Source organism: Vipera ursinii, assembly GCF_947247035.1.
Source record: "Vipera ursinii genome assembly, chromosome: 2".
NCBI classification, from domain to species: Eukaryota; Metazoa; Chordata; class Lepidosauria; order Squamata; family Viperidae; genus Vipera; species Vipera ursinii.
In genome coordinates this window covers 227745434-227889612 of record NC_139513.1, presented here as the reverse complement: position 1 = coordinate 227889612, position 144179 = coordinate 227745434, and the positions used below count along the sequence as shown (strand labels likewise).

Genomic DNA, 144179 nt, shown 5'->3' with positions numbered 1-144179 from the left:
CATACTCACAGTCTGAATCTTGAGACTGATCTGAAACTAACTTTGAAGTGGGTTTGTGGAATCCACTCAGAGAAATGCCAGTGATACTAAGTGAAACTAAGTGAGACTAAGGCATTATACTAGAAACCAGAAGACTATGAATTCCCATCCCTCCTCAGTCACAGAGCCAGTCTGGGTGACCTTGGGCCAGTCACTCTCTCTCAGCCCTAGAAAGAAGCAAGGGCAAGCTATTTCTGAAATCTTGAAAAAAAAACCACCCTGCTGGGACCAGTCCAGTCCTCTGACTCTGAGGTAGCAAAACAACAAAATATTGCTCAAAGTGACTAACGTTGTTTTAGAGACAAGGTTCAGTATCAGCATTCCTCAGTTGCAGGCTCCTAGTACGTATTATGCTCATTTGCCAAGTCCTATTTTGGATTGGAGAATATGTGACATCAGTTTCCAAGGCTGCCATAGATGTTGCTGCATCAGTAGCTTTTTAATTAATTGCTTGTTTTGATTCCCACACCTCCACAATTCACTTTTATTGTAAACTGCCTTGATTATGTGGATTAGGTGAAATGCTTGTTAATGTTGTAAGGCTACTAAGATATGGCTCTGAGACTACTGGACTATTCTAAATTAGCCACAATATTTCCCTAGGGCTAGAGAGACCCTGACAACTTTAATTTAAAAACAAGAGTTACATACTCTTTGTGGAAAATAACTATTATGCAAAACAACTGAAATGTGGCAATGGATTTGTTAAATTACAAAATATGAGACAAAAACCATGCCTTTTAAAGTTTCAAACTGATGCTATTATACTAGTCTGTTTCTGTATAGACGTATACACACACACACACACACACACATACACACATACACACACACACACAGATAGGTAAAGGTAAAGGTTCCCCCGCACATGTGTGCTAGTCGTTTCCGACTCTAGGGGCCGGTGCTCATCTCTGTTTCAAAGCCGAAGAGCCAGCGCTTGTCCGAGGACGTCTCTGTGGTCATGTGGCCGGCATGACTAGACGCCAAAGGCTCACGGAACACTGTTACCTTCCCACCGTAGTGGTCCCTATTTTTCTACTTGCATTTTTAGGTGCTTTCGAACTGCTAGGTTGGCAGAAGCTGGGACGAGTAACAGGCACTCACTCTGTTATGCAGCACTCAGGATTCGACCCGACAAACTGCCGACCTTCTGATCGACAAGCTCAGCGTCCTAACCCACTGAGCCACCGTGTCCCTAGGAAGAGATAGTCTCAACTTTATATAATGTATAACTCGATCCTTGGATTGGAATTTGATAACCACGGAGATGTGTTACTGAAAACAATGGAACTTATATCTGAACATACATACACATATACACATACATATGTAACATGAAATTGATTCAGAAAATTAAAATAAAATCTCTGCCTTTTCTTATTCAGACACATAAATGTCCAGGCTGGAGAAGAACTGTAGTTCAAGAAATGGGAAGGCTGTGGATTGAAGAAGGCTTGTGTACAGCACATAAAATGTTCTTGATTTCATGAAGTTGCTTTGCCATCATCTGAGGCTTTCTTTTATGCCTTTAGGCCTCACAGTCTAAAAACTATAGTTGGCTAAGATATGGAACAGGACTTTTATACTAGACTGCTTATGGGTGGTTCTCCCCATCCCATAAATTTCTGATGGCTTTCAGGAAAACATTAAGATTTGAGGGAAGTCACAGCTGATGTGGCATGAATCTTTCACTACTGCCTGAATTATTCTTAATTGTACTCCAAAAGGAAACTGAATACATTTTAAGTGTGGTTGGCAGGCATATGGCAAGTTAAGCTTCATTTTCAAAAATAACCTCCCCCTATGCCTGAAGAGAAAAGTTTTTGATCAGTGGGTGCTACTTCTTCTAACATATGCTGGTGAAACCTGGACACTAACTTCACAATCAATACAAAAGCTATGAATGGCACAAAGAGCTATGGAAAGAAACATGCTCGGCATTACAAGACAAAATAGAAAGACCTGCACATGGATTAGAGAACAAACAAAAATATATGATGCTATCTAGAGAATAAAATAATTGAAATGGAAGTGGGCTTGTCACATAGCAAGAAGAAGTGATGGCAGATGGCCCAAAGCAGTCATAGAATGGATCGCAGTTGATAAAAAGCATCCATGAGAGACCTAAAACAAAATGGATCAACCACATCAGCAAGTATTGTGGGCCCATTTGGCAAAAGAAAGCTCAGGACCGTACTAGTTAGAAAAATGCAGAAGAGGCCTTCATCCTGCAATGGATAGACAATGGCTAGAATGATGATGTTGAGTATTTAATTTTTTATTACAGTACTGGTGCCAAGGTAAGATGACTCAAAAATCTATTTTGGATGCGCTATTTTTACAAAGCTATATGATGCTTATTGTATTCTTCAAATTTAAGAAATAATATGCACTTTCTTGGGTTAGAATAATTTTAGAAGTTACAGCTCTGTTACGTACTACATTTTGTAACATGGTCCAATATTACATGACTTCCTGCTGTAGGAATTAATCGACGTTTTTTTCGTTGCACTGCTCTGGAAGTCTTTCATTTTTCTTTTAGACACTTTCAATCCCTGACAGCAAATTAATTCCACTTTGGGAATTGCTGCTACAGTTTAAAGTTTGGGGTCCTGCTCTGCTCCATTTGCCCCATCCCACAGTGACCCCCCCAATCAATTCAACCTCTTTGGAGAAAGAAACCCTCAAGTCTTGAAGTATTTCAACATGTCTGTAACTTCCCTCTTTCACACATTCTCTTATACCAGGAAAATGTTCTGTTGGGTTCTGTATTCCATATCAGGAACTATCTGTGCTACAGATCCCAGCAGCTTAGTATCCTTTCATCAAATCAGAATCCCTCCTTTGGGGCAAATGAACGATCTGTCCAATAGAAGGAAATAGTCTGACTTGTAAAACACAACAAGGCATAAACAGTTAATTTTATGGCGTGATTTTATGCTATCCAACTTTTTTTTTCTCCCCGAATGAAAATGTCTTGTTTTGTCTTGCAGCGATTGAGAGAAATCCTATATATGAAGAGAGCTTGCTTATCTGCCGGGTATGTTAATTTATTTTATTTATAATGCCCATCCGGCGCTTTTTTTGTTTGTTTTTTTGCCAAGCAGCCTGTTTTCTCTTCCCACCTCCCTGATCCGGACGAAACCTGCCACTTTCTGACCCTCTGACACGCCTGCAGACGAGGGTGCGGAAGTCTTTTCCTGTTGCTGCCGATGTCGCAACGGCCTTTCGTGCTGCAGAGCTCGTCCCGGTTCGGCCCGGCTCGCTTTCTTACTGCAGCCGCGGTTGCAAATAAGCTCCCCAAGCGATCGATCCGTTTTGCTTGAGCTTCCGCTCTCCCGGAGCAGCCGCCGCTCGCCTCCAGGTGGCTCCGGCGGGAGCCTGGCCGGGCTCAGCTCAATTTCCTGGCCTGACTTTTGACAGTGACAGCCTGCCGCCCAGCCCCACCCGACCCAGGGAGAAGCTCTTCCTCTTCTCCAAACCAGCCTTTTCCCTCGCCATCTCCAGCGCATCGCAACGAGGAGAGAAGGGGCAGGAGGGAGCAAGCCAGCCAGTCAGCCCGATTCAAGGCTGCCAGAGCTGCAGTAGGGGGGGCGGGGGGGCGGGTGGGTTAAATCTCAGTTTAGGACGCCAAATGCACCACGTCCCGCGGGGCTCTCCTGGCAGAGCCGCACGCAGCAAGCCGCCGATCCACGTGTCAGGGAGGACCCCCCTTCTCTTGCACCCTTTCCCAGCGCGATCCTCCCGCAGCAGCAACATCCAAGACGACGGCTTCCAGGAAGACCAGCGCCCGCCTTACCTGGCTTAGCTGGCTTAGGCGGCGGCTTGGACATCGCTGCGTCCAAAGTTGCAAAGCCAAGCCTCCGGCGACCGCCGATCTAGCGCCGAGCCACCTCCAGATCGCCGTAAGCCCTTCCTCGTGAAGGATTTCTGGAGCGGCGCGGCTCGAGAGCGACCCACGAAGCCGGAGGGTCGGCGGACGTCCCGGCTGAGCGCTCGGCGAGGGCACGAAAGGTGCTTTTGCAACGATGAGGAAGTGCGGCTGGTCGCAGACGGGCTCCCCCTAGAGGCCAAGGAGCCGCACGACAGGAAGGCCGAAAGGGACCAGGGGAGGGGGACTCATCCCGGGAGGGGCGTTCCGCGTGGGAAGGAGGGGCCAACCATAGGCCGACGAATCACAGAGCGCGGCTCCAGTAGGGGAGGGGGCAGTTCCTAAGGTTCCTGGACAGGCTGCGAATGTTGACCAATAGGAACGCAGCGGCGGGACCTTCCTGCTCGCCTTCTTGGTGGACAAGGACGGGTCGCCTCTGCCCGTTTCCACCCCGTTCTGTGTTTACGGAGGTAGCGGCTTTTAATAGGGTGATAGAAGAGGGAGGGGCTCGGAGGCGGGCAGCCTCTATTTTGCGTGCTGAATGAGGGCTTCGCTTTGCTTTCTTGCAGCGGGGGTTCGTGCGCTTTGCGCAGAAGAGGAGAAATGTGAGTTTGCCTTGTTACTTTGCTTCAAAGAGCCTGCTTTTGCTTCTGCATAGGACCGCTGAACAGAAGCCCTTGTACAATTAACTGTCCTAAAATCGAAAATCTGACCTTGTTCTCTGCAGTGCGTGATTGCAAACTCTTAAGCGTGTGATTGCAAGACTGGACACTCTTGGGCAAATCTGTATTTGCCGCCATAATATTGCGAGTGTTTTGAATCCGACTGTGCGCATCCTGTCTTTCTCCAGAGAGTTCCTGGGGTGCTGTGTTGTCAGTCTTCCTTAAGGGTTGTTCTTCTGTGGTTGCTTTAAAATTCTCTTAGGGTAAGAAAAAGATGGAATGAGTGGGGAAGGATAGGAGGGTTACAAGCATAATGGAGAACTGTAGAAATCCGAGGGAGGAACTGCTGTAGGGGGTAAAAATCCTATATGTATGTATGTATGTATGTATGTGTATGTATATGTATATGTGTATTTGCTTTCGCTATTCGGGTCTTTTCCCATGTAAGATTGATTGAGGGTGTCTTGGCGACGTTTCGACGAGGTCCCACTCGTCATCTTCAGATAAAAATTATTTTAGAATACCTTGTCGGCCCAAATACGGGCCAAACCTTATTGCCTGTTTCAGCCTAACCTAAGGCCATCCACAAGCTGCAGTCGCAACTGTGACAACTCATATTTGTGTAATTTTTTTTAGATTGCTAACAAAGAATTAAAGGGAGATTGATATGGCCATTTCAAACTCATTTGTTCTCATCAGTCAGCCATACCTTTCTGAGATTCGATATATATATATATATATATATATATATATATATATATATATATATATATATATATATATATATATATATACATATATATATATATATATATATATATATATATATATATATATATATATATAGTGGTTAATCTTATGGGTTGCCAAGGGGACATTGTATGTAGAAAGTAAGATAGATAAAGGTAAGGAGTAGTGTGTGCCTTAGTGGTGGGGAGGCCAGCAAAGACCACATGCAGGTGCTTCTCCTCTCAGAAGCTGAAATCCTTCCTGCTGAAATCCAAGCAAGATTTTCAGCCTGAGTGGAGAGACAGTTATGCATAACCTTCACCTGGCCTTCCTGGGGCTCCCTATCCCCAAAGCACCCCTGCATTCCTTACCTTACTGTGCTGTGTCTCCATTCTGGTGCTGAATATCCTGTTTCAGTTTCGGCTTCCTGCCTGCCAAAGGATTTCAGCTCCCAGAGACCAGAGGAAATTCTCTTAGCAGGTGGCATCAGCTTGCAATTTTCCCAGTTGGCTTCCCCATTGATTTTGTAGGGAAGCTGGCAGAGCAGATTGGGGTGCTTGGGAATTGGTTGTAAGTGCAAACAGGTTACAAAGCACCCAGATTTCAATCATCTGACTGTGGTGTGTAAATGTGATTTTTGAGATGATTGAAAGTGGTTAATTAGGCTATAACGCACCCTTTCCAGCCTTTCTGAGGCTGCCATTAATACGAACCAAAGTTAAGCAAATGGTTGTACATTGAGGACCACCTGTATGGTCATTTGTCCTTGGTCATTTGTGCCTCTAGTCCAGGGGTAGGCAACCTTGGCTCTTTTATGACTCATGGACTTCAACTCCCAGAATTCCTGAGTCAGCATAGCTAACTCGGGAATTCTGAGAGTTGAAGTCCATGAGTCATAAAAGAGCCGAGGTTGCCTACCCCTGCTCTAGTCAGAACTCTGTATTTCATGATCCAATAGGCTGTCCATTTTATTTGCAGAATTCTTCTCCAATGCCAGATTTTAGAAGCAACAATACTATTAATTCCATCCTCCTTCAAGTCCAGTTTTCATACTATAGTACGTCATTGGGAAAATCATTGGCTGAATGAGGCTGAGCTTTTCAGGTATAGTGTCACAGTAGCTGATTTCTTCCAAACCTTTTGCTGCTACCCTACCAAATCCTGGTCTGTGGTGTAATTCTTGGTTCCATTATTGTTTATGTTCAATCCTACAAAGCAGGAGCTATCCATAACTTCAGTATGTTTTTTGGCAAGTCTGAGGCTGGTTGGTTATCTGTCTTTATATTTAATCTTAGGTTCGTTTTCTTCACTTAGCTCTTTGACTTTCACTATTAGAGCTAATAGATCATTCGAATCTTAAACAGTTTTTCTTCACTTGGCTCTTTGACTTTCATTAGTGTTAGGTCATTTACATTTTTATTTTCATTTTCAAAATAGTGTCATCAACATAGTAGTTTTCTTCCTCCAATTTAAAAATCATGAACATCGTCTTCCAATCTAGTCTCCCTTAATTAATAAATAAGGAAATAAGAAGTCTCCTTTGCAAACTTTTTGAAAGTCCATTACACCATGTTCCATCCTGACTGCAACTTTATTTCTTGTTCTATTTAAGTTTACTTTTATTAGGAACTGCAGTCTTATTCAACAACCATAGAGCTTTTATTTACAAAGGGTGTAGTTTGAACAGAGTTGTGTTTTACTGGCAGCCATTTTGATGTGAATATAAATCTTATTTTTTGCCAGGTTCAGTGAAGATTAGAATAAATACTTTGTGTTCAGTAGATGATACTGTGGAATGTTATTCATGCATCTTTTCTGTTTATGTAACATTGCTTTAGAGTTTAATTTGGAGCTGTGTTCTACTGTTTTGAAACTCCCAAAGAGTTGAAAGCCTTCACCCTTTTGTAACTGAAAAAAGACTTGGAAGCAATTGTAGGATAATAATTAACATATAACCCAGATGCACTCATGGTTATTAGTATTTGTAATCATAGGTTTTCCCAATTTTATAACAGCACTAAAACCTGAAATAAAACATTGTGAAATGTTTGCCTTTAACTAAATAGCTTATTTTGTGTTCATGTTCACTAGGGCTTCAGATTCCATTCCAGAAAGGTGTTTTGAATGATATAACTATAAAAAGGATACCTGGTTTCATAACTCTGGAAAGTACTTTGGAACTGCAGTGTGACATAAATATTAAAAAGTCCAATTCAATTGTATGCCATATCAATAGAAGAATAGTGTCCAAATCACAGGAATAATTTAACTTGTTTTGGATTGGTCATATATCATTTATTAAAAACGTAAACCTGTGATTACTACTGACTTGGCAATTTCGATGATATGGGTGGTGGGATATCAACATCTCAGGAAGAACCTCATTCAAAAGAGGAAGTGCTGTAGCAGACACAATTCCTGAGATTAACTGAATGAACCAAGAGAATGCCCACATACTGGATCAAACTGGCTGGGCAGATAACCATGGAATATAGATGAACCCTCAAGTAATCAGGCCCTGTGCCATATACAGAACACTGTATTATTATTTTTTGCACCACGTCTCATGAAGGATTCGGAGAATCTGGAAGAGGCAATAAAAGCCATAAAACGATCAAGAGATTAGAAACCAAGCATCAGGAGAAGAGATGCTGTATGTATGGCTCAAAAATTATAGACTAACAGGCTCCTAGATAGGCAAATGATTCTCATTAAATGACACACATTTATTTTGTTATTATTTAGCTTTATTAGATTTCTTTTAATGCCACCTTTATTGCTTTATAAGTAACTCGTGGTGAACATACAGAATACTCTTTCCTCTTCCTGTTTTCTCCACAACAACTCTGTGAAGTGGGTTAGGCTGAAAGATTGGCCCAAAGAGCTTTCACATCTAAAGTGGGATTAGAACTCAACAATCTCTTAAATACACTTTATATTCTTTCATGGTCACCAAGTCACAGGGGTGTGGCAAAGATGATGATTGCCATTTACATCCAATCCTCCCTTTTATAGTTCTTTTACTTTATATTTTAACTGTGGTTTGATTGATTGATGTCACTGTTGAGCTAAGTAGGGGGTGGGGTTACTTGAGTGGTTTTCAGAAAGAGGCCAGTCTGATCTACTTTTACACTGACATAGTACAATTTCAAAAATATATAAAAGTTCCGTAAGTTAAGAAAAACAGCTAAGGGATATGCTCTTAATTTTAGCCTTTCAATTTAATGTTTAGATTGTAGAGGAACAATGAAAACATTGGTCATTGGACTTGGAGGGTAAGTATGAAATGGGAAATTTGAAATCCTCTTTTCCTATTTTATGCATCCAAATCTCTAAATACAGGTGGCCCTTGTTTAACAACCACTTGTTCAGTGTAGATTCTTTTACTTTAGTTTGTTTATAATTTTTATTTAAAATTTGCATTTATAAAGGCCACTCTAATCAGCACTGGCTATGATTGGCATACAATTAAAACCAATAAAAATATCTTTACAAGTTGTGGCACTTTATGATTATGTAACAATAAATTTGTTGAGTGTCTAAATCTATGCCTATATTGTATTGTGAAAGTATTCAATGTATATGAACTTGTGGCTTTCACTGCTGTTGCAACTCCCGTCCTAATATTTTTGCTGTTGCAACCACAGAAATACTTTTAAGAGCCCTGCTCTCAGGAAGAAAAAAAGACAAAACACTGAGTAATCATTGTGCATTTATTCTGTAGAAGATAATTGACAGAGAAATCCCTTATGCAACTGTAATAAATAACCTTCTGGCTACTTAAGCTAAAAAAAATACATTTGACCGGATACAAAGCATTTGCAGAGTAAACAAAGCTATCAATAGTGCTATCTACTGTACGGTTTGTTCTTCTCAACACCCTTTTTTCCCCATTTCCAATTCAGCGTAACAAATGGAGGCAAAACAACTCTGGCAGGAAAGCTGAAGAAACTGCTTCCCAGTTGTACTATAATTTCCCAAGATAACTTTTTTAAGGTAACAAGCTTAAAAAAAACTTTACAGTTTGAGTGAATATTTTGTTCCGTTGCAGAAGTAGATTTCAGTTTTTTGATTCCAGTGACCACAAAGCTTCCCTCTGCCCTACAGTAAGTCTGTGCGGTGATGAACATCAGAAGTTAATATGACTCGCCCAGTGTGATCAAAGTTCTCAATCCAATAGGGCAGTGTTTCTTAGTCTCAGCAATTTTACATGAAGTTCTTGCTTAATGACCACAATTGGGACTGGTAACTCCCATCACTAATCCATGGAGTCATTAAGCAAGACATCATATGATTGCAACTTGTGATTTTTACTGCTGGCTTTTCCATTCTCCATCATTTGTTTTGCTGTATGGTTTGCCTAGCATTTCAATCTTTCATTTTGTATTTTTCTTGACATTGTTAATATCAAATGAACTTGGCAAGTATCAGCTTTTAAATAAAAGAATATGGTTTGTGCGGGGGTGTCATTTTGCTTTTTGTTTTATTAATGCACAGGAATTGAATTCACTTGGTACAGAATGATAGGGATAATATTGTTAACTTTAGGTATAAATTGCCTCCCTGTGTTAAGTTTTTCAGCCACTTATCCTGTGGGTTTGTACCATACTCTCCATTAATATGTTTGGGATTTCTTTAGCCTGAATCTGAAGTGGCCAAAGATGATCGTGGATTTCTGCAGTACGATGGTAAATACTCTGTTTTTTGATATTTTGAAAGCTCAAAGAGAGATCTGAATGGCTCCCACTCTGATGGCCTTCAAAAGGCTACTAAAGGCCCTGCTATTCTCCCAACATTCCGGGCAGGATAATGGTTGTGCCCCTTCTTGGGCCAGTTATAATTTCTTTACTGTTTATTGTATTGCTCTTCCTAGATAACCGCAAGCCACTTAGAGTTATCAGAGTTGAGTGGCCTCTAAATTGTACATATGTATCTGTAAACATTGAAATAAATTAAACACTATATTACTGGGGGGAAAACAGTTTTCAACAGATATTTCAATTGTCTTAATCTTTGTACCATAGCACAAAGGCATCCTATTTATAAATGAGAAGAAAGGCTCTTTTTGTTCCTAGCCAGTGAAGGTCTTCTCTGCTCATTCTGGTTCTCCCTTTCCTAGATGTATGGTATCAGCAGTCAAGTGCTCAGAGGAAATCTGCATTTTACTTTAACTACTTATAAAAGCTTCTTCTGTAATGGAAATAGCCTGTTCTTGGAATGCAAATGTACTGCTTCTGCTTACAAAAACAACTGCCTGGTTTAAAAGTTATTAATATAAAGTACTTGGCAACAAATGTGTACGTGATCAACTTGTTCAGATTCAGGCAGTGCTGATTGTTGTGCAATGCAGGCAATTATTAAATTTGTGAATTGCAGCCTAATAAGAATTCACCATAAATTAAATTGGCTTAGGAAAGCATAATCAGCTTTTGGGGATTGTAGGTCATCGCATATGAATGAGATGAATCACATTTTCACCTCATTTATATATCTGAACTGGCAGAAAGAAATATGAGACAGGAAAAGAGAGAAGAATGAATCTTTCTAGGATAAAAATATTTTATGTAAAAGCTTTAGATTGTCTTAAAGCTCTCTGTTCTTGAAAAGGACGTGAGTGCCTACAAAATTCAGTTTATTTTTGGGATATAAGTATTTTTCATTAAGCAGTTAAATGGAAAGCAGTTAATCATTAAAATACAGTAAGTACTTTAGAGATAGCATAAGTGAATGAATTCAACAGGCATTTGCCCCAGGTGACCTCAAACTTGTTCATTAGAAAAATGCTTTGATTCCACACTTTTGCCACGCAGAGAAACATATAGACTTTCCAAATTCACTTTTTTTACCCCGCCAGTAATATATTGATTATACAAATAAATGTGTTAGTTTACTTCCTTCATATAGCTTTGAATAATTAAATGTAATCAACTGTTTTAAGCATAACATCCTACTGCCTTAAAAGATTTCATATAATTATTTTAATTCATTTTGCTTAAAGAAGGATGTACTATTTCATTTTATATACTAAATGATAGATTTAATACTTAATATAATCCAAACTATATATGAGAAACTGAAAGAATTGGGGTTTTTTTCTTGCTATTGTTTGGAAATTATTAATCTGCTGTTTCTTTTAATTTGTCCTTAAATCATTACGCACCATTTTTCTGTTATTTGCACAGAATTTCACAGATTTGTGAACTATAGTGAAATAACTGGATTTGTTGCTCCTATACCTTGCTATCACTTTGTAAACTTTCCTGCTTCCAGTCCTGATTAATCAACAGTAAACATGCTTTGCATTTTCTCAGATAGTGCTGAATGCTCAAAATAACAAAATCTTCTACCATTTAAAGTAATTCCTAACTCTCCCATTCTGTTCAGTATATACTTCAAGCTTTGGCTCTTGAATGTCTTATGAACAGAATGAGTGCAGACTGGGAATACTACCTTACATTTTAAGATTTAAGTGTGTCTTTTAGTACTTGATGCCTTGTACATGGAGACAATGGTGGCAAGCATACGTTCTTGGATGACAAAACCAGAAGACTCTGCATTACCAAGATCACCCAATAATACACACGATGACCAGACAGGAGCAAAAGATTTTCGGGTCTTAATTATTGAAGGTTTCCTTCTGTTTAACTACAAGTAAGCAGTTGTTTAACATTTACAAGAACTGCAATATGGCAAACCAGCATGCCTTACTTGTCGTTTTACTCTTGCAGGCCCCTTAGTGATATATGGGATAAAAAATATTTCTTAACAATTCCTTATGAAGAGTGTAAAAGGCGAAGAAGGTATGGTACACCTAAAAGCAATGCATAATATAACTTTTTTTTCTTTATCCACTGTTTCTCCTTTCTCTGTAAAGTGGCACCTCAAGCTTATCTTCTTAAGACATACTTCAAAATAAGCTCCACTTTTAGGCTGTGTCTGTGTTGGGAGGACTATATTCAGCCCATGGACAAGATTTCCCTTTGTCAGGCAGCATTTGGAACTGGTGTTTGGAAAGGGGAAATTGACTGCTACCTGACCTTCATTCAGAAAGATAAAGAGAGTGATTGTCTCTACTTTTTTTTCTGAAAGTTTTCCTTCATAGTTGAAGAATGTATCAGAACGGCCACCTCAGCCCTGCACTCCTGCTGTAGTCTGCCATGGATCCTGGGGGGAGGGTGAAAGGGAGGGGAAAAGCTTAGGGCAGCAGCCCCCAGCCTTTTGGGCACTAGGAACCGGTTCCGTGGAGAGATGTTTTTCCGCGGGCTGAAGGGGGCATGGGTTTCTTGTGCTACCTGCATCCCATGGATAGGCGTTCACTTGTTTGTGCAACCCAGTTTCTACCGATCCACAGGCCGGGAGTTAGGGACCGCTGGCTTAGGGGGAAAGTGAAAGTTATGGAAATAAATTTGCTTATCTGAGTCACGTTTCAAGGTTGCTCCCCCGGGAGAAGAATGCAGCTGCAAACCATCCTATACCCAGAGTGACTATTTCAAAAACAGTAGTGGGAAATACCTAAGGGGAAAAATTACTCTTATTTTTTATTTATTTATTTATTTATTTATTTATTATTAATTCGGTTTATATACCGCCCTACTCCCAAAGGACTCAGGGTGGTTTACAAGGCAAAATTTAAAAACAATACAATATAAAATTAAAATTAAATTAAATTTAAGTCTAGCCGCAAAAAATTAAAATCACAATTTTAAAACATTAAACCCCTCAGTCCAGACCAGATAGCTCAAAGAGCCAGGTTTTTAGGTCCCGGTGAAATGAACGAAGGTCGGGGGCAGTCCGGAGTTCCATTGGCAGTTGATTCTATAGGGCAGGCGCGCCCACAGAGAACGCCCTCCCCCTGGGGATTGCCCGTTGGCAATCCTTGACCGGCGGTACCCTGAGGAGGCCCTCCCTGTGGGAGCGCACAGGATGATGGGAAATTGACGCTGGCAGCAGGTGCTCCCTCAGATAATCCGGGCCCATGCCATTTAGGGCTTTATAGGTCATCACCAGCACCTTGAATCTCACCCGGAGGGCAACTGGAAGCCAATGCAGCTCGTGGAGAAGAGGTGTTACATGGGAGTATTGGGAGACTCCCATCACAACTCGCGCGGCTGCATTCTGCACCAGCTGAAGCCTCCGAGTGGTCCTCAGGGGCAGCCCCATGTAGAGAGCATTGCAGTAGTCTAGCCGGGAGGTCACGAGCGCATGGGTGACTGTGCGTAGGGCATCTCGGTGCAGATAGGGCCGTAACTGGCGCACCAGGCGAACCTGGGCAAAAGCCCCCCTGGCCACAGCTCCTATATGATCTTCCAAACTGAGCCGTGAATCCAGGAGGACGCTCTTGGGGATTTGGCGCACAACTTTCAGTTCTGGCTTTGCTTTGCTGCAGTTCGCTTGACTTCTAATACAACTGTTACCTTTTGCAACAAATGGAGCCAAGGATTGTTTTTTGCTTAGAGGTGGAAGCTAAGACAGGGCGGACAGGATGTTTTTGACAGTTGCAAAAAATAGTGTGACCATTGCCAGCTTCTTCTTCATTGAAGGAAACCAATCTTGTCTCAGAGCTTCAGGAAGCAGTAGGTCTTTTGCACAGATCTGTAATAGAATCTTAAGACACCATAGAACAGGGCTTTTCAACCTTTTCACCCACTGTACCACTTTTAGGATATGGCAACATCCGAGTACTACTAGTCGCCTAGCAAGGTGTCAAAAACTTGATGACCGTAAAAAAAAAAGGAAAAAAGTGATGAAGTACAGGTAGTCGACTTATAACAGTTCGCTTGGTGACGGTTCAAAGTTACAATGGTACTGAAAAAAGTGCCCCCCCCAAGCCACAGACGAGCAAGATGCCTGCCTGCCCGCCTGGCGGTGCTCTTCCTCCTTTCCGAGGTTTTCATTGTTATGAGCATTTTGTTGAGGATTGGCAATGGGGGTGGGGTGGGTGTTTGGTTTTTATTCCCTCCTCCTCTGCTGGGTGGTTGCAGCAGGTTTTCACATGACCCTGGTACACTGTGACCATCATAAATATGAATCAGTTGCCAAGCACCTGAACGTAAATCGCAAGACCCTGGGATGCTGCCACATTCCAGCTGATTGGAGCTTCTTCTGGGCTCAGCAGAAGCGCCAGGATCAGCGCCAAGCTCCAGCTGGAGCCTGGTGCTGATCCTGGCACTTCCGCTGAGCCCTGATAGCCCTGCATCTCCAGCCGTCTCTTGCTCAGGCTTGTGTGGTGCTGCCACTGGTTCAGGTCATTCCCCTCCCCCGCTACCACTTTTCTAGGATGGTTGCGTACCACCTACCAGGTGCCAAGGTACCACAAGTGGTACCCTTAGCACTGGTTGAAAAGCGCTGCCATAGAATCTACTTAGATCAGCATGACTGATCTTTCCTTATGACAGTTCTTTTGTTATTTGCTAGTAATCTTCATTGCGAAGATGATCTCTGAACACAGGGTGGGGATGCTGCTGGTCTTATGGCTATAATAAAAATTTAATTTGAAGGTCGTTAATTTGTGATCCTTTCTGTGTTCTTGATCGTAGAATGATAGAATTAATGACAGTTGAGTTTGTAAGTTCAGCTATAGTTTAGCTAGTACAGGGGTGTCAAACTCAATTTCATTGAGGGCCGCATCAGCATTGCAGTTGCCCTCAGGGGGCCAGGTGGGTATGGCCTGGGTGGGCGTGGCCTACTGGGTGGGCGTGGCTAGAGTGTGTATGGCCTACTGGGTGGGCATGGCCAGCTCTACATCGTTCGCATCAAGGGTGCCTATGGGGGCCTGGGCAGGAGTGGGACAGATCTGAGGGTCTCTGGCAGAAGGAGGGTCTCTGGGCCAGGGCCAAGGCAGTGTGGGCCGTTCCCTCACTGTTTCCAGGATGGCTTCGCGGGCCGCATGAAACCACTTCGCGGGCCGGATCTGGTCCCCGGGCCTTGTGTTTGACATGTCTGAGCTAGTATATTCAAAAATTTGTAAGTGCTCAACTATTTCCCTAGCGCTAAAGGTTTGAAGAATCAAAGAAACATTATGTTAAATTTCTTTAAGGGACACACTATGCTTGAGGGACTGTGACAAAAATTATGAAAATGGCTTAAAAGTATTTATTTATTTGTTTTTAGTAGTAGTAGTAGTAGTAGTAGTAGTAGTAGTAGCGAACAATATGAAATGCTGGATTATAAAACCTAAGAGTGAAATACAGAAAAAAAGAAACCATTTGAAGATTATCAAACTAATAAGAACTACTTTGGTTTTTGTTTTGTTTATTTAATGTAGCAACAGAACATACAGTCCACCAGACCCACCTGGTTACTTCGATGGACATGTGTGGCCCATGTATCAGAAACACAGGAGAGAAATGGAAGAAAATGGAATGAGCATTGGTACAGCTAACATTCTTATAGTTCTCCCAGGTGTCTGTGATATTTGCATATTGCATAGCCATATTTATAAATACTTAGTTGCTATATTTTTAAAAAATTGCTCAATATTTATTTGCATTTATGTGGAAGGTGAACAGCTATGAATGTGATAAGAGGGTTCCTAGTTCCCAAATGTTTTCTTAAAGTACTAGATATTTATAAGCTCACACTTAGTGTTCAAATTGTTTTTTTGGATTGCATGGACCTTAAGTTATAACTCTCCATATGAACTGTGCTGGTGGATACCTTATATTTATATATTTTTATTATTTACTTATTTAAATGTATATACCACCTTTCTCAGCAATAAATCAACACTGACTTTTCCTCTGCTGAAAGTAATTTACATTTGTTTTCTACCTTTTGCAGTTTATTTGGATGGGACAAAGTCACAGGAAGACCTCTGTTCAATGATATATAATGATATAATGGAGGCATTGGAAAAGAAAAGTAAGTAGTTTGCCTGAGTTAAGATCATTTGCATTAAGTAAACTGGAGATAATGCCATATGCATCATTAGATTTCTACATGTGTGTTTCCCAGTACCATGTTTTCTGGCATATAAGACGACTTTTTAACCCATGAAAATCTTCTCAAAAGTCAGGGGTCGTCTTATACGCTGGGTGCTGAAACTTTAGGGACAGGGCTGGCTGGAAAACCTGGAGCGGATCTCCCATTGGGACCAATTGGAGAAGAAGCTGCAGTCTGTGATTTTTTACAGGCTGGGGTCTGGGCGTCTTTCCTTCTAAAGTTGAAGAGCAGCTGCAGTCTATCCCAACTTGAAAGGCAGGTGGGGAATGCAGCAGTCAGAGCAGCTGCTTAGCTCTAAGGACACATTTGACTCAGGAACTGGGCGGGCTGGCTGGAAAACCTGGAGCGGATCTCCCATTTGGTCTGCGCAGGGAAAGCTTTAGAGTGAATTAGGAAAAGTTTAATTCACTTGCACTGTTTTATTTTTACATGTTTGATGACCAACAGCTTTATGTTTATAAGTGACAGTTTTCCTACTAAGTACCTGCATGTCATAAGCATTTGAATTAAAATTACCATATTAAAATCAAATCTGATGTTTTAATTTTTATTTGGTGTGCGTTGGAAGAGGGGTAGTCTTATACGGCGAGTATAGCCCAAACCCTATAATTTAACAGGAAATATAGGGGGTCGTCTTATACACCCAGTCGTCTTATACGCCGGAAAATACGGTATATGTGAAATCAGATGAAAGCCTCTTGACAAACATAAGCTGGTCCCACAGAAGTACAGGTTCAACTCTTGGTATCCTTGGACAGCTATTAGGGCTTCAGTATTTCATTGTGTGATCTAAGACCATCCCTCTCCAATAAATCCTACTGCAGGTACTGGCAGATTGTGAACAGCAATTGATGGCTATTAAATGCTCGTCTTTTAAAAAAATTCCAATATCCAGAAAATTGGGACATTCAAGTAATAATAATATCTCCAGTAATCTGCAAGTGTTGCATATAGGTATTAGTAAACTTGCTGGAGAAAGTCCGTCAGTTTAAGAAACATATCTTCACAGAAGTGTTACAAAAACTGCCTTTTGCAATAAACCCAGGTTTACTGAGATCCTCCCAGAACACTTAATTTTCCCTTTTACAGCTAAAACTTAAGTTGGCATTCAAATTTTTATGTTACTTATAAGGAAAATGATTGCATCATTTTTGCAAAATTACACTTTCCAAAATGTTACGTGCATATATTTGATTAACAAGTTACACCAAAATAGGGTTTATTAAATTCACAATTGCTACATAAAATAAATCCCTTTGAATCAATTTCTACTTTAGGCATGTAATAATGAAGCCTTATATTGGAGGCCTTTGGGAAAGCAAAGAATTACTATGATAAATACTACAGTTCATTTTTCATAGTTCATTCTAAAATAAAAAGGAATAATTTATGGCTATATTAACATTGGAAACAGATTATTGACTATGAAAAGATACAGCACATCTATGAACTTTTTTCTATAGGTGAGCAAGGCATTATTATGCATGCATAAATATGGTTCCCAGCCTGGACAGTTTCATAACAACCACTTAATTTCCTTCATGAATCACAGAAGAAAATCCCACACCTCCTTGCCAGTTGACAGAAAAGCAGTAAAAATTAAATGAAGAAAACTCAGCTCTTCTGTACTATGGGATATAGTGGTTGTGGTTCGGTACCAATTCAGTTGTTGCAATTCCTCTAACTCCCTTTCTTAATAAATATTGTCAAAAACTTAAGAGGTTGTTGTATTTTATCATTGTTTCTGTACTGAAAAAAGTTGGTTGGTTGGCACTTTTTGTATATATTTGTTTTATGTATTTATTTATTTTTGGTCACTTGTTAAAACTTTTCCCTTTTATCCCTTCCCTCCTTTCTCTGTATGTTTGTATTTTTTGAAATTTAATAAAGCTCTCCATTGTATATATAAAAAACTGTGAAAATGTTTGAAAAATGGATTACTTGCAGGGGTGTCAAACTGCCGGCCTGTGGGCCGGGTGCATCATAGCGAAACTGCGCCCACCACATTGCCAGCAATAGCAAAAAAGTCACGATATGTCACAACACGTCATGTGACGTTTGACAGCCCTGGATTACTGTTTTACGCAAGTGCCAAAGTGCCTATCTTAATGAAACTAACTGACAATTAAAAATTTTATATATAAAAAGTACTTAAAATCATTTGAAACAGAAGCATATATAAAAAAGTGTCCTGTAGTAGGGAAATCTATAACATGGTAGCTCTAGCATTATTAATTCATCAGTATTGTCTTTATCATATTATCATTACTATTATGCACATTATTAAGAAATCTAATTTTCTCATTAAGTTACAGTATATATTGCGATCTCAAGAAAAGTACTTTGGGCTAATATTTTCTAATATGTCCTTGCTATTATTGCTTTTTTTTTCCTAAGAGAAAAAAATGGAAACTTGTCATTTCAACTCACGTTTTGGGAAGAAACCCAAAAGGACCATTTACTAATGCATCTTTGGATCCTTAAGTACTAAATTCGCTCCTGAATTTAAGAATAGTTTTCCTGTGACTTGACCCATGCAGCAAACCCATATCATGAAATATTCAAATAGAGTTCCTCTCTGCAAAGGTATACCATCCAAGTTTCAGCCTATTGTTTTCTTCCAGAGGGATGGTAATCCTTCTTATCAAGCGTCCCTAATGGGGATTCGAGATAGATGATAAGCTAAGATTCGCAGTTAGAGGAACCTCTGCAAATACTCAACACTTGGATGGGGTGGGAGCTCATGGCGGATTGCACCCGTGTTTACGTGAGAGTCCTATCGGTTCCGTAGGAGTTAGAAATGCAGAACCCCAACCGCTCGTTTCTGGCTTAGGAACAAAGGATACAAAACGCAGGTCGGAACCAAAACGCTGTGAAGTCACGTGCCATAAACGGGAAGCGATGCACACCTCTAGCCAGGATAGCTTCAGCCTTCATTCAGCTTTGCTTCCTGAACGAAACAGAGGTTTGCTTCATCGCCAGCTATCGTCTCAATCCGGTCGCAGGCGCCGAAACACGCATGCGTGGCGGGTCGCCCTCTTTTTTCGTGTCACGCGCTTGCGCATCGGGTAGCCGTGCCCGGGTGCGCGAGCCGTAGAGCCGCGTTCCGCGAAAGATGGTTGGCTGAACCGGTGCCTTGCAGCTGTTCTCTATGAATCCGCAAGCGCGTCGGCGTGCGCGGAAAAAGGCGCGTGGAGCCGGAGCGGCCGTTCGCGTTCGGCGTCGGGGCAAGGCGGCTGGGATGTCCCGGCGAGGGCAGCAGCCGCCGCGGGGCAAGGCGATGCGCGGAGACAGCCGGGAGAGCGAGGAAGACGAAGAACAGGCGGAGCTGGGCACGCGAGATGGAGAAGCGGCGGCAGGGAACACCCGGTGCGAGCCGGACTCGCTGCAGCAGTTGGCGACCACCAAGGTGGACGGAAAAGAGGAGGAGAAGCAGGAACGGGAGCACTTCCGGAGAATTATCAATGCCTTCCGTTACTATGGGTAACCGATTCACTCCCCCGCTTGCTGTGATATCCTGCATCCCCCAGACCTGGAGTATAGGACCCCTGATCCACCAATTCGTAGCAGAATCTACCCACGGAGGGAGAGGGGCTTGAGTGATCAAGGGCCGGGAATGCAAGTAGTCCTCGACTCACAACATTTCCTTTAGTGACTTCGAAGTTACAACAGAAGTGGAAAAAGTAACTTATGACGATTTTTCACGCTTATGGCTGTTGCAGCATCCCCATGGTCACATGATTTACATGCAGAGCTTGACAACTGGTTCATATGATGGTTGCAAATCTTTTTTTGACCTTATGACCAGCAGAGACAATGGGAAGTCAGCTTCGCTTAATAACCAGGTTACTAATTTAACAACTGCAGTGATTCACTTAACAAATGTGGCCAGAAAAGTCATAAAATGGGGCAAAACTTACTTAACAAATTTCTCACTTAGCAACATAAATTCTGGGCTCAATTGTGGTCATAAGTCAAGGACTAACTGTACCCAATTGAAGCCCAGCCTCAACCATGGAAACTCATTGAGAGACCTGGGGCCAGTTCACTTTCTTTCAGCTCAATTTGTCTCACAATTAGCTTTAAATTCTAGGGAAAAAGCTGGGACACCCATTTTATTTTATTTTATTTATTTTATTGCATTTATATACCGCCCTTTCCCTGAGGACTCAGGGCGGTTTACAGGGAGTTAAAAATCAAACATACAAAAGTTAAAAACCAAGTTAAAAATAAAACTTACTCATAAATTAACCCCTGCTGAGTACACTGGGACTTACTCTGAAGTAAAGATGCCAATCTGGCACCATCCAGGTGTTTTGAATCTAACTCTTAGGGTTCCTATTGATCTTAGCCATTGGTGGGGATTATGAGAGGTCTAGCATGGAAGCATTTGGGGGTATTGTTTTAGATTGGAATATTGTTTTAGAACATATCTTTTTATTATGTAAATCATGAAATGATGTCTCCTATTGAAGGGAATTATTACAACACATTTAGATAACTTGTTAAACTGCAGAGACATCACACCTAACTAGATGGATGCATTTTGAAGGTGATTGTTTTCCCAGTTGTAACATATGGTTTTGAAAACTGGATCCTCAAAAAGTCTGAATGAAGAAAAATGAATCTCTTTGAGTTGTGCCACTAGAAAAATTGTTGAGATTATCTTGGATTATATTGAAGAACAAATTATTTAATATTAAAGAAATAAAATGAGACCATTTGTGGAAGCACTCATAAAAAACTGCAGTTTAAATGTTTTGGACACATAATATGTAGGCAAGAGTCACTTAGAGAAGGTCATGATGCTTGGAAATATCAAAGTGATTTTTTTTTTAAAAAAAAAAGACCAACAGAGGACAAAATGGGTAGATAATAGCACTGATCATGTGTGCACAACCTTTCAAGTATTTAAATAGCTGTTACTGGCAGATAAACTTGGAGAAATGAGGTCTATTAGGTCACGAAGAGTCATAAATGAGCGAACAAAAACAAACAGTACAAACTAAGGTTTCCTGGCAATAAGGTGTATTGAATATAGCAAAATTCTGAGTAGTTGTGACAGGATTGTTTAAATGCTTATTGTTTCACTTCTGTTTTCAAAATCATAGAGCAGATGAACATGCCATTGTCTATTACACAGTTTATGAAGTTTTCTAAGTTATCACTTCCAAATTTATTGCCATGTCCATATTAATTTATTTACTCTTTCAGTTTGTGGTTAGTGTTAGGAATCCATCAAGATGAATTTCAACACTTTTTAACCTGTAGCCCAAACATGTCAAACTCGCGATGTCACATGACATCGCACGATGTATCGGAGCTTTTTCTCTATTGCCAGCAGTGGGGTGGGTGCGGTTTCCTGATGACGCATCCAGCCTGCAGGCCGGCAGTTTGACACCCCTGCTGTAGCCATTTGTGTCTGTGAAAGTAATGGAACTGCCAAATCTGCAGCTCACCCTAGTATAGGCTATTTGTGATCTTTTAACTGTGTTTTTTAATAAAAATGTTATATTTATTAATTGCATTTCTGCAATAGCACATTCATTCCATATAATTTAAAATGTAAAAAATTAAGGTGTAACAGTTTAAAGTACCGTATATAAAACGCATTGTGTCTCCATTGTGTTAGAGCTATTTGAAACACCTACAGTTTAAAACAATTTAAAACCACCACAGAATGAAGTCAACAATTCCGTGAAAGTTTTAAAATACATTTACCTTCTGATAAGAAAGTTTTCTGAAAGAATATCTGTGTGCTGTTTTGAAAAGTTTATAAATTTAAATGGCTACTAGTGAAAGGCCATTTGCATTTGTTATTTCTTCTAAAACAATGTCATCCAAGTAACTGAAACACATTTGTTATTAATATAAAATAGATTTTGGGTCATTGTTCTATCTAACACTGAACTTCATGGGATCCTAAATTGTTAATTTTGACAGGATTCTAACTGTATGTTGATTATTTACTGGCATATTGACTTTGGGGTGAAATGATACCTGTTCTGATAAATTTATATATGTGATTTAAAAATGTTTCCAAATGGGAATCCACTGAAAATATACAAGATTGATACCAACAGAACTTTGTTTTACTCATTATTTCTGATACTCATTTTTTTAATTTCTAGAATTAATATGCATGAAAGAGTGAATCGTGCAGAAAGACAATTTAGGACTCTTCCAGCCATGCAACAGAAATTATTACCTCAGTTTCTTCCTCATCTTGACAAGATTCGAAAATGTGTTGATCACAATCAAGGGATCTTGCAGTCTATTGTGAATGACTGTACCCGAATGTTTGAAAATAGAGAATATGATGGTGATGTATGTTGATCATTTTATTTCTAAAAAAACCTATTTTCTTGTAACTTATTTTAATTTTTAAAAATTTCTTTAGTGATTCATACATGGGCTTTTTACACATGAAAATAGTTTTCATATTTCTTGGGTTAAATTAAGAAAGTTGTAGGAAAATTGATAAAACCTGTCTTGGATTTTACAAATGAAATACCATTCTAGTTCATTCCAGTAAATCATGATTCTCTTTAATTAGCGATAAGGAGGAATGTTTACACAAATAGAAGATACATAATTTTTATTTCCACAAAAGCTATGCCCACCCATTCAAAGTTGGTCTTTTCTCTGTGATTTTCAGACTTTTGAAATTAAAAGTAGTTAGATCTTTTCCAATTCTACCGTGGTTTTTTGCTTGAAGTTGATTCTTATTTTCCACTGGTGACCACTATTTATTATCTTTAGTTTATCCCTATGTCCTGAGACTGATTGAAGGGTTTTGACATTCAGTTATAGTACAGAACAGTATTCCAGATTTTATTATTCCCTTTACATTTAAACTACTGTTCAAGACATAATGGTTCCTTTCTTTAGCCTTAATTTTTTCAAGTGGAATTAACAGGCTCCAATGGTCTTCATATCAATATGAACAGTTCCCAGATAAGATCATGTTTTAGGAATACAAGGAATATTTTTTTAGCACCCATTTTCAGTTCTAGTCAGGTCTAAGCATGGATATGTGTGCTTGTTATTGTCCAGTTTTACATATGTCTGCTCTATCCTAATTCTACTTAATTTTAGAATTAAGAAAGACATTACAGGTATTAGTGGAATTTTTTCCAAATTTTCTCACAGACCACATCTACTATTAATTGACCTTGATCAAACTGGAGTGACTTTGACCAGTAAAAACTTTTATCTTTTTATTTTCCATCATTTTGAATCCCACTGTAGATTCTCTGTGCTGGTCCTCTTCCTTTCCACCACTATGAATTATGGATCACTTAATGAACTTTAGACGATTTATGAAGTAATAGACTTTCAGCAGTGCAAATCCTGCCTGATTCATTTTAGGATCACTAACCTTTTTTCTGGTTTTAAACTAGCAGCTGTTTTCAGCAGCTACTAGACATATGTAAGTACATGTTCACCATTTAATTGCCAGTCATGACCTCCATTTCTAACCTTCTTAATCAGGTGACTTCCCTCTTTGCTAGTTGGTATTTATCACTTATCTTTGTAAATATAAACTAATGTAATATGTACTCTCAGCACCTTATCAACAAAGCAAAGTATTGACTTATATTTGGATATAGGATGTAGAGACACGTGAACAGCAGTGAGAAGCTACTGCTGAGAAAAGGCTCACCAAACAACTTTTATCCTGAATAATAAATGTCAACTTTTTGATGTGTTACAGTATATTATATGACAGTATCATGTAACATGTGTTAAGAGCTGATTTGGATATAGTTATTCTACATTTTTATGTTATGATAATGTATCAGATTAATCTGTAGCTAACTTTTTTTTTAAATTAGGGAAATGGAAAGATTACACCAGCTTCAACTTTTGACATGGATAAATTAAAATCCACTCTGAAACAATTTGTAAGAGATTGGAGTGAAACTGGGAAACCTGAGAGAGATTCTTGCTATCAGCCCATCATTAATGAAATTGTAAAGAATTTTCCAAAAGACAGATGGTAAATACCTTTTAAAATATTTTTTTTAAAGAGAAGATATGCACAATAATGCATTTGTGGTAAAGGTTAATGGAACTGGTCTTTGAAAAATTGTTTAGGTCATAAGGAAAAAATGTCATAAATGTCTGCCATCTTTTTAAATGGCTTTGCTTAAAATTTGTTATTACTAAACAGATCAGCAAAGAGACTAAAGTCTATAGTTACAAGAATAACATACCACTTAACTCTGATAAGATAGCTCTTTGTATTAGCTTTAACATAATTTGGAAAGATATGTTGAGAAAAACACAGCTGACTTGGTTATATCTTCCTCTTAATTTTCTTTTAAGAGCCACAGATGAAAGAACTAAAAGGCTCTCTGGTACCACAGTTCTTTTGTGAGGCCTAATAAACATATTGTACTCCGGCAGAGAGCAAATACACCATTAGAAGGAAATAGCAGTAGTATTAGTAGTCTCTTTATAGATAACTTTTAGTTATTTGAGATTTTTTATTACATGGACCTAGCATGGCAGTCTTGACCCACAGTCTAATGTTTCCCTTGTCTATGTTGAGAGGATTCATTTGATAACTCTGGTGGGCTAAGGTAGAAAAACGAAGTCTGTTTTAATCTCACTTTAACACAGCTTGTAATTGCTACTGCATTACTGAAGAAAAAAAAGCTAAAAAGCTCATTCATAATATAACATGAATACCCTTCCCTTGTTAGATTCAAGGCATTCAAGAATGTCTTCAAATATAGAAAAAATTACGGTAAGTTTTTATATATTTAAATAAAAGGGTTTGACTTTCTCAAGAACCCCCACTTCCCCACCCAGATTTGTGGAAAAATGGATATATGTCCGTGAATTTTTAACTCTGGAGGAATATTAGTAAATGTTAAGGATTAGCATTTTTCTTGTTATTTTTCCCCTTCTTTTGAAATATTAAGTTTTTTCCCCCTTTTGTACAGTACGATTTTTTTAACTAAGTAGTGTTGATCAACTGATCAATTTTGAAATATTTCATCCTATAGACATGCATTCATTCTCACCAAAGTTATAGTGTGGACAGCCCAAATCAGTGGACCAGTTGGCATGTCTTTTGCACAATAAAAGTCAAAGACAAGTGTTAAATTTCTAAGAACCAAAAAAATGGAAAAATTTCTATATCTTTATTTCAAGAAGAAGTATGTTCTTTGAACGTAATTTGGCTTATTTATCTGGAAAGTTAAGGAATAAATTGTCATTTCTTAATATATGTATTGAAACAATACATAAATAAATCATCCCAGAATATTCTGAATGTTTACTTCTTTTGGAAACAGTATCAAAACACCACAGTCAGATGAGTATTTTTAAATGCTACAAATTAGTGGTGAGGGCTGAGCAATAATCATACCATTTAGTTTTTAATTAAGTTTAACCTCTATAACAAATAAATTGATAGAATATTGTGACTTATAAAGTTCACATTTCACATTTATTATTTTTCATTAGAAGCAATAAAAGAATCAAAAAATATATTTTAAAAGGAAAGAAAGAGCTTGCTCATTTTGCATAATTTTTAAGATCTGGGTTTTATTTTTGAGAAAGCTAATTTTACTTCTTGTCTTACATTTATTTTGTATCAAGATGTACTCTTTATAAAAACAACTGTAGAAAATCTGACAGTTGTCCAGGGAGAATGAGGCATTCCCCCCTCCAAAATTTTTTATAATCCCCTGAGATTTCTCTTTGGTCCACATTTTGAAAACCCCTTTCTTAAAGTGTTTGACTAGTCTAAATACGTTTAACCATTTGTTCAGTTGGAAAAGAATTTTGATTTTTCAAGTGCAGACTTACTCATACTTTTCTGCTCAATCTGGAGCTCGGGGAAGCTGAATATTGGATTACATTCAATATTCCAACCTCAGCCTGTACAGAAATATAGGCCGGGATTAACAAACCTATCTACTAGCTGGAACAGAATCTTTCAGTCAAATAGCACAGGATTCAATACAGTATTTGTGGATGCATATAGTAATACGCATTGGTGAAATTAAAACTGGTTTGGGGTTTTGCAAAAGCAGTACATTAATATTAGTATTTAAATCTAGTCAAGTGGAGCCAACAACCAAGGCCAAATGAAGAGCCAGCAAGTACATTGGTTCTTCTTAATTCCTCTCTGGACGAGGAGAGAACGTGAGATTGCTCACAAGTGCTCTGTACAGATGCTCCTCGCAAGAAGACTGTGAAACAGGATTCTGGTGGGTTTAGAACTCTGGGAGACAGTGAAATAGCCATCTTCCTGAAATTGTGCTTCGTGCCTTCAAAAAGGACACTGGGTTCACATATTTCCTTTTCAAATCATTTTTGGCTATTGCTTGTTAACTGCTTTCCATAAATTAGGAACCTTTGCATTGATACATTTTACAGCTTCAGGTGAGTTTACTTCAATCCTTAGCAAAATAAATAAGTTTTAAGTACAACTTTGAGGACTTATAAAAACATGTCTCTCTCTTTTTGGAATAAAGAGCAAAAGAGTGATTATAACTTTATTTTGGAAAGTTACAAATGGATGAAGGGTCCAGATGGATTTGAATTAAGATTTTGAATCCCTTCTGTGGGAAAATGCTTTGGTTTGAATTCTTTAAAAACCAAGGATGAAATGTGGAAGGTTGAGAGAGAACCAGAAGGATCTAAAGATTATAATTAAGGGAAAATAATACTTAAATTTGACTTACTAATAAGCAAAATATTTTTGGACATTGGACATATTGGATAGTATTTTGGAACAGTAGGCTCAGAAATTAATTTTAAGAATGTCTGCATCTGTAAGACTGCATTTGTTACGTAAGTGGATTTTAAAATGACAGGCTACAAGAATGATATGAAAAAAGATGCTATACCAGTTATACAAAATGTTATTATAATTATGTTTTTAATTATAAGGAAAAAGGATATACAAATAACAAACCAAAAGAGTTGCTTGGTTAATTTTCTTACACTGGATTCACAAAAAAGACTTGTTAAAGCTTTGAAGAATTGTTTTGGGCAGGATCAAAAGAAAAGAAATGAGAAGAAACAAAGCTGTAGTACATTATTTGAAGAGATTAAAAATCAAGATTGTTAAGAAAAAAGGAAGAATTCTAAAGCTGATTTCTTTGATTTAGGTTAAAATAAATGTTGTTATCTCTGATAACTCTAAATAGTTTGCTGATTAGGACTAAAATGAGGCAGTTAAGGTTTAGTTTCTAGATGAGATATGGGACATGGGAAGAAGAGATTTGTTTTATTTTAACAGAAGGTGGTAAACTGCTTAGACTTGTTGGGATGAAGAGGGATGACTAACTGACATATATCCCCTTTGCTATATTATTTTACCTTAGTTTCTATACCTCTTTTTCCTTTCTGAACTTTTTATTTTTTCTTTTATTTCATTTTTTAGTTTGTATTGGTTTTTATCTTTCCAATTGTAATTTTTAATAAAATCACTATTTAAAAAGATACTAATATTTGGCATAGTGGTTTTAAGATGCTGGCCCAGAAACCAGGAGACTAGTCCCTTTTTAGGCATGAAAGCCAGCTGGATAACTTTTTGGGGCAGTCACTCTCAGCCCACGTCATAAGATTGTTGTTATGGGGAAAGCAAAGAGGAGGAAAAAGTATGTGTGTTTGCCACCTTGAGTTACTCACAAAGTAATAAAGGCGCTGTTAAAAGATTACGTAATACCGTATATACTTGAGTATAAGCCGAATTTTTCAGCCCACTTTTTGGGCTGAAAAACTCCACTTCGGCTTATACTCAAGTCAACAAAAAAAAGAACTGTCCCTTCGTTCGGAACAGGCTGCTGGGAGAAGGGAGCGGCAGAGCCTTGCAGAGCTGGCGGCAGTCCAGCGTTGTTTCTCCCCCTCGTGCGTGCGTGTGTGTGTCAGACCCACGGGAATGGCTGGTAGGGAAGCGGCATTCCGGCATTCCCCCCCTTCCTGTGTGTCGAGCCCACGGGGCTTGACACACAGAGAAACGCAAATGCCGGACTGCCGCCACCTTTACTAGCCATTCCTGCGGGTCTGACACACACACACACACACACACACACACGCACGAAGGGGAGAAACAACGCTGGACTGCCGCCACCTCTGCCAGCCCTGCAAGCCTCTGCCGCCCCGGCGTTGGTGGTCGAGCACTTCGGAGCCGGAAGAGAATCTCCCGCAGGAGGAGGTCGCGGCTTTCTCTCTTGCTTCGGACTGCAAGGATTTAAACTCCAGGAACAAATCCCAATGGAAGTTTTTTAAAAAAAAAATACTCCTCCGGGTCGGACAGGGGACCCAGGCTGAGATCTAGGGGTAGTGGGGGGGGGGCTCGCAGACATAGATGGGCTCAAGTGGAAGCCAAGCAGCCCTCCCGAACCTGGGCTTCTGGACGGAGCAGCCGGTGGTGCGTTTCAAAAAGCAGAAAAGTTGGATTTTGAACTTTTCAGCAGCGCATCTGCACCCGCTGCTTTTATGACCAACCTGCCGTTTCCCCCCCCTCCCGGTCCTTTCCCCCGTCCAAGCGGACGCTCCAGGCTCTTTGGGGGGGTGGGCGGGCAGGGGGGGAAAGGAAGCGTGCCGAGGCGCCGCTCACCTGCGATCGGCGAGTGCGCTGGACTCGGCTGCGTGTCCCTCGGAGGGTTCAGATCATTCCGGGCCAGAGCGGCTTGGCGGGCGGGGCCGTTGGGCAGGCGTCGCGGTGCAGCGGGGGAGTCAGGGCAGCTCTGTCATGGAGCAGCTGGGGTGGGTGGGTGGGGGGAGGAGGAGGAGGAGGAGGAGGCAGAGAGGAGCGAGCGGATGAAAGACGGAGCCTCCCGTGGCTACCGCTGCTGAATATTGCAATGAGCCGCTGTCTCCCTATGATCGCCGGCGAGGGGATTTCATCAGAGCACACAATCGGGGCTCCCCGCCCCTCGGTCCTGCCCAGATGCAGCAGCAGCAGCAGCAAGACCACCCCCCCCCCACACACACACCTCCGGTCTACCTTATGGCCCGGTGACTTGACCCCGGGGATAGATCGGAAAGAAGGCAACAGACCTTCCTGCCCCTTCGCTGAGAAGGAGCTCCAGCAATGAGAAGAGCCAAGGGGTGGGGCACCGTGGAGAGGTTAGTGGGTGGTGGTGGTGGCGGCTCTTAGATACCGCGTAGACGCAGGGGTCTTCAAACTTGGCCCTTTGATGACTGGTGGACTTCCTGGAGAAGGAAAAATGCCTGGAGAAGGAAAAATCGGCCGCAGCCTCGGGGTAGGCTTCTCCGGGGGCGCCGCCGCGATTCTGCAGGTCTGTTGCCTTCTTTCCGATCTATACCCGGGGTCAAGTCACCGGGCCGTAAGGTAGACCGGAGGTGTGTGTGTGGGGGGGGTGGTCTTGCTGCTGCTGCTGCATCTGGGCAGGACCGAGGGGCGGGGAGCCCCGATTGCGTGCTCTGATGAAATCCCCTCGCCGGCGGTCATAGGGAGACGGCGGCTCATTGCAATATTCAGCAGCGGTAGCCACGGGAGGCTCCGTCTTTCATCCGCTCGCTCCTCTCTGCCTCCTCCTCCTCCTCCTCCTCCTCCTCCTCCCCCCACCCACCCACCCCAGCTGCTCCATGGCAGAGCTGCCCTGACTCCCCCGCTGCACCGCGCCGCCTGCCCAACGGCCCCGCCCGCCAAGCCGCTCTGGCCCGGAATGATCTGAACCCTCCGAGGGGCACGCAGCCGAGTCCAGCGCACTCGCCGATCGCAGGTGAGCGGCGCCTCGGCACGCTTCCTTTCCCCCCCTGCCCGCCCACCCCCCCAAAGAGCCTGGAGCGTCCGCTTGGACGGGGGAAAGGACTGGGAGGGGGGGGAAACGGCAGGTCGGTCATAAAAGCAGCGGGTGCAGATGCGCTGCTGAAAAGTTCAAAATCCAACTTTTCTGCTTTTTGAAACGCACCACCGGCTGCTCCGTCCAGAAGCCCAGGTTCGGGAGGGCTGCTTGGCTTCCACTTGAGCCCATCTATGTCTGCGAGCCCCCCCCCACTACCCCTAGACCTCAGCCTGGGTCCCCTGTCCGACCCGGAGGAGTATTTTTTTTAAAAAAAACTTCCATCGGGATTTGTTCCTGGAGTTTAAATCCTTGCAGTCCGAAGCAAGAGAGAAAGCCGCGACCTCCTCCTGCGGGAGATTCTCTTCCGGCTCCGAAGAGCTCGACCACCAACGCCGGGGCGGCAGAGGCTTGCAGGGCTGGCAGAGGTGGCGGCAGTCCAGCGTTGTTTCTCCCCCTCGTGTGTGTGTGTGTGTGTGTGTATGTGTGTGTGTGTGTGTGTGTGTCAGACCCGCAGGAATGGCTAGTAAAGGTGGCGGCAGTCCGGCATTTGCGTTTCTCTGTGTGTCAAGCCCCGTGGGCTCGACACACAGGAAGGGGGGGAATGCCGGAATGCCGCTTCCCTACCAGCCATTCCCGTGGGTCTGACACACACACACACACACACACACACACACACCAGGAAATCGAGAGCGCAGCCTTAAGTTAAAGGTGGCGGACGGGCCCGAGAAAAAAGGCTGCAAAACTCCAATCTTTTAAAGCGTGCGGTGTTGTTGTGTTTTTTTTTTCCTCCCCCCGAAAGTGAATGCCAGCTTTCCGTACTAGTGTATTTGTACTGCCGCGAGTGACAACTGACAAAGCTTGCCGGTGTGATCTTGATTTTGGAACTGATGAAGTCTGTTAACAGGCTCAACTAAGATGGCAGACATGTCGAGCTGAGCTCCGTGAGCTCCGTGAGTTTGGTGTGGTTTGGTGGTCTTGGGGGCGCCCTTGGAGTGCATAATGCCTTCACGTTAGGGCTGGATGACTAGACTGCTTTGTCGTCCCTGTTTTTGGGGGCGTTGGTGCCCTCCATATCGGCGAGAGGCAGCTGGAGGTCTGGCCGGGAGATTGTAGCCGTTTTGAAACGCCGCATCTTGAAATGCCCGATCAGCTGATTTTCGGGTGGAAGAGCCGCGGCTTGAATCTGTTTGCATCTGCCTGAATTAGACCGAAACGGCCTGAATTTGACCAGAGTTGCTTTGTAATGGCTGGAGGAACTACAGAGGAGGTCTTGCCGGGAGATTGTGGCCGTTTTGAAACGCCGCGGCTTGAAACGCCCGATCAGCTGATTTTCGGGGCGGAAAGAGCCACGGCTTGAATCTGCTTGTATTTGTTTGAACTTAACCAGAAACGGCTCGTAATGGCTGGAGGAACTGCGGAGGGAGTGAATGCTCCAGCCTGGAATATTTGGAAAGGCTGGGGGAACCGGATGAACTGCAGCTTAAGCGACTGTTGCCGGAGGAGCCATGGCTTGAAACACCCCAGTTTTGGGGCAGCGTTTGCTTGTTCCGGGTAGAAAAAATGCTGTCGACCCCGGCATCTTTTGCGGGGATTTCCGATTTCCCGTTGCGAAACCAGCCGAGCCCAAGTCCACCCTTTCTTTTTTTTCCACGGCACGCTCGGTGCCTTTCCCACGATCGTGTCTCCTTCAGATCTTACACAAGCTTCCTCGATTTCCTGGTGTGTGTGTGTGTGTGTGTGTGTGTGTGTGTGTGTGTGTGTGTTTCTTTCTTATTCCTCCCTTCTCTGGTGGTTGGAAAGGCGTGTGAGGCACTTCGACAACAACTCTGCTGGCTCTCTCGGTGGGAACCTCCCATCCTCTATATACCCCCATTTCGGCTGCTTTGCAAACTGCTTCCTCCACCCCACCTCACCCCCCTTTTTCCAAACATTTTGTTTGCACCTCTGGGCCAAGCACGCAACTCCAAAAACGATCCCACCACTGGCAACTCCCTAGCACCATAGGCAAAAACTAAAATCGAAGCCACACCTGACAATCGGGGAGGGGAGGGGAGGGGGGGAGGAAGGAGGAAGAAACCAGCGCACCCTTCGCCCTTTTATTGTCGCAATCGAAGAGGCAGGAGAATGCGGGGTGGGGAGGGGAGAGAGAGAGAGAGAGTAGAAATCCCTATTTTCGGAGCCGAGAAGAGAAGCGCGGCTACAGCAATCGCTAGAGTTCCCCCCAAGGGGGCGGAGAAAGAAGAACTCTCGGAGCGTTTCTTTTGTAAATACGCGTGCAGGCACACACTCGCCCAGCCGCGTGCTTCGCCCAGCTTCTCGCGGGGAGTTTGCAAGCCCTTCGTTTCTCTTCAGGGCCGTCAGAAGGGCGAGCAAGTCTCTGCCCTGCCCTGCCCTGCTGTGGGGGTGGGGAGCCAAGCACGCTTGACGTTCCTGGAAACGAGAAGGGCCTGCGGAGACTGACACCAACCCGAGTGCCCAAGCGCGTCTTCTCAGCATCAGGCAAAGTAGCTCACATGCAAAACAAGCCCGGCAGAGGAGCCGGAGCAGCTCCGCTGCTGGGGGCACGTCTCGGCCGGGCCTTGCAGGATCTGGGCCGGGCGCCTCTGCTCGCCGCTCCGGCTCCTCTGCCAGGCTTGTTTCGCGTGCGAGCTACTTTGCCGGCCGCTGCTGAGGGAAGATCTCTGGAGAGGAGCATAAGGTGAGCTGCTGCATTTCCCAGCCTCGGCTTATACTCAAGTCACTAACTTTTTCCAATTTTGGGGGGTAAAATTAGGGGTCTCGGCTTATATTCGAGTCGGCTTATACTCAAGTATATACGGTATATAAAATAGTTCCTTAAAATACTGATGAGCTTATATAGCTTAAGCCTTAGTGCTTTGTGTCTGAAAAAAGTCAGCATCTCCTGATTGTTTATATTATACATTTCCCTTGATTAAAGATTGAGTCACTATTCACAGTCATTTGATTCTACTAAGTCTTTCATAGTATACTTGCCTTCTTCAGATGTGTATAGAGAAGTTTCCTGAAGATGGGCAAAAAGCAATATAAACAAAATTGGTCCTGTTTTTATACTGAAACTTGTCAGAAACAGTAATGATATAAGTTCTAATATCGTTCATGTAACATTCAAATGAATCAAGACACAACCACTCAGCCTTTTAATGAGTTAACTGGGATACAGGTCAATTGATGACCATAAGTCCAGTTGATTTTTATTTTATTTTATTTTTTAGGGTGTTCATTTCTGTCCAGTACCAATTTTGCAAAATCCCAAGGGATTTTTACCCCTTGTATTCATAGTTGTATCACTTTCTGTTTTATTATTATCATTTGTACATGGTCATTTTAGGACTGTTAGCAATTGTCTAAAGTTTATTTAAGCTTATATAGTATATTTTTCATATGCAGGGAAAGGAAGTTATTTTGCTGGGGAATGCTCAGCTGACTGTTTTTAATCTTGAAATAATTCTGACTTGATGTCTATATTTGGCTTAGAACAACTACCGTAGGTTGTTTGACCTTCAGCTCTTAGACAACTTAACTATTGTTCAGGAATTTTGGAAATTAACTCCACACATCTGGAGAGGCCAGAAGCTGGGAAAGGCTGTTTTGCAACATGCCTCAAAAGGCATGGTAATGCTTAAGGCTCTCAGGATTCAATATGTACCATTGCAAAAAGTAAAGTAGCATTTTGTACAATGAGCTGGCAATGTTACAGTATTGCCAAGATTTGCATTTAAAGATTTTCCTAAAACATTACAGACTGAGGATCATAAAACATCTGTTAACCGGCTTCATTCTGTAAATGGCAATAGCAGTTAGACTTATATACTGCACCACTGTGCTTTATAGCCTTCTCTAAGCAGTTTACAGAGTCAGCATATTTCCCCCAACAATCTGGGTCCCCATTTCACCGACCTCAGAAGGATGGAAGGCTGAGTCTTGAACTGGTCAGGATTGAATTTGTGACAGTGAGCAGTGAATTAACCTGCAATACTGCATTCTAACCACTGTGCCACCACAGTGTTTATTACGGAAGTCACCAAGTAGATGGTATTCATGTTTCATAGAATGGTATGGATGTCAGAGTAACAGAATATTTTTGTAAAGGATATGGTTCAGATTGGTCTCTGGTATGTTATAGACTCAAAAATTGTTCAGCAAGTTTATTATGCAGTGCTGTATCTGTAAACTTGAAAATAAATCACCGTCTTAAGTACATAGAGATTATAGCATAGCTGGCTGGGGAATCCTGGGAGTTGGAAATTCACAGTTCTTGAAGTTGCCAAGGTTGGACACCCCATTTTAGATAATAATCTTACCATTATTTGTTTATTTACAAATTTACCTGGGAGGAAATCCCTTTAAACCAAGTGGAATTAAAATGTTATAAGGCAAGGAAAGGATTTACATTTTAAGTTTGTTCCAAGTGCAAACAAAAATCACAATATTCTTCAATGCAACCTGTGATTTTTAAAAAAGATACTTTCTTTTCTGAAATTATATTGCTATAGTAGCTTTCCAGTATTTAAAAGAATCAGGCCACTTGCAGGACTCAGACCACAAAGAAATATACATTGTAAAATATAAGTCTAGCAAATTTGAGGATTAAAAATAACAAATAATTTTCTTTGTGTAGAGTCAGTAAACATGTTGAAGATTACTTTTTGCTGGAATAAACCAAGCTTGGGAAATAGAAGACACTATCCAAAACGAATTGGCATTATTTCTCTCAAATATATTTAATTAAAGATTAACCCTTTTTCTTGTTTCAGGGATCTCTCCAAAGTAAATGTCCTGGTACCTGGTGCTGGGCTAGGTAGATTGGCCTGGGAAATAGCTATGCTTGGTTACACTTGCCAAGGAAATGAATGGAGCCTGTTTATGCTCTTTTCTTCTAATTTTGTACTCAACAGGTACATATACAATCTTCTACATGTGGTTCTACACTTGTGTTTTTGCACTGGCCATGGCTGACAGTTATTTCATGAAAGTCAGGTTCTTTAACCGATTGTTGACTATTTGGGTGTTTGATATTTCACATGCTTCTTTAAATTACCGTATTCAAATGCTAAACTATTTTGCCTTCTGAATTTTATATGAGGGGGAATTTATTGTATTTCAAATGTGCTCATTTTAACTGGTTGCACTTACCGCTTTCAGATGCCATTTTCAGGGTGACAAACTGTTTGAATTGGTTAAATGGTTTTTCAGTTGTATATACTAGGAAATGATATAGCAATGGTAGACAGTCCTTGGGTTGCATGGTGCTTCTCAGCACATCAAGATTCTGCTACCAAAATTCATGTTCAGAATGGCTAAAAGATTTCTTCCATTCTTAAACCTCAACACTCATCACTAAATTGCCATGCCTTTGCCTGATTCCAGAGTTCTTTTTTATAAATAAAAGTAGAAAACTCTAGAAAGGCAAACTGCTCTTACTTGTAAGTTCCTGAATATCCTGGAAGAAAAAAAAATGGCCTGCCCTTTCTAGATCACCTACAAGAGCTGTCTGCAATCTGTTTTAGTGTTAAAGATTTAATAAGATTAATTTGTTTAAAAAACTAAATTCCATTTCTTTAAGAGTCTTGTTAAGGAGAAAACTTTTAAAACAGCAGATGTTTTTTTTTTCTGGTTGCTTCTTTGTAAATAGGTTACAAATAATAAGTGGAATCTTGCAGCAATTATTTTTAAGAAAGAGATGTTGATGTTAATTATCAAGTTGTGTTTTAAAGAACACAAAATAAAAATATTACATTTTGTATTCTTTAATAATAAATAACAACTTTTTGGTAATTATATGTTACAGATGCTGTGAAACTAATGCATGTAAATTATATCCCTGGATTCATCAGTTTAGCAATAACAGGAGATCTGCTGATCAAATACAGCCAATTTATTTCCCAGATGTTGACCCTCACAGTCTTCCTCCTGGTGCCAACTTTTCTATGACAGCAGGCGATTTTCGAGAAATCTACTCTGAGAGTAGTAAGTGGGGAGGGGCAGGAACTAGACTTGGAAAATGAAATTTGTCAAGTCCTCAAAAACAAGACATGTCATGTTAGATAATTAAAATTATTTCTGTAAGTAATTAAAAAAGCCTTAAGTTTTTTTAAAAAAATAATACCTCTCTATTTGTCTATTAAAGTTCCTTATTAATTTTACTGAAGGATATTTAGTTGTTAGAGGACTCTCTGATCTCATCTGTTTTGGGGTTGTTTTTATCAGCAAATAAGACTTGGATCGTGCTTTAGCATTGCAACAGAGAGCAGGAAAGTCTTTGTGCAAAATAATCAGATTTGATCAGCCTCTTTTTCTCCCAGATAGAACAAGAATACACATAAATCTCCACTTACGACCATTTATTTAGTGACCATTCAAAGTTATGACAATGCTTAACAAATGATGGTTACAAGGAGGCTTCGGAGGTCTGGCCATCCCAGCACCCCTGTGTTCGCATGATTGTGATCTGGGTGTGTGGCAACCTGCTCACAATTAATAGTCCCCCACAACATTATTGCCTTTTATGACCTTCTCTGCTAGCCTCCCCAGAAAGTCAATGGGGAAGCTGGCAGGGAAGGTCACAAGTTGCTGCAGTAAGTCTCCTTCATCCTTGCACCCTTCCCCAGCCCCTTTGCATCCATGTGTCATTGGCCACTTGCATATCCCCATGCACCTTTCCTGTGCCTCACCCTACCTCCCCATTTTACCTTTACATGGCTGTGTGCATTGACAGAGGGACAAACCAATCAACTGAACTGATAGTTCCTCTAGTCCAGGAGTCAGCAACCTGAAACAGTGAAAGAGCCACTCGGAACCGGTTCCCTCACAAAAGGAAAAACTAGGAGCCGCAAAAAATGTGTACACATGTGCGTACATGCGCACATGCGCAGAACAGGGTTTGACTGAAGAGTGGAACCAAGGCGAGATATGCACCTACCCTGCATATTTGAATTGATTGGTTGAAATTTTTTAGTCCCACTTTTTTTTTGAACTGCACATGGCAGAAGACTGGGAGCCACAGGAGACAGCTGAAAGAGCCGCATGCAGCTCCGGAGCCGCGGGTTGCAGACCTGTGCTCTAGTCTAAAAAGATTTTACACAGGAGGGACTTTTGGATGCTGAAGACATTGTTATCTCTTTCATTAAATGGTTCATGAGGGAGCATCTTCTGCTTTTCGTTTTCTTTTCTCTACTACTAGTACTAGTAATGTCTAAATTAAATACTATTATTACTACAGATTCTTTAGGCTAATGATAGTTCTTTAGGCTAATGATAGTTAAAATCAAATGGTTAAATTCTACAAATTATGAATATATTAGATTCTTCTGCAAAAGTAGACTATTTAGAATTTACTATTTATACTACATAGCTGCAGCCTAGGAAATTGGTGAAAATTAATATATTGAAGTGACTATCACTTTTAAGTCTTCTTAATGATGGTACCTGCAAGCTGCACTACACAGCTACACTATTCTCTGTTCCTGTTTCTATATACAGATATATGGGACTGCATAGCAACCTGTTTCTTCATAGACACGGCACACAATGTCATTGATTACATTGATACAATATGGAAAATACTTAAACCAGGAGGAATATGGATCAATTTAGGTAATTTATTAGAACTTTTGAGTTTAATAGAAAGGACTGCAGTCTTTGTACATTCTAATTTAAGTATGATACGAGGGAATTCCAGCGTGATCTAAACCCTTTGAATTAAGAGCATTGTCAGTTTATAGATTTTGGCTTTTTATAGTCTTTTTGGGGAAAGAAACCAAGCAGTCAATCAGCCAGAGTAGAACTGGAAGGGACTTTGGTGGTCTTCTTGTCCAACCCCCTGCTCAAGCAGTGTAGACCCTATATCATATGAGACATTGCAATTCAAAATAGATTGCCAGAAGGATCTTATAAAACATTTTAGAATAACTGAATCTACCTTTAAATTAGAAGAAAATGCAAATCTGCTTCAGGTACTACTTACCTCTGCACATACCCAGGCCTTCAGATCATCTACGGATCAGATCATCTTCCAACTCCTTTCATTAGGGGAGGTAATGACAGAGGGAAAACCTTTGTGGTGGGACCCCATTCATAGAGTTCTTTTCCCAAAGAGGCTTAACTGATGATCATACTAGCATAATTTCAGTGCCAAGTGAAGACCTTTCTATTTTGCCAGGATTTTTATATTGTTTATATTTGCATTGTCTTAGTCTTTGGGCACAGTACAGTTGTCTAATTTATATGATGTGTTTATTTTGGATTTTAATTTGTTTATTCAGACTGTATTTTACTGTGCATTATTGTAAACTGCCTGAAGAATTTCAGCTACTGGGCAGTTGTTTTTTTTTTTTAAAGAATTAATAAATTATTGTTGATCTCAAAAGAATTTGATAAAGTTGCTGGTTTTTCTAATATGTCCTAGGTCCTCTTCTTTATCATTTTGAAAATTTAGCAAATGAATTATCTATTGAATTGAGCTATGAGGATATAAAAAGTGTAATATTACAATATGGATTCCATATTGAGGTAAGAAATGTTGATTTTCACATTCCAATAATATATAATTCCTTATTCTTTTTTTTTTTAATCCCATTTATATCCCGCCCTTCTCCGAAGACTCAGGGCGGCTTACAATTTAAAGCACAAATCAGTGTGCTTAGCAATAGCTTTCATTCTATGTATATGCCTGCTTATTAAGGCTTTCGGGGGGGGGGGCCAAGCGGCATTATTACAAAGTCAGCTTAATTGCCCCCAACAATCTGGGTCCTCATTTACCTACCTCGGAAGGATGGAAGGTTAATCTGAATGACTTGTGATAAAAGTCACTCAAGTGAAATTCACTAATCTGAAATTTGTGAAAGTAGTAAATTTACAGGTTCTAGATAAATTCATGTTATAGCAGAGATTAGGTTTTGAATGTTTGAAGCCAAATCAATTAAACAATACTGAAGTCAGGAAAGGTGATGGTAGATTTTGGACACATAATACATAAAAAAAGAATCCTTGGGGAAAAAAAACTCCTGATGTTTGGGAATTTGGGCAACCCATTTTTCTTTCAATCTCAGTATGTAATGCCCTATAGGAGCAAAGGAAAGGCTTGATAGTTAGGATGGAAGGCTGAGTCAACCTTGAGCCTGGTGGGACTCGAACCTGCACTAATTGCAGGCAGCTGGTGTTACTTGAGGCATTAGCCCACTGCTCCACCATGGCTCTTTTTGTCCATTCTTCATCACATGATTAATTACTATGATAGTAACAAAGTTATTGATTTGTCAATATTCCGTAATGAAGCTTTGGGAGCAAAGTGCCCTTTGGGGAAAAAGGAAATATCTATATATTTTTTAAAAAATCAGAACACGGTTTCTGCACATAGACCTGCCTAAAAAATGCAAAGATGGACAGGTAGGTGGATGGATGGTGACTATGAAAAAAAAACAAAATAGAATAAAATAACTTGTAAACTCTCAGGATAAATGGAACATGCATGTGTTACTGGAGAGAAGGAGAGTAAATTTTTGTGTTGGGCAACGAGAGGCATAGTAATTGATCCCTAATTGTTCACAGACATGTTCTAAAGGAAGAGAAGGGCAGCTGGGAAGAACAAATGAGATTAAATAATTTTTTACCCTATACTGACCTGACAAATTTCAGTTGTGTAGCATTACATTAGCATTTCATGTTTGTAATGAAATGCAGATAACTAAAGAAAATACTGTTTGTTTTTCAGATGGAGAATGAATCTGTTTTGACAACATACACTGTGAATGAATTATCTATGATGAAATACTATTATGAATGTGTGATGTTTGTGGTTAGGAAACCAGAAAGCGATATCTGAAACAGACTGTCCAAAAAGAATATTGCTGGCATTTTTGTTAACAATGTTAGCAGAACATGAAGTGGTCTGTAAGGGATGACCAGACCCAGCTTCTTATTAGTGGTGCCTTTTATTCCTAACAGAATGTAACTCTCTTTATTTTCTACACTCCTTATGATATCCAAACATGCGTTTTTGCATTACTTATATTTGGGTCATTAATGTGGAATTCAAATATTTCTGTATCTGCTCTTTCCATTTTAATTGGTAATTTTGAAAAGATTGATATTTTAATACATTATTGACATTCATCATTCTCCGTAATATACAGAAATGTCTACTACCTTTGTCTGAAAGAAACACTACTGGATACAAAACTGAAGCCCCCCTCACCACACACGTATTGTTTACAAAACAAATACAAATTTAAAGTATTTTGATCAGTATTTTAGTGATTTTTCTGAAAGGGTTTTTCCCCCCCAAAAAAAATTGCAAATAATGCAAACAGCATAATGCGAATGTGGCTGTTTACATCTCAAAGCCTTAGAAAAAGTAAGAACAGTTTTGTAAAAAAAACCTCACATTTGTCCTCATAAGAATTTTATAAACAAAATTGATTGACACATAGAGCTGCAATAATTAATGTTGCTTTTGCTCATACCATGTGGATAGTTTGAAACTGATTTGGCAGCTATTACTATAAACTTACTACTTGCCTAAATGAGACTGTAGTTAGGTTTGTAATATTTTGTCATAAATCCCAAAATGAAGATCTATAAGTTTTCCTAAAAGATATCTAGCATTGATTTATATTGTAATTTTAAGGCATTTTTTTTTATAAAACAAGTTTATATGTAGTAAAACCAATTCTCTCTATAGTTCTTTTAGGACAGTGCTATTGGTAATTGTGCTGAACTGCCCCACATATGTTGACACACGTATGTGAACAAACTGGATAATTATGTTTTGAGAAATGTACTATCAGTCCTAGATCTCATGATGTAACTTGTTGGAATCTGTCATAATTTTGCACTAATTACCATATCATTACTTTTTACTAGACATAACTTGAGTGCAGCTCTGTTCAAATTTATGCATCATTCACTGCCATGAATTCTAGTTATTTAAGTACAGTTTATGCAAGATTTCTTTAAAATTAATCCTAGGTAAATTTATAGAAATTAATGGACCATCTGAAAACAAAGAAGTTAGGCATCCTTCTATACATTTAATATATCAAGGTAGCTTGCAAATATAGTCCAAAATGCTTCCAGTGAACTGACCTAAGAAGATATAATCTTCTTAGTACATGACTGGCTTTTGAGATACCAAATAATGCAAGAGAATCGAGATTTATGTTATCTCATATGCTACTAAGGCCTAGTTAACTTACTGTGTGTCCTTTTTCAAGTTGAAAGATTAAAGAATAATTTTGCTTCCTGCTGTACCTGAACTAGAAATAGAATATATTGCTCTATGAGCAATGCTGTTAGTTATTTAAACTCATAGCGCAAAAAGTCAAAATTCAAATTTGCTTGTTAAATTTCTTGGCTAAGTATAAACTGCAGAATATGAAAACTTTGTGCATTTGTTTTAATTGATCTTTTAAGAAAAACTGAATTCCCCTATTAGAGCAAGCTATACTCATTGTGTTACCCCAGTAACTTAGATATATGTTCAAGGTTGCCTTTCAGTGCAAAGTTACCCGAGAGTAAGTCCCATTGAAGTAAGAGGGATGCATTTCTCAGTGGATTAGATTGTTCTATTGATATTTTCCTCCTATATTTGCTAAATGCAGGACACAACTTCTGTGTCTACCTTTCACTCCTAGAAAATGCTCTTTTACAACTTACTGTATGAAACTACTTTGGAACTAATGTATTTTATGCATCAGTGGTCAAATATTTTTATTGTACATCAGGTGTTTTAAATTCATCATATTTATTTGCTTTTTACATTTCTTGTTAAAATTGCAAGTATTAACCTTTTAAGTCATTAAATTAATATTTTCTTTTCAGTTCTCTTCCATTCTCCATTTGAAGTCCAGTTTTCATGTAAAGTATTTTGTGTGTATACTTTGAAATTCAGCAGTAAATAATTTTTGAGGATTTTTTCTTCTACATGTTCAATACTTTCAGAAGACAAATATGACAAAGATTTCTGAAAATTGGGAATTAGGATTCATTTTCCAATACAGATATGTAGAATTCATACTCTGTATCTTACAACTATCATGGGTTAATCTTCGTTAATTCTTATATATATGTTTGCATACTCTTTGTATATTTGCACACAATAGAAAATTATTTTGATCAAAACAGGCTGGCAGTTGTGATCATTTTATGATCATGTGGTGTATAACATTAAAAGGTACATATGCAGCCCCATTAAATGAAAGCAAATTAAAAACGTAAGTATCCTTTATTTCAAATAGTGACTTTGTAATGATCCGTGAATATATTCTTGCAACATTACTTCCAGGTAATGTAGCAAGTGAAGTTTGATTTTCTTCTGTAATGATAGTGCAACTGTGACCACTATTTTGTTGTTTTTTTTCAGTATTACTGACCTTGTTTCCTTTGTGTAAATTATCTCTGAATACCTTTTCATCATTTTTTTATTAGCTGGAAATGACATATAGTGGTGCTTGAAAGCTTGTGAACCCTTATCCTGCATCATTTAAATTACAAAATCCTGGGTATTCATTAGCAAAGTCTGATTTTCACGATGTAGGTATGCAGAGGTTTGCCGTGGATCAAATGAGATTTTGGATGATCTCTCTCAAAAAAAAGAAAGAAAGAAAAAGAAAAACCCAGCTGCTGATACTAATCTGGAAAAGATTTTATAAAACTATTTCGAAAGAGTTTGGACCCCACCATTCCACTGGTCAAGACAGTTTATACACAGATTAAGGCAGTTCAACAACATAGGTATATTAAACAACAATAACAATGCAACAGATACAATACAATAATGTATTTGTTGGTGTCAGTATTTGGTAAACAATATACTGTTACTCTATTCCTCAAAGGCCTTGAAAAATCACCTTTTAATAATTTTCTGGAAAAACAAGAGAAAGGAAGCTGTTTTGTAGATGCACGCTTCCTAAAGAAAATGCCTGCTTCCAAAATTTTAAAGATGAAATCACAGTAAAATGATGAGAAGAGCTATGGAGAAAAATCATACAATATACTAAATTATACTACAAAATACAATTTAATGGAAAATTAATTTAAAATGTTGTATGCATGGTATAGGAAGCCAACAGTTTTCAAAATAGACAAATCATGTAACAATAAATGTTGGAAATGATAAAATAGGAACATTCTACCAGCTGTGGTCATGTAAAAGGGAATAAAATGCAAGTAGTAGAAAGAAATACCTCAAAATACTCCGCAAAATTCTACAGAAAAAGTTTTAATCAAAACCTTTTATTTTATTACTAGATAATTCCAAAACACCTAAATTCGTTAAGCTACACATTGGTAGCTGCAAAAATAAATATGTCCAACAACTGGGGGGAAAACTGCTGGGGAAAACAACTGGGGAAAATTTTGTACGTATGTCCATCAAGGTTGTATTCCTTACTCTCTAGAGCAAGCAAATAAAATTTGCTGACCGTAGGCCCCGTGCAGTCTTTGACAGCTAATAATGCAACCCCACAAGATTGTAAATTTTTAACATTATATGATACTTATATACATTATATATTTTACATGGGGCCCAAGCAAGCCAAAAAATTGGGACACTCGTGGTCTACAGTAAGAGATCAAATTGGCTGTCCCGGCTGAGATTTTATCTTCTCTGCATCCCAAGTATTTTTCCTGTTAAAAACTTCTTGAAATTATTCCCTGTCGAGGAGAGAGGGAAGGGAATTTTTTCCCCCACGGTCTAAAATGGCGGCGTTTGATTACTTAGAAGAAACAAAGCTTTGAAAAAATCAACTTAAGACAACTGGATATTTATTTTCTGTCTGGAACTTGGCGACCCAAAAAATTCCTATTCTTATTGGAATCTGTCACTTTGTTTGATTTGCAAAAAAGTACCACTTAAAAGTGGATAAGATTTTAGTTTTGGATTTGAAAAAGACACTAAATGCTATCGGGGATATTTTGTGGCAAGCTTGGCAAAACAGTTTTATTACTTCTGACGAAGAGACTTGTTTACAGCCCAGGTCTGACCTTGGTTTTATCTACAACAAACCAAGCTTTGAGAGAGCAGCTGGGCAGTGAACCTGGCTTGTAGGAACGGTGGAGGTGAACATTTACTGTCCCCAAGAACCATCTTGAGTGTTGCATCTTCTTCACTGTTTCACCACAGCAATGTTCCCATCTGCTCCCTCAACCTCATTCCTAGTCCATCCTAGACACACCTACATGGGGGGGGGGGGTCCTCAGGCCACTACCAGGCCACAGCCCTTTCAGAACCAGGCCATGGAAGCGGTGGGTGAGTGCAAGCGGCGCACACAGTTCCTCTTGCATGTATAACAGGCGGGAGACCCTCGCTGCTTGTGCAAATGGAGCTGTGCACACATGTGCTCGCCCACCACTCACATAGAACCATCCCCTCTTTCTCCCCCATGTCCTTAAAGCCGGAAAGGTTGGGGACCTCTGCTCTACACAACAGCCACCTATGTAAGACGGACTGAAGACTTAACAGAGTTTCCATGAAGAACAGCTAGCAGTTAGAAGTTTCCTTAATTTCATAACACCTGAACAGACCTAACCATAGTTCCAACTGGGAAACTGACCATCCCAGATCAGGCTAAGTCCAAAAAGACTAGATAATTCCTGGAAACCTGGCATTGTGACAGGCACACAAACATAAGCCCCAGACCATTCAAAAGAGGCAATCAACGAGCCAAAAAAGGGAACAAAAAGACCAAACATCTTCTCACCAGCAATCAACACCTAAATGAGCAGAAATTAATACCAAGATTAACATTAGACCAACAATCAAACAGCAAACGATATCCCAAGCAAGCTGGCAGTAAATAGCCCAACCAAGGAACCATCTAAAACCACTCCCATCCACACTGAAAGGGCAAACCCCTAGAACATAAAATGAGAGCAAAGCCCTCTCCGTAGTAACATTGATGATGTTACCTAGTTGGGTAATGAAAAAAAAACAAACAAACACAAGCTTACCAAGGACCAGGACATTTCCAAACCATCAAGAATAAAAAGAAGCAGGGCGTACACAGTTACTTATCACTTCCCCGACAGAGGGCGCAGGCGACCGGAGAACAACCCCAAAGCACCACGCTGTATTGTGCGCTCTTCCAGTAGCCCCGCCCCGTTTGCAGCAGTTGACGCCTGCGCAGTGAATCTAAGCACACACCCCCCCCCCTCGGAGCTTGCCAAGCCGGCCTTGATGGCCAAGCGCAGAGCGGAGGCGGTGGCCTGTCGCGCGCCTTGCCAGCCGCGCTCCTTCCCGCACGCGCCTCCTTCGAAGCGCTCGCGGAGCGATCTCGAACGGCGGGAGTCGCGAGGCGCGGCGCTCTGGCGGGAAAACGGCGGCGAGAAGAAGCGCAAATGGACGGGGGCGGAGGGAGGCGACGAGGCGGAGGCCGGCTGCAAGAGGCTGGCGGAAGGAACGGCGCGGCGGGAGCCCGAGCAACGGCTTCCTATAGTCGCTGATATGGCGACCGAACCGGCGGTCCTCGCCGGAGGAGATGCAACGGGCAGTCAGGGCGGGCTCGAGAAGGTAAAAGAAAGGGAGCTTTGCGTTGGGGCTTCTGGGAAATTGTAATGAACCATGTGTTGCTTCCAGGAACGGGCGGGCGGGCGAGCTTCCGTAGTGGAGGACGGCGATGGTCTGGTGGAGCAATAAATCCATTTGGGCTCTTCTGACTGGGCTGCCCAGCCTCGCTGGTGGAAGGGACAGTCGCTGAGGGGGTCTCTTGGGATTCCTTTTCCAGTTTTGCGAATGGGAATCTTTATGGATGCTAGTTGGTTGGTCTTTCGTTGGGAAACTATTGGGTGATTTAACAAGTAAAGGAATAACGGTGAGGCACAGCCGTTGCCAGTGAAGGGACGTTTATGGCCCAAACGTTGCAAAAGCAGAACGAGAATATCAAGTTTATTAAGGGCTTCTGAGAAAAATAATAATAATAATAATAAACATCCTAAATTGGCGGGATAAAAACTAAGGTGGTGATTGCCCTCTGAGGATTTGACTGCCACAGAGTTATAAAAAGACTGAGCTTGGAAAGGTGTAACACAATTATCTGTGAATAAATCCTGCTCTTATCCCAAAGGTGCTTTTTCCAAATGACAAGTGGTTTTCTTGATGAGAAGCGAAACATTTTCAAAGAAAGAACCAAGAAAGTCCAGTTGCCTTTTGGAAAAAGCACCTTTGGAACAACCATGATCTGGATGGTTGAGAATCTCCATATGGGCGACTGGTGTAGGTCAGTTTTTGCAGCAAACACATTTCTTTCAACACAGGTAGTCCTCGACTTACAACCATAATTGAGCCCAAATTTTTTGTTAAGCGAGACATTTGTTAAGTGAGTTTTGGCCCATTTTATGACCTTCCTTGTCACAGCTGTTAAGTGAATCACTGCAGTTGATAAATTAGTAACCCAGTTGTTAAGTGAATCTCGCTTTCCCATTGACTTTGCTTGTCACATGACCTTGGGACACAGCAATGGTCATAAATATGAACAATTGCCAAGCATCTGAATTTTAATCACATGATCATGGGGATGCTACAAAGATCGTAACTGTGAAAAACAGTAATAAATCACATTTTTCAGTGACGTAACTTTGAACAGTCTCTGTTGTAAGTCGAAGACTACCTGTATACTTCTTGTGGAGGTGACTGTGAGGTTGCTAATTAGGAAGTAAATTGGCTGCATGTTGTAGGCTGTGGCCTTGGATCACCTAATGATTTCCCAACCAAAGACTAACCAATAACTCAGACCCTGTTTTAAAAGATTGATCAAGGCTATTAGATTAAATAAAGCAGAAGTTATTTATGTTCCAAATTTCAGGTGAAAAGTCACTCTTGGCCTTTTAAGTGGAATTATTTATTTTTTGATAGAAACTAATACAGATTTAAAATTAGTGCAGAAAAGAAAAAATAGAAAAGAAATAAAAATATATTAAAGAAAAGGAAATGAATGCTTTTCAACACAACAAATATAAATAATTTTAGTAATTCATCCCTTTCTCTTAAAATGCAGTAAATAATCTCTTGTTCAGCCCTGATCAGCAAAAGTTCGTTAAGGATTATCAGAGATACCTATTTTAACCTTAATCAAATAAACCAACTTTAGTGGACTCTAGGTGGTGTACAAAACTAGTAAAGCTGAAATAGCTAAATACATAAGATCAGGGAGACAGTCCAGACTACAATGATCCAATGAATAAAATCAACAAAACAAATAAGGGCCTTAAACAACAACATCCCCAGGGTTGGAACCAAAGCCAGATTTTCAACGTTTTCCAGAACCATAGCAAATTATGAAGATGGGACAGAAGCTTAATTTAATTTGGATAACATGGTTAATTGTCATATTTTGCCATACTTGTTTTCTACTAATTAAATCTTTTTGAGGTCCCTGCATTAATAACCACCTTTGCAACTTGTCATAGAAATTTTGCAAGTCTGCTATAGATTTGTGAGGTACTTTGCTTTGTCTTAAATAGTTATTGATCCTGAATCATGGGGTGATTTTTCCTTAAGCATATGTGAATTAATCAAGTTTAATTATGTTTTTCTCAGTTTTTCCCATGAATTAAAAATACATCATTTTCAATCCCTTTGTAAACAATCTCTGTCTCTGTAATTCTATTATAAACTTTGGTGTGTGTGTTAGTGTGTACACATATATAAACCATTCTAAAAGAGTAAAAGGTTATTTTTATTTATACATATTTTATACAAAGAATTTCTGATGAGAAAAAAAATCTTATCTCAATTCCTTTAAGTCCTTTTGGATGGGTGGACCAAAAATCTGGCTTAATATGACACAATTTTGCAGATTTCACTGAGTTGTAGGATTTAATAATAGGATTTCTTCGCTATTTATTGCTACCTTTTGTACCTCACCAAAGCATTACTAAAATTGGTATGTTTGCTCCATTTTTATTTTGTACACCCATTTTCAGTTGATAATCTAAATAAGGACATTCATTGAATATAATTTCATTTTCATAAACTCAGATTGTTGTACATTGTCAGTCCCTCAAAGAGACAGAATGAAGGAGAGAAATAGAAAATTTTAATTCCTTTTTAATGGTGAATGATCAGCCAGATTCTGGTTACCACATAATTAATTTAAATATTCTTTTTATATGCATAATATTTTTGTCTCTTCCCAGATTCAAAAATTAGATAGAAATTTAAAGAAGTTGCATAGTTCTAATTTTAGGAACCACAATTTTTGTCTAGTATGAATTATTTCCACAGAACACTATTTTTCCATTTCAAGCCACCAGAGGGTGATGCAAGTCAAATTTTCTAACATGTGTTGGGCAATCATTCAAATCTAAGAGTCTTTAAAAGGAAGAATGCAATTGTTTCCATTATTGTAAATCAATTTTAATTTGATTGAGCTGCTACAATGATGGTAACTAGAGAACATTTGAATATTTGTAATAATATTTCTCCATACCATGTTCTTTCTTTGACTATGAGGTCTTAATTTCTAGCATTACTTTAATTAGATTTTGTTAGTGGTGAGTTTTGTTTTTCACTACAGTTAAATATGTTTGAACATTTTGTTTTCATAGCCTGAAGAGGACGTTTGGCACTACAACTCCTTCCAGTTCTGGAAGTTACCATTACCTACCATTGATTTGTCTGATATTCAAGAATTAGAAAAAGGCTCCATAACAGAAACAAGATCTTCCAGTAGCACCTCACTATCAGAAATGGAAACCTGAAGAGTAATCTATTGTAATAGATTGTGGAGTGTGGTTACTGTTTTGTGCTGTTGTTGCTTGGAAGTGTAAGCAGAATTGATACTATGAAGGTATTAAATGTAATTTGAAGAAAGTATAACTTCTCCCAAATTTTTCTAAAATGAAGGAGTCATGTTGTAGAATTCATCAAAGACTAACTAGAGAAGGCATCAATGTATAGAACCAGTGGATTGTGAAATTTAGAGGATTAAAGGAGCTTACAAAAATAGATACATATAAACAAAATTGTTTTAGTTCATTGCCAGTAGAAATGAAAAGTGCAAAGTTCTAAAACAGGTATGGGTTATTGTATTGCCATGGAAGAGAGTACAAGTTATATATATTAGTTATGGCTAGAAAAGATTAACAGCAAAATAAAATTGCAGATCTCTACAAAACTGGAATTACTATGGTCAACACTTTCTTCCAAGAATTTTCATAGTAATACATTTTGTTGCCGAGAGTAATTTAAATCAGTTATTTGATTATAACTGGTTACTTGGGTAATAATGTTAAGAATTTCTAGCAATTTCCAGACAAATTGAAGAATCATGCTAGAAAATGATAAGAAACCTATACGTTGGGCCAACTGATGGAGGGTCTGGACATATTTACATGGCTTGGAGCTGGACTGGATTGTTCCAGGAGGGAAATTGCAGTAAGCTTGGAGTATCTTAACTGGTAATAGATTTAGACTGACAAATCTAGAAGAGTCTTAAAGGATGAATAAAGTTAAACTAGTATACTTAAACCCCCTTTCTCTTCCTTTCCATGTGGTCCACATGGCTGCTCTAGTCTCCATTTTTATTCACTGTACCTACCCTGTTTTGCACACCACTACCACCACGTTCAAATAGAAGTTGCTCTTGCTATACTTTCTCTTGAGTTACCACTTCAGTGCATATTCAATTAGTCCGGTCCTCCTCCATCTTCTTGTGCTTACTTACCTCCATTATGTTCCTTTAACTGCATGCTGCCCATGTTCACGTAGCTTGCCTTCATCATAACTTGAGCATATTAAAATTATTCTTCATTGTCTAATGAAATTTCTACTGACTTAAAACAGTGAAAAAAATTACTGTTTATAAATTAAAGTAATTCAGATAAATAATTTCTTACAATGGTATTTTCACTTTATATCTAGATACCATTTCAGTAAACTGTCAATAAACAAGCATAGGCAATGTTTGTGGACTTTTTTTAATAAGGCATGTTGAAATAATTTTTCTTGTAGAAAATAAATAATAAGACTTCTGTAAATACTTTCACTGAATGTCCATATTTTTCCAGCAGTTGTACCGTTCATTTTATGTTAAATTATAGCTGAATGTAAGTTAGTTTTTCATGCTTATTCAAAAAGTAAGGCCTGCTGAACTTTGTTCTAAGAGGCTAAAAATTTGGTTCGGAATTTCAGATTTTCTTCTCTTAAAAATACAAATGTTCCTGTATAGCAGCCTCTTTCTAATTTTGTACTTAAATCGTGTTTGCTGTGTTCATAAGAATTCAGTATCAAACTTTTCAATGCAGAAAAAAAGCAAGTATAGTTTTCTTTCTCCTCCATTCTCCTCCATTTATCTGTTGGCTATGGAATGAAAGAAAGTTACAAGATTTCATCAGTCTAAACATTCCTGTTCTTTTACCAGCATTATTTCATTATTGTGAGTCATGAACCAAAGAAACTGGTTTGAGAGAATAAGACAAAGAACAAATGACCAAAAGAAGCTACCTTTGTAAAAGGAACTATTATCTGAAAAATGCATAAGGTCACTTACCTTATGAACACATTCTTGGATAGCCATAAGTTATTGTATTTTAATAATTAAAATGTGCATTATAAATCAGATATTTGACTTTTTTCTTGCTTTCTGCAGTATACACAATTACGTGAATTTTGTAATATTTGTAAAGACCCACCTGGTTATATACAAACACGTTTTTAATCCTAACTTGCATTAATATTTTGTTGCAACAACTACTAGTTTAGTAGCACTGATATTAGCAAGAAAAGTAGTAAAAATGTTTTTTAATGACCTCAGAGTGAACAAGTCCTCGCATATATTAGTAAAAGAGATCCATCGTGAACCATTAGGGGTTTTTTTTCCCCATTGGAAAGCTTTTATTCAGCTGCTACTTAAAACAACAAACAAAAAACATTTTAAATGTTAATCATTTTCCTAATGTGGTATATAAACTTGAAACCAGATTGTCACATGTTCTTGAGTATAAGTTGTAGTCTTTTCAGTTTAATTGCAGTACAAGTATGTCACCAGAGTTTTCAGAGTTCATCTTTTTCCTCGGTCCCATTAAAGCTTTTAATTGCAAGCACATGGACAATTGTAATCATTACTTTCCAGCATTGTTTCCATTAGCTGTTAGGGCAAAGCAGTTTTTATCTGATTGTGAGGTAGATGGAAAGTTCAGTATGAAATCCATTGGCTAAAGGCTAGAAAAAGATTTTTAGTGATGAAAATGAAGAAGGTAAGTAAGCTGACTTTTCTATTGTGATGTATGCAGCTCTGATATGGAAAAAACTGAATAAAATTTTTAAATTTTTATTCTTCCTTGTTTATAACAGCTGTAGGTCATTATCCTGTGAACACATCAATTCAGAGAATTGTGATTATGCTACTTTTGGGAGTGGGGAGGAATGATTATTTCTTACTGAATAAATACTAATATTAAGGTGGAGAAAAACAATATTCCTTACATATTTCACCAGTTCAAACCAATTGCAAAGTCCTTTTACTGTTAGTGATGCACAAATGCCGAATTATATTCTGGGGGGAAAAAACTCAGAAAGTATTTCAAGATACCAATTATTTCTTTAATAAAATAAATTATAGTTAAAATTATTCACTCCTGATTCAGAGGATTTACCTTTGCAATGCTCAGTAAGTCGTGCAAAAGACAGGATAGCCTTGCATATCACTATGAAATATATGAAATATAAATAAAAGTTATGGGAAGAGTTGACTGTTTTATACTTCAATTATAAGTAATGGTATCAGTTATTGTCTGCATTTGAACAATACCCTATGCTATTTTAGGTTTAGGTTTTATTTAATTTATATACCGCCCTTCTCCCTGGGGACTCAGGGCGGTTCACAGGGCATATATAATTACGATACAAAAGTTAAAATAAGATTAAACCAATGCCCAAATAAAAACAATAATACAATAATAAAAACAACTATTTTAAAAACCCATATTCCCCCATCAGGCCAGACCAGCTAATTCGAATAAATGGGTCTTCAGGCCGCGACGGAAGGTTCGGAGGTCTGATGTCATCCGGAGCTCCACCGGCAGTTGATTCCAAAGTGCCGGAGCGCCCACAGAGAAGGCCCTCCCCCTGGGGGCCACCAGTCGGCATTCTCTGACCGGAGGCACCCTGAGGAGGCCCTCTCTGTGGGAACGCACAGGGCGGAGGGGAGTTGACGCCGGCAGCAGGTGGTCCCTGAGGTAACCCGGACCCATGCCATGTAAGGACTTGAAGATCATAACCAAGACCTTGAACCTCACCCGGAAGACAACTGGTAGCCAATGCAGCTCGCGGAGCAAAGGTGTAACATGGGAGTACCGGGAAACTCCCAAGACAACTCTCGCGGCCGCATTCTGTACCAGTTGGAGCCTCCGAGTGGTCTTCAAGGGAAGCCCCATGTAGAGAGCATTACAGTAGTCAAGGCGAGAGGTCACGAGCGCATGAGTGACCGTGCACAGGGCATCCCGGTTCAGATAGGGCCGCAACTGGTGCACCAGGCGAACCTGGGCAAAAGCCCCCCTAGTCACGGCCACTATATGGTCTTCCAGGGTTAGCCGTGAATCTAGGAGGACTCCCAAGTTGCGAGCCCTATCCATGGGGGGTAAGAGCTCACCCCCCATAGAAAGATATGGAACATTTTGAATGTCCCGGGATGCCGGAATTCACAGCCACTCAGTCTTGTCAGGGTTGAGTTGAAGTCTGTTCCTCCCCATCCAGACCCGAACCGCCTCCAGGCAACGGGACATCACAGCGAGGGCATCACTGGGGTGGTTTGGGGTCGAAAAGAAAAGTTGGGTATCATCGGCATATTGATGATACCCAACTCCAAAACCACGAATGATCTCACCCAGCGGTTTCATGTAGATGTTGAACAGGAGAGGCGAGAGAACCGACCCCTGAGGAACTCCACAAACGAGAGACCTAGGGGCCGATCTCTGCCCCCCTGCCAACACCGACTGCGAGCGTCCCAGGAGATAGGAGGAGAACCACTGAAGAACTGTGCCTCCCACTCCCAATCCCCTGAGACGCCGCAGCAAGATACCATGGTCGATGGTATCGAAAGCCGCCGAGAGGTCTAATAGGACAAGGACAGAGGAATATCCCCTGTCCCGCGCCCTCCAGAGATCATTCACCAGAGCGACCAATGCCGTCTCCGTGCTGTACCCGGGCCTGAAACCCGATTGGTAGGGGTCCAGAAAATCCGCTTCATCCAGGACCAGAGGGAGCTGATGCGCCACCACACTCTCAACAACCTTCGCAAGAAAGCGAAGGTTGGAGACTGGACGAAAGTTGTTCAATCCAGCTGGGTCCAAGGCAGGCTTCTTGAGGAGAGGTCTCACCACCGCCTCCTTCAAGACGGTGGGGAAATAACCCTCACTCAAGGAAGCAGATATAACCGCCTGGAGCCAGCCTCGTGTCCTCTCCCTGGCTGCATAAACCAGCCAGGAAGGGCACGGGTCCAACAAACATGTGGAGGAGCTCAGCCTCCCCATAATCCTGTCCACTTCATCAGGGGTCACAGAATCAAACTCTTCCCAGGTAACATTGACAAGACCGCCCGTGTCCTGATCGCCTGACTCTGCCCAGTTGGAGTCCAGACCGGTCCGAATCCGAGCGATTTTATCCGACAGATGTTGACTAAATTCCTCGGCACGACCCTGCAAGGGATCCTCCCTCACCTCCTGATTAAGAAGTGAGCGAGTCACCCTAAACAGGGCGGCCGGGCGATTACCTGCGGACGCGATGAGGGTGGAGAAGTAATTACACCTCGCCACCCTCATCGCTGCGAGATAAGACCTAATATAGGTTCTTAACCGCAACCGGTCGGGTTCGGATCGGCTAGACCTCCAACGGCTCTCTAGGCCCCGTTTCCGACGCTTCATCTCCCGGAGCTCCGCGGAGAACCATGGAGCTCGCTGGGATCTGCGCCGGGTCAGGGGCCGCAAGGGTACAACCCGGTCAAGTGCCTCAGTGGCTGCCCTTTCCCAGGCTTCCACTAAGGCATCCGCCGAGCTGTGAGCAATGGAGGCAGGTGGGGATCCCAGCGCCGCTTGGAATCTATCAGGATCCATTAGGCGTCTGGGGCGGTACCATCTAATTGGCTCCGTACCCCCACGGCGGGGGGTGGCAAAGCGGAAGACCAGCCGCAGGAGATGATGATCGGTCCATGACAGGGGCATAATAAATGGAGAGCCCCCACCAAGATCATCCAACCACCGTCTAGATAAAAAAATCAGGTCAAGGATGTGGCCTCCCTCATGAGTTGGTTCAGAAATTACTTGCGTCAGGTCCATGGCCGTCATGGAAGCCATGAACTCCCGAGCTAGCTCAGATGAACCTCCCAGGGATGGTAGATTGAAGTCTCCCAAAACTATAAGTTTGGGAAACTCAACCACCAACCCCGAGAGGATATCAAGCAGCTCAGGCAGGGCTGCCGCTGCGCGACTAGGCGAAATGTACACCAGCAGCAAGCCCAACTGCGCCCCAGAACCAAATCTCACCAAGAGAGACTCACACCCGACTATCTGAGAAACGGTGGTCTCCCGCGGACATAAGGTCTCCCTAATAGTGACCGCTACTCCCCCACCCCTACCATGAGCTCGTGGCCGGTGTAGCACCCGGAAACCTGGTGGGCAGAGGTCAACCAAAGGGACCCCACCCTCTGGGCCCAACCAAGTCTCCGTAATGCAAGCCAGGTCCGCATGCTCACCCTCAACTAAATCCCTGACGAGGGGAGCTTTGTTAACCACGGACCTGGCATTCAGGTACACCAGCCGGAGCTCAGGAGGCTGCACATCCTCGCTCCCAGGACCTCGGGGAAGGAGCAGAGGGTCGGAGCGCCTCACCGCTTGCAAGTAGCGGAGACGGCCCTCCCGATAGCGATACGGCCCCCTGTCTATCCGCCTGCTGCCATTCCCCGTCGCGGGAATTGGTAGTCCCACGACCCGCTCATGAGCCCCGGAGTCAACGACACCCCGTTCTCCCCCCGCGCGGTCAAACCCAAGTCTGGCCTGAACTATGGTTGATTGGCCACCCCCCATAGCCAGACATTCTGTATCGGCTTCTAGGTAGAAAATTCTTAAACTTCTGAAGTGAAGAAAATGCAGGTGTAAATGGGCAGCGCTTCCTTAGTTTTGTGTCAGATGTTTGATCTGAATAAATTTTTGAATGGAAAAATGGTTTTTTGGGTTGAATTTGTAATGTTCGATATTTGTTGCTCTTTAAGAGTAAAAATATGTTGTGACATGCTGTAATGAATATGATGGTCAGATTAGACTTTTTTTAGTAATAGTCAATAGTTTCTTTTTCTTTAGATCTGCTGCCTCAGAAAGCTATAGAATAGATTAATACTAGCAGGAAGAAGCAGCTTTACTTTAAGGTGGATTATTGGCCCATAGATTTATGATTGCTGAATTAAAGCTCTTTCTTGGCTGTGATCTGATTCTGATTCTGACTGAATCTGGGACCTGTTTGTGAAGCACAATGCTGTGGTCCTGAATTTTTAGTACAAAATTTTGAGAAACTGCCAGATTCTTCTGTTTTGCCATCCATTAAACCACTTTCTGAAACTTGACCATGCAGACTGGGAATAAAGTGGTTTGTTTGCTTTTCCTTTTAATTTTTTTAAGTGTATAGGTGTGGGAAATGTTCCATGCTCCAAATAAAGCTCTCTGTTCCAGAGTTTGGTCCAGAGCTCAAAAGAAGCAGCATTTGTTCCCTATTATTTGAAGTTTTCAGCTGTCCCATGAATAACTTTTTAATTTTAGAGCTATGAAAATTTTCTGAATGGCTAATGAAAGAGTAGGCATAGGTTCTGCCCTTATTACCTGCAAAATAAAAGTGGAAGTGAGGCTGAATTGGTGAAATGTATTCAGAGCTCTTGACTAAAAAGGCTGTTAAGTGGTTCTTTTGTTCTTAAATTCTTCACTTTGCTGAAGTTTAGTCAGCAGGTTGTATGTAACACTTTCTGGAAGTCTGCCAAAAGCAGAAGTACGTGATGTTGCAGATAATTTTGCCCTGAAAGGTTGTCAGATACAAAACAATAAAGATTTATTGATGATTAAAGATAAATATCAAAGCTAAAAGTGTGCAAAGTGTATGCGTACTAGTTTTTTTCCCCCTCCATGGTTTTTTAAATAAACCATTTCAGTCTTTTATTTGCTGTGCTTAATCTGTCTCCCCTCTCCCCCCTCTTGGCTATTTTTCTGTAAATTGAGTATCATCCCTTCAAGATAGGTCAGATCAGGAAACAAAGTCTGCAAGATGGATAGTGCTCTACTTGATACTGAATTAATGCAGGCTATAATAACAAAATCTGAAAGGAAAGCTTGGCTGTGCTTTCTAGTCCCTCTATCAATGAATTAGGGTGGATCCAGTTAATGCAGGCTTTTGTTTTTGTGACTATTGATGCATATTCTCTTTAGAGTCATCTCTGGGGCTCTCTACATAATATATGGATTATTGGCCTACTTTGACTTTGCCTGCCTGCCTTCCTCTGTGACAAAAAAATAGGGGAACCACCAGCTTTTCTCAATTTCCTATTTTTGTATAACAGACTATGAGAACGTTTTGCTCAGGGTTCAAAATATAACTGTCTTTTTTGTTTTGTACATCCTTTGTTCAAATAATTTAGGGCCCAAAATTCAAGTATTAGCTATTTTTTTCTTTGTAGAAACTCGAGTTCTCACCAGTGAGAACAGTGCCAAAGGCACTTTATTCAGGCTTCTTTTACTCTTTCTTTTTTATAAATACCAGAATTTACCTTGGGGGGAAAATCTAACTTTGTACTGTATAAGCCCAACCACTGTTCATGATATCAAAATAAAATTATTTTGGCTTACAGGATGTTCTTCAGAGAGTCCTATCAATTGTGATTGCAGTTACTCTATCTTACCCTAGTATTTTGAAAAATCAAGTTTGGCTAGTTGGTGAGCCTGATCAGTTCCTCCCAAAAGTAGGAAGGCTCCAAAAAGTTTGAAACTCTACTCCTTCACATATATTATTTTAACTTATGGGCAGGGAGGAACCACGCAGTGTTTCATCTGAGGTGGAAAAGCACATGCTGGAATTCATAACAGACCAAACTGGATAGTTTGACCATGTCCCTTGGCCTGTCTGTTGTTTATGTATTTTGCAAGAGAGCCTTAGTATGTAGCTTCGAGAATCCTCAAAAGAACTTGGGTCATAAAGTCAGCTGCCAGTCTCTGATAGAAGAAAGTGGAACATTAACCAGTGGTGTAGTCCAAGGATCAAGCAAAGTGTTCTTTGAGTTTTGAATGGACTTTCTTTCTTTCTGTGTATCTGTGATACTTGAAGCAGCTTTCAGGGACTGGAAAAAAGAGAGTGCAGCACTGATTTACGAGTGCAACTCCAGCCCGTGAAGCTCCAATTTATGAAGTAAGGAAGAAACACCGGACAGGATGAAAGTTCAAGTGAAGGTAAAAAACAACAACAATCTACATAGAATTGGGCAGATGGAGAAGTTTGGACCGAAGTTTTTTGCTAGTCATTTTAATGCAGTACATCTAGGCAGCTGGTAATCTTTCTAACTGAAGGTATGTCTCAAACTTGCTTGTTCCACAGCAGATACTTTTTACACACACTGCTTCAGGCATCATGCCGATCTTGTTTTCCCAATTCCACCTTGCTGGAAGAAAATACAAAAGCTATGTAGCATATGCTTATGAATATGGGCATTATGCTTGGGGTGGATAAATTGTTGTTCATTTGGCTCTTGTTTTCAGAAGTCGTTTTCCTTATTTGTAGCTATAAGTGAGAAGAAACAATGCAGATCATTACTTAGAAGTATATTTAGGTGTTTTCTGACTTCTGTGAAATGGAGTTGGAAAAATAAGACACAGTCTTGTATGAAATTACAATCCATGGGCCGGGGGGGGGTTTTCAAAAAAATTCAGATTTGTACTCAGGATCTGGTTCTGGGTATGCAGGAGATAAAGTGACAACATTATTAAGCTCATCATATCCTAAAGAAGGAGAAGTTGCCTAACATTCATGTCTATTGACCAATTTTCTTAGAAAGGCTAGGAAATGTTCAGCAATATGATTGCCAGAGGTTGAAGGAACTCTATATGTGTCCCTTTCATGTAGACAAACTAGTAATTTAAGACTGCTAAACACACACAAAAATTATCACTGCCATAGCTTCAAATGCCAGCTGTATTGATATCAGATGATATTAACTACATTGGTTTGAACATTAGGGACTCATTCATGGTTCCTCAGGTCAAACTTTATATATTTCACTTTCAAAAAGGATTATGCTGTCATCTAGACATTTTACCAGTGACTTGAAATTTTCTATTCTTATAAAATGGGATTCTACAAAGACACAAATGTGAAATCATTGAATTGTAACTTACCAAGCAATGTAATTCTTTTCAGTTTGTTACTGTAGAATTATCCAAATGGCATATGTGCAAATGATTATTTTCTTTATATTGAGTATTATATATACCTTTTACATGTCAAGACATTCTTCCTATCAATAGTGTGTATTTATAGTGAAATATGCTTTGGTATTTGTATATATATTTGTATATATGAAAGGACAGACTTCCCAGCCAGGAGTAATAGTTTATTTGATGTGGTGAACTTGGTGTATAAAAGTATGTCCCACACTAAATGTTAGTTTCTAAGACACAGTAACACATTTTATTATAGATGGCAAGAGAATATTTAATTTTGCATTATGTATATACTTTTTTATTTTCCTATAGAGAAGAGAACGTGTAAAATAAACTCATCTGGAACTAAGAAATCCAGATATGACTGACTTTACAGTTAGCAATCCTACCTTCTCTGCGTGTGTGCATGCATGTGTATTAATATAAATATTTTGAAACTTAAGTTTTCCCAATTCAATGATTTCTGAATGCTTATGTCTATATTGGGCAATAACTTGAATTTAGCAGTATTAATTCTAGGGGACCTACAAACTTGCTATCAGCATTTAAGTGTACCTTTCATTAGGAAGTCTCCACCAAGATCAACTTTATTTTTTCTTCTGCCATGGCAAGTTTTGGGAAATAAACATTCACATAATCAACAGTTGAGATGATAAGTGTGTAGACTTCTGGTAACTACTGGTTTCCTTTCTCAGCCAAGTCTCCGCTGAATGCCCTGAATCTGTCTTTCAGAGTGGGTATGGAAACATAATATCCAGTCAGCCAACTCTAACTGGCTGTATAGTAAATCACGAACCAGATCTGAAAATTCTGAAAGATGAATCTTAAAACAAGGAAAAATATTATTCTATGCATTCTTGAGTGTTTAAATGGTAAGAAAGAAATGCAAAGGAAACACAATAGTGAAAGTTGAGTGATGGGTGTAGCAAGTCACATATTTACAAAGCAGTTAGACTTTACTGCCTTCTCAGGAACCTCAGTCAACCATTTTTCAAAAAAGGGGATATAAGTATCCTTTAATTGCGAGAATTCATAAACTCCTATCCTGCTAGAAGGAAATAGAATGAGAGACAGTTTTGCCAGGAAAGTGCCATGATGGTGAAAAGAGCAACAAAAGTATCAGGATATAAGAGTGGGAAACGGGGAAAATTTTAAAACATGAAAATGGCAATCTTGTGATATCATGGAGGGATACTTTCTTCGTCTTTTAGTTTGTATGATATGAGATACCTTGTGATTGTGTGTGATTAGTCCACGGAGACTCAAATCTACAGACAGCTACAAGTCTCACTGAATGGCATTAAGTTACTTGTCATCTCTTAAACAATCTATCTCACAAAAAGAAAGAGAAATAATACAGCAAGTCCTTGAGTTAAGAACACCTTTGTTTAAGGATGACCCATATTATAGCAAAATTCGACTTAAATACACAATGGTTCAAGTTCATTACACAATGCTACTTATACAGTATTACACAATAATACTGTTCTGGCTTACAAAGAGATTTGACTTAAGGACAGAGCTTGGAAACAGAACTTATTTTTAAACTGGAGACTTCTTTAATTCCTTGAGTAAATGTACTACTACAGTCAACAACAAATTGAATAACATTATAAGAACATAGAACAAAAACATAAAAAATCTCCTAGTACAAACAATATAACAATAGCTGTTGATGGCATCCCTTCCTTCAGACAATCGAAATTGTATCTGAATTTTTGGAAAATGGAAAGTGACACCAACCTCGTCTCTGGAGGCGAGACTATTCCATAAAACAGTGGCCATTATGAAAGAAAGTGCAGGTGGTCCTCAACTTACAACCACTGTTGAGACCAGAACTTCCATCGCTAGTGAGGCAGTTGTTAAATGTACCATGCTCAATTTTGCGATCCATTTTGCTGCGATCATTAAGTGAATCACATCAGTTATTAAGTAAGGGATGTGATCGTTTAGTGAATCTGATTTCCCCAACTGACCATGCTTATTGGAAGCTAGCTAGGAAGGTTACAAATGGTACTCATGTGAACCTGGGGCATTGCTAATGTAAGTGAGCCTCTGTTCTACTCTTCTGAAAATTGAGAGCTACCATCAACTTTATAAGAAGAACATATCTGATGGATCAATTCCACTTGAAGGCAACAGTCCTTAAGATACCTAGGAACCAAGCTTTATAACTAGCAGATTCAGTTGTATTCAAAAACCCATTGGGAGCAAGAGCAGTATCTTTAACATAGTTTTCAATGGATGTCGCTTGCTAGCTTATGGCTAACTGCATTTTGAACAAGTATAATTTCTTAGTGGTCTTCAAATGAGTTCCATATACAATATATTGCATCAATCTGGTTATGTGGTGATAAGAACATGCGTTACCATCACCATAGCCTTGGCTTTCTTGGCTTTATCCCACATACCTCTGAGTTCAGGATAATCCCTAAGTAACAGTACTACTTTGGAGGTGCCATACAAACCATGGTTGGCACAAACTGATGGTCTTTCTGAACAAAGACTACTTATATCTTCCTGAGGTTCACATTTAGCCTATTGTGCTATTCAAACCCCAATTGTTTTCAAGATGCAAGGTTAAGATTCCAAGTGTCTCCAATGTGGCATGGGGTGAAGATGTAGAATGGATGTATATCATACTGGTATCCAGTTATGGGATTCAAATATGAGAACAACCGGTTCTCTGTGTGGATGCTGCTTCTGGAAGTCCATTCTGGACCTGGGTAACAAAACATTAGGTACAGATTCTGCCAAACTGGTGTGAACTGGCTGAATCCCACTACTGCTGGTATCTTAATAGATGATTTTTCAGCATTTTTACAGAAATAGGTAAAGGTTCTTCCGCACATGCATGCTAGTCGTTTCCAACTCTAGGGGCCGGTGCTCATCTCCGTTTCAAAGCCAAAGAGCCAGCGTTTGTCCGAGTACATCTCCGTGGCCATGTGGCCGGCATGACTAGATGCCAAAGGCACACAGAACACTGTTACCTTCCCACCGTAGTGGTCCCTAGTTTTCTACTTGCATTTTTACGTGCTTTCGAACTGCTAGGTTGGCAGAAGCTGGGACAAGTAACAGGTGCTCACTCTGCTATGCGGCACTCGGGATTCGACCCGCCAAACTGCTGATCTTCTGATTGACAAGCTCAGTGTCCTAGCCCACTGAGCCACCGCGTCCCTTTTTACAAAAATACAAAACAGCAAAGAAGAGGACCAAAATCTTGGTATACTACAAGGAAGCATTCTCTTGGCCAACCTCTTCCCCAACTAAATCTGCCTGCTGAGAAAGAATGGAAAGAATAATAGTGGCCCTGACTCCAATTTTCATAGATATTGGACAATGATATAAAATGCCAACAAAAGGTCTAGTAGCACCAGGAAGAGTTCACCCACTCCTAAACCCTAACATAAATTCTCCTCCAGAGTATCTACGGTTGTTTCCATTCAATGTTCAGATCTGTCCCCTGACTAAAAGAGTTCAAAATAATCTGGGTTTTGTACAGCACTTTATAATGGATATCCTAGTACTTTCTCAATTACCTTTCCAAGAAATTAGGTGGCATTATACTCTCCCCTAAGGAAATGTTAGCTCCCAGGCCTTAGTCAATCATACATCCCAGCTCCCTGAAAGAGTCAGGAGCAAATGGATCTAAGCCATAGGTGACAGAGTTTGTATCAGACTGTGCAGTATCCATTTGACTGGAATCCACAAACCAAAAGGAAGCCCACATAATCTGGCAACATGTTGACCCAATCAACATTTCAGACCTTGCCCATGAAGAGTTTCTTAATGTGTGTGATTTTATTTCCAAACTAACATGCAAAGTGTCATAGCATACTGATGGTAAATCTTCTTGCCCATTTCTAAGGGAGATTACCATTCTAAATAATTTTGTTCAACCACTATCAGCTGACTATTTTAACCAGTTGTTTTTTTTGAAAATTATAGTCTATGTTGAATTTCATTTCAACCAAGAAATGATCTGATCAGTAAACTAATGTTCATATCAACATCATAAACCAACTGTTCTGAGGCAAGCACCAGGTCACCATTTATCCCTACATACACACTTGGTGTGCTGGATCCAACATTACCTGGCCCAAGTCTGTCTTCACATGGAGGCCATGTACGCCTGAGCCTATCCAGACTCCACAACTGTATGGAACTTCTCCAACACCAGTAATAAGGCCCACGAGCTCAGGAAAGGCTCCTGCTTGGCAGCAATAACGTTGGTACATAAGCAACATAGGCTCGCCTCATGCATACTTTGCCACCTCAGCAACAAGCCTCCTACTCACAGTCAAATTTCTTAGGCTCATTGCCATTATCCTTCTCCAACCATGGAGTTCCAATTGCTGAAGGATCCAAACCTTTGGAATAACAGTATGAGAAGTTGTGATTTTTTTTTTAGGTGGTTTTGTACACAGCTCCTGCACTTCCAACAGGGGCTGCATAGCAACATCTACAGAATCACAGGTTCACCAACCATATTCTAGACCAATTTTGGATGGATAAATTCATTGCAAAGAACAAGTCATTGGAATTCTGCTCTTTTCCCTCTTCTAGCTCAGTTGAAAAGCTTGACTGAAAGAATAGTTTCACAGAGGATTCTAGCACAGTACATAATTTCACAATTCACCTATTCTACTAAAAATTTGCAATAGATGATTTGGCCTTCTGGTAAATTGTCAATAGTCATTTATTAAGAATTTCAAGAGATTCACTGAGAGGCCCCTAAGAATTACTTGAGGATTTAAAAAAGCTTTTATTATAGAACACAAATTTTAATTTAAACAAATGTCTACATTAAGTGTTTCAAAACTTTTTGAACTAGCAGATACATTTGAAATCTTATCATATGGCACAAATGCTTTCAAAAACTGGCTATTACAGAGATGGGTGAGCCTATATATTCACACACTGATTGCTATCACCTACTGTATTTAACTATTTGCCACCAAATAGCTACTTATGACAAAGCAACCTGGAGAAGCTGTTGCTCACCAAGTCCTAGACTCCTAGATTTTAGGACTCTCCCCATTTTTCCTTTCCCTAATGTTACTATGTTGTTGTTTTTTCTGAACAAGTGGAAATATAATACTGCAATGGAGACAAGCACATGTAAAATGTTCAGGACACTAATGCTTTGCAGTGTCCCAATTTTCCATTCAGGTTTTAAAATGTTTAAAATATTAAAATAGGCAATACACTTGTCTAATGGATACAAGGAGATATCCATGCGCATGCTAAAATCTTGATAGACCAGCACTTCTTCTAAACATTTCTTTATATGGTAATCATTTATAAAGCCATACTAGCAGATTGCTACTCATTTAGAGCAGAATATTGACCTCAATAAAGGGTGAGTGGTCCCGTTTTCTCATTGCTGAAATATAAAATAGTTGCTGGATCTTAATGTTTTTTCATCTTGGAGAGGTAAGATTTCTCTATTGTTATTTCTTATTTTATTTAATGATCTGCAAGATTTCTTCTATCTTTAGGCCTGGGTGAGTTAAAAAAAGAGGATTGTAAAGGCAAGAATTATGTAAACTAATGATTTTATGCACAGCTTCTACATTTTTTCCAGTTCTGTGTTAATATTTGCAATATAGCATTAACTTTTTCATGCTTCTATAGAACCGTTGCTTATTTTTGTATATCAAAGGTTTCTAGAAAATCTCTTTGAGATGTCATATTTCTGTTCAGTCCCAGAAATCCTGGATTGAAGGTGCCTTCAGTAAAAGAGAATGTGCAAAAATTGTACCCAGTTCAAAAGATTCTCACAGGTACTTTGCTTCTTCTTGTTTTTTGTCTGAATAGTACAAAGAGTAGGGTGTATTTTGTATAAATGTATATTGAACAGTGTCAGTATTCATTGCATAAAGAGTAAAGTTAGTCAGGTTGACATAAGAAAATCCCAAATCTTATTAGCACCGTTAAGGCCAAATAATAAAGCGGTGTATAACCTTTTCAGAGAGAGCTTTTCAATTGGCAAGATTGTAAATGAAATAGTGGACTGTGTCAAGTACCTGATGTTTAAACCACAAAATTAAATACTGTTATTTTCATTTCTGTAAATAATTGCTTCAAAGGTGGAGCTATATTTTAATTCGTCCTTTCCACCTTTTTCTTTTAAATGCGATACTTCTACAAGCTAGGTGGCATTTGAAGATATATATTTGTCATGGATGAAATGCTATTCACACATTTCTTCACTGTTCTGTACATTTAGATTGGCTTATATTAATGCAAAGGAATCAGTACAAAGGAATAAAATTAAAATGCAGCGTGAGAGATGTTGGACTGATGAACAACAACTATAAACTAGATTTATTTGCCTGAGTTGGCATAGTTACCATATTCAGCATAAAATCATTAGATACAGTTATTTCTTGTTTAGCAAGAACTGGTGACTTTAATAAGTGGTAGCTAAGTGAAAATCAGGCGACCATGACTTTGCTTTTCTGTTGGAATGGGCACCTGGAGAAGCAGCATATAGGAATTTTGGCAGTGGAAAATGAGCCTTCTTGTGTGGGACAACCCTGCAATTTACCTCATTTGCTGGGGTAGATGGCATTCTTGCCACATGTCTATCATTTTGTATGGAAAATAGCTGGATGTGTATAAAGAAGATACTATAGCTGGTGGGGGAGCTTATCTTCAATGGAAAGAAGGAGCTGATTTTGGTTCTGCGTGAGACTAAGGGTAGAGGACAGGAGCAGGGAAGAATGTCATATGAAATCATGACAAAAGTTTGGCTGAAATCAAGGGAGATTACATTCATAACTTTGTTCTTGCACGCTCACATAGCAAATTTGTCAAAAATGGAAATGAGATTTGTCTCAGTTTACCTGTTTCAACAAACTGAAGCATTGTCTTGAAGAGGATTATAAAGGGCCTGGTTCATTATATGCTGTTTTTAGATGTTGTTAGGGTCCATGGTTAATCATTCCTGGGATATCTTTTCTCCCCTTTCTTGAATAATAGATCACATTTGTTCTTCAGGTAGTTGGCAGAGGTCCCAACAGCTCTTCAACCAATCTCTTCAATACTGAAGAGTGTATTTCATTGGGGAATGGGGTTTGAAAATATTCATATAGGCTATGAGATCCTCTACTACATCCTTACTGGCTTGTACTCTCCCCTATTATATTTCCTCCATCTACAGAACTAAAATCACCATGTCCTTTGTAAAGCTAAAGGGAACATTGGCATTTTCTCTGCTTTCTTAAGATTGTCCAGTTTGGAATAAGCACTGAGCACAAAACCTCTGTTTCTCTTACTAATGACGTATCTGGAAAAAAAACCTTTTTATTGGTTAAAATCAGCTAGCAAGAGAGACATATCAATAATATTGACATTGTTTATATCTCTTTCTTGCTAGCCAATTTTTTACCTTTGCCTTCCTGACCCCATTGTTGCATTTTTGAGCTCTGTAAACTTCCTTGGCTGTTAACCCTTCCTTATACACCTATTACACATCCTTATTTAGAGTCACCATGACTTCATGGCTCTTTTAGGCTTAAGCAAACTACTTTAATAAATCTCCATCTACCCCTTTTGCCTGTCAAGTTAGTTATAGCAGACTTGTAGTAAGATATCTTTCTGTTAACCTGTCCTTTTATTTTAACCCAGATGTTTTCAACATTCAACATTCATTGGGCCACTGCGCAGGTAAGTTTATTCTTGATATAAAGGTAAAGGTTCCCCTGTACATGTGTGCTAGTCATTTCCAACTCTAGGGGCTGGTGCTCATCTTCGTTTCAAAGCCGAAGAGCCAGCGCTTGTCCGAGGACATCCCTGTGGTCATGTGGCCAGCATGACTAGACGCCAAAGGCGCACGGAACGCTGTTACCTTCCCACCTTAGTGGTCCCTATTTTTCTACTTGCATTTTTACATGCTTTCAAACTGCTAGGTTGGCAGAAGCTGGGACAAGTAACAGGCGCTCACTCTGTTACGCGGCACTTGGGATTCCAAACTGCCGACCTTCTGATCGACAAGCTCAGCATCCTAACCCACTGAGCCACCGCATCCCGATTCTTGATGTACAATACTATATATAGTCTTGTATTTTTTCCCAACAATATGTACCAATCAAGCCCAACATTTCATTATTGTGGTTCCTTCCACCATGTTTCTAAAATCTTGCAGAGCCAGTTTATTTTAGTGGTTAAGATGCTGACATAGAAAGCAGGAGATTTGAGTCTAGGCCTCCTTTAGCCATGAAAATCATGTAGGTGACTTTGGACCAGTCACTGTCTCAGCCCAACCCACCTCAAGGATTGTTGTGGGGAAAATGGAAGGCACAAGTATTAAGTAAGTTCACCTCCCTGAAATATTTATGTGTGTGTGCGCGAATAAGAGGGCATAAAAATAGAACAATAACGATAGTAATAGGCCCCTTGAATGCAATCTCAAAACATCTGAAGCTTGAATATCATTGGCACTGACAAATTCATTCATCACTCAGTTGTTAGGGCAGCTTTACGTGAAACACATTACATGTAGCAATGATACCTTTAACACCATCAAACAATTACAAATCCCTGGTCCTTGGGAAGTGACCAATCAGATATAATAATAATAATTCTTCTATCATACCTGACTTTGTACCCAATAACATATAGTTTATATCGTTTGTCATCCAAGGGTAATATTGGATACAATGGCATTCATAAAGAAATATCATAATGTTAAACTTTTTGTGCTTGGTCTTTTTTCCTTTTATGCCTATATTTCATATGGTGGGTTCATATTTTAAAGTCCACCTCACTTTGCTACTATCCTCAGTCTGTTACTTACCAATTTGTTATCAACGTTTTTATGAAGTCCATCTCTTTATAGTCTACTATTTGCAGAATGGGTTCTAAATCTTAAGGAATGCCACACACAAAAATGTACAGTTTCAGACATATTTATGAAACAGCATGTAATATATTTTATAATTATTACATTGGCAGACTAACATAACCACCATATTGGAATCATGCATAATAATTCCAACAGGGTTGTTGTGTTAGTCTCTTGATGCAATAACAGGATAGTTGCTGCAACAACAACAACAACAAAAACTTACGGAATGCAAGTACCTGGAACCCTATTCCAGGTACATATTCAATGTGTTAAGTTTTTAAGTACTACAAAGCCGTTCATTTTAACTGATTAAAATGTTTAATGCATGTACCAGCATTTTTTTTTTAATGAAACTGTTTTTCAGAGGTTCTGCAGGATGTCAAGTATGCCAGAATCTAATTCGGTAAGACCATCTAAAATCTCAACATCTGCAAAAATAAAGAATGAAGTATTCTTAACAGATGGTGCAATTACTATTTAAGCATTGTTCAATAACAAAAAAGAAAGAAAGAAAGAAAGAAAGAAAGAAAGAAAGAAAGAAAGAAAGAAAGAGAAAAAGAAAGAAAGGAGGAAGCAAACAAATGATAACTTATTTGCCAGTGATCATGTTATAGTGATGACCTACAAACTGAATTCCAAAGATATTAATAACTTTTGTATTAGAAATGGAACAAAACAAAAATATTTTTCAGAAAATATTTTGTGCTCCCCTCAACTTCTTTGAAAAAAAAAAATCTTGGAAAAACTAGCTACTGCAAGAAAGAAAAAATGGTTTTTTTAAAAAAAGAAAAAAGCCTGCCAAGTTTCCAATGGACAACTTTTTTTTTCATGTTAGGCACAGGTCATGACCATTGGGCAAGATTTTAAATGGTATTAAAGGCATCTCTAGAAAATATTAAAGATCAGGGTAACAACTAGCTTAGTTGTAAATGCATTCCTTCCTCTGGGAAGTTAGCCTGTAAGGAAGTAAAACATTGCGGTCCAAATGGGCAAGATTGTTTAGATCAACATAACGAGAAATCCCAGGGATTGCTTTAATGGTGAATAAAGACTGAGTAGAGAGTGAAATTATACACCACTTCTCTTAAAAAAAAGTTACCTGCAAATATCAATTTACTAAAATACATGTTGACAGAGGTGAGGATTAATTAAGCACAACATTGGAAAAGAGAGATGTTACTGAAGATATCAGACTGAGAACTTAAATTTGGAAAACTAACAGCATACTACATGCACAACAGAAGTTTAAAAAAAAATTCAAGCAAGAATGTCTCCAATGCATATTTTATATTATGCAGCAAGCCAAATATAAATATCTAGACTGGTTTTGATATCTTTATCTTTGATACTCTATCTTTGAAACTTCAGTTTTGAATAAGAACTGATATCAAACACACAGAAAAAGATAAATGTCTATGAATAGTGGACATTAGTTGAGTATAACAAAGGAGAAGTTAGAAACTGATATTTATGTACAATGTTCTTACTAGTTTTTTTCTTCTTTTCACTCCCTTTTCTTTTGTGTTCTTAACAAATAGAGGAGATTTTGGCTCTTAGTTCAAGGACTGAACTCATATTCTCATTATTAAAATATTATAATGTAACAATAAAAAGTAATTTGATGGTTTTATAGTTAACTTCTAATCAACGATACATTGAACACTAAAAATACAATCTTGGCAGTTCCTTTCACCAATTATGGATCTCATTTTTCTGTACTAGAAATATTTTTTAAAATTTACCTGTTATGACAAAATGGCATGTCATGAATTCTTTTTTAAAAAAAACAATCAATAATCAAATTCATCTACACTCAACTTGGATAACTGATGGGGGGGAAGAGACTTTTGGTTTACAAAAGAAAGCTTACAAGTAAAAAACCTTTTCATACGCATCTTTTATGATTTTGCCATGTTTTTCATACATAGTTTATAGTTTATAGTTTATTATATTTGTATACCGCCCTTCTCCCAAAGGACTCAGGGCGGTGAGTAGATGTAGTTATGTTTTAAGCTCCACAAAACATGACAATCATATACAGATTTCTAATATTAAACTTTGAGCTGAAGTAGCTAGTATGGTGATTTAATGTTAAAAAAGAGCACCAAAAAAGAGCAACTTTAATTGAATTAATACTAATGAAAACTCTATCTTTTTGTTTGAGATGTTGTTGTGGTCGGCTAATTGGTGATCACCATGGAATAGATTATGGTTATCCTGTATTTCAATCCGAAAAAGAAAAATATAATGTGGAATGGTCTGTTGAAAAAGATACAAAGATTAGTCCAACTGATGCATTTGGTACAATCAATTTTCAAGACAGTGATCACACGTACCATGCCAAGGTTCGTACCACTTTAAACCTGGATTTGTAACACTATTGAGTTTATTACAGAAGTCTGTACAAGTACAGCTGTGAAAATCTAGAAAACAAATATTAGTGCTAAACATAAAATTGCTGTGAGATTGAGTAAGGATAATCTATATAAATGTGCTTTTATTTAAATGTTTTGTCACAACTTGTTGAGCTGAATATCAGGAAAGAATGCATATGAAACACTATGGAAATAGCAGTCTTAACATCTCAGTTGAAATAATAATAGAAAATAAGGAACATGACCTTGATGGGGATATTAAGGAGCTATTGCCTGGGGGTACCAAAGCATTTTTTTAAGTTCAGAGCAACCAGATAACATTCAGAAGTAACTCAGACAGACACCTCCCTAATTTACTGAAATATTCGAGGCAGGAGGTACTACACAATCAGACCCAAAGATGCTTTTTTACAAAGGCAACTGGACCTTCTTGGTTTTTTTTCCTTTGAAAATGTTTTTCTTCTCATTCAAGAAGCTTTTTGGATGAGAAGCGAAATGTTTTCAAAGGAAAAAAACCAAGAAAGTCTAGTTACTTTTTGGAAAAAGCAGTTTGGGGACAACCATGACGTGGATGATTGAGAATCTCCATAGACATTTACACAATCAGACTTGCCAGATTCTGTTATAATAACCAACCTTAATAAAAAGTGGTTTTAGCCTTCTGGTTGAGTTGATCTCCCGGTCTGGTTCATCTACTAGGGTAGAAAATAATTTAATTAAAGCAAGGAAGGCATTCACTCCCTTTGTGATGAATGTACGTACATGGTCTAACCAGGAATTTGGAAAATATTAAAACATTAGTGAAATCTCATTAATCAGTGGATTTATGTTCCTGTTTGATGTTGTGAAACTGGGAAAGGACAAAGAGGTACCTGACATCAACTAGACATTTAAGGCTGTGAAGCATGATTTGAAGTGTGAAACTAAAAATTGTAGGCAATGTTACAGAGTTGAGAATGCTTGAAGCTTGGAGAGCTACCGAAATGACCTTGGAGTAAAATATGCAGGAATTATTATGAAAACAAAAGCTTTGTTAAGCCTGGGAAACAGAGAAAACAGAGATAGACACTAAAACTGGTTCCACTGTAATTCTCTGGGATATTAAAAGAGAGAAGGGAAAATAAAGGCTTTCAAATTTCTGTCAGTATAACATGTATAAATGAAGTATAGTTCCAGTCAAACTTGTAGAGTTTTTTTCCCCCTTTGACCTGGCCTACCTCATATGGCTGACAGAAAGCAAGACAATGATTAGAACTCACAGCAGCTTGAGGAAGTTAGAATTAAGATTCTATATCAGGGGGCCTTCAAACTTGGCCCTTTTATGACTTGTGGACTTCAACTCCCAGAATTCCTCAGCCTGCCGCTGGCTGAGGAATTCTGGGAGTTGAAGTCCACAAGTCATAACAGGGCCAAGTTTGAAGGCCCCTGTTCTATATTATTCCTGTAAATGTATAGTTATTTCTGTTATTTTGGGGGTTGGGCAATCACAGCTGGGTTTTTTTGTCCCCTAGTATATCAGAACTTCTTATGACACAAAGCTAGATCAGCTGTTGCAGCTCATGATTAAAGAATGGCAGATGGAATTTCCCAGACTGGTCATTTCAATTCATGGTGGCATCCAAAACTTCAAACTTCCATCTAAACTGGTGCAGCTTTTCAGCAAAGGATTGGTCAAAGCTGCTGAAACTACAGGAGCTTGGATATTAACAGAAGGCATTAACACTGGTAAACCTATCTCTCTTTAATATTTGGTGGGCAAATGTTTCTGAGATCTGTGTACACAAGAATAATCTTGCTATTACCCTGTTTGCTAATAGTTCCATATTAAGCATATTAAGACTACACCAGGTAGCAGGAGAGCTGCTTGTGTCTGTCGTAAGCACACCAAAGAGCTGTTTTAAAGTGTGGTACTGTCCCCAGATATATTGCTTACCTCCTTGTAGTATCTTCTTCCAAGTACTCTTGGAGGATAATATTAACTTATAGAAACAAAGTTTTGTTAATGTTGGGTGCAGTAGTTAAAGAGCTGGCCCAGAAACCAGGAGACTGTGAGTTCTAGTCCTGCATTGGTCTAGTCCAGGGGTAGGCAACCTTGAATCTTTTATGACTCGTGGACTTCAACTCCCAGAATTCCTGAGCCAGCATGCTGAGGGGAAAGAGAGAGCCATGCTGAGCCATGCTGGCTCAGGAATTCTGGGAGTTGAAGTCCATGAGTCATAGAAGAGCCAAGGTTGCCTACCCCTGGTCTAGTCAATCTCTCAGCCTAATACCACTACTATATACAACTTGTGCATCTATGCTCCACATAGCACTCTTTGTCACATTTAACATAAAGCATGTGGGAAAATATTGTGTCATCTCATTCTTCAAAAAAAATAATCATGTACCCTAAGTGAGGAACCAATGCACATTACTGTGTAGATGTTTTACATAATTAAGCTGTAGTAATTCCATTAGGTTCAACATTGCTCTGATTCTTGTTTACATTTGGAAGGGTTACAAGACATTTCATTTCTGTAATCTGATCATATTGTAAAGTTGTAATGATGATAATATTGTCAACTATTTCAATGTAATTGTCTAGGAATATCTAAGCATGTGGGAAATGCATTGAAATTCCATGCTTCTCAATATTTAAGAAAGATCTGTGCCATTGGAATTTCCCCTTGGGGCATCATTGAAAATCAGAAAGAACTTATTGGCAAAGATGTGAGTTCTCAGATGGTTTTTATTTATTTATTTTTCTTAATGAACTCTTTGCACTGTTCCGTTTTTCATATTTTAGTCTCCAGGCCTTGGATCATCTTAGTTGCTCTTCTCTGAACTTTTTCCAAGGTCTCAACATCTTTGTTGTAGTATGGTGACCAAAACTGGTTGCAGTATTCCAGATCTGGTCTTACTAGGATTTTATAAAGTGGTACTAATACTTCATGTGATCTTGATTCTATGCCTCTGTTTATGCAACCCAGGACTGTATTAGCTTTTTTGGCTGCTGGTGGCTCATAGTTAAGTGATCATCCACTAGGACTCCAAGGTCCCTCTCACAGTTACTGTTTATAAGCCAGGTCTCGACCAATCTGTATTTGTACCTTTGATTTTTCCTGCCTAAATGTAAGACTTTGCTTTTCTCCACATTAAAACTCATTTTGTTGGATAGGACCCATTGTTCCAGTTTGTCAAGATGTTTTTGAATCCTGAACTTGCCTTCTGGGATATTGGCTATTCCTGCCAGTTTAGTGTCATTGCAAATTTGATGAGTTCCCCTTCTATTCCCTCATCTAAGTCATTGATAAAGATATTGAACAGTACTGGGCCTAAGACAGAACCTTGTAGTACCCCACTGCTTACTTCTCTCCATGTGGATATAGTAACATTGAGGACTACTCGTTGAGTACGCTTTGTCAGTCAGCTACAAATCAATCTGGTGGTGTCTATTCCACCCTTTTTCTAGCTTACCAAGCAGTAGATTGTGGTCTAGTTTGTCGAATGCCTTACTGAAATCTAAGTATACTATGTCCACAGTGTTTCGCTGGTCTACTAATTTGGTCACTTTATCAAAGAATGAAATAAGATTGGTTTGGCATGAACTGTTTTTAACAAACGCGGACTGGCTACCAGTTATAACTTTTTTTGCTTCTAGTTGTTCGCAGATCTGTTTTTTCATTATCTTTTCCAGGATCTTCCCAGGTATTGATGTTAGACTGATTGGTCTGTAGTTTCCTGGGTCTGTTTTTTTTTTCTTTTTTGAAGATGGGAACCACATCAGCTCTTTTCCAATCCTCAGGTACTTCCCTGGGGCTCCAGGATTTTTGAAAGATATGGTGCAATGGTTCTGAGATAATATCTGCCAGCTCCTTCAGAACTCTGGAATGTAATCTGTCGGGTCCTGGTGATTTATATTTGTCAAGGTTGGATAGGTGTTCTCTTACCATTTTCTTGCTTATTTTTTGTTTCTAGTTTGTTTTTTGCAGGTTTTTTTTTGTATGTTGTGCTATAATTTCTTTTTGTGTGAAGACTGATGCAAAGAATGAGTTAAGCAGCTTTGCTTTCTCCCTATTGCTTGTTACTTCCTTGCCATCTTCTTTCTTTAGTGGATGTACAGTTTCCTTGACTTTTTTCTTGTTATTAATATGTTGGAAAAAACCTTTTTTTAAATTACCCTTGATTTCTGTTACAAGTCTTTGTTCATTCTGAGCCTTTGATTTCCTGACTTCATCTTTGCATGTTCTGGCTGTCTGCTGATAATCGGCCTTAGTTATGTGATCCTCTTTCCATTTTTTGTCCTTTTTGTCCTTTTTGTCTTTCAGTTTGTCTGAGAGATCTTTGTGCAGCCATGCTGGTTTCTTCTTGACTTTCCTGTTTTTCACTGGTATTGTGCTGAACTGAGCTTTTATGATAGCATTTTTCAGAGTTTCCCATGCTTCTTAATTTTTTTCCCCTTTAGGATTTTGATCCATGGAATCTTTCATAGGTTCACTCTGAGTTTGTTAAAATCAGCTCTTTTGAAGTTTAAGACATTGGTTGAATTATTTTCTATTGCTTGTGTTTGCATTATATTGAATTCCAGTATGACGTGGTCACGTTTCCTTAAGGTTCTGGCAACTTGGTTAAGAATCTGTTTGCTCTACTGCTCGCAGCAGAATTTGTCTCCCAGCTGATATCTGGGTAGTTGAAGTCTCCCTTTACTACTTTGGTATGCTTCCTATATACATTTGTTAACTGGCTGGCAAAGAGTCCATCTATGTCTCCTGATTGGTTGGGTGGCCTGTAGTATACTCCTATGGTAATGTCACTTTTCCCCCCTTTTATATTGACCCATATAGATTCTGGAGGGCTTTTATCTTTGATCACGTGCATTTCTGTAGAAATGTAGTATTCTCTTACATATAATACTTTTTTTTTAAAGCTAGGCAAATATCAGTCGAGATTTGTCTTTTTATTTGTACTCTCAGCTGAGAGTTTTATCTTTCACATTTGTAGGGAAAATTCATTTGCATACAAAAATACATACTGTGTCTTTTTTGTTGGATTTACTATGAAATTTCTAATTACTAAGATGTTTAGCAAAATCTCAAAGTATAAGTAAAATATTTGGAACTATTTCTGAAAGATTCATTTCAGGTGTTATGTAAGTAAATCATTAGTTTTCATTACACAATGCAAGATACCATTTGATTTTTTATATTTATGTACTGAAAATTGAACCACACAAACTAAGTAGCATCTCATGAAGCTAGAATCCTGCCATAGATTATCCTATTAGTAAGTTAATTGTTGTTTTATTTTAAAAAAAGATTTTAATGAGGAATAATGGGAAATAAAATGCTCTTTCTTTTTTCTACCAATCCTGTAAAAATATTATTCACAACAATTATAAGAGAACAGGATATTGTAGTAGAAGAGGAAACGATCTTTCCATATTTGATCTGCAAAATCTCTCTTTCTCTCCTTCCTTCCCTCTCTCCCTGTCTTCTTCCTATATGGAATTTCTCATTACCTAAGGCTGTGAGCTTGCCAGGTGTAACATACAAAGAATTGTATCAAGGATCATAATTCCAGGATGATAACTTTTGTTCCTCTGCTAGGTATACTGGGGTGGGGGGGGAGAGAGAGCTGATATTAAAGGTAAAGTTTCCCCCGCACATATGTGCTAGTCATTTCCGACTCTAGGGGCCAGTGCTCATCTCCGTTTCAAAGCCGAAGAGTCAGCGCTTGTCCGAGGACGTCTCCGTGGTCATGTGGCCGGCATGACTAGACGCCAAAGGCACACGGAACGCTGTTACCTTCCCACCGTAGTGGTCCCTATTTTTCTACTTGCATTTTTAAGTGCTTTCGAACTGCTAGGTTGGCAGAAGCTGGGACGAGTAACAGGCGCTCACTCTGTTACGCGGCACTCAGGATTCGACCCGCCAAACTGCCGACCTTCTGATCAACAAGCTCAGCATCCTAACCCACTGAGCCACCGCGTCCCTGATATTAAGCACGGTCAATATTCCACAGTCTTCCTGAGCTACAAATGTTTGTAATCCACCTTAATGACAGTGAAAGGGTGCTTTGGAAGGGCTGTTTTTTCTGATCTTTGTTTCTCTTTAGGTAGTCTGCCTGTATCAGACACTTGGCAATCCTCTTAGCAAGCTGAGCACCCTCAATGGCATGCATTCACATTTCATACTGGTTGATGACGGCACAGTGGGAAAGTACGGCAGTCAGATAAAACTCCGGAGAAATCTGGAAAAGTATCTATCACTTCAAAAAATACATACCAGTAAGAAATCCTTATTCTGTATTACTTCTTATACTTCTTTTTCAGTGGTTCAGCACTTTTCTAATTGATCATGCAGGGTTAGAAGGATTATGACTTTTAGCAATCCTGACCCTGACCCTGACCCTGACCCTACCCCCAATCCCAAAACCAAACCTGAACCTGAACCCAAGCCCGAACTCGAACCCGAACCCTGCTGTGTTTCATACCCACATTTATGCCACTGAACAAATGAAAAGGTGCCACTTTAATCAAGGGAGAAGTCTTCAGTTTATAGCTCTTCCAACATTTTGTAACATGAGAAACGTTATGATTTTAATCCCGTCATAGCAGCAGATTTAAATAAGTACTGAATGTCCTAAATTAATGGTTGCAATTTCTTGTGTGATTTGAAATAGGAATGGGTCAAGGAGTGCCCTTAGTTGGGCTACTGGTAGAAGGTGGTCCGAATGAAATCCTGACAGTCTGGGAATATGTCAGGGACACCCCTGCTGTTCCCGTAGTAGTATGTGAAGGCACCGGAAGAGCTGCGGACCTGCTTGCCTTTACGTATAAGCACACCGCAGATGACACGTGAGTCCCTGTGCAACAGACCTTCAAGTACTGAATGAAAAAATAGTGCGCCAAAATGAAAAGTTCAAATCTTTAATTTTTTCCTTAGTCATAAGATAACTCTGACTAAAACGTATTTGGTTACAGGTGGTCCTCGACTTGCAACCATAATTTTAAATCCAAGCCCCAAATTTCTGTTGCTAAGCGAGGCAATGGTTAAGCGGGTTTTGCCCCATTTTTAGACTTTTTTTTGCCACTGTTGTTAAGCGAATTACTGCAGTTGTTAACTGAATCACACTGTCGTTAAGCAAATCCAACTCCTCCCCCCACCTTGAATGTGCTTGCCGGAAGCCAGCTGGGAAGGTACAAATCACGTGAGTCCACAACAGTGCAACTGTCGTAAGTACATGCCAGTCGCCAAACGTCTGAATTTTGATCGCACGGCCATGGGGACTCTGTGACCATCATTTATGTGAAAAGCAGTCACGTGTCACTTTTTTCAGTGTCACTGTAACTCAGAATGGTCACTAAATAAGTGGTTGTTAGTCAAAGTGGTATTTAGGTGAGAAACAGTATAACAGTATAACATCGCTGGGGCTATTTGGAAAATGTTTACGCTGGTAGGGAACATTCATGTAATGAACTTATATACCTTTCCCTCTCAGAAACTGGAACTCTCAGCTTAAGGAAAAGATATTATTAATGATTCAGAACAGCTTCAGTTTTGGGCAAAAGCAGTCCCATCATTTGTTGAAAATTTTAATGGAATGTATGGAACATAGGGATTCTGTAAGTATCCTGATTTCATGGTATCTTTTTATTAATCCCATCCTCTTCTCTGTCACTGAATTGTTACTCATACAAAGATACTGTTTCACTAATATTATCAATGGAAAATAATAACTAAAAATGATTAATATTCGATAATATAATATTAGTAATTAATGACAAAGAATTTGTGCAGTTTTTTTTCTAATAAGGTAAGAATTGCATACTTCAAGATAAGCTTGGACATATTTGCACCAATGATGTAAATCAGTATCATCTTTCACAAAAATAAAAAAAAATAAAAAAAGGTTCATAATACAATTTGGTTAATTGCAGTAAGTTATTTATCTGGAACACATATGAAGAAATTTTTTGAATTCAATTTGTTTTTATTTATCATTTAGTCAATCATAGCTCCTATCCCATTTTGTCTGAGTTTGCATGTTTGTGCCCATATTTTACAGAAATTGTCAATACAGTTTTCATAATAAGTTCATTCTGCAAATTATTCCTCTCATGAAGTACATTTTAATGCAATTCTAATATGCACAATTTTATGCACAGTGTCTCCCTAATGTTATGCATTTTTGTAGAAATACCTCTTCTTATACTCTTTCCTTGGTTGGGATACTTTGGGAAAATCCTTTGATTGCTACAATTTGTATAACACTTTACGTATTGAAATTGGAATCACAAATTATGACAATGTGACTTAAAATATAGAATAACTAAGTGTCCATTATTCTTTCCTTGAAAGCATAATAAAATAATTTGAATTCTTCTCTTATATATGCAGACTCCATCTGTCTTCAGCAGGGGTCTTCAAACTTGGCAACTTTAAGACTTGTGGACTTCAACTCCCAGAATTCCTCAGCCAGGCATGCTGGCTGAGGAATTCTGGTAGTTGAAGTCCACAAGTCATAAAAGGGCCAAGTTTGAAGACCCTTGGACTTCAGCATTCACTTCCTGTTCTTCATATTTACAGAAGTAGCTTAACACCCCTCTGCCGCTTCAGCTTATTCCTTCTGATCTTATTTTAATATTTTTTCAGGGCATTTGATTCTCTTCCTTCCTGTCAATCTTTTTCTCTATAACTTAGGAGACCTTTGAAATCATTCAACGGTGTTCACTTTTCTTTTCTCTAGTAACTTATGTTTTTTTTTGACAGATAACAATATTTGATGCTGAGTCAGAGGAACATCAGGACATGGATCTGGCAATCCTGACTGCGCTCCTGAAAGGTACTTTGTATCTTCTTTTCTCATGGACTTCTAAAATCAAATCAGGAAATAGCAGTTAAATTATTGTGAGTATAAAATCTAACCCAGAATGTGTTTATTCGTAGGTACACATATGTCTGCTCCAGATCAGCTCAATCTGGCTCTGGCTTGGAACAGATTGGACATTGCTAAGAAACATATATTGGTTTATGGACAACACTGGAAGGTAAATTTAACATTTAATTTGTTTCTGCTGCACATGACTATCAGAAGTCCCGCTTTTTACATTGCCTATGAAGTATCTTTATATCTGAATTGTCATCAGAGTTGGGATAACAATAGAGCCATGATGGCACAGTGGTTACAATGCAGTACTGCAAGCTAATTCTGCCGACTGCTGGCAGTTCTATTCTCACTGGCTCGAGGTTGATTCAGCCTTCCATCCTTCCTAGGTCGGTAAAATGAGGACCCAGATTGTTGGGGGCAATATGCTGACTTTATAAATCGCTTAGAGAGGGCTGTAAAGCACTGTTAAGCAGTCTATAAATCTAGATGCCTTTGCTAGGCTTAGCGCTAATAACTTGCATTCCCCACATTGTGTATGAAGGTTGGCTCCCTTGAACAAGCAATGCAGGATGCCCTGGTTATGGATCGTGTGGAATTTGTGAAATTGCTAATAGAACATGGTGTGAATCTACACCGCTTCCTTACGATATCCCGACTGGAAGAACTATACAACACTGTGAGTGCCTGAAATTCTGATTTGCTTTTAACAGTGATAAATGGCTTTTCAACAACAGAAACAAAGAAACAAAATAGTATTGGGCAGTACAGCCTTGGGCATTACTGTATAAATATATTGCAGGATAAATACAAAGAGCCATAAAAGGTTAGGTCCTTGAAATTTATTTATTCCCCAGAAAAGTTATTTATTTAACCCGAGGGGGAAAATAAGCACTAAACAGCTAATATATATATATATTAAATGTATAGAAATCATTGAGCCTTTTAAATACTATATTATTATAAAATAGAGAAAAAATAATTTGTAGTTCTAAAATCTAGCCCTTAATTCTTGGAGTAATATCACATTTCCATTTTCTCAGTATAATTCTTTTGGCAACTGCCTTGGCTGGTATAGACACATGTCACACAAAACAAATTAGAGCTGTTCTGTAAAGCAACACTGGCAGTGGAACAAAATTATTATTAAGGCTAAATCAGAAGCCACAAAATAACAAGCAAGATTTGGGGGGGAAAAGTGGTTGGATTTTATGTGAAATAGTAGGAGAAATTGGGGGAAAAGCAAATAAAAGACCCCGTTGTTAACAGCCTTTTTCTTTTCCAGTGTTTGGAAGCATCTCAGTCCACTTGAGGATTGTGAAGCCTACAACAATAATAAAAAAAACTTGAAAAATAATGACATGGGATGTAAATAAGCAATATATTTGAAAAAGATTAAGATGAATCCTGGGTATTTTTAAATAAAAAAGAAACAAGAAAACTCCCAAATTTTACACTGTTCTTCTCCCCCCCCACACACACACACCTCTTGAGTTGAAAATCAAAGTCAAATAGGCTTCCTGAATTAATTCTGACTCGTAATTTTTTAGATTCTGGGGTACAGAACGTGATCTCAATCCCAATAATTGCTTTAAGTTTTGAAGAATACTTTTTGACCATCACACCCTGAGATATTGTAAGTTCTTTTAAAAGAAATTTGAAGTCTTGTGAGATTCTGAAGTCTTCACACAATTTCTCCATGCAAGTCTCTCAAAAGCTTTTGAAAAACTCATGAACAGTTATAGAAATACTGAGATTTTAGTGCTTGCATGATTTTAGATTAAAATTATGCAAATTGATGCTTTCAAGGAACATATTTTTTTAAAAAAAAACTTGTTTTTTTAACTTTGTCCTTTTTTATTCTTCACTTTTTTAAAAAACAACAACAACAACTGTATATCTTTTATATGGTAAGCTATCTAGAATCACTTGGATAGTGAGATGGGTGGTGTCTAAATTGGAAAAATATATAAAAATAAAATAAATAAATATGCCCCTGTACCTGTGTGTGGTCTGTGGTTGATTTCCCTATAACTATAAAATCTAGAAATGAAGATGATTAATTTCTGGTAGGTGCTACAAAAAATCTAAAATCCTGGAATCAATTATTTGACATAATTTTACTTGTAGTCAACTGCTACTAAATTATGTTCCTAGCTTTAATAAACTATAGTTAAAAAGATATCATAGGCTTTATATTTTAAAAGCAGGATATGTTGGCGCTATTCACAAAAAAGCTGAAAATACATTGTTAGTATTATGGATACAGAAATATCAATTTTCTCAACTCCATTCCTTTTAGTTTAAAGTTTGTTATTTCACTCAAAGAGAGCAGGCTGTGTTTCTTTGATATCATGTGTGGCATAGATTTTTCTGTTGTGTTCATAGATAAAAAGTATAGTTAAAGTATGTACTGTAAATTCATTCTTTTATTATAACTATATTCAGCTGAACAATAGTTTATGACTGGTGATATACACAAATATCCAAGGAAACTGAATTGGTATTGTTAAATCTTTCTTTTTAAATGCAATTAAATATTATTTTTGTGATATTTATTCATGCTATTCATTTATTTGTGTTATTTTTTTATTTTTAAATTCCAGAAACAGGGGCCAACAAATCTACTTTTGCATCATCTTCTTTGTGATGTGAAACAGGTAATTCCATTCTAAAATATGAAGAGCAAGGGCTATTGTAAAGGTAAAGGTTCCCCCGCACATGTGTACTAGTTGTTTCCAACTCTAGGGGCCAGTGCTCATCTCTGTTTCAAAGCCGAAGAGCCAGTGCTTGTCCGAGGATGTCTCCGTGGTCATGTGGCTGGCATGACTAGACGCCAAAGGCGCATGGAACGCTGTTACCTTCCCACCGTAGTGGTCCCTATTTTTCTACTTGCATTTTTACGTGCTTTCAAACTGCTAGGTTGGCAGAAGCTGGGATGAGAAGCTGGGCAGAATAATGAGTAACTGTGTTACGTGGCACTCGGGATTCAACCCGCCAAACTGCCGACCTTCTGATTGACAAGCTGAGCATCCTAACCCACTGAGCCACCGTGTCCCTCTTAAGGGTTATTATAGGAAGTACTTTATCACTTTTTGTTATTAACAAATATATATATATATCGGGGTGCCAATTTGGCAACTTTAAGACATGTGGATTTCAACTTACAAAATTCCCCAGCCAGCCATGTAAGTCTTACAATTGCCAAGGTTGGACATCCTTGGTATATATAACCTTTCTTAGAAGTGTGATAATCCTATTGGTCCGTAGTAGTAACTGTAATAAAAAGGTGGTACTAAATAAGATATAATTGAAAACTCTTCTGTGAAATGTTCTCTGTTCCTTTTTGTCTTGAGCTATTGTTACTGAGGTAAAGGATGTGGTGGCTCAGTGGGTTAGGATGCTGAGCTTGTCGATCAGAAGGTCGGCAGTTTGGCAGGTCGAATCCCGAGTGCCGTATAACAGAGTGAGCGCCTGTTACTCGTCCCAGCTTCTGCCAACCTAGCAGTTTGAAAGCACGTAAAAATGCAAGTAGAAAAATAGAGACCAGTACGGTGGGAAGGTAACAGCGTTCTGTGCGCCTTTGGCATCTAGTCTTGCCGGCCAAATGACCACGGAGATGTCCTCAGACAAGCGCTGGCTCTTCGGCTTTGAAACGGAGATGAGCACCAGCCCCTAGAGTTGGAAACGACTAGCACGCATGTGCGGGGGAACCTTTACCTTTACCTTATTGTTACTGAGGAAGATACTTGGGTATCTTCTAATTAAAGATGTAAACATTTGAGGAATATGGTATTGATTAAAATGGTAAAAACTATTAACTGTAGTAATTATTACTACAATTAATGTATATGCAAATATTGGAACTTTATTCTAGTTAAGTGTTCTTCAGTATGTAAAGTAACAACCAAGGTGATTCTTGTATTCAACATTCAAGTTAACATCCTATAAAAGCATTAAGTTATAAAATATTTTATTTTATTTTATTTCAGACACTCTGGCCAACAGCTAGATAATTTGACTTCTGTCTCTTTGTTTTATTTGTTTGGCAGTTTTCCCTATTTTAAAAATATTGTCAAATAATTGTTTCATTGAATTTTATTGATGCATATTAGATTACAGAGTTTCGTAGTTAACTGGCACAATTCCCAGAAAATAAAAATGGATGAATAAATTGTGGGCTAGAAAAGTTTTATATTAATCACAGTTTAATCAAGAATATGAGAGGAAATTTTAACAAAGCTAATGTCTTGAATTCACAAGGTGGGAAGAATAATGCTATTGAAAGATTTTCTGGGATGTGAAAACAATTTCTTAAATACATTACAAAACAAGCCTTTGTTGCAATGTAATATGTTAAATATTTGTGTTACAGAGTACTCTTCCAGTGGACTATAAAATATCGTTGATTGATATTGGATTGGTTATAGAATACTTGATTGGTGGAGCTTATCAGAGCAGCTACACAAGAAAACATTTCAGAATTTTATACAATAATATGTACAGGAAACGTAAGGTAAACAAGCACATGGTTCCATAGCACATTTTCTTACATTGTATGGGAAGCACCCTCATTCATAGCTCATCATTACTTCTTACCTCCCAATGTTTTATGTTGATTTTTTAAATTCTTACCAAAGGAAGCTCAACTAATTTGGAGAGGGATGAAAGAATCAAGAAAATTCTGCTCTTTTGCTTTAAGTGTAAATTGACATAGACAATAAAGAGATGACCCTCATTAGATCAGCACACGATCAGTGTAATATTTCAGATGTGTAACTATTGTTTTTTTTAAAAAAAATATTGACCCAATCTACACTACAGAGTTGCAGCTGTGTAGTAAATAGGAGGGAGCACTAAGTGTGCTGCCTAGAGCTCTTGTACAAGAACTGAGATATAAGTCTAATAAAGAAATAAAACAGGGCTATCTTCAAAAGTTAGATGTAAACACTGAGTTTAGGTTGAAATGTACTTTCTTGATATCCAAGAGATGTTGAATAGTTGCTGTACTTATTTTTGCTCAGCTTGCAACCATGACACATGCTTTTTGCAAAGCAAATTAAACTCTGTATAGTTTTGAAGCACATTACTTAACTGACTGAGTGGGAAAGTAACATTTTTGCATGTACGCATGCATTTGAATCAGCATTGTCATGACCAGGATATATTGTTTGTGCAACCTAGTCTTAATTAAACTCTTTCTTTCTATTTCATAATGAATCTTTAGAATCAGGAAGTTGTCTCCAGGCTGGTGCAGAACCTCTCACTTCATCAGCTTAATCCGAATGGGAGTCGAAGTGGAACTGCTGAAAATACTTTGCATTCCCAGTTTATCAGAACAGCTCAGCCGTACAAATACAAAGTACTGTGAATCTTGTTTACTCGTGCACTTTGTTAAAAGGGCATTAGACTGGAGATCCTGTTTGTTCACTTGACAAGATGAAAGAGCAGGCATACTGGCTTAAAAAAAATCTCTTTAGTACATTGAGACAAGGTTGAATCAGATAAGAGCTAGAAGTACTACTGGCTTTCTATACTCTTATTTTAGTCTGTGTAGTGAGAGGTAGAGAAAGATTTCAGGTATTTGCTGAAGTCAGATAATAGACAGAGTTCATTTGGAAACACTTTAACCTCTCTGAACCAACCTAGGCTAGGGGATAGACTGAATAGATCTTACTCAAGACTTGACTGTCAACAACAGTTCTTGTCACCGTAGGGTTATGCTAAGTGAATGAATAATTCTCAGCTCTCCTAAGTCTTTGAGAAGCTCTTCACTCATTTTCTTTCCTGCTAGACATGGCTGATGATAGAATTAGAAATATTGATGATTACAGAGTTAGACTACAGAACTGGAATTGTGGCTCATTATAAATTATGCTCGTTTACTGCTTGATCTCCGAATAATCATGATTTTACAATGCCAAATAAATATTTATTTAGACAGTTTCCTATCTGATTGCTCATCCTCGGATCCCAAAACAAAAACTGAAGCATAAACATGTTCCAGCAATATTTTTTATGACATTGCTTTCATCCCATTGACAGCTCATAGCAGGAGCAGCTTAAAACCATCTTTAGCTGAACTTAAAACTGCTCCAGTTGTTAAAGTGGTGCTTACTCATTTCTCCCAAAACATTTTTTTTGTCATGGACATGATCTAGCGTACTTTATTAATAATACTGTATAATTGACAGAGTCTAAGATATGCTGTGATCCTCTTTGCTACATTTAGCTGTTGTGAGAACAGCCCTTCTGCTCCACTGTCTGTGCACTGTTCTCCGTGGCCATTTTGCCTTTGGCTAAAAGGGAGACTAGATTCCTGGACTCTGCAAAGGCATCTGCCTATCTAATGCCTTTCTGAAGCACCGGTCATGTCTTATGTGGGCTCCTTGTGAAGCCTTCAGCTTATTTTTAGCATCCAGTCTCTTGATCAATTACTCCTTATCCTTCATCTATTAGTCCAGCTGGTGGGTCACAGATGTCATGCAGAGCAAAGTAGGACTCAGCACTGTAAAGTTCCATGTGTTCCCTCTTGTATGCTTGCAACTATTTAGTGGTTTAGTGCTTTTTCAAAAGATTGCTAGATCTAAATTCAGAAATAATCCAAGCAATAGATCACACACCTGGAGTATTTCTGGGCTCGCAACTTATTAGTCAGGCAATCTGACAGATGCCAAAAGCATAAACTTGTTACAGCATCTGTCCATTTTCCATTCAAGCATTTGCCTATATTCTCTCATTCCTGTTGCATCATATGTTAAAGAGAGTGGTTGTGGTTTTTTCCTTCACTGACATAAAAACAAAGCCAGGAGAATCCACCGATTGCTTTCCTTAATCTGTTTTAGGTTAATCGGTAAGGATGTAAGTATTCCCTGCCATCATAACTGAAGCAGAATAAAGCTTCACCAAAAGGGCAACAGAATAAACATAGTCCTCACCACTTAATGAGACTTGGTAGCTTTCCCTAGTTTTTAATTGTAGCTACTGAAATTGTGGTTTGGGTTGTGGACTTTGTATTTATCTGTACTTCTACTAGTACTTGTTTCAAATATACACACTATGTGTAAATGCCTAGATGCAAGACAACCACACACACACACAAAAACATTAATATTAATCACTGCATACAGTTTTCTGACACTTGTTTCATGTATTGCAGTTCCATTTGTGAACTAACAATTTTTCATGCAATGTTTTTACCTTTTAAGTATTACATATTCCTACTTCTGCTTCTAACTTTGTAGCACCAGGACACAAAGCTAAGCTTAACTGAGAAAAGAAAGGTAGGAACGAAAGGCTAAAAGTTTAATGACGTATATTGACTTTTTATTCATGAACGTGTAGGAAAAATCAGCAAATCTCCATAAATCCAAGAAGAAGATGAAAGATGAATTCACAGTATCTGATGACCAAAAATCACTTGGCTTTATTTATCCCTACAATGATCTCTTGGTTTGGGCGGTTTTGATGAAAAGGCAGAAGATGGCTATGTTCTTCTGGCAGCATGGAAAGGAAGCAATGGTCAAGGCTGTGGTCGCTTGCAAACTCTACAGAGCCATGGCACGTGAAGCCACACAATGCAACATGGAGGACGATACAGAGGAACTGAAGAAGTATTCAAAGTAGGGGTTTTCCTTTCACCTTGGATGATGATCTGTAGTTCTTAGAATGATTAGACACTTTTCTCTTGGTTGCTTAATACAATTTTTTTATGTTATGGCAGGAGAAATCATTTGGCTCAGCATGCAAAGAGCCAAATAGAAATAGATTTAATCACCCCTAAACACTAATTCAAATTTTTGTCTAGAATTCTTATGTCTCATGTGCATTCTTTACTTTTTATGATACTGCAGTACATCACGTTATATTAAAAATGATGAATACAAATTCTGGTTTACTTATGAACTATGTTTTTATTGTTTTTAAGCTGAAGGTTCTATCTGTATAATTTCATTATTTGAGATACTTTATTTCATGTCTCTGAATGATGCCCAGGTTAAAATCTGTTGAAATGTGGACGTTATTCCTAAAATGGCATATTATTTCAGAGCATCAGCGTGAAGCTTATCTCTTCTTTCTGTCCCTATCTGTGATTCATCTTCACTTTATCTGATTATAATAATAGAATCTGATAGGAAGTATAAAAGACAAAGTCTTGTTAGACATAATGGGATTAATGGCCAAGTAATTATGTGTATGATTGTAGTTAAATAGGCTTTAAAAATATGGTTGCAATCTATTAAAGCTGTCGAGAGTTTTACCATAAATCAGGAATACGCATCCCAGGAATATATAGAAGCCTTGAGCCCTTTTTAAATTTCCCCCTCCCCTTTGACCAAGATCACCAAGGCTATTTTCCTGCCATTTTGAAGCAAAAAACATACAATCTATTTGTGTGCCTAAAACAAAATTTCAAATTCTGAAACATCATGGCCCCTTCCACTTGCCTTAACTAGTTACCCTGTATTTTTCATACATGTATTTGATGATAGTAAAAATAATAATAATGATGAAAATCTGAGCCTCTGATTTTCAGAATAAATTATAGAAGAATGTTTGGATTTTCTGAAAGAAGTAGGTTAATTTGAAACCATAGAAAAACATAGTGTTGTATATGACAGCTCTCTTCACTGCACTTGGCATAATGCTCATTCAAGTAAATGTTCAGAGTCATGTTGCACATATGATGCAGAGTTGTATGCAAGTCGCCTTGACTACTATGATTGATTCTATTCTAACAGCCACAACTCTCCTTCCCCTTCCCCTATTTTATTTTGCTGTTGTAGTGAGTTTGGGCAGCTTGCTCTAGATGTATTAGATAATGCATTCAAACAAAATGAGCAGATGGCCATGAAGCTGTTGACATATGAGCTGAAGAACTGGAGTAACTCAACATGTCTGAAACTGGCTGTGTCAGTGGGTTTGCGATCTTTCGTGTCTCACACATGCACCCAGATGCTGTTGACTGACATGTGGATGGGGCGTCTGAAAATGAGAAAGAATTCTTGGTTTAAGGTAAACAGTTTATTCTTTGTCTAAACCAGGGGTAGGAAACCTTGGCTCTTTTGTGACTCGTGGACGTCAACTCCCAGAATTCCTGAGCCAGCCATGAGTCATAAAAGAACCAAGGTTGCCTATCCCTGGTCTAAACCAAAAGTATTTCTCCAGCCTTGGGCTACACAATTGGAGGTGCTTAGGCTGGAATTATATGAAGGCTTCCTTCATTTTAGTTCAGTGGTCTTAGTTTCAAGAGAGAAAGCCCCCATTGCTGAGATAATCTCATAATATTGTCCATTTGTCAAAAAGCTGTTGACAAATGAGCTGCTCCCATTACAATTTCTATCCTGTTTGCCCCTCCTTTTGGTTACTGTCAATAATCTAATCTCCTTCCAAGGTAATAGCTGCTAAAGTTTAATCATTTTCTTACATCTTGGTCAATGACAGAATATAAGTACCGTAAAATTAATTTTTTTAACACCACTAGAGTTGCAGATGACCATGGATGAAATGAGAGTAACATCATCGGGAAACAGATGATTTTAAAAAGGTTTCCAGGATATGTTTGTACCAATGCAGGATAAGGAAAGTTTTTGTCAGTTTCAACATTTTGATCTTGTGAGTAATGCAGTGAAGTTGGGTTCCAGGCCAATCATAAATCCAATAACGCATGATATTATAATACCTGAATAGTACATGGTTCATTAATTCATGGCCACATACAATTATTGGATTGGAGAACTACAGTATGCAACTGTATGAGAAACAGTAAGTGGATGTCCACATGGGGTGTATCCAGAGGAACTGCCTGAAGTAGCAATAACACTTACACCAGGGGTCTTCAAACTTGGCCCTTTTATGACTTGTGGACTTCAACTCCTAGAATGCCTCAACCAGCGTGCCTGGCTGAGGAATTCTTGGAGTTGAAGTCCACAAGTCATAAAAGGGTCAAGTTTGAAGACCCATGACTTAGACTTATATACTGCTTCACAATGCTTTAGAGCCATCTCTAAGCAGTTTACAGAGTAAGCATATTGCCTCCAACAATCTGGTCCTCATTTTACCGACCTCGGAACAAAGGAAGGCTGAGTCAACCTTGAGCCTAGTGAGACTCAAACTGCCAAATTGCTAGCAATCGGCAGTCGGCAGAATTAGCCTGCAATACTGCATTCTAACCACTGAGCCGCCATGGTTCCTCTATACATATATCTATTCCAGGTATGGAAAACTGTGGATGTTTTACAACCCATGAACTTCAATTCCCGGAATTCTTGACCCAGCTATACTGGCTCAGGAATTCTGGGAGTTGAAGTCCACAGGTCGTAAAGGGGCTGTAATTGCCAACATATTTTTTCAGATTCTGGTGGCACCAGGTGTCTTAAATGTCAAGATCTGATGAAGTGACAAAAATGCAGCAGACAAACTGCATGTAATTTCTCTGACACAACAAACAAATGAGAACTCAGTGGTAATTTATAAGGCACTCTTTCTTGCTTCTCAAGTCCTGAATTGTTGGTTATCTCTTCAAGAGCATTTCCTCCTGGGATTATGGTGGGGAAGGAATGGACTCTGTACTCTTGTAACATAAAACTCATTTATGTTTCTCAGTTTCGCAGAAGTCCTTTGCTATGCTGCCAAAATAAAGGTAGATTATAGCACTTCTACATTTGATTGTTGCATAGTAGCTTTGTTTTTTGTAAGCAAATTTTATTGGATTTTTTTCATTAAAAAGAGAAAACACTAATAAAAAAATAACTAAGATAAGAAACAGAAAAAGTGCAGAAAGAAAGAAAAAGAAATATTAAAAAGTCAGTTTTCTTTTACAACAGTATAAATTCAAATTGACCTCTTTTGTAAGGTTTATTTTATTTATTTGTTTTGTTTGTTTGTGTCCAGCCTTTATTTTTACAAGTAACTCAAGGGGGCAGACATATCGAACACACTTTCCTCTTCCTATTTTCCCCACAACAATGACGCTGTGAGTTGGGCTGGGCTGAGAAAGAGAAAGAGGGAGAGAGGAGGGAGAGAGAGAGAGAGAGATTGCCCTTAGATCAGGGGTCCCAACCTGTGAAATGCAGTCCACTACCGGGCCATGGCCTGCTGGCCACCAGGATGCAGGACAGACTAGCCAGTGTGTGCACAGATGTCTGCATACTCACCCCGTCACGTTAGTGCTGCCGCTATGAAAACAAGACTCCATGTGGAAAAAATGGGGTGCCACATGGCAAAAACAGGGTGGCGTTAGTGCCCACATGCAAAAACAGGGCAGTTCTAGTGAGTGTCACACAGGCGTTGCACTGCCCTCTTTGCATCACTCGTGTTTGCAGCCCCATTGGTGTGCGTGCATGTGTGCACATGCAAAATGCTTCCCCCTCCCTTTCCCTCCAGTCTGCCAGCTGAGAATGATCTCTGCCCTAGATCACTCAGCCATTTCATGTCTGTGGTGAACTTGAACTCATTTTCTCCTGGTTCTAGCCTGGTGCCGTAACTATTAGATAAAACTGGCTTTCAATATTACTTTCATTTTTTCTATTACCTATTTTTTTTCTAATCTTCAAACCTATACAGTATATATTAATTTTGCTGGCTTATCTTCATGTGTAGTACTAAGACATGGATATGAAACAACTTTCTTCCCCAATCATGGATTGCATTTGCCAGGTCTGTTTTTGTGAATGTATTTGGCACACATAATGTCACTCCTTCGAGAGCTGCATTGGTTACCTGTGTGTTCTGGATGCTTATTGTCACCTACAAAGCTCTTCATAGCTTTGGGCTGGGTTTTTAAAGGGAAGACGTCTCCCGGTTGTTTCTACCCATTCAATTCAGGTTGAAAGTCCTCTCAGCTACGGAAATGTGCCTATTATGTTATAGCTCCTACCTTCTGGAATAGTTTCCCTTCAGATATCAGGATGACCTCAACTGTGTTGGCCTTTTGCCAGGCAATGAAGACTTGGTTGTGTGTCTTTTTGTATTTTGCATTATTGTAATTGTTTAATTGTTTTTACGTTTTGTGATGTATGCCAGTCAGTCACTTGCTGAGAGGGATGGCTCTAGAAATCAAATAAATATATAAAGATAAACCACACAGTGTGCTCGTACACACAGACACGGTCAAAATATATAAAATATACATTATATTTATATATAAAACATAAATATATATTTCAATATGGTTTTTAAGTTGTGTTTACTTATAGTTTTTATATCATTTTACTGTTTTATCTATAAATGACCCAGAGGCATGCAAGTGTTGGTATGAACAACTGCTCAATAAATAAAACAAACAAAACCCAAGGCAGGCATTCATAAATCAGTCGGCTGGAGCCAAAGTGCACTGAAATAAAACAGTTTATGGAACTGCAGCATGGTGGGCACCGCCTGTACTTCTGGAGAGAGAGTGTCTGTAAGATAAAAACTGTCATATGAACACAGTTTTCCTTCCAATCCAAAAGGAGATTTCTAGTCTCCAGACCAATCAGGATTGCAAGGAGGACAAAAGGTTGACGCACTGCAGTCCCTCCAGTTGTGGCTATGGTGGCCCTGCCATTGATATTTTAAATGTTATTTTTGCAATCAGGTGAATTTAGTTGAGCAGTGATCAGACTAGCTTCAGTGCAAAATATTGGATTAGACTAGCCAGGATAATCTTTGGTAAGTTTTAAATGCCAAAAATAGGATGTCAGGATGAGATTTGCTTTTTAAAAGCTGCTGTGTAGTTATTGTTCAATAATAGCTATTGCTATTGCTATTAGTATAATATATATTGTATTATTACATTACATTACATTACCATAACTATTAATCTAATATTAAGTAAGAATAAAAAAGCCATTCATAGTAAAAAAAATGATACTCTTTCAGGTGATTCTAAGTATTCTTCTACCTCCGACCATCTTGATGCTGGACTTTAAAAGCAAGGCTGAAATGTCCCATGTGCCTCAGTCGCAAGAGTCCCATCAATTCACGTGGTATCATGGTGATCCTAACACCACCAATGAAAAAGATAACCTATCATTGGTGAGTATGTAAACCAGGTTTGGTTTTTATTTTATTGGATTGAATAAAAGCAGATTTTGTTGTTGTTGTTAGGAAATGTTCTGGTCTAAATATTGTGTCACAAGAAAAATCTAAAGCTTAGAACAGGGGTGTCCCAACTGCTGGCATGGATGCCGATCCTAGGGCTCCCTCCTCTCCTTCTGTCCTCCCCACCCGCCTTGCTCGCACTTGGCTATTTCATATTACTGTCGGGCTTTCCTCTGATCCTCCCCCTCCCGTGGTCCCTGTAGGCAGCCGTATGCCCTGGTTTGATGACATGTGTGCCTTTCCAGATACGTACAGAGGACTTATTTAAAGAGGAATTATAAAGAGCCAGTCTACTTATTGGGTCTTTGTTTGAATGTTGTCGTAGGCTCCACTTTTTGCAGAGCTGTCTTCACTTTACCATTTCTTCCCCAGAGGTCTCAAACAAAGCATGTTCATTCCAATCTATGTAAGGTGGATCTATAGAGACTGCTTTGCAAGCTAGCATACTGTTGCCTGCACCCCACCAGGTCCAAAATACTTACACTGGGTTGATTCATTCAGAATATTTGCTTATTTACATATACTGGAATTCATTTATTTACTTGGATGGCAACTAATTTTGCATTTTTTTTAAAAGAACAATTATGATTTTGAGAAAGAGGTTGAGAAGCAAGCTGAAAAACAGACTATCCCCAACAACAATGAACCACAAAGCCTTCTTGGAACTAGGAAAATCTATGAATTCTACAATGCCCCTATTGTCAAGTTCTGGTTCCACACGGTCAGTTATTTATATTGCACTGAACATTTTACCACAATGTATATCGATAACTCAGTCCCTCTGCATGCCACTGAAACAAACCTACTCATGAGAGAGAATAGGAACGTTGGCATTTTAAGTAGTTACTTGATTGAATTTTATTTTACTCATTTATTTAGATTTTCTAGTAGCCAAATATATTGCAAAATGAACTTATTTGAAATAATGATATGGACTGTTGTCTTATTCATGTTGCATTGATGAGAGAATAAGATTATTAAATATGAATCTGCACCTTTGCTTTAGTTGACTGATATTATATTTATGACTCAATCTTTCAAAATATCAGCACTGGTTCTATGGACTTAAAGTTCATAGTAACCAGTTTAGGCAAGTGAAGGAATGGTGGCATAACTATGCTTTGTGATGCTGTAAACCATTAGTTGCTCATTTTTGTCATAACTGTCAATCATAAAATGTCTATTGTATATTTGCTAGATGGCCTATTTAGTCTTTCTCATGCTGTTTACTTACACAATCCTGGTGAAGATGAAACCAACTCCCAGTGCTCAGGAATGGCTTGTGATCATCTACATTTTTACTACCTCCATTGAGAAAGTCAGAGAGGTATGCCCTTTATTTGATGCTAAAGTTAGTGCTGTAGTTAATTCTTATATACAAATACATCCATGTATATGTACAATTACAGGTATTCCTCGACTTATGACCACAATTAAGCCCCAAATTTCTGTTGTTAAGCAAAACAGTTGCTGAGTGAGCTTTGCTCCATTTTATGACCTTTCTTGTCACAGTTGTTAAGTGAATCACTGCAGATGTTAAGTTAGTAACACAGTTGTTAAGAGAATCTGACAAGGTAGCTTGTCAGAAGGTTACAAAAAGTGATGACATGACCCTGGGACACTGCAACCGTCATAAATATGAGTCAATTGCCAAGAATCTGAATTCTGATCATATCACTATGGGGGATGCTGAAACGGTCATAAGTGTGAAAAACAGGTCATAAGTTACTTTTTTAGTGCCGTTGTAACTTTGATGGGTCACTAAATGAATACTGTTCTAAGTCAAGGACTATCTAGATGTGAAAGACAAAACAAATCTGAAGGAATTTTCAATCAACTTACTTTTTTCTTGAAAAATATTAATATTGCATATTTTGCAAAAACAAAACTGAACAGGAGTCAAAAACGTGCATTGGGAATGCAGCCTTTCAACAATCTCTTCTTTTAGGTGGCTGGGAGGAAGGACCAAATACATCTGAAAGCATCAATTAACAATTGTGGGCAGCATTTTTGTTTTGCAGTACTCCCCTTCCCCCCAATTTCACATAATCGGGATGGAAGGAGCCATTTAGGCTGTTCAGCTTTTTGCTGATGCATTTGGTCCCAGAACCAAACAATGTTACTTAATTATAATTTAAAATGCAATAGGTAAATACCAGTATGCACATGAAATAGAAATCAAATATACTTTTTTTATCCTACTTTTGCCTCCTCCTTTTCAGAGTGCAATCTTTCCCCTGCTAGTTTTGCCCAAGAAATGTTGTGCACCCTGCCCTAAAAAAATTCAGTCCTAAGTGTATAAATTAATTAAATGTTGTCTATGTGTGTGCTAGAGATCAGGCTTTCATGGAATAACTAATTGTGAAACTACAGTATTCCTTTTATGAAACAGTATTGTGCACTGGTTCTTGGTTTACCAAATACAGTTTTGCAGGATGTTGTATTTTACGTATGCATAATTAACCTCATGTGTTTGCTCTATGCAGTGTGGAGACATTTGCCTCTTAGATTGTATCACATAATTGCTAACTCCTGAGCAACATTTTTAAAAATATTAGTATCCTTTCTAATAGTATCCTTCAATTCAATGGGACTCATACACATAGTCATTTATATATTTGTCCATTTTTGGGTTGGAGGCAAACATTTTAACCTCACTCCTTCAGTTTGCAGCTTATCAGCACGATCATAGCTATGTGTATTTAGTTTGTAAGGTATAATTTGTTAAGAAATCTTTTTTATGACCTTCCAAAGGTTCCAGTTCACAACTTGCCTTGCTGAAAAAGCCCTGAAGGGCACTCTACAGTAATTGTTCCAGAAAAAAAAAACATGCTAAATTTCTCTTGTAATGTCAAAAGAATTCTCCTTTCAGGCTTGGCATGCCTTTTAAAACTGACAACAATTTGTTTTTCTTTTTTCTTTTTTATATCAGAATAAAACTAACTTATTAATTCATACTTCACTTGACCAAAACTCTTTTGGTTTCTGTTTTGCTCCCTTGGTTTTATACGCTGTTCATTAACATTTCATTTTGCTGGAGTGCTAGATATATTTTAAACACATGTGTAACTATTGCAGCCCTATGCCCCCTCTAATGAAACAGAGAACAAATAGACATAGAAATAGAAATATGTTTCAGTTGGAAGAACAGACAAAAATCTGAGATACAGGGTTTTTGAATAGCGGTTGATTGAGAAATTTGAGTAAATTGAATAATTTCAATTATTCCTTCTGCCAAGACCCCAACTACTTTTCCAAATTTTCAGTGAGGAGTTCTTTGCCACCATCTTGTCAATTAACTACCCTAATCATTTTCCCAAAGTTGCAAATATCTATTAATCATCAAGACAATTAATCTTGATCAGGGATAATAATGACTTTTAGGAATCGTAGACCACTTACTATTTTCTACAAATATTTATAGCAATAAGAACACAATTTCATTATCTTCTTGTTGTTGTTCTTGCATAATCTACATGCAAAAAAAAAAGGTTTTCTAGTCCAAGAAACTTACAGTCTCTTTTATCTGCAACCTTCATGCATGTGCTTCTGAATCTTAAACCATGAATACTTTCAGAGGTAATTTTTAAATTGAAATTCTAAGATATGGGCTCTTGAAAAATAGCCCATATCTTAGACTTTCAATTTACAACTTACCTGTGAAAGTATTCACTGATCTTCATTTGCAACCTCTGTCTGCAAATATTTTATTCTCCTCATGAAGATGAGATGAATTGTCGTACAATACTAATTTTGTGATCTTGGTCTTGGTCTTGATCTTGATCTTGATATGTGGTTGATCAATAATCTTGATGTGAGTCCCCTGGTGTACTGGGGATGCTTCAGCTTCAAGGCATTTCAAAAATTTCAAAATGATTATGAAGATATTATTATTTAGAGGTGATCTGGCATACATTACAGAAACTTGGTTGGGCTCGGAGGGAGGAGTCCCTCTGATCGAGTTATGCCCCCCAGGTTTCCGTGTGCTACACTGGCCAAGGGCTCAGGGTAGGGGTGGAGGGGTGGCGGTGGTTATTAGGGAGACCTTATGTTCGCGGGAGACCACCATTGTCCAGATTGGCGGGAGTGAGTCCCTCCTCCTGAGATGCGGCCCCCGGGTTCAGATGGGCTTGTTGCTCACATACCTGGCTTCTAGCTGTGTGGCAACAGCCCTGCCCGAGCTGCTCGACACCCTCTCAGAGTTGGCGGTGGAGTTCCCCAGGCTTATAGTGCTGGGTGACTTCAACCTGCCTTCCCTGGGAGAGTCGTCGGAGTTAGCCCGGGAGTTCATGACTTCCATGATGGCCATGGACCTGACCCAGGTAATTCAAGGCCCGACTCATGTGGGGGGGTCACACTCTCGACCTGGTGTTCCTGTCTGGACAGTGGTTGGATGACTTGGGAGGGGGTTCACCAACTATTGTTCCCCTGTCATGGTCCGACCATCATCTCCTTCGGCTGGTCTTCTGTTATACCACCCCCCACTGCTGGACTGCGGAACCGACCAGATGGTTCTGCCCCAGGTGCCTAATGGACCCAGAACGGTTCCAGATGGCGCTTGGGTCTATACCCATCACCCTCACTCACAGCCCAGTTGATGCCTTGGTGGATGCCTGGGAAAGGGCGGCCACTGAGGCACTCAACTGTGTTGCACCCTTGCGACCCCTGACCCGGCGCAGATCCCGTTGGGCTCCATGGTTTTCTGCAGAGCTCCGGGAAATGAAGCGTCGGAGACGGGGTCTAGAGAGCGGTTGGAGGTCCAGCTGTTCCGAATCTGACCAATTGCAGTTAAGAACCTTCATAAGGTCTTATCTTGCTGCGATGAGGACGGCGAGGGCTAATTACTTCGCTGCCCTCATCGTGTCTGCAGATAATCACCCAGCTGCCCTGTTTAGGGTGACTCGCTCCTTCCTTAATCAGGAGGTGAGGGAGGAGCCCTTGCAGGGGCGGGCCGAGGAGTTTAGTCATCATCAGACAGACAAAATCGCTCAGATCCGGGCCGGTTTAGACTCTAACTGGGCAGAGTCTGATGTGGAGGAATCGGACGGTCTTGAGCATGTTATCTGGACTGAGTTCGATCCTGTTTCCCCTGATGATGTGGACAGGATTATGGGGAGGCTGAGTTCCACCACCTGTTTATTGGACCCGTGTCCCTCTTGGCTGATTTATGTGGCTCGGGAGGAGACACAAAGCTGGTTCCAGGCAGTAATATCTGCCTCTTTGAGTGAGGGTGTCTTCCCCACCGCTTTGATGGAGGCGGTGGTGAGGCCCCTTCTCAAGAAGCCTGCCCTGGACCCAGTGATTTTAAACAACTATCGTCCTGTCTCCAACCTTTGCTTTTTGGTGAAGGTTGTTGAGAGTGTGGTAGCGCATCAGCTTCCTCTGTTCCTGGAGGAAACTGATTATCTGGACCCGTACCAATCGGGTTTCAGGCCCAGGTACAGCACGGAGACGGCATTGGTCGCGCTGGTGAATGATCTCTGGCGGGCTTGGGACAGGGGTTGCTCCTCTGTCCTAGTTCTATTAGATCTCTTAACGGCTTTTGATACCATTGATCATGGTATCCTATTGCGGCATCTCAGGGGGTTGGGAGTGGGAGGCACTGTCTTGCAGTGGTTCTCCTCCTATCTCCTGGGCCACTCGCAATCGGTGTTGATGGGAGGGCAGAGGTCTGCCCTGAGGCCTCTCGTTTGTGGAGTTCCTCAGGGGTCGGTTCTCTCTCCCCTCCTGTTCAACATCTATATGAAGCCGCTGGGCGAGATCATTTGTGGGTTCGGGTTGGGGTATCATCAGTACGCTGATGATACCCAACTTTTTTTCTCCACCCTGAACCAACCCAGTGATGCCCTCACCGTGATGTCCCATTGCCTGGAGGCGGTCCAGGTCTGGATGGGAAGAAACAGGCTTCATCTCAATCCAGCCAAGACTGAGTGGCTGTGCATACCGGCATCTCGGACTAACCAGTCTATTCCATCTTTAATGATGGGGGGTGAGGTGTTGCCCCCCTTTCAATAGGGCTCGCAACTTGGGTGTCCTCCTGGATTCGCGGCTCAGTTTTGAAGACCATATAGGAGCTGTGACCAGGGGGGCCTTTGCCGAGGTTCACCTGGTGTGCCAGTTGTGGCCCTACCTGGACCGAGATGCCCTGCACACAGTCACTCATGTGCTCATGACCTCCCGATTGGACTACTGCAACGCTCTCTACATGGGGCTGCCCTTGAGGACCTGTTCTGAACCAGCCCTCTTCTAGCCTTGTAGTAAGGCAAACCCCTATTCAGATAGAAGAGACTGGAGAGCGTTCAAGGCTAAAAGGCGTCTGCCAAGATTTATTACGCAGTTAACAAAAACACTAGAGCTTGTCTTCTCAAGCGGAAGAGTTGCTTTCAGCAACCAGCCCCTCCCCAAACACTCCTTTTATTGAGAGCTCAGGGCGTGGTCTCCCTGTGCCTCCTCCCGAGGAGTCCCACAGCCTTTCTTTGTTTGTTCCTGCTCGACTGCCTCCTGCGTCGGGCGTCCTTGAACAGGGCCAGCTGTGGGTCATCATCTTCCGCACTATCGGGCTCACGCAGCTGAGAAGAGGTCCCCGGCTGAGGGCTCTGCAAAGCCTCCAAACCATCATCAGCCGGTTCGTCTCCCTCCTCCCCCTCATCTGAGTCCTTCGATACATCGGAGCCGGCTGTCAGACCCACAGGCTGGCCCTGAGTCACAACAGGACCACCCGGAGGCTTCAGCTGGTGCAGAATGTAGCCGCGTGGGTTGTGATGGGGGTTTCCCGATACTCCCACATAACACCTCTGCTCCGCAAGCTGCATTGACTTCTGGTTGCCCTCCGGGTGAGATTCAAGGTGCTGGTGATGACCTATAAAGCCCTAAATGGCTTGGGTCTGGGATATCTGAGGGAGCACCTGCTGCTGGCATCAAGCTCCCTTCGTCCTGTGCACTCCCACAGGGAGAGTCTTCTCAGGGTACCGCCAGTAAAAGATTGCCGGCGGTCAATACCCAAGGGGAGGGCCTTCTCTGTGGGTGTGCCTGCCCTTTGGAACCAGCTGCCTGTAGAGCTTAGGACTGCCCCTGACCTTCGCTCATTCCGCCGGGACCTGAAGACCTGGCTCTTTGAGCTTTCTGGCCTGGACTGAGAGTATTAATTGGGGTTTTAATTGGATTCTAATTGGGATTTTTATTTATTCAAGGTTAATGTAATCATTTTAATTGTTTTTAATTTTTGTAATTTTTGTATTGATTTTTTAAAAAACCTTGTGAACCGCCCTGAGTCCTACGGGAGAAGGGCGGTATATAAGTTTAATAAATAAATATATAAGTTTAATAAATAAACCCCAGGGAGAAATATGAGCTATGTGCAAGTGAATTTGTCAAGGTATTTTAGTGTTACCATTTTACACATAAAGATCACTCCTCACATCGCTCTGTTGCAGCTCTGTTGCGATGAAGTGATAGATAATGGATAAATCCTCCCTGAAGCTATGGAGGAAGATTAACTGGGAAAAATAAGAGAATGAATGATGCAAGATTGCATCTACCATAAAGAAAATTATTGATTGAAAAAATTGTTGATTGATTGAAAAAATTGTTGATTGGCTGGGCAGGGGCAGGGGCCGTCAACATAAATTTAGTAAGAGGCCCCTGATTATGTTTTTATCAAAAAATTTTATGGGGTTGGGGAGGGGGGTGGGAGATAGAGGTTGTCTGGCTTTGGGGGGCAGCCAATCAACCATAGTTCAGGCTAGACTTGGGTCCGACCGCGCGGGGGGAGAACGAGGGGTCGTTGTCTCCGGAGCTCATGAGCGGGTCGTGGGGTTACCAATTCCCACGACGGGGAATGGCAGCAGGCGGATAGACAGGGGGCCATATCGTTACCGGGAGCGCCGTCTCCGCTATTTGCAAGCGGTGGGGCGCTCCGACCCTCTGCTTCTTCCCCGAGGTTCCGGGAGCGATGATGTGCAGCCTCCTGAGCTCCGGCTGGTGTACCTGAATGCCAGGTCCGTGGTTAACAAAGCTCCCCTTGTTAGGGATTTGGTTGAGGGTGAGCATGCGGACCTGGCTTGCATCACGGAGACTTGGTTGGGCCCAGAGGGTGGGGTCCCTTTGGTTGACCTTTGCCCGCCAGGCTTCCGGGTGCTACACCAGCCTCGAGCTCAGGGTAGGGGTGGGGGTGTGGCGGTGATTGTTAGGGAGACCTTATGTCCGCGGGAGACCACCGTTCCTCGGATAGTCGGGTGTGAGTCTCTCTTTATGAGATTTGGCTCTGGGGCGCAGTTGGGCTTGCTGCTCGTGTACATTTTGCCTAGTCGCGTAGCGGCAGCCCTGCCCGAGCTGCTCGATATCCTCTCGGGGTTGGTGGTTGAGTTCCCCAAACTTATAGTTTTGGGAGACGTCAACCTACCATCCCTGGGAGGTTCATCTGAGCTTGCTCGGGAGTTCATGGCTTCCATGACGGCCATGGACCTGACGCAGGTAATTTCTGAGCCAACTCATGAGGGAGGCCACACCCTTGACCTGATTTTTTTATCTGGACGGTGGTTGGATGATCTTGGTGGGGGCTTTCCATTTATTATGCCCCTGTCATGGACCGATCATCACCTCCTGCGGCTGGTCTTCCATTTTGCCACCCCCCGCCGTGGGGGTACGGAGCCAATTAGATGGTACCGCCCCAGACGCCTAATGGATCCTGATAGATTCCAAGCGGCGCTGGGGTCCCCACCTGCCTCCATTGCTCACAGCTCGGCGGATGCCTTAGTGGAAGCCTGGGAAAGGGCAGCCACTGAGGCACTCGACCGGGTTGTACCCTTGCGGCCCCTGACCCGGCGCAGATCCCAGCGAGCTCCATGGTTCTCCGCGGAGCTCCGGGAGATGAAGCGTCGGAAACGGGGTCTAGAGAGCTGCTGGAGGTCCAGCCGATCTGAACCCGACCGATTGCGGTTAAGAACCTACATTAGGTCTTATCTCGCTGCGATGAGGGAGGCGAGGTGTAATTACTTCTCCACCCTCATCGCGTCCGCAGATAATTGCCCGGCCGCCTTGTTTAGGGTGACTCGCTCCCTTCTTAATCAGGAGGTGAGGGAGGATCCCTTGCAGGGTCGTGCCGAGGAGTTTAGTCAACATCTGTCGGATAAAATCGCTCGGATTCGGATCGGTTTGGACTCCAGCTGGGCAGTCTGGCGATCAGGACACGGGCGGTCTTGTCAATGTTATCTGGGAGGAGTTTGATTCTGTGACCCCTGATGAAGTGGACAGGATTATGGGGAAGCTGAGTTCCACCACATGTTTATTGGATCCGTGCCCTTCTTGGCTGGTTTATGCAGCTAGGGAGAGGACACGAGGCTGGCTCCAGGCGGTTATATCTGCTTCTTTGAGCGAGGGTTATTTCCCCACCATCTTGAAGGAGGCGGTGGTGAGACCTCTCCTCAAGAAGCCTGCCTTGGACCCAGCTGTATTGAACAACTTTCGTCCAGTCTCCAACCTTCGCTTTCTTGCGAAGGTTGTTGAGAGTGTGGTGGCGCATCAGCTCCCTCTGGTCCTGGATGAAGCGGATTATCTGGACCAGATACCTTACCAATCGGGTTTCAGGCCCGGGCACAGCACGGAGACGGCATTGGTCGCACTGGTGAATGATCTCTGGAGGGTTCGGGATAGGGGATATTCCTCTGTCCTAGTCCTATTAGACCTCTCGGCGGCTTTCGATACCATCGACCATGGTATCCTGCTGCAGCGTCTCAGGGGATTGGGAGTGGGAGGCACGGTTTTTCAGTGGTTCTCCTCCTATCTCCTGGGACGCTCGCAGTCGGTGTTGGCAGGGGGGCAGAGGTCGACCCCTAGGACTCTCGCTTGTGGAGTTCCTCAGGGGTCGGTCCTCTCGCCTCTCCTGTTCAACATCTATATGAAACCGCTGGGTGAGATCATTCGTGGTTTTGGAGTTGTGTATCATCAATATGCTGATGATACCCAACTTTTTATTTCGACCCCAAACCACCCCAGTGATGCCCTCGCTGTGATGTCCCGTTGCCTGGAGGCGGTTCGGGTCTGGATGGGGAGGAACAGACTTCAACTCAACCCTGACAAGACTGAGTGGCTGTGCATTCCGTCTCCCCGGGACACTTGGGATGTTCCATCTCTTTCTATTGGGGGTGAGCTTTTACCCCCTGTGGATAGGGCTCGCAACTTGGGAGTCCTCCTAGATTCACGACTCACTTTGGAGGATCACATAGTGGCCGTGACTAGGGGGGCTTTTGCCCAGGTTCGCCTGGTGCGCCAGTTGCGGCCCTATCTGGACCGGGAGGCCTTATGTACGGTTACTCATGCGCTCGTGACCTCTCGCCTAGACTACTGTAATGCTCTCTACATGGGACTTCCCTTGAAGACTACTCGGAGGCTCCAACTGGTACAGAATGCGGCCGCGAGAGTTGTCTTGGGAGTTTCCCGGTACTCCCATGTTACACCTTTGCTCCGTGAGCTACATTGGTTACCGGTTGTCTTCCGGGTAAGGTTCAAGGTTTTGGTTATGATCTTTAAGTCCCTACATGGCATGGGTCCGCGATACCTCGAGGACCACCTGCTGCCGGCGTCGACTCCCCTCCGCCCTGTGCGCGCCCACAGAGAGGGCCTCCTCAGGGTGCCTCCTGTCAGGGAGTGTCGACTGGTGGCCCCCAGGGGGAGGGCCTTCTCTGTGGGTGCCCCGGCTTTGTGGAACCAACTGCCGGTGGAGCTCCGGACGACATCAGACCTCCGATCCTTCCGTCGCGGGTTGAAGACCCATTTATTTGAACTAGCGGGTCTAGCCTGATGGGGGTACATGGGTTTTTATTGGCTTGTTTTATTCTTGTTTTAACTTGGGCATTGATTTAATTGTTTTTTAATGTTTGTAATGTTTATATTGTTATTTATATTTATGCCCTGTAAACCGCCCTGAGTCCCTTTGGGAGAAGGGCGGTATATAAATCTCAATAAATTAAATTAAATTAAAATTTCAAATTTCAAGAATTCCAAGGAAAGAACATAAACATAAACAACATTAAGCCTGAGAAAAATCCATGAATAAATTAGATGTAACATTCCCCCTACTGTTCGAAGAATAAGGAACACACAAAGTAATTAGACACCCACTTAATATTTAAGTATTTGCAATAGAAAATCAAGGAAGCAGAAAAATAAAATGTATCAGGTGAAGATCAATATGTGCCATCTGTATATACAGTATGGTAGCTCTCTAAAAAGACACTGTTGCCTTGTCCGAAATAAATCTGAATCAGGATAAATTTTCTTCTTATCAAAAATAACCCATATTTGGTAAAACATTTACATTGGAAATAAACACAGATCTTTTTAAATTTAAAATAGGTTTATTTCTAAATTATCATTACAATTTAGCTTGCATAAAATGTAAAGACATAACTATTTCAAGTTGATAATTCATAGTCATTAAAGCACCATAATTTGTGTTTTATGGGTGAAAAAATAAATATAGCAAATGGCAACATACAGGTGATGCTGACGATAATAATTTCATTTCTGGAGAAAAGTAATTTGATGTGTAAGCGTAGTAGAAGTATTGGGTGTTTGCACTGCAATGAATCAAAATTCAAATGGGGTATCATTTTTCCTGTGCCTTGTGTCACGCAGTTGAAATACATAATTTTGTTTATATAGTAATATTATAACAAATCATTCTGCCTTTAGATTTTTATTTCAGAGCCAAGCAAGTTCATCCAAAAGGTGAAAGTATGGATTTATGAATACTGGAATTTTACAGACTTTATTGCTATCATCCTTTTCATGACTGGTTTTGGTTTGCGCTGGGCTAATCCTCCACTTCATACAATAGGAAGGTTAATTTATTGTCTGGACATAATATTCTGGTATGCTCGACTTCTTGATTTTTTTGCGGTGAATCAGCATGCTGGCCCCTATCTGACAATGATCGGCAAAATGGTAAGTGGTATTGGGCGCTATTATGAATAATTATTTCACTGCAGAGCACCATTTCTTAATGAGGATTGGCTTTAATAGTTCTCCAAGTGGCCTAAGAACCATAAAACCATGAGTTCTAGTCCTGCTTTAGGCATGAAAAACCAGCTGGGTGAATTTGGGCCTGACAATCTCTCTCAGCTTGACCCACCTCACAGGGTTGTTTTTGTGAGAAAAATAAGAGGCGGAAGGAATATTTAGTATGCTTGCCAACTTGAGTTATTTATAAACAATAATAAAGGTGAGATAAAAGTCAAATAAATAAATAAAGTTGTAGTCTATTGCAGTACTGGATCAGATATTCATATGGAATAATAAAATGTGACCATGAAGGACACTTGACTTACTGTCTGTATACAAGGTATGTGTTGGTGGATGTTGCTCCCACTTGGAACCTCCTGTTAATATAATGAGGAGTTTATTCAGCCTTATGTATTAACACAAGTATCTTGGCAATCTCTCTTACCCTGCCTCTCTTTTCCTTCTCTTGGATGAATCTTGGATTCATTGAGAATAACAAGTCAGGATCCTCAATTTGAACAATATGCTGAACAAAGAATTTCTGATTTATTTAATTATTTGAGGAATGAGTGGATTAAATGTTCCAATACGTTGGGGGAAGAATGTATGAAAATCCCATTAATTTATTGGAAATTGTCAGACTATAAATCACATTATTATTATTATTATTATTATTATTATTATTATTATTATTATTATTATTATTATTATTATTATTACTATTATTATTACTATTATTATTATTATTATTATTATTATTATTATTATTATCCCATTTATATCCCACCCTTCTCCGAAGACTCAGGGTGGCTTACAATCTAAGAAGCACAAATCAATGTGCTTAGCAATAGCCTTCATTCTATGTATATGCCTGCTTATTAGGGCTTTTGCCTCCCCCCAAGTGGCATTATTACAAAGTCAGCTTATTGCCCCCAGCAATCTGGGTCCTCATTTTACCTACCTTGAAAGGTTGGAAGGTTGAGTCAACCTTGAGCCTGGTGGGACTCGAACCTGCACTAATTGCAGGCAGCTGGTGTTATTATTATTCAATTCACAGTCTGGGTATGGTAAAGACTTAACAGTTCAAGTCTTAACCAAGGACCTAAGAGCTGTTTAGGTAACGTCTGAGTATATAGGCAGTTCTGTATAAAGAAGTATTATTATTATTATTATTATTATTATTATTATTATTATTATTATTATTATTATTATTATCATCATCATCATCATCATCATCATCATCATCATCATTCCGGGTTATTGAACAATTGGCAAACCTGCTTATTGTAAGATGCTTTTATATAATTTTTTTAATAGATTGCACAATCAGGTTTATTAAAAGCAACAGAAGCTGTCTTTGCTTTAAAATTCTTGCTACTATGATACCTTGATTTTGTTTTCATTACAGACAGCAAACATGTTCTATATTGTAATTATGATGGCCATAGTACTGTTAAGTTTTGGCGTTGCACGAAAAGCAATACTGTCTCCAAATGAGCAGCCATCATGGACTCTTGCACGAGATATTGTATTTCAGCCATACTGGATGATGTTTGGTGAGGTATATGCGGGAGAAATTGATGGTATGTCTGCTATTGTTGAAAAGTTGTATTTAAATTTCATATAAATGAAATCACATTGGTGTAAATCTTCTGTTTTTTATGGATTTGTAGTCAGTATGGTTTAATAGTAGAGTTTTCTGTATGTCGCCCTGGGTCATTTCTTGTGAAATACAAATTTGACAAATAAAACAATAAATAAATGCATAACATACTTATTAACTCAGCCACTTATTATATAGCTTGTAATAATGATCAGTGGAACATGTTGTTTTAATTCTTCTGTGTAACGTGTGATACAAATGAAGCATAATTTCATTGTTCTCCAATTTCACCGCACTGAAAAGCTCTAATATCTGGATAAACAATAAAATATCCCCTTTTCTCATCCTTTCTGACTTTGATGATTGACTTTCCCAACTGGAGCACTGGTCATCCTCTGTCTCAGACTCTTAAAGTTAGGGGAAGAAAGAAAGGCAGGCTAGATAACCAGACGATTAGGTAGATGATTAGATATCTTAGATTGTACTATACCTTAAATATTATTATACAATAATCTCTAAAGAGATCATAGTTCAATAATTTTCAGATGCTTCCCAGACTTTAAACCCTTTTAAATATAGGACAAACTTTGTGAGATTATATGTGTCTTTCTAAGAATTTTTCTGTCCTCTTGCCAGGTGTCATTAACTTTTAACTCTGTAGATACATAATTTGCCTTTCATTATGGAAAATAAAATAAATAATTATAAAGAAAGTGGGTGGAAGTAGTTCATTTATGGCTAATTTACTACCATCAAATTGGCTAAACTTCATTATTTGGTTTAAACCTGCTGAGTCTCTTAATTCATTAATGGATGTGTCCTTATGTTAGTATTCACAAGACACATTTATATTTTTTTCAGCTTGTGAATTAGATGAAAACTGTCCTCCAGGCTCGTTCCTCACGCCATTTCTTCAAGCAGTGTACCTCTTTGTACAGTACATCATCATGGTCAATCTACTTATTGCTTTCTTCAAGTAAGTACCCAGGATCAACTATACTTATTGTGATGATCTTAAGACATTTTGGAATAAAGTTCCAAAGAAAATTTGGGTATTATAGACCAGACACAACCGTAGGGTATTAACTTGGATACTTTGTTGTTAGTATTGGTAGTTTATCTAGTTTACGAATTTATAGAAGTAAAAATCAACTTACTTCAGCTATAATTTATAGATTCCAAGGCACAACTTAGGAGAATAAGTATAGTTAGTCCAAGCTGCTGATCCTGCTTTTTCTAACTAGATGCTGTCCATGCCTGACAAATGAGTTCAATACTGAACATTTTTTCAGCAGATTCTTGCTTGCATATTGGCTTTGTATACATCTCTAGGAATTTTTTCTTACTTTCATAGGCTTTATGATAATTACCATTGGGTGACAGGCAGGACCTTTGACATAAAAAGGAAACTCTTAAAAAACAAACAAACAAACTTCATTTGGTGTCTTCCTTATCAGAGTCATACAATTTTTTTCTCTGAGGTATGCAGTACATGATGGCTCAGTTGCAAAGGAACAATCAAATGATGAGCAAAAACATCATGAATATAATCATTTATATTTTTTTAAAGGTAAACAGGTAGTTCTTGATTTACCACCGCAACAGAGCTTTTTGTTGCTAAGGGAAATTTTTGTTGCTAAGGGAAACATTTGTTAAGTGGCTTTTACCCCATTTTATGACTTTTCCTGTTAGTTTCCTGAAATTGTTAAGTGAATCACTGGGGTTGTTAAGTTAAGGACACTGTTGTTAAGTGAATCTGGCTTGCCCATTGACTTTGCTTGTCAGAAAGTCACAGATCCTGATCCCGGGACATTATAACTGTCACAAATATGAGTCAGTTGCCAAGTGTCTAACTTTTGATCATGTGACCATGGGGATGCTGCAATGGTAATCATAATAATAATAATCATAATCATAATAATATAGTTGGAAGGGACCTTGGAGGTCATCTAGTCCAATCCCCTGCTCAGGCATGAAACTACTATTTCAGACAAATGGCTGTCCAGTCTCTTCTTAAAAACTTCCTGTATTAGAGCATTCACCGCTTCTGGAGGCAGGTTGTTCCACTGGTTAATTGTTCTAACTGTCAGGAAGTTTCTCCTTAGTTCTAGGTTGCTTCTCTCCTTGACTAGTTTCCATCCGTTGCTTCTTGTCCTGCCTTCAGGCGCTTTGGAGAATAGCTTGACTCCCTCTTCTTTGTGGTAGCCCCTGAGATATTGGAACACTGCTATCATGTCACCCCTCACCCTTCTCTTCATTAAACTACACATACCCAATTCCAGCAACCGTTCCTTATATGTTTTAGCCTCCAGTCCCCTACTTATCTTTGTTGCACTTTTCTGTTATGAGTGTGAAAACCGGTCATAACTCACTATTTTCAGTGCTGTTGTAACTTTGAGCAGTCATTAAACAAACTATTGCAAGTTGAGGGCTACCCTCTATTTCCTCTTGTTCCACAGAAATATAATTTAAGTGCTGTCTAATATAAATGCCATGTAACATTTCAATGGTTATAAAGTTTATGGTTTATAAAGGGGTCATATGAACCCACCTTCTCCCTTTCCTTCTTAATTCACAGTAATGTTTATTTTGATATGAAGTCTATGTCAAACAAACTCTGGAAATACAACCGTTACCGCTACATCATGACATACCGCGAAAAGCCATGGCTGCCGCCCCCTTTCATCATATTGAGCCACATTGGTATTCTGCTAAATTGTCTTTGCAACCGCCGGCTGCCAAGTGAACTGGATCAAGAGGAGGAAGAGCATGTTGAGCTCAGTAAGCAGATTCTGTCTACGTTTATATTTCTTATGCAAGGACCAAATATGTATGTCATTAAAAAGAAAACATAATGACATTCCAACTGCTAATTGTGGAATTATAGGTATTGTCAAATAAGCAATAGCAATAGCACTTATATACCGCTTTACAGTACTTTACAGCAGGGCTTTTCAACCTTTTCACCCATTGTACCACTTTTAGGATATGGCAACATCCGAGTACCACCAGTCGCCTAGCAAGGTGTCAAAAACTTGATGACCCCCCCAAAAAAAAACCCCGAAAGAGAGGAAAAAAGTGATGAAGTACAGGTACTCCTCGATTTACAACAGTTCCCTTAGTGACTGTTCAAAGTTACAATGGCACTGAAAAAAGTGCCCCCCAAGCCACAGCTGAGCAAGACACCTGCCTGCCCGCCCGGCGGCGCTCTTCCTCCTGTTTGAGGTTTTCATTGTTGTGAACATTTCTGTTGAGGATTGGCAGTGGGGGTGGGGTGGGGGTGTTTGGTTTTTATTCCCCCCATCTGCTGGGTGGTTGCAGAAGGTTTTGGTCATTTCACATGACCCTGGGACACTGTGACCATCATAAATATGAATCAGTTGCCAAGCATCTGAATGTAAATCACAAGACCCTGGAGATGCGGCAACATTCCAGCTGATCGGCACTTCTTCTGGGCTCAGAAGCGCCAGGATCAGCGCTGAGGTCCAGCTGGAGCCTGGCACTGATCCTGGCACTTCTGCTGAGCCCTGACAGCCCTGAAGAAGCACTGATCCTGATGCTTCCACTGAGCCCTGACAGCCCTGCAGCTTCAGCCATCTCTCGCTCAGGCTTGTGCAGTGCTGCCACCAGTTCAGCTCATTCCCCTCCCCTGCTACCACTTTCCTAGGATGGTCTCATACCACCTGCCAGATGCCAATGTACCACAGGTGGTACTGGTACCACTGGTTGAAAAGCCCTGCTTTACAGCCCTCTCTAAGCAGTTTACAGGGTTAGCCTATAGCCCCTCCAACAATCTGGAATCTCATTTTTACCAACATTGAAAGGATGGAAGGCTGGTGAGACTCGAACTGCCGAACTGCTGGCAGCCAGGAGTCAGCAGAAGTAGCCTGCACTACTGCATTCTAACCACTGCACCATCATAAGAACCTAAATTCTGTCTAAAGGGGTGCTTTTAAATTCAGAACCTGAGGACTCCTGCTGCCCTTTTTATTACACATCATTCCTTGAATGATGATATTAAAATAGGCCTGCCGCAGAATTCTAAAAATACTGTTCATTTGTGTATTTGTTGTAGTCAATGCTGGCATAATGTAAAAGAACAAGATACAAGCATACAATAAATAAATGAATAAGATGGAAAATTTGACCAACTAACATCAAAATATATGCAAATAGTGTACAGTATATGCCAGGGGTAGGCAACCTTGGCTCTTTTATGACTCATGGACTTCAACTCCCAGAATTCCTGAACCAGCATAGCTCTGCATGGCTCTCTCTTTCCCCTCAGCATGCTGGCTCAGGAATTCTGGGAGTTGAAGTCCACGAGTCATAAAAGAGCCAAGGTTGCCTACCCCTGGTATATGCCATATCAAACAAGAGGTGCAAAGCACAGAACAACCAGGGAGAAGAAACCAGGTAGAAGAAAAACAAGACCTGGGACAGCAGCCAGGTCTTTAAGGTCTCTCAGAATGTAATCAAGATCACCTGTTTCTAACTGAGGGAATTTCGTCGCACAGTGCATTCCTCTCTACCACCTAGCATTCATGTGGGTTGTTGTTGTTGTTTTGATGCAATTCTAAAGAAGAATTCATAGATTATGACTATAACCAGCATCCTAGTTCCAACTGATAGGGGTAAATCATGTTCAGTCAAAGATATATCTAATCAAGTGGGGTTGTAGCTATACCGCTCGGTTGATAAAATATGCTGTGTTCCAGAGAGGCGGGGTCCTTGGTCCTTTTTGTGGACATTTAATTACCAATTACCATTATCAGTGCACTAATGATGTTACCTAGTTTAGTAATGAAGTGTCTGCAAGAAAACTACCAAGCTCGGAGGGCACCAAGGACCATACAGTTCAATCCTGGGTTTCAAATATTATGTTCTATCTATTCCATAGATACCTTATAATGATAAAACTAATTTTATCATCATCTCCCAGCATGAACTAGATTGTTTAGAAGGGAAGGCTATGGCTTCCAGAATATGTTGAACAACTTTTGTTCAAGCAAACTAACCCCTGGTAATACCATTATATCATCTTTTTTCCCTTGAGTTTACTACTGCCTTCTTTAAGGAGGGCAGTCTTTATAGGCAGGAAAGAAAATAACTTTTTTCAAATCATCCATTATTTAACAAAATATGAGGGACAGACTATATGTGATCTGTGTGCGTGCGGGTGTGTTGTCCGTATAACACATAAATGGAAACTACAATGGAAGAGAAAAGGATTTTATGTATTTCATTCTGGATGACTCACAATACAATGAACAATAAAAACACAATACAGAACAAAACAAGATGGCATCCAGTCACTCTATACAATTTATGTCTTCACATGTCATTGTCTCAAGTTTCATTTTACCACTGCCAACCTAGCAGTTCGAAAGCACGTAAAAAAAATGCAAGTAGAAAAATAGGGACCACTACGGTGGGAAGGTAACAGCGTTCCGTGCGCTTTTGGCGTCTAGTCATGCCGGCCACATGACCACGGAGATGTCCTCGGACAAACGCTGGCTCTTCGGCTTTGAAACGGAGATGAGCACCGGCCCCTAGAGTTGGAAACCACTAGCACGCATGTGCGGGGGAACCTTTACCTTTACCTTATTGGCAGTTAATCAACACTGTTGAAAGGTTTACCCACCTGCAACTGATAGGTTTCTGCCACATGTTTGATCACAAGGGTTATTTAAAACCAACACAGGTAAAATTGATTTGTTATTACTTTACCCAGAACTGTACCTGAGTGATGAAGAATTAAAAAAGCTTCATGATTTTGAAGAACAGTGTGTCGAACAGTACTTACATGAAAAGAAAGAAAACTTTCAATTCAGCGATAGTGAACAGATCCGTGTTACAAATGAAAGGTAGGACATGTCTTGTAATAATACTTCTTTTGATACCTAGCAACAATGGTATTGATGGGGGAGCGTCCAAAATTTATAAATGCCAGTCACATCATCACAATGGATCTCCCCCTTTTGTTCATGTATGCAATGTCATATATAAAAGAACCAGATCATATATGCAAACCTTTCAGATCTTGCAATTTTGAACTGCCCCTCTTGATTTTTGGCAACAAAAGCATGTTGAACTTCAGAACTGGTTGTAAATGATTAAATATTAATTAAATTTTTCACTATTGTATTATGGAACAAAATGGATAATATGTAAGGTCATTCTGGAAAAAAATGAATACATTCCTTAAGCTACCACGATATCCTGTTAAATTCTTTAGGCATTCTTCAATTTAATGCAGAAAGCAAAGATTTATTCAACTAAATTTTGAGTTATGCTGAATTATATTGAACAAATACTATTCTATTACTCAAATAATCACATAGACCAAATTTTGGATACCGAAATTGTTTTAGCAGACTGCAAACCATTTAAATGTACCTCAGATATTCACAGTTATGACAAGCTATTCTATGAATCGTAAATACCTTGCAGTAATCAAGAGTTATTGGGTAGAAAATGCTAGTGGTCAAACAATTTGATCTCATATCTAATGAGTGTCTAATATTCTGGTTGGAAAATACAGTAAAATACATTCCTTTAGTGCAGTGAACCATGCATAGGAATATAATTTTTGGATGTTCTTCCCCTAGAGTTGAAGAAATGTTTACACAGCTGAAGGAAATTCATGAGAAAGTAATTTATATCAAAGATGCTTTGCTTGCCTTGGACAGCCAACTGGGACACTTACAAGACCTCTCAGTTTTAACAGTTGATACTCTCAAAGTCATTTCAGCTGTGGATACTTTGCAAGAAGGCGAAGCCTTTCTCTCTGAACAGAAGCACCAGACCTGTAGGAAGCTTCCACATAGTTGGAGCAACCCTCTGTGTTCAAAGGCTTTGAGTTTTATGGAAAGTGGCAGTATCAAGTACAATTACTACAGTATGCCATCTTCTCTTCAGAGAAACCTAGCCAGAAGCCACTGGTCACTAGGAGGGAACTGTCCCATTTTTGGCACCCTAAACTATAGTGAAATCCAATTAATCAAGAAAGATCAAGAACAGGAAGTTGAAAATGGCATTCTGACATCGGAGTTATCTTCGGGGAATAAATCAGTCTCTAGATACGGACAGTTTCTTCTTGTGCCTCCAGATCAGAAAGGAGCTTCTGAGGATGCTGGTTTAAGTTTGGCCTTTTCAACTACTCTGAATGATCTTAAGGATGAGGACTTAAAAGCTAAAGATGAAATGAGGCAGAGTGACACTGTCCCTCAATGTCATGTATGTAGTGCCAATGAGGTGGCTGAAACAATGCCGGTTATCAGCCAAGTGCAGGAACTGAACATTTCCCTGGCTAAGAAAGAGAATGAAACTTCTGCTGAACACCATTTGTCCATCCATGCAGTTAATAGCATCAGTGAGATTGCTCAGTCTACTCCTTATCACTGTGAGGGACCAGGAAAAGGTTATGTAAATTGGGGCTTCGTGGAAGAGAACGAAAAGAGAGAGGAGGGCAATCAGTCAATACAGCAAGCCTGTCTGCATTCGCTCCATGACAAAGATGGCAGTTGCAGTCGTCCACACATGCAGATCAAGGAATCCAAATCCTTCTCGTACAGTTCTGACATATCAGAGTACAGTAGTGACAGCCCACCGTCTCACCTGAGTTTCCAGCGCAGCATGTCTGTCTGGATCAATCCACTCAAGAGAAATTGGCCTTTCTGCAAAGGGAGCAGCTTTTGTGCCCGTGGTGCTGAGAAAACAGCAAAAACCTGCAAAATAAAAGGCAATAACCACACACATTTGAGTTTCCTTCTCTTCTTATGCTTTCATCTTCAAACAGAAGCTCTGTTGCATTTACAGGTAGCCCTTGACTTACCACCCTTGATTTAGCAACCTTGAAGTTACAAGGGCACTGGGGGAAAAAAAGACTTACAACCAGTCATCACACTTATGACCGTCCAGCATCCCCATGGTCACATGGTCAAAATTTGGGCACTTGGCAAGGGCATGTATTTGCGATGGGTACAGCATCCTGGGGTTGCCATTTGTGACCTTCCCAGCTGACCTCTGATGAGCAAAATCAGTGGAGGAAGCCAGATTAACAATGATGGCATGTTTTACTTAACAACTGCAGTGATTAGCCTAACAACAATGGCAAAATGGTCATAAAATTGGCTGCAACTCATTTAACAACCACCTTGCCTAATGTGGTTGTAAGTCAAGGAATACCTATATATATATATATATATATATATATATATATATATATATATATATATATATATATATATATATATATATATATATATATATATATATATATATATATATATTAAAAAACCCAGTCTTTTCTGTATTTGCATTTTTCTGCCTTCTTTCTCTCTCTCTCTCTCTCTCTCTCTCTCTCTCTCTCTCTCTCTCTCTCTCTCTCTCTCTCTCTCTCTCTCTCTCTGTGTGTGTGTGTGTGTGTGTGTGTATAGAACGCAGGATACAAATAATTTAAATCAGTATTACTCAGCAGTTGGGTTCAAACAATACCCTAAGCAATAATGTGTGCCATGTGATTTTAATTTGTCAGGTTATATGAACAGAGCCATCTTACCTCAACTATCAGCAAGATGGCAACTGCAGGCACCAATGACATTAATTGTGTGTTGGAATAGTATGCAGTATCACTACGATGATGGGACACATTTTATGAAATCATGGGGCAAATGAAATTATAATGGTATATAAGTATATGCAATACTATAATGGCATATGAAATACCATTTGATGCTCTTCCTCCATACACCTATGTTATTAAGCTCCAAGATTTTGCCCTATCCTCTCCCCATTCCTATTCCCATTCCCATTCCTCTTTTCTCCCCATTCCCCTCCCCTCCCCTCCTCTCCCCTCCTCTCCTCTTTACTCATACTTTTGTCTACAAAAGAAAAAACCTTGCCAACCCTTAACTAGGCCTTACCATAATGTGAGAACCAATTGTGATAATTCAGCCTTCCCCAAACTATCCCCCATATATTGGGTCTACATCTACATCATCCAGGGTCAGGCCTTAAAATGCAGATGATAGGAGAGATAGTATGTTATGTTTGGAAAACAGAAGCATGAAAAGGAGGAAAATAAATTGTAAACCAATTGGAGTTGTTTAAGATGGGCAGCATATCAATATTTCTAATTAAACAAGTAGTTACAAATATGACAGAGAAGGAAATGTATGGAATATTAGTATGTTGAAATTATACTAAATATTTTGTTTAATAAAATATGTGTTATTCTATGACTAAACAGAAAATTGAAATTGTTTAGTTGTAGAATAGATATATGCTAGGTAAATATGTATAATCAGTGTTTTTAAAAATAATGCTAGAAACTATCCTGTAAGAAGTCTCTATCAAGCCACTTTTATCGCTTGACTTCATAGTGTCCTTAGCTTTATATATGTCATTGTATTAAAGATGATTCTACAGTGTTGCAAGCTTTTAATGCTAAAAAGGGGCATATCTAAGAGTAAAGCCCATTGATCACAATATGTCTTATCTCTAAACGGAATCTTAAGTGCAAAACTTGTAGACTTATTTGAAATATGAATTTGTCTCCTCTGCCCTTTTGTTCTTAGAATTTTCAAAATCTACTCAGCTATGTCAGTCAGTATGGGCCAAGGCAAAATTTAGAAACAAAGAGAGGAGGTCTTCAAGGAAAAAGAGAAAAACTCTTCAAGTTCCAGTAGGTATTAACAGAATTAGATGTTGTTAGAGTTTGTGTGTGCACATAAATGTATGTATGTACACATATACATACACACACACACATATACACATTGTGTGTGTGTGTATACACACAGACACAGACACAGACTGATATATATATATATATATAGTTTATATATGTGCTCTGTGTGTGTATGTGTATTTCTCTCTTTGTGTGTGTGTCTCTGTGAGGGGGATCTGTGTGTGTCATTAAACTTCTGGTGATATCTAATTGTTTGCAGACAGTACATTACTAAAACAAAGAACAAATATTCCTCAAAAATAGAATCTAGTCCTTCAAATAGAGGATGGTTATTTGTAAACTACATGCATAGTTAAGATGTTTTCAAAGAAAAGCTGTTCATTTCCTCTAAAGATTATTTCAGAGCAGAGAGCAGTAAAGTTATTTCCACAGAGATAACTTTTTTGTTCTGTAAATCATATTCCGAAGCTTTAAATGTTTGATTAAATGAGTCATCTGGAACTAGTAGGATACAATCCACAGGAAAAATACATGTTTTAAGATTGATTGCAAACTTACAGGATTATTTGCTTAATCACTGGATGTCATCCTGTGAATAGATTCCCCCAAAAGTATTGTGACTTTTAATCCTACATTTGATGACATTTTCCCCATTGCAACTGCTCGTTTTATAAGCAACTACTTGAATTGCATAATGAATACAATGCATGGAGCATACAAAGACTTTTATTTAAATATCTTGATTTTATAAAAATTGGGGCTATGTATATTTTTGTACCTTGTTTCTGCTCTGTTTGATTCATGCAGTTTCCCCCCTTAACTCTCTAATCTCTCTTTATATAAGGATAACAGACATTGCTTTTAGAGGGCCTGAAATTAGGACAACAATCCAGGTGATATATTCAAATGGCTATTTTTCTGGACCTTCTGCTGATTTTTATTTTCTCTTTTTTCTTGGCAGTTGATTACAGTAGATAGTTGCCCTCAGAGCATCCAAGTGAATTTGGAACCACTTGACAGTAAACCTGCCGAAGACAAACTGGAACATGGGGCCAAATGGCTAACTGTGTCTCACTTCAAGCAACTAAGTATGTCACACATGAAGCCCATGAAGATTACATACAGTACTAAAAGAAAGCCATGCATACTGTTGAAAATAACTCCTTTAAGAGAGAAAGCTATAAAGATAGGATAAGAAACTTCTTGGGAAGAATTACAATATTATGAATTTGAAGAATAAACATATTTTATTTTATTTCACAAGTTGTAGCAACTTGTGGGTCTACCATGATGGATAGAATGCACATGTTTTCAAATCATAAGTAACACATTATAGACAGTGGTGGGATTCAGCCAGTTCGCACCACTTTGGTAGAACCAGTAGCTAATTTTTTGTTGCCTAGGCCCAGAATGGATTTCCGGAAGTGGCATCCACACACAGAACTGGTTGTTCACATATTTGAGTCCCACCACTGATTACAGATATACAACTTACAGCAAATCTTGGACCGCTATGAACATATGATTGTTCTACATAGTTAACCGGGTTTACTACTGAATTTTGGTTTGATCATCAGTATATTAATTTCCATTTGTGGTACAGTAAGAAGAAATTGCATGGAACCAGCAGAACTTTAATGAGTTCCGAAGAACAGGATTAATTAACTTTATTCTGCCAGAGGTTTCCCTCTGAGGGTTGCAGGAGCCAAACACTGATATAATTAGAAAGCTGATATTTTTAGCCTGCTTTTATTTGTGGAATTTTTAAAAAATGTAAAATTCATGCCTTAAATATTGCAGGGAATTAACACATGCAAATTACCATTACTCTATCTCTCAATCACAGAAAGATTTAAAATATTTAGCACCCTTCATTCCCATGCCCAAAATTCTTTAATTTTCACCTACCTTATCCAGATCATATTAATAACAGGTAGTCTTCAACTTTACAACCACAACTGAGCCCAAAATTTCTTTTTTTTTTGGTAATATATTTTACGGATTTTTTAAAAACATAAATTACTTAAGAATTGGTGAACAGTGTGTTGTCTGGGTTTACATTTGTAAAACAATCACTAACAATTGATTTCTATAATCCATAATCCACATAATGGTTTTGGTTGATTTCATCTTTTCCCCAAAATATCCTCTTTTGCAAACATTGAGTTAATACAATTCTTATTGTTTTCATAGATAACAATTAAATATATATTTTCCCCCAATATTCCTAAAAATGATAATCACATCAATATAATATTTCTTTTCTATCCTATTATTCTGGTTGCCTTACCATAGATCCTGTCTCCCACAAAATTCTAGGTATTCTTACTGGTTAAGATTTTCTCAAAAATTAACTACATTTAAAAATTTAACTCTATTTTTTCCATATGAACCATCTCACACTTTTACATTTCTTAAGGAATAGATAAAACCGTGAAAAAAGAAAGGAGAGCAAAAGTAAAGAAACATAAAAAACATACTACTTAAAATATATATCCCTCCTAAGCTAATATATATTTGTTTCCAAAATTTCTTATTCTTTTTGACCATAATTAAAAATATGTTTAATCTTTAAATATTCCATTTAATACATCTAGTCAGCTAGTCCTTTAACTCTTATTCAAAACATTTTTTTATCCATTATAATTTTCTTAAATTCAATCACATTTAAATATCTAAAACATTTCCTTTATCTAAGCCATTTCAACTTTTTTGAGAACAAGATACTTCCAATAACTTTGAATATTTGTTTACTTGGCTAGGTTTAGATCATATCAGTTGTATGCATCAGGAAATGAAAAATCAAGAACTAGTAAGGCAAACAGTGCAAATCTGTGACTACCTGAGACAATCGCAAGAGGTAAGATGTGCCAGGGAGCTTTTTATGGTATGTAATTTTTATTAAATATGTTTGCTGTTATTTTAGGCTGAGCCTCTAGTGAGTACATTAAAGAACCAGATACTTTTTTAATGCAGCAAGCGCAGAGGTTGCTGGTGAAGAAATAAGTAATTAATCTCTTCCTGATTCTATAATAGTTTTGTTCCCTATGCCAGGGGTAGGCACCCTTGCCTAAGGAATTCTGGGAGTTGAAGTCCACGAGTCATAAAAGAGCCAGGGTTGCCTACCCCCTGCCCTATGCCATCCGTCTGGTAAATTTGCAAAATTCATTTTTCTCATTATGCACATGTACACATAACTCAAACTAGACTGTTGTTTCTCTGTGACATAATTCTCGATATATGCATAAATCTGTATTCATTCCTTTATTTTTGTCATATTTATCTAGTGTATATCAGAGGTGGTGACCCTTTGAATGCTGTATGCAATGAAATTTCATTTTAATGTATGCCGATTAGTATACATTCAAAGTGACAATAAAGTTATTATTCTATTCTATTCTATTCTATTCTATTTTTAAAGATCAGTGATTAAAAAAATCTCAACTTATCAAAACATAAAGTAAAGGATATACGAGGAGGATAACTTTAAAAGTTGAGGCTTTATATGATTGTGAGTTGTTAAAGAAATTGCATAAAGGAGTATATAAATTGTGCAATCTTTCAAGGGGAGCCTTTGTAACATAGAAAGCTCATAGATAGCATATCTTTTCAATTTGTTAAAATAGCTACTTTTCCCCCCCAGGCTCATATCAGTATTTTGAAAATTACTTTCCATGGCTGTTCCCAGAAATACTTTCTGTAGTAGTTATGGAAAATGGAAAAAGACATGTCATTATTAATTATTACTATTACATTATTATTATTATTATTATTATTATTATTATTATTATTATTATTATTATTATTATTATTATTTCATGCACATTCCAGAATGTTCTGATCAACCCTTTTGAAGAACGCACACATTCCTGGTATATTCTGCTGACGAAATAATTTTATACTAGTACTTTGAGACTTTCCTAAGCAAAATCACTTTTACTTTCCTCATACCACTAAGTTTGCTAAGCTATCGTACTAGATCTAGAGAAATATTTTATGTTAATTAAATATTATAATCAAGCTGAGCTGCTAAATGGAAGATTATGTATGTTCGCCACCTCAAGTTCCTTATAAAGTAATAAAGAGATGATAAAAATCAAACAAATAAAATTATGGAAAGCAAAATTTTGTTTCTTGGCCCATTGTATAAATCTATAAAGGCCAAGTATTAATAACAAAGGTGTACCATAACAACATTTTGAGATGAAAATTGGAGGTGTAGCATGAATTATGGTATATATTCTTAAATGTTCTCTGCCTTTCAGCATTCTTAGTGAAGAACTATTAATGCTTGTGTGGGCATATTGTATGAAGTGGTTGATTGTGTTTTAACTTAATCAAACAATTCAGCTATTATAGCCTATGAGTCACAAATACAGTTTATTAGGAATGGTTAAAAGAAGTCATGATTTTGTGTACTATATGTACCTTGCCAGGAAAGAAGGTATATGGATATGGAAGTTACTAACCATAGACATAATTTTATTTAAAATGCCTATTCATAAAAATAAGAGAAACAACAATCTGTTTTCAGGATTTAAATAACAGCATTGCTTGGACTAGGAAGAACAGAAAAAATAATCTGAGCAGAAGCTACTCGTAAGTATTCTTGTCTGTTTTATCGCAGATGGCTTTGTTTTGATGGGGCTTGGCCTTATTATTCCAACTATCTGACATGCTTTTGTGATCTTTAATCATTTAGCTGATAACCTCATTGAGCTATCCCATTCTAAAACGTTATCACAAAGGACAAATTAAGTATATTTATATGAGAATATAAATATGAATTCCATCTTCATGTGGTCCTGAAACTAGTGCCAAATTGCATAGAAATAGTGTATGTCTGCATGAACGACTTACTATATATCAAATAGATAAATGCTGGGTACAAATGATAAAGTTTACAATTAAATAGAGTTTGTCTATCAGAAGTCATGAAAAATCAAGAAATGTAAGTTAGTGTATGAATCCTGAATGAGCATAGACCTTACTGCAGTCAATGTATTATCATTTGTAAAATTAAAATGAATAAAAACTTAGGTAAGTTTCCCAATGCAATTAACATTTTGTGTGTGTATCTTTGTGTGTCCATGCATGTGTGTTAATTCAGACAATGATAAAAATTCCAGTTTTTGTTTCAAATAGGTTGAGAAGTTTGGAAGGAGATGGCAGTAAGTTTTTGGTTTTATTTGTAAATATGATAGTCAAATGCACATTTAGAACAAAGTTAGTCTAGAAAAGCCTCTTGATACTAACTCACCTTTTAAAAGACTTTCTTATATGGAAACTGAATCTAACCTATAATCTTCCAGGTATGTTTATAGAGACTGTTGAGATGTTTTGCTTACCATTTAAATGTCATATATGGAAAATAGATAGAAATTGAAAAAGAAAAAAAAAATAAATTAGGCATTAATGGTTAGTTATATATTTGAAGGCCTCCACAATAATCCAAAGATGTTGCAGACCTGTAATGAGTGTTCAGATATTATATCAACAGTTACTGCAAATTGTGATTAGTTTCAAACTATAATATCTATTTCTGGATTGCAAATAAAAAAAACTGTTTCAGAGTACTTCAACCATGTTATACCACTTTTATTTTATTTTGACTTACACTTTTCACTACATTTTAGTGTATGCTCCAAATTTTTGAATTGATACAGCAAAAGATATTCATTGGGGCACATCTAGATACCTTACCCTCAATGGATTTAACAGGGAAATATCACAATGTTCCTCTCCAAAATTTACTCTTTATCTGTTCCAACATTGAAATTGATATGGTTACGCCTATACTTCTTACTTGCCCAATCTATCTTCCTTGGAAAGCAGAATTAATAATACCACTAATTGTAATAGAGTTGCTTTGGAGCCAACAGAATACAGTGCATTGTTTAATTAAGTGATTGCTGTAGTGAAGCTTCTAGGAAAATAGCAACCTTTTAACACTTGTAGCTACTGCTGTCAGTAACCACTAAAGGTAAAGGTAAAGGTTCCCCCGCACATGCGTGCTAGTCGTTTCCGACTCTAGGGGCCGGTGCTCATCTCCGTTTCAAAGCCGAAGAGCCAGCGTTTGTCCGAGGACGTCTCCGTGGTCATGTGGCCGGCATGACTAGACGCCAAAGGCGCACGGAACGCTGTTACCTTCCCACCGTAGTGGTCCCTATTTTTCTACTTGCATTTTTACGTGCTTTCGAACTGCTAGGTGGGCAGAAGCTGGGACGAGTAACAGGCGCTCACTCTGTTACACGGCACTCGGGATTCGACCCGCCAAACTGCCGACCTTCTGATCGACAAGCTCAGCGTCCTAACCCACTGAGCCACCGCATCCCTTCAGTAACCACTAGATAGACTAAAATTAAAATTTATCTGTTATAAAAATTATATTCTATCATCTTCAGTTATTTTATTCAGTTACCACCCTTTTTTTCCTTTTGCATTATATTGATTTATAATTTAATTTTGAACTGTATCTGGATAATTTGTCTATCTTTATAAAACTTGCAATAAATGTTTAAATTCAGGGAAACAAAGTACCTTTCAGTTGAATAAATTTTCAATTGAGTTGAAAGGCATCTTATTCTGGTATACGTTTGGCTGTTATTTTAATTTTATTGGTACCCATGACACATTGTTGACTTTTTAAAGTATTTTAATTGTGTATAAATACAATTAAGATAATATTTTAAAAATGCTTTAACCCTTTTGTAGTCTGGTCCAAAATTTCTAGGAATAGAGCAAGATATATGTATTGTTAAATAAACAAATAATATTGTGATCTCTAGTATAATTATATGCTTTTTTACTGATAATTTAATTAAAAAAGTATTTTAATTAGCTCAAAGAAGGGCTTTATAGGAAGTTAAAAATGGATTCTCTTTCACTGCCAATCACTTTATGACAGTCTTGACTGCACAGTGCTCACAACAGTGTACTTTCTTTCCATATTTAACATTAAGGTTTTCAAAATATTTCAGATATCTCACACTCCTTAAAACCCCCTCAAGATTTGCACCATCATTACTCAGGTACGTAGTGAGTATTTAAGTGAGTATGCTGAGTATATTAATTCTTTCCCTCTATCATTTTCTAATTATCTGACTTTGAAGTAGCTCATTATCAAGTGCCGTGCATTAAAATAATTCCTAAGAGAGTATCTTGGGGAGATTAAGATAATTTATTATGTTAGCACTGCTTTCTGCGTGCCAAGTAGTTGTTGGTAAAATAAATTGATTGCTGGAAATATAATAACAGATCTATAATCAAAAGCCATAGAAAGAAAATGTCTTTTGTAATATCATTTCTTTTATAAATATAATTTCTATTATGTTGAGGAAATATAATAAAAGGGTGTAGAGATTGAGGATCAGCTAGTTCAGTTTCTGATCAAATAAATCTGCTTTTAGTATCAATCCCTAGTGAATTCATATCCTAAAATGATTTCACACTGCATCAGAAGCAATGAACACAATTTGAACTTGCCAGGCTGTTATATATTCAAAGCCGATTTCATTCTCTACTAGATGATGAAATTTGTGATACCTACCAGCAGATGTCCTTCCTGTCACACATTTAAGAACATATGTATATCACAGTCTTTGCAAATACTGTTCCTGATGAGATTGCTAAATGAAATATTTGTAGTATGTAATAATTGTATGATGGTTAGAGGTAGTATATTCTTATTGCAGTAAGCATGAAAGCTGTTATATCAGAAACACATATAAGCATAAAGGTAAGGTAAAGGTAAAGGTTCCCCCGCACGTGCGTGCTAGTCGTTTCCGACTCTAGGGGCCGGTGCTCATCTCCGTTTCAAAGCCGAAGAGCCAGCGCTTGTCCGAGGACGTCTCCGTGGTCATGTGGCTGGCATGACTAGACGCCAAAGGCGCACGGAACGCTGTTACCTTCCCACCGTAGTGGTCCCTATTTTTCTACTTGCATTTTTTACGTGCTTTCGAACTGCTAGGTTGGCAGAAGCTGGGACGAGTAACAGGCGCTCACTCTGTTACGCGGCACTCGGGATTCGACCCGCCAAACTGCCGACCTTCTGATCGACAAGCTCAGAGTCCTAACCCACTGAGCCACCGCGTCCCACCACATATAAGCATATACTGTACCAAACCTGCTGTGGTCAGTTTAGTATATAATAAAAATAGAGCCATGATGGATTTTCATGAAACTTAAAAAAAATCTATTCAAACTTTACACATTAATTTTTTAAATTAATTTTTATTGAATCATTTTTTAGCAAAGTTAAAAACCATAAAGGAAACTAAAGACAACAATGAAAAATAGTACATGGTGAAAAAAAATAGAAAAAGAAATAGAAAAAAGAAAAAGGAAGAAATACATAAATGGCTTCAGATCTCCTTGATAACGGTTTTAAATACATTTGTATTTTCCCCTCTTTACCTAGTATTATATCATAGTTTCCTTCTTTCTTTAAATCCATAAATCATAAGTTCATTTTTCTCTTTTTTCAACAAAAAAGTCCCTAAGGACTGTCCAGTCACTGATAAATGTACTTGTTGATCTTACACTAATCAAGTGATCTTGGCATCCCTGTTAGTTCTGTCATTTTTACCAAGCATTCCTTCTTTGTGATGTTTCAGAGTCCTTTTTGTCCATGTAATCATCTTGCAGTAGTAATCATGCATAAAAAAGAACCTAGCGGGGAAGACATTACAATTGTGATTGTTGGGGAGAATTTTTATAACAAAAATCTTTTGCCAAGGATAATGTTTTAGTTTCAAATAATACCTATTCTGACAATGGCAGAAAGATACAGTCATGGCCGAAATTGTTGGCACCCCAGAAATTTTTCCAGAAAATCAAGTATTTCTCACAGAAAAATATTGCAGGAACACATGTTTTGCTATACACAGGTTTATTCTCTTCGTGTGTATTGGAACACAACAAAAAAGGGAGGGAAAAAAAGTAAATTGGACATAATGTCAAACAAAACTCCAAAAATGGGCTGGACAAAATTATTGCCACCCTTAACTTAATATTTGGTTGCACACCCTTTGGAAAAAATAACTGAAATCAGTCGCTTCCTATAACCATCAATAAGCTTCTTACACCTCTCACCCAGAATTTTGGACCACTCTTCCTTTGCAAACTGCTCCAGGTCTCTCTTATTGGAAGGGCGCCTTTTCCCAACAGCAATTTTAAGATCTCTCCACAGGTGTTCAATGGGATTCAGATCTGGACTCATTGCTGGCCACTTCAGAACTCTCCAGCGCTTTCTTGCCATCCATTTCTGGGTGCTTTTTGACGTATGTTTGGGGTCATTGTCCTGCTGGAAGACCCAAGATCTCGGATGCAAACCCAGCTTTCTGACACTGGGCTCTACAGTGCGACCCAAAATCCTTTGGTAATCCTCAGATTTCATGATGCCTTGCACACATTCAAGGCACCCAGTGCCAGAGGTAGCAAAACAACCCCAAAACATCATTGAACCTCCACCATATTTCACTGTAGGTACTGTGTTCTTTTCTTTGTAGGTCTCATTTCATTTTCGGTAAACAGTAAAATGATGTGCTTTACCAAAAAGCTCTATCCTAGTCTCATCTGTCCACAAGACGTTTTCCCAGAAGGATTTTGGCTTACTCAAGTACATTTTGGCAAACTGTAATCTTGCTTTTTTATGTCTCTGTGTCAGCAGTGGGGTCCTCCTGGGTCTCCTGCAATAGCGTTTCATGTCTTTTAAATGTTGACGGATAGTTTGCACTGACACTGATGCTCCCTGAGCCTGCAGGACAGCTTGCATTTCTTTGGAACTTGTTTGGGGCTGCTTATCCACCATCCGGACTATCCTGCGTTGCAACCTTTCATCAATTTTTCTCTTCTGTCCACGACCAGGGAGATTCGCTACAGTGCCATGGGTTGCAAACTTCTTGATAATGTTGCGCACTGTGGACAAAGGCAAAGCTAGATCTCTGGAGATGGACTTGTAACCTTTAGATTGTTGATATTTGTCCACAATTTTGGTTCTCAAGTCCTCAGAAAGTTCTCTTCTCCTCTTTCTGTTGTCCTTGCTTAGTGTGGCACACACAGACACACAATGGAAAGACTAAGTGAACTTCTCTCCTTTTTATCTACTTTCAGGTGTGATTTTTATATTGCCCACACCTGTTACTTGCCCCAGGTGAGTTTAAAGGAGCATCACATGCTTGATACGATCTTGTTTACCCACAATTTTGAAAGGGTGCCAATAATTTTGTCCGGCCCATTTTTGGAGTTTTGTTTGATATTATGTCCAATTTGCTTTTTTTCCTCCCCTTTTTGTTGTGTTCCAATACACACAAAGGGAATAAACCTGTGTATAGCAAAACATGTGTTCCTGCAATACTTTTCTGTGAGAAATACTTGATTTTCTGGAAAAATTTCTGGGGTGCCAACAATTTCGGCCATGACTGTATATCAAAATGGTAAGGAAAGAAACAACAACCAAGTATTCAATATATTTTCTGGTAAATGATTCCAGAAAAAATTGTCTAGAATGTATAAGATAGTTCAGATTTATGTTGGAAATGTGAAGGGTCATTTTGCAACTACTAAAGTTTATAAAAATGCTCACAGAAATTCCTGAAATGCCACTAAGCCATTTTGATTTATATCCAGGAATAAATACATCCCATAATATAGTCTGCCTTGCTATCTGAGAAGGAATATAGAAAGGGATACCTTGAGTTCAGACAAAGTTTCAGTAATTTGCCAAAGATCAAGGGAAACCTAGCTTCAAATCTTAATAACGTTTGCCAGTATTAGATCAGTTGTGGGGATTGAAATGATATCAAATATTGCCCATTTTATTTAAATCAGAAAAATAAATTCAAGTGAGTGGCCTTTGATGGTTGAATAAATGATTTAATTGTTTTTTTAAAAAGATCTTCCAATGCTATAATGTTCATTTAAGTTCCTTTCCAACTTTAACCAAGTCTTGGTACAGCATATTTATGTTGCCCATTCAAGCCAGTGGCCCAGTGTGTGGGAAAACTAAAAATGCTGAAATAACTCTTAAGATAATCTTATAACTAGTTAGTTTTACTTCCATGAATGAAAATAAAACATTGCTCTGATCACTTCAAAAGTTGTACTATATTTTATGTCTCCCATTCAAAGGCCTTATGTAGGAGTAGGAGCTCTTTTTCACTTTTCTTTTTTAAAATGATGGGCAAATCATTTCAAATCATATGAATAACTTGCTACTTTGCAGCTGTTGAAAGAAACAATTTAATGAGGCTGGCTCAAACAATCCCTTTCACACCAGTGCAGTTTTTTGGTGAGTACCATGCTGATGTATGAAAACATTTCACTCATTAGGAAAATTCATAATTATTTAAACTTCAAATGTGCAATCATGCTATTGTTTGGTTATTTTTATTAAGTCAAGTCATGATGCATCTCTCTCTCTCTCTCCCTTTCATCTATATCACTATCTATATATCTACCTTTTATATTATTTTGTAAAATATCAAGAATTAACTGGAAAACATTGTTATTAAAAATCCTTGCATTTTTCTTCTATTGTGTTAATTTCATTGTGTTTTTCATAATATCTCCCATTTATTTATTTATTTATTCATTCATTCATTTATTCATTTATTCATTTATTCATTTGTTCAATTTAATTAGCTGGAGAAGAAGTAACGATTTATAGATTGGAAGAAAGTTCACCTTCGAACCTTGATAAAAGCATGTCCTCTTGGTCACAGCACGGCATGGCTGCCATGATTCAAGTTTTATCTCAGGAGGAAATGGATGGAGGTCTGAGGAGAGCTATGAAAGCTGTCTGTACCTGGTCTGAAAATAATGTGCTCAAGTTAGGTGAAGTTTTCATTGTAAAATCTTTCCTTCCTGAAGTTGTTCGGACTTGGCAGAAGATCTTCCATGAAAACACTGTCCTCCATCTGTGTCTCAGGGTGAGTATAATCTGATCAGCACTACAGAATGAACCCTCACTGTGGTCCACCATTTTTAAAATGGTGGTTCAGCAAGAGGTCTGTCAAATCCCACTTGTCACCAAAATCCCAACTCTGTGAACAGCTATCTCGTGCGAACTCCATCACTGCCTCAGCCCTGCCTCACCACGTGCCCCAAAAGTAGGCCTATTCATGAAAATGGCTAAAATGGATTCATTGTAGCACACAAATGGTAATACCAATAAATACTAGTATTCTCAGGTAAATATTACACTGTATTCTGACTAGTACCAACCTAGAAATTTCCTGATAGTTAGAACAATTAATCAATGGAACAGCTTGCCTTTAGAAGTTGTGGGTGCTCCATCACTGGAGGTTTTTAAGAAGAGGCTGGATGGCCATTTGTCTGGAATGATATAGGGCACTGATGGTGAACTTTTTAGAGACCGAGTTCCCAAACTGCAAACCAAAACCCACTTATGTATCATCGGGTGCCAGGTGGGCATGGTCCTTTGGGTGGGTGTGGCCCTTTGGGTGGGTGTGGCCAATTGGGTGGGTGTGGTTGCAGTGGTAGCTGCAGACTGGGTGGGACTAAAAAGTTCAATCATCTATTCCAACTTTGCGAAAACTTTTTTTCCCATGAGAAGTTAATTAATTGAACCTTTTTTGGGTGGTACATGGCATCAGAAGCCTAAAGCGAAAAGGTTTTATAAAACCAAGCTGAAGGCCTAGGACTGGGGCGATGGCGCATGTGCCCACAGAGCAGGCTCTGTTTGCCACCTGTGGCACCCTTGCCATAGGTTCGCCACCACGGACATAGGGCCTCCTGTGTGAGCAGGAGTTGAACTAGAAGACCTCTAAGGTCTTCCAACTCTGACATTGTATTATTCTGTAGTAGGGAACACAAAGCTGTTAATATCCTTGTAGTAGAAACTGGAAAGATCAGACAAAGTGTACTTCTTATTTGTCAGGGAACTACAGGTACATGTGAATAGCTTACTCATATCTTGTAAATTATTTTGTGATTTTCTTTTCTAAGAAGACTAAATTTTCATCTTGTCCTTTGAATGACAGTTATGAGTGGTTTTAAGTTTTCCCCACCCAAGTCAATTAGTAGTTTCTGATACGATCTCTGGAATTTCAGAATTCAGTTCTTATTTCCTCTCTGGAAATAGTTACTGGGCAGACTTAGTCAAATCACATTGTCTCATCACAATTTTAAAAAGGATGGATGTACGTAAAATGTGGATTGAAATAGCACTAACTTGCTAAAATGTTATTTTAAACATTCCTGAAATAATATACCCAGTGGTTTTTTTGTTATTATTCTTAGGAAATACAACAGCAAAGGGCAGCTCAAAAATTGATATATACCTTCAATCAAATGAAGCCCCATAGCATTCCATATACTCCAAGGTATGAAAAATGTGTTTCTAGAAATAAAATAAAAGACTAAACCTATTCATTTTATATATTATGGGCTGATTTAATTAATAATATCTGTCATTAACAGACAGGCAGATACAATTCTGTGCTAGAATTCCAACAATTATTAGAGGAACAGAAAGCTATTTATTCACATGTTTTACCTATTATTATAGTCTATATTCCATCGAAATGGAAGCAGTGACAGATTTTATTTTCTTGGGCTCCAAGATCACTGAAGATAGTGGCTGCAGCCATGAAATTAAAAGATCCTTGCTCCTTGGGAGGAAAGCTATGGCATGGCTATAAAACCATAGTCAAGGTTATGGTTTTCCCATTATGAGAGTTGGACCATAAGGAACACTGAATCCTTTTGAATTGTGGTGCTGGAGAAGACTCTTGAATATCCCTTGGACTGCAAGGAAGTCAAATCAGTCAATTCTAATGGAAACCAAACCTGATTGTTCTTTGGAAGGACAGAAAATGAAAATGAAGCTCAAATACTTTGGCCACCTAATGAGAAGTTAAGACTCATTGGAAAAGACCCAGATGTTGGGAAAAACTAAAGAGAGAAGGAGAAGGGGACAGCAGAAGATGAGATGGTTAGATAGTATCATCAACACAATGAACATGAATTTGGACAAACACCGGGAGACAGTGAAGGAGAGAGTGTTGTATGATCATAAGCTTGTAAGCCGCCCTGAGTCTTCGGAGAAGGGTGAGATTTTATTTAATTATTTATTTAAATTCCATTTATATCCCACCCTTCTCCGAAGACTCAGGGCGGCTTACAAGCTTAGCAGTAGCCTTCATTCTATGTATATGCCTGCTTATTAGGGCTTTCACACACACCCCCAAGCGGCATTATTACAGAGTCAGCTTAATTGCCCCCAACAATCTGGGTCCTCATTTTACCTACCTCGGAAGGATGGAAGGCTGAGTCAACCTTGAGCCTGGTGGGATGCGAACCTGCACTAATTGCAGGCAGCTGGTGTTACTTAAGGAGGCATTAGCCCACTGCTCCACCAAGGGATATAAATGTAATAAAAATAAATAAAATAAATAAAATTCGGGTCACAAAGAGTCAGACACAACTTAGTGCCTGATCAAGAACAACAATATTCCATGATTCCTCTCCCTCCATATCTTTAAATAGTGACCAACAAAACCTGACATTGCAAACAAACAAGATACTGCTTTTCAGGATCCTGATAAATCCTAAAGGGATGATCTACCATATGAGATATTTATTCAGGGAAGACAGTTAATTTGGGGCCTATTTCATCTCTCTCTCTCTCTCTCTCTCTCTCTCTCTCTCTCTCTCTCTCTCTCTCTCTCTCTCTCTCTCTCTCTCTCTCTCTCTCTCTCTCTCTCTCCTTTTGTTCAGTTCAGTGCTGACAAAATTGCTCAAGTCAGTTAACAATATAATAGGATAACATCCTTTTAAAGTGTATACATTATTTTTCCTACTTCAAGCTTCTCCATTCATCTGTATTCATTTAATGAGCAGCATCAAAACTTCATTCTAAATATTTAAAATGAAGATTTATTTGATTTACAAGATAATAAGTAATACAAGACATGCTTTTAATTTCGTGAACAGTGGTTTCATTTGCATATCCAGCTTCAGAAATAGCAGAAAACAATACATTGAATTAGTAGGAGTATCAGAAAACTGCTGATTATTGCAAAAAAAGGGGGGGATGTGCTAATAATTTTGTGAGAATCAATCATTTCTTACATCTATACCAGGAAATCACCAGTGAATCTTCTAAGCTGCTATTATTATACTTTTATTCTGTTGTTAAACTACTGATGGTGATTTGTTTGTTTGCAATTTGTTTGCCACGATTATGATAATAGATTTCCTCAAGAGGGTGCCCAATTTTTCCCTCAAGCTTGGAGATTTTATGAAGCCCAGTCTGAAAATTAGGGCCTCATCGACTCTTATTAATTATCTCAGGACACCTTTTTGGCTATAGCCCTGTACTTTCTTTTTTGGGAATAAATGCCATTTAATTCAATTAGGTTTATTTCTGCATAGACACAGACAGAATAACTTACATTTAAACATGTACTGTGCACATACTTATGTTTTTAAATGTTGTTAAAAATTATGATGTTGATGAAAATTGTACATGAGATTAGTACCTTTTATTTTTCAAAAGCAGGGTGAAGAACACCTCCTGAAAAGATAATATCCTTTCTTTTCAGATTCCTTGAAGTGTTTTTAATTTATTGCCATTCAGCCAATCAGTGGCTGATGATAGAAAAATACATGACAGGAGAATTTCGCAAGTACAATAACAACAATGGTGATGAAATCACTCCTAAAAATTTGCTGGAAGAAGTTATGCTGGCTTTTTCTCACTGGAGTTATGAATATACCCGAGGAGAACTTCTTGTGTTAGATTTGCAAGGTGAGTAAAAAAGACTGAACCATGAAAATCAGGAAAATCAAAGCTAGAAAAAATAGCTTAGGACACTTGAATGGCTAATGCACCTATTTGGGTTTCAGCATTTGTGAACTACAATATAGCTTATCAGATACAGGAAAAATTCTATGCATACGGTCCATGATATACATATGCATGTGCACGGACATACACACACAGAGACAGACCCTCCCCCCACATCTATTGATAGTGGTTGATTGATTAACAGTGACTTCTAGGCCTAGGCATGTGCATCTACAGAAGATAGTGCAAGCACGCCACAGGCTCCGCCCTTTGTTTGTTATGTGAGCAACATTGATATTGCATTTCTGCTTTCATCATTGTACCTTCTTTCCCACCATCCATGCAAATGCCATGGGGGCCTGTGTGAATCAGAGTTCTGAAAGAGCTGGCAGATGTTATCTCAGAACCATTGCACCACATCTTTCATAAATCCTGGAGCACTGGGGAAGTACCTGAGGATTGGAAAAGGGCTGATGTGGTCCCCATTTTCAAGAAAGGAAAAAAAAAACGGACCCAGGAAACTACAGACCAATCAATTTAACATCAATACCTGGGAAGACCCTAGAAAAGATAATAAAAAAACAGATCTATGAACAACTAGAAGCAAACAAAGTTATAACTAGTAGCCAGCACGGGTTTGTTAAAAACAGATCATGCCAAACCAATCTTATGTCATTGTTCGATAAAGTGACTAAACTAGTAGACCAGCAAAACGCAGTGGACGTAGATTTCAGTACGGCATTTGACAAAGTAGACCACAACCTACTACTTGGTAAGCTAGGAAAAGTTGGAATAGACAACATCACCAACAGATGGATCTTTAGCTGGCTGACAAACCATACTCAATGAGTAGTCCTCAACGGCACTACATCCACATGGAGAGAAGTAAGCAGTGGGGTACCACAAGGTTCCATCTTAGGCCCAGTATTCTTCAATATCTTCATAAATGACTTTGAGGGAATTGAAGGGGAACTCATCAGATTTGCAGATGACACCAAACTGAGAGGAGTAGTCAACACTGCAGAAGACAAACTCAGGATCCAAAAAGATCTTGACAAATTTGAACAATGGGCCCTATCCAACAATGAGTTTCAATGTGGAGAAAAGCAAAGTCTTACATTTAGGCAGGAAAAATCAAAGGTACAAATACAGATAGGTCGAGACCTGGCTTATAAACAGTAACTGTGAGAGGGACCTTGGAGTCCTAGTGGACGATCCCTTGACTATGATCCAGCAGTATGCAGCAGCAGCCAAAAAAGCTAATACAATCCTGGGTTGCATAAATAGAGACATGGAATCAAAATCACACAAAGTATTATTACCACTTTATAAAAACCTAGTAAGACCATACCTCGAATACTGCAGCCAATTTTGGTCACCATATCACAGAAAAGATGTTGAGAGTTTGGGAAAAAATCAGAGAAGAGGAACAAAGATTTTCAGAGGCCTGGAGACTAAAACATATGAAGAACGGCTATGGGACTTGGATTTGGCTAGTCCAGGAGTAAGCAACCTTGGCTCTTTTATGACTCGTGGACTTCTTGCTCAGGAATTCTGGGAGTTGAAGTCCACGAGTCATAAAAGAGCCAAGGTTATCTAACCCTGGACTAGTCTAAAGAAAAGAAGAAATAGGGGAGACATGATAGCAGTGTTCCTGTATCTGATGGCTGCCACAAGGCAGAGGGGGCCAGGTTGTTCACCAAAACACCAGAGGGAAGGACGAGAAACAATGGTTGGAAACTGATCAAAGAGAGAAGCAACCTGGAATTAAGGAGAAACTTCCTGACAGTGAGGACAATCAACCAGTGAAACAGCTTATCCCAAGAAATTGTGGGTGCTCCATCACAGGAGATTTTTAAGAAGAGACTAGACATTCACCTGTCTGAGATGGTATAGGTTCTCCTGCTTGAGTAGAAGGCTGGACTAGAAGACCTCCAAGGTCCCTTCCAGCTTTATTCTATTCTATTCATCTTGAATATTTGAGATTTAGAATAAGTATGATTTGTTTTAAGGCTAGATTTAGAGATTTGAGGACAAATCCATTTGATCTGAGCTGTTTCTTTAAATTATAATTGGAGAGTCTCAATACTTTTTTTTAAATATTCCCCCTGCTGGTCTTTTAAGGTTGATATCACATAACTGAGACTCAATAGGCAGCCGCGCTTGTCTGCATTTGTCTTAGCTCAAAGCAAGGTAGGATTAGGCCTGATTAATACTTGGATGTGGGCTAGTCTGGAAATTGCAAAACCTTTTTCTTCCCAGAAAAGGGCCATCAAAAACCGCTTCCCTGCAGATGCCAAGCAAATGGATCAGAAATGCCTCAAGAGTGAGTCACCAAATATTGCTTAATTATTGTCAAAAGTGCACCTTTATCTTAAAAACTATGAGGAAAGGAGAGCCCCCCCTTTTTTTAGGAAAGAAGAAAGTTGGGATCATTGAATTAAAGCTCGAAGACCATACTGAAAGTAAATAAATAAATAAAAACCTACACAATCTATACATAATTTTTCAATTGCTTTCCTGGAGTGCTGGGCTTGGCATCACATTGCATCGCACTTGTATCGGAAGCACCAAGGGTGCTTCCAAATTGAAAGGATTAGCTGGTGACATCACCATTGCCTGGGGGACACCCGGTTGGGTTCTCCTTTCATGTCCCCATCATTGTGTTCACCAAAATGGTACTTATTTATTTACTTGCATTTGCATTCTTTCACACTGATAGATGGGCAAGAGCTGGAGCAAATGATAGGAGCTCACCCCATCACAAAGCAACACTCGTATCTCATACGTGGGTTTGTCAACCCATGTGAAACACTGTGCTCCCTGATTTGGCATAATACTAAGTAATAATTACTGAATTACCCTTAATGGGCAGAGAAATGTTGCTGGTTCTGATCACTGGTTTTTAGGGGTTTTATTAAAGTGGTTGGAAACCTTGACACCTAAGCACTGCCTTCTTGCTGGCTTTAGTGAGGTAAGGTGAGTGCAGGGCTGTGTTAGGTTGGTAAGCACACCGACAAAGCTTGACCTCTTGCTGATATGGGGAAAGATGATGACACAGAGATCGTTTGGCACAGCAGTCATAGCCTTGCCACATCTGCATTCTTGAAGTAGTGAGGTTTGGAGCACTTGAGTTAACCTGGCAAGTTCATGCTATAGTATATGTATTAATCTTTTGAGTACCGCTGGTTGCTTGGTATAGATTAGAACATGTTTCAAAAAAAGTACAGATTAGATGCATCCATATTTTTGCTTTCATGCTACCTTTCTCTAATGGAATTGTAAAGTTGTGTGCTTCTAGCTGCTTCTATTATTCTGGCTGCTTTAAGTCTTTCTTGTCTATATTATTTTGATATATTAGCATATTAGAACTTGCGTATGTATTTTTGCACTTATCTGGATCTGGAGATTAACAGGAAACACCAGATATTGATTATCTCTACACATTTGGGCTCCGCTTAATTTCTGAGTGTACATTTGTGTAGTTATTCAAGAACAAGGTTCCCTATCATGCAGGCACCTCTAAAACTAGCTGATAATAAATTCTATTTCTACATGAAGTTGGACTGTCAAAATATATAATTCAAAGTGAGCAAGGAGAGTAATAAATTTGGCAGGAGGGGGATGCTAGTGTAGGAGTGAACATTCCCAATGTGGAGCCAGAGCAACTATGGAAACTATGAGTTGTTATAGATTCTGGTCCATAAGTTGGCATTGTTAACAAAATAGAGAATTTTAAAAAATAAGAAACAATATTAAGTATCTAAATTTATCAGTTATACACAATATAATCGAATCAGAGACTCCTGTTCCATGTTTACCTAACGGTTCTGTATACATAATAATACAGTTTCAGATTTACATCACTTTTTTTTAAACTGTTTTAAATGAGGTTAACTTGTGCCAAAGCAAAGCATCAACCTCTAGTGCTTCATGAATGCTATGAGATCCCACAGAGATCAGCAAGGAAGCATTCTTGAGGACTAGTTTGCCTTCTGATAAATGGATATTTTGGGACTGGCCGTTTTGTAACTAGGAAAGTCTTCCATGGAACCTTTCACAATTCTAGATTGGCCTATAAAAGTTATCCAACTTTGACATAAATAAATGAAGCATTAATATGCTCAATGTAAGCTATTGTTTCAGGACAGCAAAACAAGCTTATGCGGTAAATTAAATATAGTATCCAAATTTAAGTATTGATCCAGATATTCTAGAGCATAGGAAGGTTTTAGATCTGGAATAAGTCTATGCTGTTGATCTGTTTTATCCAAAGTTCCTTGCACAGCATAGGAAGTAGTTTTAGTTCTCTCTGAAATTGCAACATATATTCTATTTATATATAGTTCCAGCAACATACATTTGGATTCACAAAATATTTTGTCTTTATGATGTTTGCTTTACATTTAAATGAAAAATGTCTTTAAAATGGTTGCGTATGCAATATTTCTTTGTCGTAGTCTAATGCAGTTTATAATTTTAACATTGCTTTTTCATTTTTACTCTGTAAACCAAAAGATTAGATAACTATATAATAATTGCATAGGTTATAATTTCACAAATGGTTTTTAGGAAGACAATTATCTTCTAATAACCATTATAAATTTAAATTCTTCAGGTGTTGGAGAAAACCTCACAGACCCATCTGTTATTAAACCTGAAGACAAACAGTATGTATCTCATGTAAATATATCATATAAAATGTGACATATATTCCATGATTCAATTAATCTCCAATATTAACTGTAATGCACATATGCATATTCTTACACATTGCTGACAGTGTTGTTCTTTTTGGTTAACAGCAGTTTTGTATTTGTATCTTTTTAAGTGGCCGATTAAGAATAATGTAATCCATTCACATAAAAGTAACAGAAGAAAACTTAATATAAGCTATAAATGCAGATATTTATGAAAAACCTGGTAATAGAAGAGATAAATATTTGACTTATTTGAGTGATTATTTCTGGTTTCCAAGTTCATTTCAGATACAACAGATAGTGCTGAAGTTATTACGTTGTGTCTTGTGGATTAAGTAGGCCCGTTAAAACCTAGCAATGCACAAGAAATGGACTACAGTTAATGAAATGCTATCTAACCACAGTTTCTTATAAGTAATGCTCATGACACTAGTTGAAGGATTAGGTTTTACCCCCCAGCTACTTTGCAAAGTGGTATCTGTGTCAAACTAGATTGTGGCTATGAGTGTAGAACATTAATTTTTAATAAGTGGTACATCCTCTGGCTAATAGAAGCTCATACAGTGAAGCACTTCTTATTCCATTCCTCCTGCACTCATCCTACAATCTGTTTAGGCAGGTCCCCCCAAAACTTGGTGTCCAATTAAGCATATTTGTGATATGCAGGTGGAAAAGGTATGTATAGATATTATGTCATTAATTATTCCTTTATTGTTTTCAAACTCTAGGGGGATGGCCTTTGGACCAGCAAATCTTGGAGAAGATGCCTTCAAAAACTTCATTTCAAAGCATTGCTGCAATTCTTGTTGCAGGAAACTCAAACTTCCTGGTATGGAGTAGCAAGGCTCTGCATATTTTCGAACAAATCTGAGCTTAGAGCTAATCCCTGAATCAAGGACTGAGCATTTTTCATTGACATTGGTAACAAAGTACTCCAAGAAGGAGTTGTACTAATTTACATTTTCCATTAATATTTTGAGGGTCCACACAATAGAAAAAATAAATACTAAACCTTATTTATTAATTTTGTTATTTTACATCTGGGTGTGGCAAACTCTTTAAATATCAGGTGTACTTTTTGACTGCCAAAAGTCTCACTTGGCTTTTCATGATCCATTCCAAAGATGGAAGAGACAAGAAAAGGAATGAATATTAGGATACATATAGGATAGGATATTAGATTAGTTTTTTAGTAGAATGACTAAAGCAGTATATTTAAAGGTTAAATAAGCAGCCTTTCACTTCTTTTTTTTTTTTACAATCTAATGCATCATAGGGACGCGGTGGCTCAGTGGGTTAGAACGCTGAGCTTGTCGATCAGAAGGTCGGCAGTTTGGCGGGTTAAATCCTGAGTGCCGCGTAGCAGAGTGAGCGCCTGTTACTCGTCCCAGCTTCTGCCCACCTAGCAGTTTGAAAGCACGTAAAAATGCAAGTAGAAAAATAGGGACCGCTACGGTGGGAAGGTAACAGCGTTCCGTGCACCTTTGTCATCTAGTCATGCCGGCCACATGACCACGGAGACGTCCTCGGACAAACGCTGGCTCTTTGGCTTTGAAACGGAGATGAGCACCGGCCCCTAGAGTCGGAGACGACTAGCACGCATGTGCGGGGGAACCTTTACTTTTACCTTTAATGCATCATAGGAAAGAAGTAATAATGAAAGTATTTATTTTGTCCTGTATAATTAGTTTATTATATGAAGGTGCCCTGCTTAGTTGAATAAATGTCTCTTCAGTTACTAAAATTAATACATATTACCAAAATCCATCTGGATGATGGAGATGCTCTTTTGGAGAGGTATCTACTTAGATTTTGGACCCTGCAGCAAACTTCAGAATGATAACGTTTATTTTAAAAGATAAGTTTCTTATGGCCAGGATTGCTGCTGTTAAGGTGATAGCGTTCTGAGTTACAACCTGGAAATCTCTATGGTGTAGCATCTGATTTACTCCTAGATTTTGTCTCTAGGCAAATGCTGGAATATCAGAGGACTTCACTCTTCATGTCCTATAGGTGGGATCAGATATTCATGATTTCCAGGGCATGAATCGGGCTTGTTCCAGATAATCTCTGCCTCATGCACATGACAACATAGGTTAGATCTTGTTTTTCCCCAAAAAACAACTTTGGGTGCCGTGACCTGGATATACAACACCTTACACTTTATTCCCTTGCTGTGGCCTCGTCATACCTCTTAGTTTAGATGGGATTGATTGTCACCCAGCACTTTCCTGAAAATCATAGGCACTGATGGATCTGGAGGGAATTTGGAAGGTGCTTGAGGAGTTTTCCAATATCTGGTGGGCAGTTCTTTTGATTTAGATAATTAACTTCTGGTAACAGGAAGTGGCGTGGAAGCTTGATGCTCTCAACTGGATTTTTTCCCCTATTGGTTAATCTTAAGGAGCGCTGAGGAGCACTGGATATGAAGCAGCAGACATTATCAATATTAGTAGTACTACTAGTAGTGGATATTTTAATACAAGCAAACCTATATTGCTTGTATGTTTGATATTGTTGGAATCCTTGGAGATAACAGCAGCATGCAAATGTAATAAAGATGTTTTATCTAAGATAAAGATTTGTATTCTGTTTTCTTTTCATAGATCTGAAAAGAAATGATTATACATCTGGGAGGGTCAATCCAGCTTTTGAAATTGAAAATGAAGTACCAATGACAGCAGGAGATGAGACTACAAACAATAGGAACGATGAACCACCAGAATACTATACTCGGCTGTGAGGCAGGAGCTGCTAATTTTATCATTAGAACTTCTTTTCCTGAAGGGCCAAAGCCTAGGAGCTCCACTACCTCCATTGTCTGTTCTTTTTTAGAACAAAGAAATAGAAACTATTAATGTGAAAGTGTGTGCAAATGAATTCCTTCTAAAATTCCTTCAGGCTTCCGGGTGCTACACCGGCCTTGGACTCAGTTTAGGGGTGGGGGAGTGGCTGTGGTTATGAGGGAGACCTTGTGTCCTCAGGAGGCCACCGTTCTTCAGATAGTCGGGTGTGAATCTCTCTTACTGAGGTGTGGTCCTAGGGCGCAGTTGGGCTTGCTGCTGGTGTACCTTTTGCCTAGTTGCGCAGCAGCAGCCCTGCCTGAGCTTCTCGATATCCTCTCGGGGCTGGTGATTGAGTTCCCCAAACTCATGGTTTTGGGTGACTTCAATCTACCATCCCTGGGAGGAGCATCTGAGTTAGCTCGGGAGTTCATGGCTTCCATGACGGCCATGGACCTGACGCAAGTAATTCATGGACCGACTCATGTGGGAGGTCACACCCTGGATTTGGTTTTCCTATCTAGATGGTGGTTAGATGATCTTGGTGGGGGCTCTCCAATTGTTATGCCCCTGTCATGGACCGATCATCATCTCCTGCAGCTGGTCTTCCGTTTTGCCACTCCCCTCTGTGGGGATGCTGAGCCAACTAGATGGTTCCGCCCCAGGTGCTTAATGGACCCTGAGAGGTTCCAGGCAGTGCTGGGGTCCCCACCTGCCTCCTCTGCTCACAGCTCGGCAGATGCCTTAGTGGAAGCCTGGGAAAGGACGGCCCCTGAGGCACTTGACCGAGTTGTACCCTTGCGGCCCCTGACCCAGCGCAAATCCCAGTGGGCTCCATGGTTCTCCGCTGAGCTCCGGGAGATGAAGCGTCGGAGACGGGGTCTAGAGAGCGGTTGGAGGTCCAGCCGATCTGAATCCGACCGATTGCGACTAAGAACCTATATTAGGTCTTATCTCGCAGCGATGAGGGTGGCAAGGTCTAATTACTTCGCTACCCTCATCGCGTCCGCAGATAATCGCCCGGCCGCCCTGTTTAGGGTGACCCGCTCCCTCCTTAATCAGGAGGTGAGTGAGGAACCCTTACAGGGGCGTGCCGAGGAGTTTAGTCAACATCTGTCGGACAAAATTGCTCAGATTCAGACCAGTTTGGACTCCTACTGGGCAGAGTCGGACGATCAGGACATGGGTGGGCTTGTCAATACTATCTGGGAGGAGTTCGATCCTGTAGCTCTGGAGGAAGTGGACAGGATTATGGGGAGGCTGAGCTCCACCACATGTTTATTGGACCCGTGCCCTTCCTGGCTGGTCTATGCAGCCCAGGAGGGGACACGAGGCTGGTTCCAGGCGGTTATATCTGCCTCTTTGAGTAAGGGTAGTTTCCCCGCCACCTTGAAAGAGGTGGTGGTGAGACCTCTCCTCAAGAAGCCTGCCTTGGACCCAGCTGTGTTGAATAACTTTCGTCCGGTCTCCAACCTTCGCTTTCTTGCGAAGGTTGTTGAGAGTGTGGTGGCGCATCAGCTCCCTCTAGTTCTGGATGAAGCAGTTTATCTAGACCCATACCAATCGGGCTTCAGGCCCGGGTACAGCACGGAGACGGCATTGGTCGCGCTGGTGAATGATCTCTGGAGGGCTCAAGACAGGGGATATTCCTCTGTCCTAGTCCTATTAGACCTCTCAGTGGCTTTCGATACCATCGACCATGGTATCCTGCTGCGGCGCCTCAGGGGATTGGGAGTGGGAGGCACGGTCCTTCAGTGGTTCTCCTCCTATCTCCTGGGACGCTCGCAGTCGGTGTTGGCAGGGGGGCAGAGGTCGACCGTGAGACCTCTCGTTTACGGAGTCCCTCAGGGGTCAGTCCTCTCGCCTCTCCTGTTCAACATCTACATGAAACCGCTGGGTGAGATCATTCGTGGTTTTGGAGTTGGGTATCATCAATATGCTGATGATACCCAGCTTTTCATTTCGACCCCAAACCACCCCAGTGATGCCCTCGACATGATGTCCCATTGCCTGGAGGCGGTTCGGGCCTGGATGGGGAGGAACAGGCTTCGACTCAACCCTGACAAGACTGAGTGGCTGTGCGTACCAGCATCTCGGGATATTCAAGATATTCCACCCCTCGCTATGGGGGGTGAGTTATTACCCCCTGTAGATAGGGCTTGCAACTTGGGAGTCCTCCTAGACTCACAGCTTTCCCTAGAAGACCATATAGTAGCTGTGACTAGGGGGGCCTTCGCCCAGGTTTGCCTGGTGCGCCAGTTGTGGCCCTATCTAGACTGGGATGCCCTATGTACGGTCACTCACGCACTCGTGACCTCTCGTCTTGACTACTGCAACGCTCTCTACATGGGGCTACCCTTGAAGACCACTTGGAGGCTCCAACTGGTACAGAATGCAGCTGCGAGAGTTGTGTTGGGAGTTTCTCGACACTACCATGTCACACCTCTGCTCCGCGAGCTGCATTGGCTTCCAGTTGTCTTCTGGGTGAGATTCAAGGTGTTAGTAATGACCTACAAAGCCCTACATGGCATGGGTCCGGAATACCTTGGGGAGCACCTGCGGCCGGCGTCAACTTCCCTCTGCCCAGTACGCTCCCACAGAGAGGGCCTCCTCAGGGTGCCACCGGTCAAAGAATGCCGACTGGTGGCCCCCAGGGGGAGGGCGTTCTCTGTGGGCACACCGGATTTATGGAACCATCTTCCGGTCGAGCTCTGGATGGCACCTGATCTCCGCTCCTTCCGGCGCGATCTTAAAACCTACCTATTTGAACAAGGTGGCCTGGCCTGATGGGATGGGGTCGGGTTTTATAAATTGATCTTAACTTTTTGATTGTATTAATTTATTACGGGCATTGCTGTTTAATTACTTTTTAATTTTTGTATCTTGTTTTTATTATGTATTGCCCTGTTCACCGCCCTGAGTCCTTCGGGAGAAGGGCGGTATACAAATTAAATTAATAAATAATAAATAAATAAATAAATAAATAAATAAAACAAGGACTCTCCTCTGTTTTGAATGGATATATTCACTGAGGTCCCAGGAGTAATTGAGACAGTGCCAGTCCTTCCATTTATGAATGTTTAAAAGTGTCACTTAAAATAAGAAAAGTTTCAAAGTATGAGAAATTGGAAGAGTTCCTAGAAACAATTTTCAAAGAAATCTCCCAAATGGCAACCAGAAATATTCAGTCCTGGTCAAATGTGGTCAACAAGTTGACAAAATGGCAAGATAAAAGTTGAGGCTCAAATTTTCCAAGAAAAGGAGTTCCAAAGTGCAGGAACTGCAGTGGAAAAAGTATCTTGCGTATATATTTTATGAATATTTTATTTATCTTTTTACTTTAATGGAGCATGCTATAATTATGGCTAGCAATAGTTTTGGGTGTCTTGGTTGACCATGGCTTTACTTCAAGTAGGTTCTGATTGCACACACAGAAAGTATTTATTAAATTTTCATTTGGTGGATTTCTGTGAATATTTGAACCCATTGCAATGAGAATGTACATTTTTCCCCAGCCCCCTTTCAGACCCGTTCCTTACATTTTTTTTGTATCTAGATTTTCATTGTTTATGTATGTGTGTGTGTTTTTGTGTAAATAAAACCAGTTTTTGTAAAAATGCGCTATAAATTACTTAGGACATGATAACACTTTAAATTAGGATTAAGGAATGCAATCCGTACGATCACTTAATTTGGAAATACAAGGTATGGGATCTTATTACAAGTCAGATTTATGATTCAGTTAATTTAATGTTTTCTATACTGAGCTGGAATCATATTCTCAGGGCTTCTGACACAGATTATCCCTACAGACACAAGGCAGACTGAACAGAGATTTTTTCTCACAAAATCATGTGAGCTCCCACTAAGTTACAGCCTATCCAACAATAACAACAAAAAGAATGGAATGTTATACTGAAATAAATAGGGTGAAGCTCTGAATGAGGTAGCTAAATCTCCTACATGAATGTATCTGACAGATGTTTTCCCCAGTCTTTATAATGAGGGTTAGAGCAACTTTAAAAAAAAGTAGAAATGCATATAGACACCAGTGTAGTATGCAAATGTAACACTCTTGTCAATATTACTTGTCAACATTTATCAAACATGCCTTGTTACTTGAAGAGCTAGTAAAATTTAGCTCTTGGAATGGTTCTCCTTTAATTTCATTCGAATCCTCCAGCTTTTAGGAACCTATGCAAGGAAAGAAAATCTCAGACAAAGAATAAATCTAAACATTGTGCAAGATATCTCTCTCTCTCTCTCTCTCTCTCTCTCTCTCTCTCTCTCTCTCTCTCTCTCTCTCTCTCTCTCTCTCTCTCTCTCTCTCTCTCTCTCTCTCTCTCTCTGTGTTTTAGGGGAGATGAGAAATGGATCTATTTAACATGAACTGTACTGACCATCATTGCCTTCTTATAAGCACATGGAAATAAATACATTATGTGGAAGTGACTATCTTTGTAATCTGTGTGCTCAAAAGCCAAGAAAAAACCCCCAAAATTTGTAATTCAATGCTTTAGGGAAGAGGAGAAATATCTCAGTAGGAAGAGGGATTATTTGTATCCCCTGACATTTTCTAGCATTTTAGCATTATTGAAATCAGTAAGGCTTGCTTTTATTACCATAATTCTGGAACCAGATATATAATCTTCCAAAGAACTTTTGATCCTTTTTTTAATATCCATATCTCTCTCTCATCTCTCAGCCGTCCATCCATCCATCCATCCATCCATCCATCCATCCACCCATCCATCCATTCATCCATCCATCATGCTTTGTTTTCATTTCTTGTTACAAATACATGCCAGGAAGATTTCCCTTAGCACCATTGAAAAACTGGCTTCTGTGAAATTGTACATTTTGTGGGCACTTTATTACTTTAGATTCAACTCAACAGCAGGCAGACAAACAACCATGAAGTAACTCTTTATATAAGTAGCCTTTTAATCTTAATATACACTGCGCCAGTAAGGGCCCCATGGAGAATTTTAATTCATTGCTTGTGCTGCTGGGTGATCATAAATGCTACACATGTTGACATGTAGCCATGTCAACAGCAAACACTGACATACTGGAGATGTTACAATTGATGTGCTCTTGTTCAAACCTTCCTTTATCTTAGACTAATTTGAGCAGGAATAACTTTTTGATTTCCAGGTGTTGATATTGACCCTGTAATAGACCCACCACAGTGATTCTGGATTCAGTTTCTTATATTTCATATGGGAGCCAGGCTGTCCTAGTCCATATTATTAGTACTGTGATTTCTTTGGATTCCTGATATTAAATGATTTTTTTCTGTCAGAAGATCCGAAACTCTCCCAGGATGATATTGTGGACCTTGGTCTAGGTGTAATGCTAGGTGGAGTAGGGCACAATGGCATTCCTTGAAGACTTCTTAATGCTGTTGGTTGTATCTGAAGGGCTACTTGCTAGCAATATTCTAAGTTAGGAGTGTAATGTATTGGGTGTCAAGCCCTACGGGCTCGACACTTCACGGGGAGCCAGGGGAGCACGGTCGCGGTCACCCACGCAGCACCAGGAGCCCAGCCACACCCACACCTACCAGCTGTCCAGCGGGCGGGCGTCGGATCCACGGGCGTGCTGCAAGCTGAGCGGCGGGCGAAGGTAGACGCCCGCGCTGCACCAGGAGCCCAGCCACGCCCACACCTACCAGCTGTCCAGCGGGCGAGCGTCGGATCCACGGCGGCGCTGCGGGAGGCCGCGCCGGTGCTGGCGGCCGGGGGACAGTCCGTCTTGGCTCAATCAGCTGGGAGGCGGATGGAGGCTGTTGCCGGGGCCCGTGGAGTTCGAGTGGCTGGGAGGCGGCTGCGAGCTGAGCGGCGGCTTGAAACGGCTACGGCTGCGACTGCAGACACGCCGGCAGTGACGCGGGGCGCCCAACAGCTGCGCCCGGACTTTGGGGACCACCAGGGGGCCGTGGGTGTGACGCAGTGGTGGAGGGG

General features: G+C 39.5%; 4 protein-coding genes across 4 annotated transcripts in view; 3 read left to right on the top strand and 1 right to left on the bottom strand.

Moving 5' to 3' along the window:
• OSTF1 (osteoclast stimulating factor 1) overlaps positions 1-4095 on the bottom strand; it is a 33362-nt gene extending 29267 nt beyond the window's left edge. The window contains exon 1 of the mRNA XM_083354641.1: positions 3839-4095. Coding sequence (XP_083210767.1) covers positions 3839-3872 — 34 coding nt within the window. The 5' untranslated portion in view covers positions 3873-4095. The remainder of the gene's footprint in view (positions 1-3838) is intronic.
• A 280-nt stretch (positions 4096-4375) lies between these two features.
• On the top strand, positions 4376-41863 carry CARNMT1 (carnosine N-methyltransferase 1). The gene is made up of 17 exons (XM_083353497.1): positions 4376-4515; positions 8534-8576; positions 9207-9297; positions 9941-9989; positions 11772-11952; positions 12030-12101; positions 15566-15672; positions 16081-16161; positions 19076-19207; positions 19368-19725; positions 22374-22569; positions 24081-24244; positions 34802-34942; positions 35836-36014; positions 37527-37640; positions 38452-38555; positions 39757-41863. Exons 1-17 carry the CDS (start codon positions 4452-4454, stop codon positions 39865-39867), a joined length of 2187 nt encoding a protein of 728 aa, XP_083209623.1. The 5' UTR covers positions 4376-4451; the 3' UTR covers positions 39868-41863.
• A 3338-nt stretch (positions 41864-45201) lies between these two features.
• LOC310636725 (uncharacterized protein C9orf40 homolog) lies at positions 45202-50601 on the top strand. The gene is made up of 2 exons (XM_083356795.1): positions 45202-45552; positions 48588-50601. The coding sequence occupies exons 1-2, from the start codon at positions 45220-45222 to the stop codon at positions 48738-48740; spliced, it is 486 nt and encodes a 161-aa protein (XP_083212921.1). The 5' UTR covers positions 45202-45219; the 3' UTR covers positions 48741-50601.
• A 6836-nt stretch (positions 50602-57437) lies between these two features.
• TRPM6 (transient receptor potential cation channel subfamily M member 6) lies at positions 57438-138200 on the top strand (the record flags this gene model as incomplete). The annotated part of the gene is made up of 39 exons (XM_083353496.1): positions 57438-57455; positions 64149-64228; positions 67661-67699; positions 69461-69641; positions 71183-71396; positions 72256-72380; positions 75765-75936; positions 76332-76506; positions 77151-77274; positions 78422-78494; positions 78599-78699; positions 79081-79215; positions 81143-81196; positions 82912-83052; positions 83770-83898; positions 85881-86158; positions 87323-87551; positions 91398-91553; positions 92197-92340; positions 92818-92946; positions 103311-103562; positions 105028-105202; positions 106084-106198; positions 107801-108003; positions 110957-111089; positions 111834-112966; positions 114804-114910; positions 115878-116004; positions 117679-117776; positions 119451-119515; positions 120062-120087; positions 121897-121947; positions 126141-126206; positions 126560-126846; positions 128180-128262; positions 130486-130691; positions 135349-135400; positions 136159-136259; positions 138037-138200. 39 exons carry the CDS (start codon positions 57438-57440, stop codon positions 138171-138173), a joined length of 6114 nt encoding a protein of 2037 aa, XP_083209622.1. The 3' UTR covers positions 138174-138200.
• Between the last annotated feature and the right edge of the window lie 5979 nt (positions 138201-144179).

What these genes read in the sequence shown, in the direction of transcription:
- LOC310636725 (XM_083356795.1), top strand. Translation starts at nt 45,220, where the DNA reads ATGGCCAAGCGCAGAGCGGAGGCGGTGGCCTGTCGCGCGCCTTGCCAG. An exon ending in GTCAGGGCGGGCTCGAGAAG is followed by an intron (nt 45,553 to 48,587) that starts GTAAAAGAAAGG and finishes TTGTTTTCATAG; the next exon opens with CCTGAAGAGGACGTTTGGCA.
- CARNMT1 (XM_083353497.1), top strand. Translation starts at nt 4,452, where the DNA reads ATGAGGGCTTCGCTTTGCTTTCTTGCAGCGGGGGTTCGTGCGCTTTGC. An exon ending in TTGCGCAGAAGAGGAGAAAT is followed by an intron (nt 4,516 to 8,533) that starts GTGAGTTTGCCT and finishes TTTAATGTTTAG; the next exon opens with ATTGTAGAGGAACAATGAAA. An exon ending in TCTAATTTTGTACTCAACAG is followed by an intron (nt 34,943 to 35,835) that starts GTACATATACAA and finishes TATATGTTACAG; the next exon opens with ATGCTGTGAAACTAATGCAT.